The sequence below is a fragment of the Durio zibethinus genome, chromosome 10 (assembly GCF_047325235.1).
Source record: "Durio zibethinus cultivar Kanyao isolate XHJ-2024 chromosome 10, ASM4732523v1, whole genome shotgun sequence".
NCBI lineage: Eukaryota > Viridiplantae > Streptophyta > Magnoliopsida > Malvales > Malvaceae > Durio > Durio zibethinus.
Window position 1 is genome coordinate 23,321,378 of NC_143171.1, and position 115,043 is coordinate 23,436,420.

General features: G+C 30.4%; 9 protein-coding genes, 1 long non-coding RNA gene and 1 pseudogene across 14 annotated transcripts; 4 read left to right on the top strand and 7 right to left on the bottom strand.

The window, feature by feature from the left end:
* Positions 1–22,631: 22,631 nt before the first annotated feature.
* Positions 22,632–27,402, top strand: LOC111292094 (cyclic nucleotide-gated ion channel 2-like). 2 transcript variants are annotated; one of them, XM_022884310.2, is made up of 8 exons: positions 22,635–22,805; positions 23,000–23,633; positions 25,214–25,429; positions 25,511–25,827; positions 26,038–26,149; positions 26,248–26,484; positions 26,583–26,669; positions 26,757–27,402. In XM_022884310.2, exons 1-8 carry the CDS (start codon positions 22,774–22,776, stop codon positions 27,243–27,245), a joined length of 2,124 nt encoding a protein of 707 aa, XP_022740045.2. In that variant the 5' UTR covers positions 22,635–22,773; the 3' UTR covers positions 27,246–27,402. The 2 variants fall into 2 exon arrangements, with proteins under 2 accessions (XP_089623081.1, XP_022740045.2); XM_089766955.1 differs by having other exon boundaries at positions 22,632–22,805; positions 25,214–25,827.
* Positions 27,403–28,076: 674 nt separating this feature from the next.
* Positions 28,077–33,040, top strand: LOC111292798 (phosphatidylinositol 3,4,5-trisphosphate 3-phosphatase and protein-tyrosine-phosphatase PTEN1-like). Its single transcript, XM_022885383.2, has 8 exons — positions 28,077–28,292; positions 28,657–28,952; positions 29,357–29,533; positions 30,152–30,265; positions 30,602–30,790; positions 31,481–31,714; positions 32,296–32,397; positions 32,491–33,040. The coding sequence occupies exons 1-8, from the start codon at positions 28,277–28,279 to the stop codon at positions 32,623–32,625; spliced, it is 1,263 nt and encodes a 420-aa protein (XP_022741118.2). The 5' UTR covers positions 28,077–28,276; the 3' UTR covers positions 32,626–33,040.
* A 922-nt stretch (positions 33,041–33,962) lies between these two features.
* Positions 33,963–45,165, top strand: LOC111293211 (putative ubiquitin conjugation factor E4). The gene is made up of 16 exons (XM_022886015.2): positions 33,963–34,904; positions 36,255–36,459; positions 36,731–36,882; positions 36,977–37,259; positions 37,343–37,495; positions 37,994–38,197; positions 38,299–38,411; positions 38,510–38,624; positions 38,800–38,889; positions 43,079–43,282; positions 43,377–43,472; positions 43,622–43,744; positions 43,946–44,038; positions 44,155–44,319; positions 44,553–44,642; positions 44,731–45,165. Exons 1-16 carry the CDS (start codon positions 34,033–34,035, stop codon positions 44,908–44,910), a joined length of 3,138 nt encoding a protein of 1,045 aa, XP_022741750.2. The 5' UTR covers positions 33,963–34,032; the 3' UTR covers positions 44,911–45,165.
* A 157-nt stretch (positions 45,166–45,322) lies between these two features.
* On the bottom strand, positions 45,323–48,529 carry LOC149516548 (uncharacterized). Its single transcript, XR_016345840.1, has 4 exons — positions 47,841–48,529; positions 47,553–47,676; positions 46,429–46,918; positions 45,323–45,810 (listed from the first exon to the last, which is right to left on the bottom strand). It is a non-coding gene; the product is annotated as an uncharacterized LOC149516548 (long non-coding RNA).
* A 1,055-nt stretch (positions 48,530–49,584) lies between these two features.
* Positions 49,585–52,013, top strand: LOC111292515 (UDP-glycosyltransferase 708C1-like). The gene has a single exon (XM_022884938.2). It carries the CDS (start codon positions 50,409–50,411, stop codon positions 51,807–51,809), a length of 1,401 nt encoding a protein of 466 aa, XP_022740673.2. The 5' UTR covers positions 49,585–50,408; the 3' UTR covers positions 51,810–52,013.
* Positions 52,014–69,804: 17,791 nt separating this feature from the next.
* Positions 69,805–81,895, bottom strand: LOC111293373 (putative disease resistance protein At1g50180). The gene is made up of 5 exons (XM_089766267.1): positions 80,817–81,895; positions 72,734–74,487; positions 71,863–71,934; positions 70,473–70,617; positions 69,805–69,947 (listed from the first exon to the last, which is right to left on the bottom strand). The coding sequence occupies exons 1-5, from the start codon at positions 81,814–81,816 to the stop codon at positions 69,805–69,807; spliced, it is 3,114 nt and encodes a 1,037-aa protein (XP_089622393.1). The 5' UTR covers positions 81,817–81,895.
* A 7,608-nt stretch (positions 81,896–89,503) lies between these two features.
* On the bottom strand, positions 89,504–91,432 carry LOC111292569 (F-box/kelch-repeat protein At3g06240-like). The gene has a single exon (XM_022885013.2). It carries the CDS (start codon positions 90,769–90,771, stop codon positions 89,641–89,643), a length of 1,131 nt encoding a protein of 376 aa, XP_022740748.1. The 5' UTR covers positions 90,772–91,432; the 3' UTR covers positions 89,504–89,640.
* A 136-nt stretch (positions 91,433–91,568) lies between these two features.
* LOC111292143 (putative mitochondrial saccharopine dehydrogenase-like oxidoreductase At5g39410) lies at positions 91,569–95,507 on the bottom strand (annotated as a pseudogene). Its single transcript, XR_016345841.1, has 3 exons — positions 95,032–95,507; positions 94,040–94,364; positions 91,569–92,356 (listed from the first exon to the last, which is right to left on the bottom strand). The product of XR_016345841.1 is annotated as a putative mitochondrial saccharopine dehydrogenase-like oxidoreductase At5g39410 (transcript).
* Positions 95,508–96,905: 1,398 nt separating this feature from the next.
* Positions 96,906–99,266, bottom strand: LOC111291714 (pentatricopeptide repeat-containing protein At4g04370-like). Its single transcript, XM_022883637.2, has one exon. It carries the CDS (start codon positions 99,264–99,266, stop codon positions 96,906–96,908), a length of 2,361 nt encoding a protein of 786 aa, XP_022739372.2.
* A 1,048-nt stretch (positions 99,267–100,314) lies between these two features.
* Positions 100,315–105,836, bottom strand: LOC111291713 (uncharacterized). 3 transcript variants are annotated; one of them, XM_089766957.1, is made up of 4 exons: positions 105,220–105,836; positions 103,977–104,194; positions 103,045–103,850; positions 100,315–102,742 (listed from the first exon to the last, which is right to left on the bottom strand). In XM_089766957.1, exons 2-4 carry the CDS (start codon positions 103,997–103,999, stop codon positions 100,689–100,691), a joined length of 2,883 nt encoding a protein of 960 aa, XP_089623083.1. In that variant the 5' UTR covers positions 104,000–104,194; positions 105,220–105,836; the 3' UTR covers positions 100,315–100,688. The 3 variants fall into 3 exon arrangements, with proteins under 3 accessions (XP_089623083.1, XP_022739370.2, XP_089623082.1); XM_022883635.2 differs by having other exon boundaries at positions 103,045–103,876; XM_089766956.1 differs by lacking the exon at positions 105,220–105,836 and adding an exon at positions 105,115–105,202 and having other exon boundaries at positions 103,045–103,876.
* Positions 105,837–111,078: 5,242 nt separating this feature from the next.
* LOC111291715 (Tetratricopeptide repeat (TPR)-like superfamily protein) lies at positions 111,079–113,469 on the bottom strand. The gene has a single exon (XM_022883638.2). It carries the CDS (start codon positions 113,223–113,225, stop codon positions 111,363–111,365), a length of 1,863 nt encoding a protein of 620 aa, XP_022739373.2. The 5' UTR covers positions 113,226–113,469; the 3' UTR covers positions 111,079–111,362.
* Between the last annotated feature and the right edge of the window lie 1,574 nt (positions 113,470–115,043).

The following is a 115,043-nucleotide window of genomic DNA, read 5'->3' on the forward strand; positions in this document are numbered from 1 at the left end:
CTTTCGCAGGATGGGACCCTGAGCTGAATCTTTTTTTTTTTATCCTTTTTGGGCCTAGGTGTATGCTGGTATAGGGCGAAGTCAAAGTCTTTATTAGTAGACATCTCTGTAAGATCGAGCTAAAAGTTATATAAAATCTAGGTTAAAATAAAACCCTATGAGATTACTTTATACTTACCTTAGTACTTCATCCTATTTATTACTTCAGGGGAAGACAGTTCATAGGCATTAGTGACGAGCTCCCTTTACGAGTATACTTCAGTATTTTATCCTGATCTGATAGATCCAAGATAAAAAGAGCCACTTGTGCATCCATAAATATGCTGGATCCATTTATTATCTCTCACGCCTCAACCTCAGCAGTGGTCCAAACCTTTAGCTCACCATTTTTATTTATTTTTTATTTTTTGAGGTAAAAAAAGAATAATTTTTAATTTTTTATTGAACTTGGGCAATTGATAAATAACTTTTTATTAGGTCAAACTATTATGTAGTACTAGTTGTTATCACTAAGGTACTTTTTAAAGGAAAAAAATTCTTGAAATAAAGAGATAGTGGAAAGAATGTTCAGATGTTAGCAAAGACTAATGAAATAAATTATGTACCATATAGAGTTAGGGGTAAGCTGAATAATAGTTAAATTATAAGAATTAAAAATTAAAACAAACAAAGATTGAAGTGGGAACCTCAGACTGACCATAAATGAATCCTAAAATATATACAGCTAATGTGGTTACAGTTTATCAGTGATCTGATGTGAGGAGTTCGGCATTAATATGCTATACCCCTTTTCTGGGAAAAAAAAGATTGTCTTCAGAGCATGGATGTGATGAACTGAATACATATTAGGACAATTTCAAGATTAGCCCTACCCTTTAGTTCCCTCATCATGTCTTTAAGGATCATACCAAGGTCATAAGGAGTATATACAAGAACCTTGGTCAAATTATCCTGCTTTATAGGATCCCCCTTCTCGTTTTTACTTTTTTTGATCAAGATGCTTTTTTTTTGTTCCTCTTTAAAACCCTCGTTATCATCAGAGTCTTCATCGTCAGATGACTTTAACTTCTGTGTAGAAGCAAGATTTTGAGGTTGAACCGTAGCTGAGAGCAACTCGACTTTGAAAAAAAAAAAGATAAAATAGAGACCCTTTATGAGAAGAAGTAATCTCAGCCAAAATTGACCAATATGGAATATAAGTGACAACGGGAGTAATAATTGGTAGGAGAGTAGAAATAAAAGAAAACTATGAAATTGAGCCCCTAAAAGAAACAGCTGAAAATAAAGAAAGGTCAACCATAAAAAATGGATCAACTTAAGAAAAGAGGAAAGAAAGTGGATTATGTAGGTAAAATCTATCTGAGCACATTTTTCTCTGTGCTCAGACCTGTTCTTCTCTTGCCCGAGCATTGTTTTCATTTACTGCTACCCTTTTTTAGACATTAGATTAAACCAAAAGGTCATCCTTTGATAATCATGACTTTTTATGACTAGTAAAATCATGTCATCGTCATCGTGCCTAAGCTGACTTCTCCTAGGTTCTACCCTGAAACTCTCGACCTTCCCAAAACTTAAACTAAAAGATATAGTTGAGAACACATAAAAAAAAATAAGAGAAAAAAACAACATTAAGGCCAAAAGGCTTTAAGATAAAAAATTTTAGATCAGACTGAGAGCAAGAAAAGCAGAAAGTAAAAAATGAAAGTCCCTATTGCCCTTTATATAGTCGTGTTATAGATCAGATGAATGACATAGACCACACCACGTGTTAGAGCAAAGATGAGAAAATATTTTTTCATGTTTTTTCTTTAAATTTTTTCACTTAAACTATTTCTCTACTCATTTAATACCGTCAGTTCGATCTAACTAGACGAACTCCAAGTCAGACTGGCTAGACTGGACATTTTCTTGGGACAGATCGAACACTCAATTCATCATCAGAGTTTAAAGTAAGGACTTGAATCCAAATTCTTGAAATAAAACACAAGTCTCATGTTGACTAGATGAACTTCAACATTAATCTTGGATCATCTCGAACTATTAGTGTATCGGTAACCTCTAAGCCGGCTATGCACTCAATCCAAGATATACGCACAAGATCAAACCCTCATAAGTTCGGACCACGGCTCAAGGCTAGTTGTCCCCTAATACAAACCCCCTCTATGACGTTGACTTCAAAGAATCAAATTTTACTTCTCTTTTGCCTACTTGCCTTATGTCATGTGTGTTAACCATACATCCAGCAGTTTAATACTCAGACTATTTGATACGGGGACAGAATTTTGAGGGTATTTAGTGGTCAAAAGGGCATAGTGATCTTTTTTTCCTATTAAAAGCCTTTAACAGACAGTCAGGGATAATTTCAACATTTATGCCGACCTGACATATCAAGTCGATCTGATACACTCAATGTCACATTAGCCCAGCACTGTCCTTATTGTCCCATAATGGTCTCCCGTCACTTATCTATAAATATGAAAGTTTAAGCAAACATTAAGGCAAGTCCAATTTACTCCTATTTCAACTTATTACTCTCCTTCTAACCTCACCTATTTTGATTTATGTGTTGTAATGCAAACATAGGAAACACTCCTTATCTTTGCCTCTAACCACCCTTCACTTCTATCTTTTAAAAAATACTCTGAGATCGAAGCTTGGCACAACAACAATCATCATAGCATTTGTGTATTCCACAATACTCGTGGCACATAAATGATCATCTAGGATATATATATATATATATATATATATATATATATTGTTAGCATAAATCATGTGTTAGTTGAAAAGAAATATCAATAAGTAAAATATAGTAAACATGCATATAGGGTTTTTTTTTTTTTTTTTACATAAAAGGTTGTAATTTGAAAATAAAAAAAAAAATTGTACGTATTAATATTCAAATTTTAAATATATTAGATGTTAAATGACCATATGAATCAATTAGCATCGGAACCCATATTTCCATCTACTAAAACCGAATAGTTACGGAAGCTTTTCTTGCTTTTAGCTTTTTGAAAACTATTCATCGATTTAAACTTTTTTCTTTTATATATTTATGTATTGAATTTTGAATTATATTGAGAGATTATCTTTATGACTTCATAAATTTTACATTCTATTCATCAAATTTGAATCTAAAACCACTAATTTGATTTTTTTTTTTCATTGTTTGTAGCTTTCTGCCAAGTGCTGGAATTATCTCAACGTGGCTTATGTGTTAAGAACTTTGAGATACATGAATTGCCCATATTCAAGAACTTACTTCTAATCATTAAGCACATAACTAAAAGCATGAATCTAGTCATGATTATCTAAAATTAATTGCTTCTTTGATTGTGAGAATTAAGAAGCAAATTCAAGGAATCACTATCTCTAGCCTAATCCATGAAACTATACTATATATTAAACTAAATCAAATAAATCCAGTGAACTTACCATTAAGCTAAACTAAGTTTTAAGTTGTTGGGCATACGCTAGAAGGCACTTTTTATAAATTTGAGTTTTCACAAGTTTCAGTACTTAACTATGGCTGGAGGAGGCATGTAAAAATATCTCACTCTGTTTGGCTAACATTAATAGTGGCTTTAGAGTCTAATCCATGCCATGTTGCTTCATTATACAATTGATAATAAATTAAATTCATTTTTATTGAATCTAAACAAGTATCTCTGAGTATTTTTTAATTTGATATTTTTCTTGAAGAATTATATATGTTGTTTGATAATAAAATCTTAAAGGATTATATAGTCAATAAATAATTGACTAAAATCAAATTCAAGAAAGAATTTAAATATCTTCAAATTTAGGTTTTTCAATCAAATAATTTCCTATCCTCCCAACCTCTCTCTTATGTATCATCATGTTATATCTTTAATTAATCGTATAAGATCAATATTTTAATTCGACTAATACCAAGATTTTGGTTTAATGACATGACGCATCTTCGACCTAACCATTGATGGAGCCATGACAGCATTGATAGCAACCTTCATTCTTGTAATTCCATAATAACTTTCACAACCCCAGCTAATATTAATCACATAAATCATATTTGATATACAAGATTATAATAGAATAAAAAAATAATATTATGAATAAAATTAGATAAAATAATATCATTTTATTTTGTATTTAATGTATGTAAAAATTATTATAAGATAATTTATTTATTTATCAAAATTATATAATTTAAATTATTGATATAATTTTTAAAAATATAATTAAACATGTAAATTTAATTTAATAAATTAAAAATAATTCTCTTCACTTAAAAAAGATTAAATAATTTTTTACAAAAAAATATTAATCATATTTATAATTTTTATCATTTTTTAGATACAAATAAAAAATAATATACTATTATTATCTTATCATATCAATAAATTTATATATCAAATATAATTATAAGATAAAATCTAATTCTAATCGTAGCCCCCACAAAAAAATTTTTCAAGTAATTTCTTTATTATTATTATCATCATCATCATAATCACAACTACAACCACAACCACAACCACAACTATAGGTTCACCATATATTTTTTCAAAATCTTTATAAAAGCCGTGACGCACTCTACATCTTTGATTACGACCGAGACATATAGTACATTGCCGTACGTGATGCTAGTCTTTGATCACTTGTATGTAATAAATCCCAAGTGATTTTAATTTTGTTTGTTTGTTTTCTCCTCTTTCCTTATTCTAATTTGTGTTTGAAAGTGGAAGGTTCCTTCAAGCTTGCACAACCGTACAAATTCTATGACTTTTGCAAACACAACGAGGAAGAAACAGTAGATAGTCGTACATTTTCAAAGAAAGAGGATGATTAAGTGGGCCCCTAAGTCGAGATCCAATTAACAAAAAATTAAATCTATCTTTGTCTGATTGAAGTTTTTTTATATAATATTATTTCCTTCCCATTTTTTTTAAATTATAAGAAAAAAATTATAATTATAGTCAAAGATTACATTTGTATATAAAAAATCATTAAATAATAAATTAACAAATTAAATATAATTAAATAAATTTAATATAAAATTAAATTAAATTCACGTATAATAAAATTTAAATATAAAGCTTTAAAGTTTTAGAACTTCTAAACTTACCATTAAGCCAATATTCCCTTCTCATTATTGATCATACGAGAATTTCAACATTTTTTGTTTCATTCATTATAGATCTTATATCAAAATATTTATTTGTATTACCATTTAATTTCCATTCCATTACTATGGTTTTAATTTATTTCTTTTTAGATAAAAATAATAAAATCAATAAAAAATGTACAACCTGAATTAATAAAATATTTTATGAAATATTTAAATTTTATCAATTTTTATTAAAAAAATAAATAGCACGCGTAATCTCTAAACTTTGAATCAAATTCTATATTAGTTCTTAAAATTTAAAAAGTTTTAATTAAACTTTAATTATCCAAATGTGTATCAATATAATCATTTCGTCTACTGTACAATCTAAAATTAGCAAAAAATCCAATGTCACATGACATGTAATCTTATAATCAAGGATAGATGTATTATAGGCCTTTTCATGTGGGTTGAATGGGTGTGACATCTTCTTTTCAACCTCAAACAACATTGTTTCTATAGAGTAAAAAACTTCAAAATCAATAGTTTCTAGTTTTCGTCCTAAGATTCCTTTTCCTGTCTAACCTCTTTTTAAATTTTCTCTTCTTCAAAGCTAATCAATAACAATAGTACTAACTCAAAAGCTAGCACCTACCACCATGAAGCTATCCACAGCTTCCATTGTCGACCGTCGATTTCACCAGTGACCACCATTGGTCTCAGTGCTAATACAAAAAACTTTGTTAGAATCCTTTTTTTTATTCATTAACCTAGATCTAGCTACAATCTAAATCTCAACAAATTTAGCCTTTCTTTTTTTTGTTTGGAAAACCCAAACAGAACACTAGATTTTCAAAAATTTTGCTATCAGACTCTTTTTTTGCAATACCTCTTTTTCTACATTCGACTTTTGTTTAATCTTAATCGGTTTTGTTTTTTTAGGTTGAAACTCTTGACTTTTTACAAAATAGTTTAGCTAATGGTCAATTATCAGATGTAGTTACTTATGGGTTGTAAGAATGGATGATTTTTGGTTTGTTTGTTATTGTTGTGGGTTTATGCTAAATTAGAGATTGTGGATTGATTGCGTGATGGTTTTTTGATTGGTGATTTCTGGTAGGTTTTTGGATATGAGTTTGATGGATTTTCTATTTGGAGGCTAATTGATTTGTTGCTGAATTTCTTAAATGTTTATTACCGAATTGTTTTTCCTATTTATTGCTTAATGTGTGCTTGATTGCTTCTATCTTTGATTGCTTATTGTTTGTCTCTCTAATTGTTTGATTCCCCATTTAGCCGAGAATTCTTTTGCTTAAAATCAAAATTAGAATATTAACCTTACACATAATATAATTTTGTAAAGATATATGTCATGTCATGCTAGATTTTCATCAATTTAAATGATTCAATAGATGGAAGGATTACATTAATATATGTTTGAACATTTGAAAATTTAATTAAAACTTTTTAAAATTTAAAGATCAATATAAAATTTAGTCCAAAATTTAGAAACCACGCCTATTATTTACTTACTAAAAAATCAAGAAAATTGAAATGTAACAGTAAAATTTAATAAAATAGACAAAAGTCACTATTAAATTATAATATAATGAAAAAGCTAATTCCACGTAACTGTGGACATGTAAAGTGGAAGTAGTCATGAGTGTGATGATCTTTTGTCATGAATTTTTAGCTTTATCCTTTAGTTCAAGATGTGAAGTTGGAGATGTAATTTCCCAAGCTGGAATGTAGTTTCCCAAGCTGGAATGTAGTGGTAATAATTTTGAACCATGTTAGATACTTTAAAAAAACCAGATATGGCCCTTTAGGAATCTTATTTCAGTCTGAATCTACAAAAGCTATAAAAAGCAAAGGAACATCTAAAAAAGCTAACCAACAATTTTCATAAAAAATAAATTTAGTTTCAAGTTTGTTTTGCCTTTTTGCTCTCATATTTGTCCACAAGCAACAAAATAAAGATAAACGTGATGCACGGTAACGTATAAGAAAAAGGGTTTCGGGGATTGAAGCAGTTCAGAAATTAAAGTTGTCAATAATTGGTGCCATCATGTGCTTGTTTGCTCTTCAACTTTTATTTTTTTGTTATGTTGAAGCTTCATGTGGTTGTGGAAGCAGATGGCACATCCAATCAACTATTGAACAGAAGACAAAAATTATATGTGAAAAATAACAGGGACGCTTTTATAATTTTTTTATTATATAATTTATAATTGTTTAATTTGATTGTTGTATTACATAATCTATTCACGTAGATAATGTACGACAATTATTGAGTTAATTGAAAATGTTTAATTATTTATTTAATATAAAAATTTGAACTGTTAAGTATATTATAAAAGATAATATTTTGATTTGATCATATGATAAAAATATCAGATTGATTCGATTATGTTGTTAAATCTAACGGTTGGATTGTTAACATATCGAAATTCCTACCTTCAAGCAATAAAAATAAAAATATAAATATAGTTCAAACTTGAAATTCCATTTTAGAATAGAGTAGACCTAAACAAGCCTTTAGATTAACTAAAGGCTTGTTTAATATTTGAGAAAATTTAGACAAAAATATTAAACCTATTAAACAAGTTTGAGCAAAAAAATTGAGGTTCATTTAAAAATTTGGTTAAGCATTATCTCCAACACTTAAGGCTAGAGCTTGGTCTGTTAAATAATATAATATATTTTATGTTTATATATTATATATTTTATAATTTTTTATTATATGAAAGATAAATATATATATATATAATATTATAGTTTAAACATTAAAAATTAAATTTGTTAAATTATTCATGTTTTAAAATTTAATAAAAATAAAAATATTAAAGATTAAATAAAACATACGATGTTTTTTTTTTTCTTTTAGATAAAAATTAAATGTTTTATTTAATAATTTAAACAGAATCTAAACATAATTTAAAATTCAAATTATCTTATCCATCCAAACTTAAATAAATATAGAAAATGTTAATATTCGACCCATGTACTCTTTATTTTAAAAGGCTAATTTTTAAATTTTGTAAATCAAGAGATGGTTAATGGATTTAATTTAATTTATTTATTGGAATATTATAGACATATAAGTAGATTTAATAATTTAAAATACAATATGATAATATAATATGAATATAATATGAAAATAAAATATGAATGTGACACGATTTAAAATTTTAATAATAATTATATCTACGTTTAATGAAATCAAAATTATATATTTTATATTTTTATAACGATATAAATTATAATACGTAATTTTTATATAAAATATAATACAAGTGGATGAATTTTAATATTTTATACGATACAAATATATATTATCAAATTTATATACAAGTGATCTTGAGATTTTTTTTTTGTTTTAATTTTTATGACTCATCCTTTCAAGAATTATTAGTAAAGATACAAAAGAAATTAATAAGAAAGGAAATCCAACCAGCTAAAAAAAATGGTTAAGAGGTAAAGAAATCTACAATTACTAGACCCATAAAGGAGGAAAGATTCTCGTGCGCTTTTTGACTACTGATAATATGGCATCAATTTGATGCATTAGAATTGATGGGCAAAAGCACGTGGAAACAAGGCTGTGCGTTACCACCGGATGCTCCAATAGTACATATTTTTTAAATACTAAAAAAATCCTCAGCTATTTCATTTTTTAAAAATAAAATTTTATATTTTTATTATATTTAAATAAAATTTTATTTTTTATTTATATCTAGATAAATTTTTTTAAATAAAAGATTGGTTTATATAAAAAATTTATTTAGATACAAATTAAAAATTAAAAATTTATTTAGGTGTAAATTAAAATTTAAGAATTTATTTTAATATAATAAAAATTTATAAATTTATTTAAATAAAATTATAAAATTCAAATATTTTTATTATTTTAACTATTTTTTAATCCCTCTCTTTAACCCAAAGATGATAAAATGAATAGATCTCAAAAACTTCTTTTAGAAGTATGAATTCGAATTCATTTGAGTCTTATTTAATAAAAAATGAATTTATACATTTTTTTTTCAAATTCAATTTTTTAAAATATGAAAGAAAGTATTCATTCAATTTAAATTAATAATTTTGTTTATAATTTTACACTTTATTTTTTCTTTCATTTTATTGTTAATTTCTTATATCAAATATTAAAGAAAAATAACTTTTCTTTCTCTCCTTTCTATTTTTTTTTTCCTTTCCTTTCATTTATTTTGTTCCATAGCTTAGGTTTTTTTTAATTTCTTAGTAAAGATAGGAAATTTTTAGAGCCCAAAAGATCTGAGATAGAGTCATGTAAATTGGCTTTTGGCCAATTAAAAGCTGACCCTTTGCAGTTGATAAAGGCAGAGACAGGGATCGTATCAGAATAAAGGAAGCAAGTGGCCGATGAGTTGGGACCATTCTAATTAAACCTTTCACATTATTATTATTATTATTATTTTTATATTTTTGATATTCGATAATTATTTTAATTTTTAATTTTTTTAGAATCAAATCGAATTAAATTTGATAAAAAAATAAATTTTTTTAATATTTAATTTTTTATTTATAAAATTTAAAATCAAAATTTTATTTAAAAAAATTACACTCTATCACTCAAATTAATAAATATTAATTATTTTCATATTATATCATCTAGGAAGATCTATTAGATGTGGTACCACAATCACAATGCATTCAATTTCTTGTTGATTGGAAAGCACATGGTTGGTGCCACCACTCCTTTTATAACCCCAATAATGATATCTTGAATTAACATTGACCACAAATTCGCCAATAGTATATGGCTGCTGCTACCTCTCCTTTGATTTTTTTTTTTTTCAAATTTAAACTTTAATTATTGAAATTAAATGCTTAATATACATGGACAAATTTCGGTATACAAAGCTCTCAGTAATGAGAGGATTGAGAGTAGGAGTCCAACTTATACAACTATCTCTTTGTATTTTTGCACAGAAATTGTTTTTAAGATTCAAACTCGTATAGAGAGCCACAAAAGAGTAATCTTATCATTGTTTTAAGGTTCGACCTCAAATATTAATATACATGAAAACCCAAAAATCTTTTTTTTTTAAAAATTTTGGGTACAAGGATGATTAAATTTTAAAAGATTAAAAAAATTATAAATATTAGGATCGAAATGCAATCTTGTAAGTATTAATCTTTTAAGAGAAATTGATGAATTATTTGAATTAAATTTGTAGTTTAAAATTCTTTAACTTTTAAGTTATATATTCAAAAGATATTTTTCTATTTTATGGATTTTGAAAAAAAAAATATGAAATTTAGGTGAGTCCTAGCTTTTCAAATTAATATAATTTTACTTGATATTTGTTGTCTTATCTTTTAAGTAGGTTTAATCATAAGCTATAGAAGAACTTCCCCATATATAGCCTTCCAATTTGTCAACAAGAAGGAAATTAAAAAATTGTTATTACTATTATAAAGGTGAAAGTAATGTTTTTTTTTTTTTTTGTTTAATAATAATTAAGAACTATGAAACAACAGAAGTGATGTCTAAATCATTCTTTTTGGGTTGTCATGGCAAAGCTTAACAAGGCTTCTCTTCTTCATGTGAAAATTTTGACAAAACCAACAATGAAAAAGCATATCAGCATCAAACCCACAAGGGGACATTGATTTTTGGAAAGTGAAGTAAGAAAAGAAAAAGAAAATTAAAGACAAGAAGACAACAATGCTGATCTAAATTCCCCGAATAATTGAAAAAGACAACAAGCATTATTTGTAACGTGGGGTCTTTCAATAGGAGTCTAGTCACTTTCAATTCTCCGTACACATAATGTATTTAACTTTTTTTTTTTTTTTATTAATCTGCCAAGGGTAAAATGAGTTAATAAAAATAAAATAAAAAAACTCACAAAGATAGTTCAATTGTTAAAGAAGACAATTTTTTATTACTCAAGATTTATTTTTTTAACAGAATTTTAAAAATAAAATTTTAAATATATTAAATCAGTGTAAAAAATATAGGTTTAAAATTGTTTGAAAAAATTTATATTCACATTTAAAATTTGAAAACACCTTTAATTATATTAAAAGATTAAAATTTTGAATCGAAGAAGTGAAATAGAGTTGAAATTGAGAGAATCGATCGGAAAAATCTTAAATTTTTGCATCGAGAGATGATAATATGATTTTTTTAAAAAAAAATTTTTCTTGTCTTATGAGCGGATTTAACATAAATGGGATCCTATGTGTTCAAAATACCAATTGTTATGATAGAGAATCTAATTCAAAATTCATTTGGACCCCATATTGTTTATGAAAAGTTGCTAAAATTAACCTAATAATGGATGGCTTGAAGACGGTATGATTTTTTGTTGTTATTTGAATTCAAATTTGTTGAGTGATTATGAGAAAGTAATCATATATAATATTATATTATAATATATATATATAATTTAATAAAGTTTGCTTATGTGGACATTTAGATGAATAATTTCTCTATTTGACACATAAGAAAATCTTTATAATTTCTTTTTATAATCATATGTAAGATATTTCATAATAATTTTTTATTATTTGATTATTTTTAAATTTAAAAAGATCAAATTCACATACATTAGAAAATAATTTATTCTTTAATAATACTTTCAATGTAAATTCTATTTCTCTTTTTTTTTTTTTTGAATTTTATGCTTGTAAAGAAATGGTTTTTGAACCTATGAGATGCACAAAATTTTTTATTATATTTTTTTTATAATATATATATATCTACATGTTAAAACAATTAAAATCAATACTTTTTTGTTTTTTATATTTTTATGAAAGTTTTGAATATTTTGTTTGTTCCAAAGTACATACATGGATCTTATAAAATTTTTTTGATAATTCATGGATGTTGGAGTGAAGAAAAAAAATCGGTCTAGCACAATAATGACGTTTCTAAAGTATTTTGATAATTAAAGGCAAAAATATTGATTTAATTATTTAGGTATTTTTGTTGGTTTTATTTATTTATTTAGAAAAGATTGTAATTATTTAAAAAAGATTATTCAGGCTTACTTTTAATTATTGATTTTGTTACATTTTTTTTATTTTTTAATTTATAAATAAAGGCAAATGACTAAAATGAAGTATTAATTCTAATATAATTGTTTTATATAAAAATAAAAATCATGTTTATTTATTGGAAATTAAGTTTTTATAATTTTAATTCTTTTTATAATATTATTGGTTTTTTTTCCTAGAAGTGAAACGTAAGTAGTAAAAACAAAAGGCAAATTTTTTTACTTTTGAAAGTGATTATAAAATCCTGTGATTGGGAATTGATATCTTCTAATTGTAATCTTTTTACAACAAAATTTTGAAATAATTGTCTAAAATTTAGTAACTATTGCTTAAAATTTAAAACTATTTCATTTTAACTTTTCTAGTAACACAATTTTGCATCAAATATAAAACTTAAAACAAGTATAAAAATTAATTTGACAAATCTTATAGATATTGAAGATCAAGATATTACTAAAACTCATTTAAAAAATATATCACGCATATTATTTAAACAATTAAAATCACTATTTTTTTTTTTTGAAAATGAATATAACCGAATCTTAAAATTATATAAACTTGTAGATGAATAAAAACAAGAAGAAAATTAAAAAATGAAGAAAATTAATTTGAAATGGTGAAACTTTTAGTTTTAATTTTAATTTTAATATTTTGCCAGTATACTCAATAATACTATTTATATATAAATTTTTTGGATTTTTTTCTCAACTATTATTATATGTTTTGAATTTTTGAATTAAAAATTTTAATTTTATTATATTTTGATATCTTAAATATATTATTTGTAGTTTACATATATATTGAATATTTAAGATGTGTTTGATACACAAGATTATGATATGATAGGATAATATGATATTATTAATATGATTAGATTAAATAATGTCATTTTATCTTGTGTTTAATGTGTGCAAGAATTATGATAGAATAATTTATTTATTGGTTAAAATGATTTTTTCTAAAAATTTATACAAATTAAATTATTAATGTAATTTTTAAGGGTATAACAGAATATGTAAGTTCAATCTCATAGATTAAAAATAATCTTCTCAACTTGAAAGGATTGAATCATTCTATACTAAAAGAATAAATCTTTCTTATAATTCTATCCCTTTCTTTATATACAAACTAAATATAATATAAAGTGATTATCATCTTATCTTATCGATTATTTTATATACCAAATATAATCTTAAGTGATTAAATAATATTAATTTTTATATAAATATAAAAACCTGTACATTGTACGGATAACAAACTAGTTTTTCATGAATTCATTACGCTTGGTGTTATAAGTCTACTTAAGCAGGTCAAGATAGGAGGTATACTAGACAAAACCCAAGAATCCTTTGCTACTAAATAAAAAAAAAATTGCTAAAACTATATCCTCATTTATCTTGTTAATTGTACTTTATAGTCAAAGATAGGATATATTTAAATTCAAAATTTAATTTAATTGGTTTATATAATCATTTTTAAAATAGTAACATTTAGTAAATATAAAATTCAAATTTTAATATCTTAATATCTTTTCTTATTCTTAAATTGCGATATTTTTTATGTATAAAAAAAACATTTGTTACTATTCTTGCTCAATATTAAATCTTGTAATTAACCAAATATATATATATATATATATATTATGGTCAAACATCTCATTCTTTTTTATCTATAATTCTACATTGGAAAGTTTCCAATCAGTATTTTTTTTATGAACCAAATTTGTATTTTACATACTAACTATTGAGGAATACCTCAGACTCGTTTGAGCGAAAAAATAGTAGGTGGGCAAATATATATATATATATATATATTATTAAGTGATAATAAATTCATAAATAATGATTGATTACAATCTTTTCAATATATATATATTATATGAGTTGATATTTGATATACTGTTATTATAAAATTTTAATTCTACAAACAATGTTAAGAGATTAGCATATATCTTTTTTTTTTCTTCCTAAGCTAAGATTTATTAAAGCAATCATGAGATTATAAAACTAGCTAAGACCAGCAAAAACAAAATCCAAAGTATCAATACAAACGGATTTGAATATCAAAGATCACTCAAATGTAAATAAATAAATAAAAAAAAAAGCATCTTACCAGCTAGCAATAATGGTCAAGAGCAACCAAGATACAAACAAGATTCCAAAATATGACTAACTTTGAAAAAATCTACCACACTTGAGTTTTGAAGGAAAATATAAATAACTGATTATAGAAAGCAAGAAAAAAGATATACTTATGGGTTTAGATATAGATAGCAAGCAACGATATTCGATGATAGAATCAATCACACCATCATAAAACACAAAACCACCGTGTAACAAATATTGAACACTAACTGTTAGCATTATCATCTAGGTCCCTTTGTTTCATTTTCATCAACTTGTCAGTAATAATTTCTTTATCACCTTCAAACAATACCCAACAAATGTCTTATTTTTATTTTTAATTATTTTTTACATATACCTTAAGGGATATGTATAACTTTTTAAACTTTGCTTGTAGAGTCTAAAAACTCTACTATCAATATATTTTAAAATTTCTTTACATAAATATTCTATGAGAAATTGAACAAGGCAAGTAACTATACGGAAACAACCAACATATGTAGTATCTTTGTATGAAAAAAAAAAAAGAAAAAAGTAGAACCAAAGGTTTGACTTCATTCGTTCACATAATTAATTATAAAAAATAATATTTAATAAATTTAAAATTCAAATTTTAATATTTATAATACTTTTTCTTATTCTCAATCTATCATTTTTTTTTTACATAAAAAAGTAATACATGGTCTTCAACTGCTTGGTCAGTGACCAAGACAGTCTTAAAGAAAATATCAAGGCTGAGGCTCGAACCCCAACCTTCTCTTTTTCTCTTTAATGTAGGGCTCTTCTCCTCTTAAATGACAAAAAAAAAAAAAAAAAATAATGCATGACATAACGTAGAGAGATACTAATCACAAGTGTGGAGGAGGATAGTATTAGGGCACATGCTGGCTTCTTAGTCTATCCAATTATGTCTTTTTGCTTGCCAAGTATATGAACATTTTAATATTCTAAAAAACTATTCGATTTGTTTATATTTTCAAATTTTATTTTCCATTTTTTAATTGGCAGTTGAAGGCATTTGATTTGAAATTTACCAGGCAACCAATCCCAATCTCCATTAATTAGAGTTGCCAAGGAAAAAAAATGAAAAGAGGATTTGATTTTTAATTTTGATTAAGACAAGCTAAAACAATGAATAAAAACTGATTGGGGGGTTTGGGGACTAGTCCACAAGCAAATCTTTCTTTACAGACAGTTCTCTCCAATAATGAATGGGGTCTAAAATCTTTCAAAAACCCTTTTCTTTTTTCTTTTTGTTTTTGTCATTTATATTTGTATATGCTTCGATTTTGATTTCTATCATGAATTATAAGGAACTTAGACAGATATTTTCGAGCTCAGGAGACAACAATTAAAACCAAGAAAAAAAATAAAGCTTTTGTCCTTGATTTCAATGAACAAACAAAAATTGAAAATGAAGGAAAGCGAAAGAGAAGTTAAATGTATGTACATAATGTGCAAGCTTAAATATGAACATTCCTAACAAATTATCATATATGTGGGCACATTTACCATTTCCTAGGGTATAAATACAGCAAGAATTACCACAATTTTACTTTAGATGATTATTTTTGCGCATTGTGAAAAAATGAAAAATATAGTTGTTGATACATTTATGGTAATTTGAGGGCACTCAAACTTTTTTTTTTACTCAAATCTATAGGTCTTAACATTATACCTCTAATTGCTAAAATTTAAACTTTAGATCTGCTTGATGCTATTTCATAACGGTGAATGAATTAATTGAATTAAACCTGAATTTAATAGATCTCATTATTAGTTCATAAAAGTCTTAATTTGCTAGTAGTTCTTGAGATTGCTAATGATTGTAAGTAATTGGATAATTGTAAAAATTATAATAATTATAGTCCATATAATCCCAATTAAAATGGCTTGATTTCATGATCTAGCTCGTTTTGCTATCTTTATTAGCCTAAAAAAAAAAAAACTCCTTATAATTAATTGTAATTAAACAACATATGTCATAACAGGCCAAAGGATCAATGCTCTATACTATTTGTTTTTTTAATCCACTTCTTTTCAAGAATAAATAATCGTGTAATTTTACCTTCTTTGAAAAAAAAATATCCATACAGTGGGTGGGCAAATTCTAATTTGCTTAGAAAAAACATAGCTTTTTTTTTTTTTTTTAATGAATTCTATAATCTATAGTTTTATTTTTAATCTTTTAGTCGCGGACGAAACTCTTATGTTAAATGGGCCTTAATTTTCCCCATTTGTTGTATTCTTGTCCAATATGATTATTCCAATTATTATTATTATATATATTTATTTATATAGGAATATTATTATTGTTATCCAGGAACCAGCCAAATTCATTTGTTCATACTTCTCCTAAGAACAAAGAAGAATTTATTTTTGGGAAATTGTGTACCGAAGAAATGGAGAAATAATTGGGTGGAACCAGCTAACCTAACAAGCCAGGTACTAGAATTTAAAAAATAACATAACAAAGGTGGCCTACTTTATTTTGTCCTTTTTTTTTTTCCCAATTTTTCAAATAAGTTTTTTTTAAGCCTTTATCCACAATCACAAGGAAGATCTATAATAACAAGTAAACATATACCTACCGCATTATCGTATTTGCTTTTAAAAGAATATTCTCCCTAAACTATTAATAAAAGCTTTGAAGTGTTGATATCTACAAAGATTTTTCATCAATTTTAAAAATAATATGATGATACAATAATAAAATAATAAATAAAAAGATATAAAAATGATACAATTTAAAATTTTAATAAAAATCATATATAAATTTAAAAAAATAAAAATTTTGTATCATATTTAACGTGCTGATAAAAATTATGATATGATAATTTTTATATTTTATACATATTTGATATAAAATTTACGTATAAATAGTACACGAATTGTCATATTTAAAAAAGATGAGAGATTAATTTAATTTAATTTAATATTGAGGAATTAGCAATTAATCATGATTTAGGGTCGGGACAAATCTTTTCTAAGTATGATATTAATCTTTCTCTAGATCTTGTTGTTATTGCATTATTGAAAACTAGATTAATTAAGTTGGATTTGAATTAATTGAAGGTTTCTAATTGTTCCATTAAATCATGATGATCAACCATTTAGCCAAAGTAATAATTACAATTTGTAGTTGTTGTATCAAATCAAAACTATATAGCTTTTATGATTTCAAAAAGAAAAAAAAAACTACATAGCTTTTATTCATTTGCGATATGTAACACTTAAGGTCTATGTAGACATCGAATTTTGTTTGGATCTATATTTTTTATAATTAAAAAAATATCTAAAAAAATTAATTAATTAAAAAAATTAAAATTTTAAATAAAAAAATTAAAATTTTAAATAAAAAAATTAAAATTTTAAATAAAAAAATTAAAAAATTTGAAAAAAAAAAGAAGACAAACAAAAAAATCCAAACAAAAGAAGAAACAAACTGGAAAGGGTTGGTGCTAGCCGGTGCCGTGCACAGTACCGCTGGCCACCCACGCCCTGCCACTGTCCCGGCGATCATACTACCCCCTCGTCCAGTCCCTTCACTCCATCAGCACACACAACCAACGTTTCTAACCTTATAAAATATTTGATCTCCCTCCTCTAAAACTTTCGGACACCCTTCACGTGACAACACCAAAAATATGCACATTTCACCCCTATAAAAAAACCTTTCAGATACGAAAAAGAAAAAAAAACGCGAACACCCCCTAAATACTCAGATCTACAAAAATACAAAAAAAAAAACAAAAAACAAAACATAGTTCTCTCCACAGGGAGGAACCCAGCGCCGAGCCATCTACACCAAGAAAAAAAGGTATCAGTTAGCTTTAGAAAAAAAAAAAGAGAAAGAAAAGAATACCTAAAACTTCAAAACCCGATCTACTCGAATCAATGTCGTTTCCGATGAAATGAGCATCAGATCTGAGCTCAGGAGATTGAATGGAATTTCCTGGTCACTTTTGAAGTTTTCGACCATCGACGACGGTGGACCAGGCGGTGGCCGGCGCGGTGCTCCGATGGTCAGACGGCGAGATGGCCGGACCTCTCCCAGAGCCCTCTCTCCCCATTTTTTCCCTCTGAAACAGAAAACTGAGCTAAAAAAAAAATCTGATTTTTATAGAAAAGCGTAGGGCAAAACGATGTCATTTTGAGCATAGGACTAAAACGACGCCGTTTCAAGCATAGAGATCCGCACGTGGACTGAACCCGCCCAAGGATCCGAGTAACCCGACCCGTTGACCCGCTCTTCCAACAGCTACTGACTGGTCCAATTGAACCGGTCTGAACCAGATTGAACGGAATTGCTAGATCGTCGAACCACTAATTGAACCGTCGAACTGGTCAGATGGGTCCAGACCAGCATTGATCAGATCGTTGACCGGTCCGGTTCAGGTAAAATTTTTTTTTTTTAATTTTTTTAATTTTTTTATATATATTATTATTTTTGTTATTTTAAGTTTTTATATTTATGCATGATAAAAATGTTTAAATTTATTAGGATAAATATCTAATTATTTTTAATAATAATAAAAGTAAGACAATAATTAAAAAATATCAAAACCCGATCTACGCGAATCAAGGCCATTTTCGGTGAGAGAAGCACCAGATCTGAGCTCAAGAGGTTGAACGGAATCTCCTGGTCACTTTTGGAGTTTTCGACCACCGATAACGGTGGACCAGGCGATGGCCGGCGCGGTGTTCCGACGGTCAGACGACGAGACAACCGGACCTTTCGCAGAGCCCTTTCTCCCCTTTTTTTCCTTCTGAAACAGAAAACTGAACTAAAAAAAAAAATCTGATTTTTATAGAAAGCATAAGGGCAAAACGACGTCGTTTTGAGCATAGAACCAAAACGACGCCGTTTCAAGCATAGAGGATCTACGCATGGACCGAACCGGACCCGAGACCCGCGCAACCCAACCCATTGACCCGCTCTTCCAACAGCTGCTGATCGACCAATTGAACCGATCTGAACCGGATTGAATCGAACTGCTGGATCGTCGAACCACTAATTGAACAGTTGAACTGGTCAGACCGGTCTAAATCATTGTTGATTGGACCATTGATTGGTCCGGTTTAGGTAAAATTTTTTTTTTTTAATTTTGTAATTTTTATATATATATTATTATTTTTGTTATTTTAAGTTTTTATATTTATGCATGAAAAAAATGTTTAAATTTATTAGGATAAATATCTAATTGTTTTTAATAATAATAAATAATAATAAAAGTAAGATAATAATTAAAAAATATATATTAAAAATGCTTAAAAAGGAATAATAATACTTTTAATTATTTTCTTGCCTAGATGTTGGAGGGAATAAAACATATTTCTAAAAGATAATTTTGCCTAGATGTTGAGAAATTATTATTAATAAATTTTTTAAAAAAAGAAATATAAGAATTTTTTTAATAAATTTTTAAAAATCATTAGAATCGAACTTGTTTCAAAATTTCGCCTAGATGTTGAAAATTTTTAGAGATGTTCGTATTTTCTTAAAAACGAAACCTTAAACACTAATTCTTAATTTTCAAAATCCTAAATCCAAAACCCCTAAAAATCCAAAATCCCTTAAATTCAAACCCCTAAAATCTGAAACCCTCATAAAATCCAAAATCCCTTAAATCCAAACCTTTAAAATCTGAAACCCTCTTAAAATCCAAAACCCCCCAAATCCAAAATCCCAAACCTTTAAACACTTAAATCCTAAACCTTTACCTTAAATTTATTTCAAAACCTTAAAGATACGTGTGAAAATCTCACATGAAATGATTTGTTCTCGAATGCTGCCTAAATGATGGGGTATTTAGGAAACTTCATTTCATTAAGTTTTTCACACGAGTTCTTAATTCACATTAATAATAAGATTAATAAAAAAAATATAACAGTAAATTGAGATTTTAAATATAAATAGTTGCACCTAAGCTCTGCCTAGATGTTGAAAAGTCGGGGTGGTCTCATTATACTTAAGAATCTAACTTTTAAATGGCATTTTATTTTACATAACATTCATTGGCATACATATGTTAGTATGTTATTATCAGTAATTATTTGTACTATTCTGTCTTTAATTTTTAATTTACTGTTTGATGATAAAATATTTTATAATAAAAAAGAATAATACTTAAAAAAAGAATTTTGTGATATTATAAAACAAAATAAAAATAACATTTCGAAAGAAATAATTCTTGGTACTCTACCTAGATGTTCATTGGCATACATATGTTAGCATGTTATTATCAGTAATTATTTGTACTATTCTGTCTTTAATTTTTAATTCACTGTTTGATGATAAAATATTTTATAATAAAAAAGAATAATACTTAAAAAAAGAATTTTGTGATATTATAAAACAAAATAAAAATAACATTTTGAAAAAAATAATTCTTGGTACTCTATCTAGATGTTGGAGAGTCACTAACAATTATTTTCTACAAAGATTGTTATTTCATTTTAAGGATTATTGTGTTAAATCTTAAGCGAAAAGAGTTATTTTAAATTATGTCTAAATATTGAAGAATTTTAAGATAATTCTTTAACTTAAAGATTTTCTCAATATTTCTAAATAAAAATTTTAATAAAATTTTATTTTTTTAGATGAAGAGAATTAATGTTAAATTTCAAATTAAAACTATTTTTATCTAACATCAAAAATAGCGCATAATTAAATTGTACCAATTTATGGGTGTTGTGGGGGTGCTAATCCTTCCCTATATGTAATCGACTCCCGGATCCAACTTAATTTTTCGTAGACTGAAATTTATCTTTTTGATAAACTTTAAGTCCGTTTTTATAATTTTATTAAAAGGATAAATTTTTTAGTGATTAATCATATCATAACAAAAATTGATGACGACTCTTCTCATTTGTTTTGATTTTAAAATTCTTTTACGTTGACGGTCCCAAAACCGTTACGACAGTCTTAATTCCAATTTCATGATTGGTAAGGGATCACGAGGAGAAGAAGGGCAAAAGGTATAAATTTTGAGACACGTATTAGCATTGATACATCTACTTCAAGTGAAAATTTCTCATCACAATAATTTAACGAAAGATAGTTCTTGTCCCCCTCGAACAATAGATGCTTTTCTTGATTCACATCAAACCTATATACTCGATGGACAAGAAAATAATAGGAACAACAAATTTGTTAGTTTCTTGAAAAAAAATGATTACATAATTAAGTAATTTGGCATCCTTTTATATATTAAGTTTTAAACTCTATTATTAGGATTAGAAGGGTAACACATACCCTTTAAAGTAAAATAAAAAATAAAATATAAAAAAAGAAGTGAGATACGTGAAAATTTTTAATTTTATTTATGAAATTAAAAAAATTACACAATCAGCATATCAAAAATGAATTATATTTATTTATATGTAATTGTGAAATATGCATTTCTGATTTCTGTTAAAGGAGTGATTAACATATTTTTAATGTTAGTATAAATTATAACTTTTATAGTACATATATTCCATAAAAAAGATATTTTAAATATAACTTTTCTTCCACTATGAACATTTTGAGAAAAGTACTAGCAAATATATACATAGGGTTCAAATATTCAAAACTTTAAAATCTGTCTCTTTGTCATTAAAATTAATTGTTTCTTATTGAATAAAATTTGTTGGTAAGTTTAGTACTGTGTAAGAAATTTTCTGATCAAGCTATATATAAAAGACAAAGGTATAAAAGAAACTAAAAGAAATAAAATATGAAGATTTGCTTGTGTATAAAACCAGATGCCACCTTCTGTTGTCAATTTTAAGGCCGTCCCTCTTCATCCAACCAACATTTTTTGTACTCTTAAACAATGAACAATGCTCAAACTCAAACAACAATCCTCCACGTGGAGCCCATGGCTTTGGGGTTGGGAACCATTTTTTCAGACTGTGATGACAATGAAGAGAGTAATAATATGCACGACTGACCTAATTGAATATTTTATCTTAATAAGTGCTAAATCTATTGAAAACAACATTGATGAGCAAGAAAATTCTGGGTATGGAATAATTGCTAAAAACTGCTGCAAATATATGCATGCAAAGTGAGGGGAAAATGGGGAATTATTGTTGTTGCATTGTTATTTATTATTGGGGTTTTTTTTTTTGGTAAGATTTGTTATTGGGGCTGGTGTTTATAAATGAGCTTTAATTGGACATTGGCATGGGTGTGGTCATGGTTCATCTGACTCACGTGCTGACCCATGGGTGGACCCAACGGCTCGACTGAAACCTAACCCCACACCTTCACGTTCCGTGGCTGGGTTTGGCTTGATCTTTTCCCTTCTTCATGTGCTACGTGACAGACCAGTCCTCTCACTTCACCTTCTTGTGTATTATTAATCCCTCAATAACTCCATCATATCCCAACCTTTCTCTCCTATTCCTTTACCCCTCTCTCTCTCTCTCTCTTTCCATTTCTCATACTCCCATAACACTTGCCTTTCCTTCCTCTTTTGCTTCTCCAACTCCTCCTTTCTCTCCCATGGTTTCACTTTTCCCACCATGTCTTCTCAGTCCAACTTCTCCGTCTCAAGGTTTTCCGGCCTCCTTCCTCCAATCTTTACATCTCTTGCAAAAAAATGCATGTAAAATGGTTAAAAAAATTTAAATATTCAACGAAATATTATAAGTAACGGCTTGATTTTAATGTGTCTTAGACGTTTATTATATACTTACAAAGGTCTAAGTTTGGTGCTTCTTTTTTTTTTTTTTGCTAATTTTTTTACAGGTGGATTGGACTTTGTCAGCTTCAAAACTCTCCCCGAGAGAACTCTGATCATAGCGGTGACATCAACGAAGACAACCCAATTGCCAACACCGTAGAATGCTACGCTTGCACTCAAGTAGGAGTTCCAGTTTTCCACTCCACAAGCTGTGACCATGCTCACCCACCTGAATGGGAAGCCTCAGCTGGCTCTTCTCTCGTTCCCATTCAGGCCCGAACGGGCCAGAAGAAGACTCAAGCTGCTACTACTCGGCAACCTTCTGGTCCGTTCGGAAGCGTGCTTGACCCGAGGAGCAAGCGCGTGCAGAAATGGAATCGGGCGTTCTTACTGGCTCGTGGCATGGCCTTAGCTATTGATCCTCTGTTTTTTTATGCTTTATCAATAGGCAGAGGTGGTTCTCCTTGTTTGTACATGGATGGTGGCCTTGCTGCGATTGTAACCGTCCTTCGCACGGGTGTCGACGCCGTGCATTTGTTCCATCTGTGGCTTCAGTTCAGGCTGGCGTACGTGTCAAGGGAGTCCCTCGTCGTCGGTTGCGGTAAACTTGTGTGGGACGCACGTACCATAGCTTCTCATTATGTTCGTTCCCTTAAAGGTTTCTGGTTTGATGCCTTTGTCATTCTCCCAGTTCCTCAGGTTTGTTAGTTCTAAATTACCTCTTTTTTTCTTTTAATTTTTTCAAATTTTACTCTAAAATAGCTGCCACGTCATCAAATTTCCCGACAAGTTAAACCAAATATAGTCTTATAGCTAACAATATTGCATCGTAAAGAGTTTGAACTTTTAATTTTAATGATTAAACAATAATTTTAATTATAAAAAATATAATCTTTATATATATATATATAAATATAAAATTTTTAATTTATAAAATGAAATAAATGAGATTTTCAATTATGATTGTATGCTGATGTATAAATGATGCTTTGATTTTTATAAAATTTTAGCAAAACATAACCGTGAATATAGGTCCATTGATCATCATGCAGAAAGTGGTCTGTTGGCAATTTTGGATTTATGCTCCTCTCTTTTTTTGTCCGATTCAGGGAGGGCATAGCTTTTATAAAAAGAAAAGAAAGAAAAGATTTTGGTTCCGAATTAAAATTTCTATATCTTCATAAAATCTTGTTAATCACTAAACCAAGAGGTAGGGTACGGAGTTATGCTCCTCTCTTTGAGTTAGGCTAAATTACTACATACACTATGGCAATTAGCAATAGCCCATTATAGGTTTTACAGTTCTTACTTTTGGAATATATTTTTAACGTGATTATTGTTATTATTATTTTATTATTATTATTGTTTTCTTTAACACAGCTAAGGATTTGAGAATTTGTTATTGATGGCTAATTTCAACAAGATTAGCAATGATTTTCTGACCCATTGGAAGGGAAAAAAGGCATAGATTTTGTGACTTTATACATATAAGCTTTTAGGGCAAAATTATGTGATCTGGAAGAGCTGAGGTCCAAAAGTGAAGAATATTAAGTGGGTGCCCCCACAACCCACCATGAGATATAATGTGTTTTGGTATTTTTTGAATCCTACTTATCACTTTTTGTTTTAGTATAGATTTCTGATAATGATCTTACAGCAAGTAGCCTTTTTCCTTTTGGACAAGGAGATTGTTGACAATTACTTTGGTTGCTTCCATAGCAACTGGTTGCTGTTCATCTTTTATCATTACGAACAAAATTTCTTGTTTCTTCCTTGTTGGATATTTTGTCCTGGAAGATGATACCCATTTGCGTGAATTTTGTTTTGTAGTTAAGAAGGGGATGGCTTGGATTTATATCCTAATTTGTAGTGGCAAATTCAGTATTTTCTTAATGTTCACATATAGTATATATTTAAAAAATTGTTGATAAATTTACTAATTTTGTCGATGGAAAATGTGTTTGCTAAAAAATTTTGGGATATTCATGAAAAAATTTTTCCTCTAAGTTTTTTTTTTTTTTTTTTTTTTTCAATTTTTGAGACTGTCCATGACACTTAACTTATATATGTGGATCCGCCTATGCCAATTTGCGATTTTCAATTAAAAAGCTAATTCTAACATTATTACTTTGAATAATTCCCAAGCGTGTAGAATTGTAGTAAAAAGATTACATGTTCCATGGAGAATTGTAGTTTACCTGGCAGATTAAGAAAACTGACGTTCTCAAATATATTTCCAGGATTATACCATTAAATTTCCTTTTTATATTATCTTGCAGGCAGTATTCTGGTTAGTTGTACCAAAATTAATCAGGGAAGAGCAGATCAAGCTTATAATGACTATACTGTTATTAATCTTCTTGTTCCAATTCCTCCCAAAGGTTTATCACAGTATTTGCTTGATGAGAAGTATGCAAAAGGTCACAGGTTACATCTTTGGCACCATTTGGTGGGGTTTTGGCCTTAATCTCATAGCCTACTTCATAGCCTCTCATGTAAGTTGCATTTTCACACAAACTTTAACAAGGGTTTGCTCTTCCATTGTTGATTTTGCATTTCATGATTTTGGTGTGCAGGTTGCTGGAGGGTGCTGGTATGTTCTTGCAATACAGCGTGTTGCCTTATGCCTTCGGCAACAGTGTGAGAGGAATGAGCAGTGCAAACTGTCTTTGTCTTGCTCAGAGGAGGTGTGCTACCAGTTTCTATTTCCAGTGGAAGCACTTGGAAATACTTGTGGTCGTAACTCAACAAAAGTTGTTGGAAAACCATTATGCTTAGATGTTCATGGACCATTCAATTATGGGATCTATCAGTGGGCTCTTCCTGTTGTTTCTAGCAATTCTGTTGTTGTTAAGATCCTTTATCCCATATTTTGGGGCTTAATGACTCTCAGGTAATTCAAAGCTCATCAGTCACACTCACAAAACTGCACCTTTTATATCAGTTTGTTTAAACATGATATTTCTGAAGCAGCAGAATCTTGGGGCAGGATGTCCTACGCCTGTATAACTGTCCTATCATTGGCTTTAAAATTTAATATTAACTTCTGATAAAAACCGCCCTTGAATCTTGAAATTTGTTCTTCACCATGTTCCATTTGCAGTACCTTTGGAAATGATCTTGAACCAACAAGTCACTGGTTAGAAGTGATCTTCAGTATATGCATTGTGCTTTCTGGATTGCTGCTCTTCACTCTATTGATTGGAAACATCCAAGTGAGTGGAAACACACTTAAACAATTTTCTATGGATATGTTAATATGGTCAAGTTTCCTAGCCAACTTAACTGACAATGGATCCTTTTTACTACCAAGGTTTTCCTGCATGCGGTCATGGCTAAGAAGAGAAAAATGCAGCTGAGATGTCGAGATATGGAATGGTGGATGAAGCGTAGGCAGTTACCATCCCGTTTAAGACAAAGAGTTCGCCACTTTGAACGTCAGAAATGGGCGACTTTGGGAGGAGAGGATGAAATGGAATTAATCAAAGACTTACCTGAAGGCCTGCGGAGGGACATTAAGCGCTATCTTTGCCTTGACCTCATCAAAAAGGTACTAATATAAATGGTAATAGGACATTACAAGTTCAACAAGACTAATTTGAGGCTTTCTCCAATGAATCCAATTCAACTGCAATTTCTTTCTCTCAGGTTCCTCTGTTCCACAACTTGGATGATCTTATTCTTGACAACATCTGCGATCGAGTTAAGCCACTTGTCTTCTCTAAAGATGAAAAGGTAGGAGCTTATGAAGTTTAATGTTATCTCTACCATTTTACAAAATTGTACAAGGTTGTTTAACTTGTTAATGTTCCCGTGAAACAGATAATTAGAGAAGGAGATCCTGTGCAAAGAATGGTGTTTATAGTTCGTGGACGCATAAAGCGTAGCCAAAGCCTGAGCAAAGGCATGGTTGCAACAAGTATAATTGAGCCAGGAGGCTTTTTGGGTGATGAGCTGCTCTCTTGGTGTCTTCGCCGCCCATTTATAGACCGTCTTCCAGCCTCATCTGCAACATTTGTTTGTTTAGAGTCAATTGAAGCATTTAGTCTTGATGCCAACCATCTCAGATACATCACTGATCACTTCAGGTACAAATTTGCCAATGAGAGGCTTAAGAGAACAGCAAGATACTATTCATCCAACTGGCGGACATGGGCAGCTGTGAATATACAACTTGCCTGGCGGCATTACAGAATGAGGACTAGAGGTCCTATGGTTTCTGTTATGGAAAATGGAAACGGCAGTGACCGCCGGTTGCTACAATATGCTGCCATGTTCATGTCAATCAGGCCACATGACCATCTAGAATAAAAGCAGCTGCTGCAGTTCTTTGGTCATTCTGTACTGTCATCTAATAAAGTCTTATTTCCTTTGGCAGAATATTCAACATGGAAATCATGGGAACATTGTACTTGTATAATATGATAACCTTTTGGTAAGCTAAACAAATTTTAATAATCTCTCTCAACTCAATGTCTCTTAAAAATCCAACCGCAAGACTTTAGATTGAGTGTTCAAGGAAAGGATCCGAAGCTGGTCCTGCCTCAGAGTTCACTTTATACTTGGCTAGTAATATAGTAAAAGTTGACCTGAGTTCAGAAAATTTATTCAATCTGCTTTAAATCCTACTTGATTGAATCCAAAAGTCGGATGACTCAAATCAATAAGAATATAAAAAAAAATGGAAATGACTCAGTTGAAACTCATACTGATCCCAACCTGCCACCACTTCCTCCAACAAGTTGCCTTGAAGTTGATCATTCTTCACTGATTGTTATGCTAATGTTATAATTTAATCCAGACGGTTTTTAGTTTTAGTTAAATTCAGTATCATGATCCATCAAATGCCTTTATATCAACCCAACCCAACAGGACAATAACCTAGGATAAATGAAAATGACAAAAAAGAACTTTGATGATCCAAACAGTCCTATAAGTTTCAGTTATCCATGCCATCCCTCCTAACTGTATTTTGGTTGACATGGATGACACCCTTTATCTACATTTCCTGGAGGGGAGAGAAAGAGCTATGTTATTGCCTCATTTTGCTCCAAATATGGGGCTGAAAGCTGGAGACAGAACTCCTTCCAAATTTAGCACAGAATATCCAAAATATCTCACTATCAGTTTCTCTTTCCATCTGGGGGTGTAACTAAAACAATATGGAGATCATCATCCAGCATATCTCCTGGCCCCCCTGACACTTACACCTTTTGAAGAAATGAAAGCATTTTCTATGTTTTCCCAAATTTTTTGAAAAGGATTTTCAATACATTCATTGGGGAATCATAGGAATTGCTTCCATTCCATTTTTCTTTTTTGAGTCAGTGAATCGGAACTTCATGTTCAACCCCATTGGTACATTCTGTTTCTCTTGCACCCTCTTGTTCCTTTACACTTTGCTGGTTCTTTTTTTTTTTTTTTTCTTTTATGTGCATATGAGGTAATCGGAGTAAATTTACAACAGCTGGTTATTCTTTATTTGGTTCTTATATGGAAACTAGGAAAAATATGTTCTCATATTTTCAGAAAGTACTAATTTCTTTTTATTGGTCTTTAATCATATATGAGCATATATATATATTTATCTAGGTTTCTTCAAAAATATCAGATTCAATTTTGCGCATATTATTGGCCTCCCAAGCCCCATGAAATTTATGCAGTTATCTTTGGGAATGCATCATTGTTTAGCATGTACCTTGGCATTAATGAGCTGTCACAGGTATCAGCCAAATGGGGTTGAAATTTACAAAGCAAGTGCCAGGAAAGGCTGGAAACACCACTCTAGTCCTCCAGAACCGAATGCTCTCTTATCTTACGGCAAGTTCTTTTATTCGGAACCTGGTGTCCAAGAAAAGAAGGCGGATGGTTGTTGGTGGCTATGATCTGGACATGTCATATATAACAGATCGTGTATTGGCAATGTCGTTTCCTGCTGAACATATGCGAGCAATGTATCGTAATCCTCTATGGCAGGTGAAGTCTGTGCTGGAAATGAGACATCAGGGGCATTACAAGGTGAAGTATGTACTTTGAATGTGAACAATCATGTTTCTCTATCTGCAATCTTTTAAAGTAACTTTTCGTCTTATTTGTGCAAATATTGTCTCTTTTCCTACTCATTGGCCATTGCATCTCTTACTCTCTGTGTTAGAAGCATAAATTGGCAGCCATTATCATCCTGTCTTAGGTTACACTAGGAGTAGGAAAATACAGAGTAGTTGTTCACTTGATTAATGAATGGCTGAAAAGTTCAATTAACATAGAAAACGTACATTACAAGATGCCCTTTCATTTGTTGATTATATATCTTCACTGATGACTTTTATGAAAACTACTTTCATTTCTACCTTACCTTTCCTTTTACAAATTTCCCCTAAAAAATTTCAGACAGAACTAATATTTCTTTGACAATTTCCCAGATCTACAACTTGTGCATAGAAGAAGACTATGATCCATCACACTTTCATGGCCGTGTTGAGAAGTTTCCTTTTGATGACAATCACGTTCCAAATTTCGAAATGATGAAGTTATTCTGCGAGAGTGTGCATTCATGGCTGTCAAATGACCCCAAAAATATTGCAGTCATACATTGCATGGTATTACCAGCATGCTTCTTTCTTTTCTCTTTGTTTCTCTTCAATCCAATGTCTGTTTTACATGATGAGTGATCATGCAGTCATCCTTTTTCTTTACACCCCAGACATGCCATGAGTCCAGGAGTCAAATCCAACACCTCAAACTTTCTTAAGGAAGAAGATACCACAAGCTTTTTTTGGTAAAAAGATACTGTAGTGTAGGGAAAAGAAAAGGGGTTGCAGGTACTGGGATTTGAACCTAGACCGGCTGGATGCCACTTCTTAAGGTGACTGTATGAACCAATTGGTTAAGCTTCGGGTTCGTATACATAGCTAGCTTTGACATCTCATTTCTGGTTGTTTTGATTCATTAATTATCTTAAAGATTTTCAGTAGGTTCGTTATAGATATAATGGAAATACAGGGTTCATTGCATTTATATGTCTTTGTATGAATATTTCTTGCAACTTTAGTGGTCACCAAGTGCAGACATTAGTCTGATTGCTGTTTTAAATGTATACAAAATTGTTTCCTTATAGATGTTTATCAACCTAAAAATGATAGTTGTGCCCCGTGGTGTTTATTTTTCTTTATCAGATTCAATAAAGTTCTCAAGCTTCACATCTTTTGAATTTGCAGGCAGGCAAAGGTCGAACTGGCTTAATGGTGTGTGCCTACCTTATTTACACTGGCATGTTAGCAGAGGAAGCATTTCAGCTATATGCCCAAAAACGAACTACCAACAATGAAGGAGTAAGTAGTTATTAAGTATAACAAGAGAATTTTGCAATGTGATAATAGATGATGAAGTAAGCTGCATCAGCTGATTGCTGTTAATGAAATAAAAACAACTAATCAGATATATATTCGGATTTATCAAAGAATTAACTGCTAGAAAAGATTGAAATTGCAGAACATTGTGACTAGTCAAAACATTGTAATGAACTTGTAACAAACATCATGTAACTCCAAAATTTTATATCAAGGAATGCACATCCTCACTGAATATCTTCATTACAGTACCGCGCTTTGAATATTGGTTGTATTATGCATTCTCGCTGTTTTAACTTTCTGCACTCCTGCTGATAGGTCTCTATACCAAGCCAACGTCGGTATGTGGGGTATTGGGAAAAAATACTTTCTTTTCCTACGGGAGTTAGCGATGGACCTCCAGATGTGAACTTGCCTCAACCATGTAGCAGAGAATTGTGGCGAATTAGGCTTTATGACACAGTTAACACCACCTCTGTCTTCTTTGTGGTCTCAGAGCTCCAAGAGGTTAGTTCATTCATGCCACTGAGTCAAGTTGTAAATTCCACTAAAGTTTCATAATATCAAAAGAGGTTGGTTTCACATATCTTTAACCAAATCTCAAGAGCCAACTAGAAAATTTTGTAAATGATCAAGGAAACCTAAAATTAAGCCCAATTCAACATATTTTTCCTTCTATTATTAGGTCAAATTTGCAATGAGTGTGCATTGGCTCCTAATTAACAGCCACTTCAAACCTTAATAGTCATTAGTTCTTGTTGCCTGCATAAAGTTTAGCTGCTGTTTAAATGTAGGTTGACATGCTAGTTTTAGAACTTAGCATCTAAGTATTTGGTACTTGAGATTACTCGGGATTGAACCTGATCACTAGAATTAAAAGTCTAGTATTCTACCAATAAGACTACAAGGCTGTTGGCAATCAGTTTGTAATGTCATGAATTAATATTTCTTTATTTTTGAAACAGACTTAAGGGATCTGAAGTTTTCCAAAATGCAATCATTTATCACTTGAAATGTTTTTTCATTTTCTCTTTAACTCTTGTTATGTGGCAAGCATGTACGTTGGACTATTATTGTGATTCCATTCTCTACTGTTTCCTGATCAGTCATATGAAGCTTATCTCTATTTTCAGCAATTTTCTTCTCTTTATTTTCTCACAAGATATTATCAATTAATTTATCACCCTTATTCCACAGATTCCTGGTCAGTTGTACCATCCACCTGTGGAAGTTGCCAAGCGTTGCTGTAGAGAAATCACAAAAGGATGTGAGGCAAACTGCAGTCCTCGATACTTCTTGTCATTTGTTGAAGGGGACGAAGAAGGGACTACATCAGAATCAGAACCTCATGTCGTTGTCCAAATGGACACAGAGAGTCCTGTATTATACCAGAAGACCTGTCTTGACTATCATTTCAGTAAACCTGTGCAAGTAAGTCACTTGCACCTGTATTCATTTATGTCTGCTTTGCTATAATGTATCATATGAAATTCTGAGTTAGGCTAAGAAAAAAACTTTGAAGAACCTAGCAGAATATTCAGGACTTATATCAACATTAGAGCAATTATTTAGCCGGATTTAACCTTATTTGTTACATTAAATTGAATGAAAAAACTGATAGCTTGGCTCAGTTGGTTCTTGCACCCATCCTAGGTGACATGTAGCAGTATGAGATTCAGATCCTAACACTTGCATCCCCTTCCTCTATTCCGAGTTAAGGCTTTCTTTGGATAAAAAGAACTGACAGTCGCGTGATTTGTTGATAGAATGCTGGATTTTTAGTTTCAGCAATCATAGTTAAATCCACAACTTCAAATATAAAAGAAAAAGAATGAAGGAAACTATACTTCTAGTATGTGTGGAATTATGTGCTTAATGTAAATGGTGAATTGTCTGGAAACATGTTGGGAATTTGGATTTGCTCAAAAAGTCTGGCTGGCATTTCTTCAAATTTATGTTCTACTTCACCATTTAGTACAAAAGCATGAACATGATCATACTGGATTGGACAGGTTAGTGGAGATATGCGCATCATATTCTATCAAAAAATGATTGGAGGCCGCCTTTTTTATGCCTGTTTCAATACAGCCTTCATTAAAAACAGCTTGTTACAGGTATATTTATGGTTTCTTAATATGCTTCCCTGCTTTTAGAGACAAAGAAAAAGGAACAATTTTCTGTCATTCATCTGCATTTAACTTTGGCAGTTTACCATCCGGGATTTGGACAAAGTTGGGAGCAAAGGCAGATCAATTTGTGGCCCTGCCTTCTGCGTGGAGTTGCTATTTGGTCCTGCCAACCCGAAGAATTCGATGTTATGTTCATCTGATTTTGATAAGTAGTTACGAATTTATCCTGAAATCTAAAGTCTAGATTTGTTTTAAAACGATATGATGCAAACCTTGATTTAATTTTTCTGGCGAAACGGTCCATTTGATGGAAGTTGAGTTATATGGATCAACTGATACAGCAACCTGCTACATACTGATTCATTCTGTAATTTTTTTTCTTTCTATTTTGTCATCGATGGCAAGATACTAGGAATAACAACAAGTTTTGTACTCGATAGATTTGAGAGCTTTCCATAGAAGATGAGATTTATCTCAATTGTTTGACACTGTTTGCAGATATGTCAAACTGCATCAGCATCATCTATCCCCAAAAGTTTCCAGGCATTTCAAATTTCACCTTGTTTGACTCTTCCATGTTTTATTAAACATTCCCCATGAAGATGCAATGGAATTAGTAATCAGTTTCTGAAATGCAATCTCTTCCATCTTTATTCCAATGTTTGCAAGCTTTGTTTTCCTCAATTTTTTATCATGTCAAACTAGTAGTTTCAATGGGAAGGCAAGGAGTATATAGAGTCTAAAGACACAATGAGCTTATAACAAAATGTGAACTTAAATCTTTTCAGGTCATACTATCATGGTGAATTTATGATTAAAGTAAATGTTCATATGTATCTTCTATTTAATGATAATGTCTAATCAAGATTTTTTTTTTCCTGAAGTATCCACTTTTTGTAGTGAGTGTATTTTTTAAATCTCCAAAAAATATTTTTCTAAATTTTTTATTTTTCAAAATTTATGAATATTAATAGACAACCTACCTATCAATTTGCATCTTGACACTGCTTCTATCTATCCAAAAAACAAGTTACATTCTAGTAAATTTAATTCTTTCTAATAACCAAACCTCTTTATATGTTTTGATAAAGTTGCATTCGAAACAAATATATTGTTTCTATCCTATTCTTCCATTTTTTTTTTCAACAAATGAGTATTCAAAGAGCATTCATGTTGATTAAAATTTTGAAAATTACATGTTCATAACGATTTACGGCAAAGTATTTTTTAAGAAGACAGAAATCAAGGAGTTAAAGTAAAATCGTAAATTAAAAAAAATTATTTTCTCTATTTTCTTTTTAATGTTTCAACAGAGGAACTTCATGTGATGGCATGTCGCCAACCTACTGCACCATCAACCTAAGTACTCAACATCGTAGTCTACAAAGACTTGGAAAAACGGAACACAATCAGCAGTTCTTCTTCATCATAAAACGACATCGTCCAACCCGCTATAAACTCCTCCCTAAGTCTCCCAAACATCCCAAAATATCTCTCTTTTCTTATTTCTCCCCAATGATAAAAGTCGAAAATTTTTCCCAGGAATAAACAGCCCTGTTTGTTTCTCAGGGAAAAAAAGGGAAAATTCAAATTCTTTTTAATCTTTCTTTCTTAAAAACTATGGCTACCCAAAAACCCCAAAGAACCCCACAAGAAATAGAGGATATAATCCTAAGGAAAATCTTCCTTGTAACCCTTAATGAAAACTCTTCTACTTCTGATCCAAGAGTTGTTTACCTTGAGATGGCAGCTGCTGAGATCTTAAGTGAAGGCAAAAGTCTTTTACTTTCACGTGATTTAATGGAAAGGATTTTAATTGATCGTCTCTCTGGTCAATTTCCCGATTCAGAATCTCCTTTTAATTATCTCATTGGTTGTTACAAGAGAGCTCATGAAGAAATCAAGAAGATTTCCAATATGAAAGACAAACCGCTGCGTTCTGAGATGGAGTCTGCTGCTAGACAGGCTAAGAAGTTGGCTGTTTCTTATGTTAGGATTCATCTGGGAAATCCTGAGTTGTTTTCTAATGGGAATTTAAGGGACAGTAACCCGAAAGCGGGTTCTTCTCTGTCTTCTAATTCGCCTTTGTTGCCATTACTTTTTGCTGAAGTTTCAAGTGGAGTAATGCTTGATGGGTTTGGAGGGAATAAATTGGGAAGTGGGGTGGACTGTCCACCTGGGTTTTTGGAAGAGTTCTTTAAGGATTCGGATTTTGATACTTTGGACCCGATTTTAAAAGGGTTGTATGAGGATTTAAGAGGGAGTGTTTTGAACGTTTCAGCTTTGGGAAATTTTCAGCAACCTTTGAGGGCATTGTTGTATTTGGTTAATTTCCCTGTTGGTGCTAAGAGCTTGGTTAATCATCCCTGGTGGATTCCTAAAGGAGCTTACCTGAATGGACGTGCTATTGAAATGACTAGCATTTTGGGTCCGTTTCTTCATGTTAGTGCTTTGCCTGATCATACCATTTTCAAGAGTCTGCCTGATGTTGGGTGAGTTGTGATGCTGATTTTGTGTCTGTGGCACGCGTGTATGTGTATGTGCTGTTTGTGGTAATGCTTCTTTTAGTTGTGTGATGTTAATTGAGAGAGAGTATTACCTAATTATGTTTATATATTTAGCTACTATCATATTTAATTGGGTTCAAGACTTCTTGTGGCTATGGAGCAGATATCAAGGAGTTATTGAAAACATTGCCAGCATTGAAGATTGCAATTTTGCTTTGTGGAATTGTTTGAAACATTAAAGATTTGGACATCTGGTAAAATTTAAGGAGTTCAAACTAGCGCTGTCTGTGCATAGTTTACTAGGGCACTGATCTTGATGCTGTTATAATAGACAGTATTAGGAAGCATTTATATCAGGGTTGCTCATTTGAGCAAGTGTTGAGTGATGTTTCAGAATGGTATCCTGCCTGTGCATTTGTAAATACTTGTGAAAGGAAAGAGATTTTCAGTTTTGAGCTGGATGACATCAGAATGCCATTGTTTAATTACCTTGTCCAGCTTTGCTTGGTGCGGTTACCTAATAGAGATGTGCTGGGATAGTGGGCTAGCAATGGCAGTGAATGGCTGCCCTTGTCGTTTTGGTAATGGGGACTATTGGAATCTTTGTGGATGGCTGACTCAAAATTTGGTGCATGTGTCTTGGTTGCTCGTCTCAGTGTTTTTTGGGAGTGACCTCTAATGGGAAGATAGAGTAATTGTTTTCTCATTGAAGGCTGCCTTCCTGCCTGAATTTGGATTTATAGTTGGCTTTTGTTGATGTTGTCTAGTCTTGAACTGATGCTAGATTTTAACCTATAAGTTGTTTTTTTTTTTTTTACCTTATCTTTATCCTCTACAACTGTACTGGAATAGTTCTTGTTGTTCACTGGAATAAGGTTGGATAGTTTGGTACTAAGTTGACTTATTTTTACGTCCATGTGATCTACTTTTCAACTTGTGCTTTGGTTTGATTAAATTTGATTTATTTTATACTACTAAGAAGATTTTCTCTTTTACATTTGAGAGAGGCTTGTTGAAGTGCTTGAGTTTGTTCCAGAGGATGATGTTTGATGCTGGTCTTTATTTATTTGGAAGCCACTTGATGGTTGAATTTCTTTATTACCAAGATGAAATATTGCAGGAACAAAACTTCTCCTCTCTTTCTTCTTCTTTCTATTAATATACTTTATGGATCCTTTGGAATTATAAGTTGTGATTTAAGATCCATGCCATTGTGTTTGTTTAATAGGTCAATTTTTTTTTCTCACCCTTAATAGTTTTATGCAATTATCTTTTTTTAATGATTTTTTCTATCAGCTTTTGCTTAGTAATAAATTGTATCTCTTGAAAATACAGCCAGCAGTGCTTCTCAGATGCATCAACCAGACGAGCAGCTGACTTATCATCTTCATTCACCACAATCAAGACTCTCATGAATACGTTATATGCTGGTCTATCAGATGTTCTTCTGTGTCTCCTTAAAAACACTGAGACCCGTGAGAGTGTCCTCGACTATCTTGCAGAAGTCATCAATAAAAATGCATCAAGGGCCCATATACAGGTTTTCCTCCTTTATAACTTTTTGAGTTTCAGTAATAATGCATATCAATTATCAAGAGCTTAATTTTGGCTGTTAATACTGCATGCTGATCAATGAGAATTTGTTCTTTGGTTTGTTCTACCTTAGAATTTTTTAAATAAAAAGCATGAGTCCTTTTTTAATGGTATTCCACTGATTATTTGATCCTTTCAACCTTTAGGAATATTTATATCTGGTTGTGTAGCTATCCTCTAGCCTCTTTGACAAGTGTTGTTGATGACATGTATGACAGGTGGATGCTATGTCTTGTGCTACTTCTGGCATGTTTGTCAATCTCAGCGCTGTTATGCTTCGACTTTCTGAACCATTTTTGGATGCAAATTTAACAAAAAGAGATAAAATTAATCCAAACTATGTATTCGACAGTAATCGTTTAGATTGGAGGTGACGGCCTTTTATTCCAATGGAGAGCATTTTGCTTCTAATTGTTATATGGTTTGAATTCTTTTCCTAAGTATTGATAGTGAACCTATGTTAGGGGGCTAACTGCACTGTATGCAACCTCGGAAGAAGTTGCTGAATGGATTAATAAAGATAATCTTGTGAAAACTGATGGGAGCAGACTACATGGTGATGGTGAAAATCATTCGCTGCAATCTCAAGAAGCTACCAGTTCTGGCAGTACCCTCAATGTGAAGCCAACCACAAGTTGTGGTGAAAAAGCTAAATATCCATTTATTTGTGAATGCTTCTTTATGACTGCTAGGGTACTCAACTTGGGTCTCCTAAAGGCATTTTCTGACTTTAAGCATCTACTTCAGGTAATGTATTACTGATCATGAGCTTTTCTGTTCCCTTGTTTTTTCTACTGATGAGTGAAATTATTTGATTTGCCCTTATCCAGGACATTTCAAGAAGTGAAGATACTCTTTCCACCTTAAAAGCTATGCAAGGACAGGCATCTTCTCCACAACTGGAGCTGGATATATCTAGGCTTGAGAAAGAAATAGAATTGTATTCACAGGAAAAATTCTGTTATGAGGCTCAAATTTTGAGGGTACATCCTGTCTCTTCCCCTCTTAAGTGTGTCCGCACACATGACACAGTGACAATTACATATAGATTTACTTGTCTACTGAACACTAAAATGAATTAATGTATTTTCTGTTACTTGGAAGCTTGGTTATCTTGTAGAGTCTTAGGTGTCAAACTTTGAACCATTGCATGCGCCACTTTGATTAGTTGTGATCACTTGTATCCCCCTTTCTCCTTCTGGCTTATTCTCCTCTACACTGAAAAAAAAAAAAAAAAGAAGATTCCATGTGCCACTTTCTTTGTACTTGTTACCAGTGCCCCTTGCCTCTATGGATCCTTTCTCTTTGTTGATTTCCTTCTTCTTCCATATTAGCATTTTTTTTCTACTGGAGCATGAGATTTTCTATTTAAATAATTGTACTTTTTTATGATTGTCTTTTCTTTGCTATTGAGATATTGAGAAAAGGAACAATTATAAATTTGGTAGTATTTTGAATTATTGCTTGCTTCTTTTCACAAGGATGGGGCACTTATTCAACATGCACTATCATTCTATCGACTAATGGTCGTTTGGTTAGTTGGCTTGGTTGGAGGATTTAAAATGCCTCTACCATCTACTTGTCCAATGGAATTTGCTTCTATGCCAGAGCACTTTGCGGAAGATGCCATGGAACTATTAATATTTGCCTCTCGAATTCCGAAAGCTCTGGATGGGGTTTCACTGGTAGGTTTTAGATTAGATAGCTATGTGCTCTATTATACCACAAGTTCATTCTTATTATTACAGGTTTTATTTAATTATTTATTTTGCACTTTGCTTGGCAGGATGACTTTATGAATTTTATTATTATGTTTATGGCAAGTCCCCAATTTATCAAAAACCCCTATCTCAGAGCAAAAATGGTTGAAGTTTTGAACTGTTGGATGCCCCGTGGAAGGTAAATTCTATCGCATTTGAAAGATATACTGTTGTCACATGTTTCTCACTTAAGAAATGTTCCCTAAGTTTTACACTACTTTGTTTCTTTCTTTCCAGTGGTTCATCTGCCACATCTACACTATTTGAAGGGCATCCATTGTCTTTGGAATATCTTGTGAGAAATCTTTTGAAATTATATGTTGACATTGAGTTCACAGGTTCTCATACACAGGTAATTACTACACATTAGAAGTGATCAAAAGAAATGGTTTGCTAACAATTTAGGTATAATAGATATCTTGTTACCCTTTGTTTTTCTATTACAATTTCTTGACTTTTCATTGTTTCAAGTGTTGTTGTGGACCACCTTCAATGTACTACACTGGTTGTTTCTTCTCTATGTGCAGTTCTATGATAAGTTCAACATCCGCCATAATATTGCTGAACTTCTTGAGTATCTTTGGCAAGTTCCTAGTCATCGTAATACTTGGAAGCAGGTAGGTTCTTCTTCATGGTCTTGTACATGTAGGGGTGAGCAATTGGTTAATTTGGTTAGAAATTTCCCAGAACTGAGTTAACTGAAATTATATAAATGATTAATTGAATCAATTGAACCTTTTGAACTAACCGAGTAACTGAAATACATCGGTTAATTCGGCTGGTTAATTGATTAACCTAGATTTAACAATTGCTTGGAATCTAAATTTCACTAAATCAATATTAAATACTTCATGTCCTAAAAAAATGCTAAAAACATGTTATTGCTGCATGTCTTAAAAAAATGCTAAAAATATGTTAAAGGTGAGAAGGAAAGAATGAAGTTAACAATAACGTAAAAGTTAAAAACATTAAAATGTTCCAGCAAACATAAATAAAAGTACACTTAAATATTCCAACAAGTAGCAAACATAAGCAAGGAAATATTAAAATTGTTCCAACAACTTCAAGACAAGTACTAAATCTATTAAAATGTTCCAACTTCCAAAAAGGCAACAACAAGGTAGCTACTTCCAAGTTCCAACAAGGCAACAACACTTTACAAAGATTTAAGAAAACTCCCAAAGAGGCATGTAAAGGAGTCTAAAATATAATCAACATTGATTAAAAAAATTTAAATCACTAAAGTTAAAACATATAGAAGATTACCTCTAAGCTCAACTGATAATGCACCTTTTTTCCTAATCAATTGTAGGCTCCAATGCAATCCTTGATAAACCTAAAAATGCATAAAGAAAAATAGTACAACTAAAGTTAAGCAAAGAATTAAAAGAATGCTAAGAAATAAAAACTTAAGAAAGAAGAAAGATTAAGTGATATGTATTAAAATAGTACCCAAATCATTTTTTTTCAAGCTCTTCCGTTTCTACCTTCATGACATCTAGATCTAGACGTGATGGATCTTGTAGCCAATTTTGAGCACAAATAGGGACTTGTGCCACCTTAGGAGTTAAAGAACTCCTATATGCATAAAGCACAAGAGGATTTAAAAGCAACTGTGGATATAGGAGTTGCCAATACATCACAAGCCAATTAAGAAAAGATGGGAAACCTATGACTATAAATCCAGAATATTTAAATCATCATCATCATCAAGATCTTGACTCAAATACTTATCCAATTCTGATTTTTGTCTCACGCATTCACTTTCAACCCTGCACTTTTTGATCTCTATATTCCCCCAATACTTATCATACTTATCCTGCATATTTTTTGGCCATTGTACCCAGGACAACATCACCACTTAATTGCCAATCTTGCAAAAGACAATAAACGCCACAAATTAAAAAAAAAAAAGTTGTTAGCAGACATACAATGAACTTGAAACTTTTAGGGTTAGCTCATAGAAATGTTACAAGAAAAGGACTAACCTTGTAACATTTATGCAATCATCACTATCGGGCAACCCATTTCCCAAGACCAACTCACCTTTAAAATAAGGATCTATCTAACCAAACCTCTTAAAAGCCCTTTCAAAGTTTTGAGCTGCATCCAATATCAAGTGGAATTCCACCTAGTGCTAACATCTAAGCACAAAAAAATTCTTGGATTGAATCTTTTCTATCTCAACATTCTTTAAACTTTTGCAACCTAGATGGTGATTGCCTCACATGTTTCACTGCCCCTCTAACACGAGCAATTGAATCATTATGTTCTTTTAACTCGTCACTAACAACTAGGTTGATAATGTGTGCAGTGCATCTTATATGAAGATATTTGCCTTGTACGATACTAGTTCTTACTTGGTTGAATTTTTTCTTCAAGTATGATATTGCAACATCATCTGAGCTAGCATTATCAACTGTAACAGTAAAAACTTAATGAATTCCACAATCATGCAAACATTTCTCTGTTGCCTGACCGATCAACACCTCTATGACTAGAAATTAGTAAAAAGTTTAATATCCTTTTATTTGACTTCCAGTCATTGTCTACAAAGTGTGCTGTGAGACAGTTAGCTTTTTGCAATGAGGTCCCAGTGTCCGTAGAGCTTTTTGCAATGAGGTCCAAGTGTCCGTAGTAGGGGGATACCCTTTTTTAAGAATACTTTAAAAATTGCTTCAAGCAAGTCTTTTCATCTATGTAAAGCTGATAACAGTCCCTAGCAATGGTCCATTGTGATGGAATATGAAACCAAGGACATACAAGTGACATGCGTTTCTTAAATCCCTTTCCTTCCGCATTCCTTCCGCAAACTTAAAGAGCAACTCATCTAAAATGGTCATTTAGCTAGCCTTTGCTAATGGACTCTTGATCAAATTTCCAACTACCTAGAAACCCATCTCCTGAATTAAAAACTAATTTTGCTTGGCTATGATCTGCAGTATGAGATGTCTTTTTACAAACTTTTTGATGAAAATTCAGAGAGGTTCCATTTAGTTTCCAATTAGCACAAAATTCTTTATTAGAATAATTGCATCTAGCTTAGTGCTTACCTTCCTCATTCACAAATCTGGTGAAGTGATTCCACACTTCTGACCATGGCTTACTTGACTTTCTCCTCTTCTGGAGCTGGCAGCTTGATTAGTTGCTTGAGTTCCAGGTTGAGTAGATGCAACATCCTTTGGTCTTATTTGTGCCTCCCACTTGGTTCGACTGGGACATCTTCAAAGAAATAAAAATATTCAGGTTAGACAAATAAAAATTTTTATAAAGAAAAACAAAACTAACTAGAGCACCAGTTTAGAATATAAACAGAATTTTACAAAAAATATTTCTAAGCTTTCCTATGTTAAGAAGAAAATTAAACGCGATCCTACTCATGTTAACACCAACAAGCAATTTTTCCTGTTTTAGCTTTCTCATAACATGCGTAAAGTACAATTGTTATACCAAGAATTTGTTTTTAAAAAGAGTTACTGAAGAATTTACATTTCTAGCTTTGTTCTTAATTGCAAACAAATAAATAAATATATTTAGGCTGCCACCAAACCTTGATATTCAAGTATGAATCTGAATCTAGACAACCCTAAACTTAACCAAGGAATAAACATCATATAAGCAAAGAAAAATGAAAACGGGTAGCCTGAAATCACTAATCTGGCAGCAAAGGAAAATATAGGAGCAAAGGAAAACACAAGTCAAACAAAAAAAAAAATAGCAGAGGTAAAGTGCACTTACTGTAACTCTAGGCTGTTACTTGTGATGCAAATGGTGAGAAAGAAATGGCATGATAGAAACAAAGTAACAAAGAAATTGGTTGTGAGGCACTCTGAGTGTGGATATTTTGGTGAAAGAAGCAAAGGATGGTGGTGGATTTTGTGGGTCTGTGAGTGGAGTGAGCAGTGAGTGACTGACCTGCAGCAAGCAAGAAAACCCACAAAGCCAAAAGCCAAAGGAGAAAGCGTTGGGTGGCTGCTGTGGGCGTGTTGTGTGTGGCTACTAGCTAAGGTTTTGCTATTTTATTCCACGGTTTGATTTTAAGACATGGATAAAATCATAAAATGGATATTTGTTATTTGATACTGAAAAAGGAAAAAAAGAATATTAAGGGTTAGTATAGTAATGCTGCTGCTGTTGAAAAAAGTTTAAGTTGAAAAAAAGTGTGGTAAGAAATTTTAAGTACTTGGTATTACTGTGAAAAAATGCTGTAAGTAATAGAAATATCTGAAAAGATATTTCTAAAATAATAAAATATTATAAATAAAGGGATAATGTAGTGATTTTCTATCCCAAATGCACTTTTCACAGCAAAAACACCTCTCGAGGAGATTTTGGGCTTGGGTTTGCAAATCAGGTTTTTAAATTGAAAAGCCATATTTTTCCGTTGTTTAACATTGAAGTTGAGTCAAAGCAGCTTTTGAATGCAAAAGCTACTTTTAACAATAATGGTAACTAGGTTTTAATGGGCTTAGGTTGATGGACTTCATGTTAAATGAACTATTTAAATTAAATGGAGTTCAGCCTTCATGGACTATATAAAAGTAAAATATTAAATCGGTTAATTGAGGAAAATTTTTCGAAACCATAACTGACCGAATTAATCGAATTGGCTGAGAGCACTTCCAACTTTAACCAATTAACCGACATAAAACTGAATTAACCAAATTGCATAGATAAATTTGGTTAATTCGGTTTTAACCAAAAATTGCTCACCCCTATGTGCATGTAGCACTTTCTATGGTTTGTGTTTTAATTAAACAATCAATGCATTTTCAAATTTAATTGAAATGTAATGTGCCCTATCAGATTGCTAAGGAAGAAGAAAAGGGTGTTTACCTCAATTTCTTGAATTTCCTGATCAATGATAGCATCTACCTTCTTGATGAAAGTCTGAATAAAATTCTTGAACTCAAAAAGCTTGAAGCTGAGATGTCAAATACTGCAGAATGGGATCGTCGGCCAGCTCAGGAGAGGCAAGAGAGAACTCGATTGTTCCACTCCCAGGAGAACGTCAGTATTCCTTTTCCCCCCTTTTCATGTGTACGCATGATTCAAGTTTCTGAATTTAGACTTCAATTAAACATATATTACTGATTATTTTCAGATTATACGGATTGATATGAAGTTGGCTAATGAGGATGTCAGTATGCTGGCATTTACATCTGAGCAGATTGCAGCTCCTTTTCTACTCCCTGAGATGGTAACGTCTCTTCAGCTGAACCTATGCTTGTCATCTGTCAAATTTATGCTGACAAGTTGCCTCTGGTTTTTTGTTTTTGTTGAAGTTTACCTTGTTGTCTCCTTTTTTTTTAGTATATCAGTTTCCGTTCCTTGATTCCTTTTTTCCAGGTTGAACGAGTGGCGAGTATGCTCAATTACTTTTTATTGCAATTAGTGGGCCCTCAAAGAAAATCTCTTACTCTGAAAGACCCTGAAAAGTATGAATTCCGTCCAAAAGAGTTACTCAAACAGGTTGGCAAAATGTAGAATTTTCATTTGGGTATCTACTAATACGAGGAGGAAGGAAGAAATTAAGGATTTGCTCAAAGTCACTTTGATTTTAACTGATGTTTTTTGTGCTGCCAATTGCTTGTATTATGTTTTGTGCCAAAAGTTGGTGCATTGATGATGAATGGAAAGAGATGCACTAACTTTTATTTTACTTATTTGAAGATTGTCCACATATATGTTCATCTGGCAAAGGGTGATGCCAAAAACATATTTCCAGCTGCCATCTCCAGTGATGGTCGTTCATATAATGAACAGGTATTTGTTAGCTTTGGTCAAGCTTTTGTTAGTTTAAGTAATGAGAGGATTTTCGTATACTTATTGGGGCCTGGTAGTTATTAAAGCACAATCTGATAAATTCGGTTTCGTTCCAGTTGTTTAGTGCTGCAGCAGATGTTCTTTGGAGAATTGGTGAGGATGGGAGGATTATACAAGATTTTATTGAGCTTGGTTCAAGGGCCAAGGTTGCAGCTTCTGAGGCCATGGATACTGAAGCCGCCCTTGGAGATATACCTGATGAATTCCTTGATCCAATTCAAGTATGTCTATTTACCTCTTGTCAAAGTTTGAAGCTATTCTTGTTAGTGATATTTCAGCTATGCTATTTCTTTTCATTTCTTTTCTTTTATATAAAACCTTTAATGGAGTTCTGCATATCACATATTTTGTTTAGTTTTGGGGTTGGAGATTTTTGCGCATTTGTTGAGTACGTTGTCAAAATGGAAAAGAAAGAAAAGATTCACTGACTGCAAAAATACTTTCTTTCTTGCAGTATACTCTGATGAAGGATCCGGTTATCTTACCATCTTCAAGGATCACAATAGACAGGCCTGTTATCCAGAGGCATCTTCTAAGTGATAGTGTACGTTCTAACTCTTATAAGGATAAAAGTTTCCCTAAATAATTAGTTCTATAGATAAATTGTGCTTATTAATTTGATATGATTGCAGACTGATCCATTCAGCCGATCTCATCTTACAGCGGAAATGCTGATTCCAAACACTGAATTGAAGGCAAGAATTGAAGAGTTTATCAGGTCCCGGGAGTTGAAGAGGCATGGAGAAGGCTTAAACATTCAGAGCTCCAAGGAAGCAATACAACCAACAAGTGGGGAAATGTTAATTGATTAGGACCGCCTTACAGTTCATATTTTTGTGAATGGTGGAAAGATTTACAGGTGCAATTTATTTATTTCAAATGCAAATCATATATTATATACTTTACTGAGAAGTCCATCAACGTAATTGGGAAACTCTTTTAAGAGTCTTTTAGACTCTTAAAAGTTTCTTAAACAACACCGCACAAAGGAAATTTCCTTATGAAAACAAACAGATGTATGAAGAATTCAGCTGTTTTATGCATTAAAATGAACTTGGTATCGAGAAGTTTGCAGTGGCTCCAAAAAATGTAAGTTGGTTCGAAAATGATTAGAATTCTGCATTATCATTTTCTAGTTGGGTTCTATATCAGTTTCCAGAACAGGTAGTGTTTACTGACTCATTCTAGAAATGAATTATATTTGATGCATTGAATCACAGTTGATGCAAATAGAAAGAAAAAGGCTGACTTAAACAATCTTACTATTTCCTTTTTGTTCATGGTAAAAATGTTTGAAGATAATAAAAATTATGAAAAGAACATTCAACTACAAATGTCCTTAAATCATAAATCCTCATAACTAGGCTGTGACAAACTACCAATTTGCCTCCTCTAACTTCAGTGCATTGCATCTAACAACTCTAGCTCAACTAACTCAATCACTTGCTCCTGTTCTTCGGTGGCTTAAAATGAATTCATCAAACTGTTTTTTCCTTTCTTGGCAGCCACATCTATTGAGATTTTAGAGTTTTAATTTTTACTATAGTAAATCATACATCAAGCACTTGACTACATCACAGCCTTGATATGGATATAGTGGCCTTCCGCTAAGCATACTCGTTAGCTATGCCGGTTGCGCTATTATTATGACGCAATAAGAACTCAGCATGTAAGATTTGGATTTCTTCCTCATTCAGATCACAATGACAACCCTGTGTTGCATGAAAATATGTAATTACTATATGTTGCAGCAGATAAAAAACTTCTTGTGGCAATCACTATCATTGCAAATACTAGCCGCATGCATATCAAAGAACCTGTGTCCCCAAAGGAACAACGACACCATTAGAACTTAGGACACTTGAACTTGGAAATCCCTAATCAAACCATAGGAAAGGGTTAGGGTGCATTAGTGGAGATGGCTATCTCCAGTTACATAGCTCAAGGCTTAATGGCACTCATTATGTAAATGTCTAAAACTTGAACGAGGATTTTAAACATGTGAGAGTAAACTGGAATGAACAGATTAATTCAACATTCCTCTGTTTGGTACACATCCAAAAAACTCTCTGCATCTTGAATGGAGACTCTAACAATGTAAAAGTGAACTACAAACATCCTACATACATAGACACATGACATTCGTAAGTGAACAAGAAAAGTAAATTTGGTGTCTCATCACAAACGTAAGTATGGAGAAATAGTTTCAGTCAGAGATTTGTGCACATATTTTCTACTATCTCTGTAATCCCAGAAGATTCAGAAAAAGATAGAACAATTAAAATGGGCATATCACTAAGATATCTATGAATTTAGGCAGAAAAGATTACCAGGCGAGTTGTTCTGTCACAAACAGTATGGTGCATGTGTCACGTGGCCATTATCCTCTCCCCTCAAAATCGGTTTATCAAGGTGTGCAGCACCAATGTTCTTATAATCTAGTGACCTTCGTTTCATGTCTGATGTAGAATTGAAATACCCTACTTACTCTTCTTTGGAGCACTTGGCGTTACATTCCTCGTCACGGAGGCTAGCCATCCTGTCTATCCCCTCTGAGCGCTTGGTGTGGATCAAACGATCCAGAGCCTACTCTGATATCACTTGTCATGTGACTATTACCCTTTCCCCTTAAAACTGACTTATTAAGGTGTGCAACGCCAACGTTCTTATAACCCAATAACCTTCCTTTCATATCCAATATGAGATTGGAGTACCCTACACACTCTCTTTAGAGCGTTTGGTGTGACACATGACTATGCCTGCAGCCATCGAAATTTTGAATGCAAATCTGACAGTTCCAGAGCCTCATCACTTAATCCCCTGCAATCAGGGCCTCACAAACCTCAATTAATATAGCAAGAGAAGAATGGAGAGAATTATTGTCCACATTTCAGAAGCAAAAATAACATATATTTATATCACAAGACTTGGTATATAGGCTTCAGATGCACTTGGAAATGAGAAAATAAAAAATAAAAAAATTTAATTGTTTGGCCTTGTCTCCCTTAATTGTTTTCAGTTAGAAATTTGATATTGTTATGAACTATGGAAATTTTAAGTCAGAAAACAACTACTAAATTCTAATGCTAATCATATACTGAATTTCAGAAGCTAACAAACTACGATAGAAAATTATTAGAAATTTTACAAATGTAAATAATCTATTTTCATTCCCAACTACAATTGCAGTTGGCCTCCATGTCGGATATGGATACCTGCAAATAGAAGCAAATGGTCAGTGATGCAAATATCCATCAAGTATCCAGACTCAGAACGTTAGAACTTTGATCATCAAGGGCGATACACTTGTTAAAGATTCTATATTGTCAGTGACTGTCAAAACGTCATTTAAGAGGAAAAAAGACGCATCTGATAAAGGATAAAATACATTTATTTATCCTAAACACCAATATTATAGTAAGAAATACCACCAAAGATGGAAAATTATCAATACCGCAACCATTCCTACATGGGTCGTGGCTATTCCATAACCACGTGATTTTAAAACTTCAAAGCACTCTTTGGCAGATTTCAACCATTTCTCTGCACCCATGCTAATATGACGGTTGTCTCTGTATCTGCGATACACAAATGATGTAAGGGAAGCAATTGATAAATCCAATGTTCAAATGAAAATAACTGAAAACACAATACAAAAAGCTAATCACACTAGCAATTCACTCCAATACGAAACACTAATTATGCATAGCAACATAAAACCCTCAAATTAAACAACCATCACCTAGAAAGCAGACCCTTTTGGCCTCAAACGTCTTACAAGCTTTTCTTTGGTCACATGACACCACATGAACTGATTGCAACCCAAGTGCATCAGCAAACCTGAACGTGGCCGAAACATTGCCAAAATCACACAACCCCTCCACCACCAAGCAAAATGAATAGCTTCTATTTCTCACCACCCTCTTCAACCTTTCTTTCCTCTCCCCCATCAAGACAGGTCCCACCGCCCCTATAACCTCCCTGCTGCTCAGGTACTCACTCCCGCACCTAAACCTATCCAAGGAAACCACCGCTTACTGGGTAATTCCATCCCAGATTTCATCTCCATTTTCATCAACCTTGAAACATCATCTTGGCAAGTCAGCAGGTGCTCCAATTTGTCCTTTGCCAAGTCTTCAGGGGATTCATCTTCCAAAGGGGCTACTTCTGTACCGCCGAGAACAACCTTGTTCGGATTCTACTAGAACTAATTCCACTGCATAAAGGAACACCATTTAACCAAAAAGGAAACGAAATTAAGATGATTGAAAAGATAGTTTCTTTCTAATAAACTCAACCATATCCGGGTCTTGCACCCAACCCCTCCCTCAAAAAGAAAAGGGAAATGGGTCAAAAAGGCACTGCATTGAACCAAAAGAACATGAAATTAAGAAAAATAAAATATGGGTTTTTTGATCTAGACTCAATCATACCTCTGTCCTCCATAGTTTTTTTTTTTTAATAAAAATAAAGTGTTAATATTTGATACATTTAAAATTTTAATTATTTAAGTGTGATTAGTTAGATAATATATATATATATATATTTTTAATTATTTTTTTATTTTTTTAATATATTATAGATATATCTCACTCAATACGTAATTAGAACTGTACATCAATATTGCATCAAAAACTAGCTCCAAAGATAATAGGGACATTAATCAGTGAGGTGAGAAGAGAGAGAGAGAGAGAGGAGGAAAAAGGCTTAGCTGACTCTTGTTCACAAGAAAAGCGGTACCGTTTTAGTATCTTTTGTTTTTTGTATTTCTTTTACAGTTTAAGTGATTAGTGTTAATATATTAGTTAAGCAGACGGGTGACTCTTGTTTTGACATATATTCCCAAAATATGGTGGCTAGGATTCACAGCACAAATTTAAAATTATTTTAGAAAATTTTTAGTTTTAAAAAGGGAGAATTGTATGTACTTGAAGCAAGAAATAGCCTTGATTTAAACTTATGTTCCTGGCTAAATTGGCATTAATGGAGCAACGTGATTTGACTCCAAGACAATAGATTGGCATAAATTAGTGAAAAGTTTTTTGTTTAATCCAACCTTGGTTTCTTAACCTATAATCCATGTGCAGGATGCTGCAGTGAACATGTTACTGAGCATATTTTATACCCGTTTGCAGCTATTTAATGATATTAACATCGAATGTGTTTGTTATAAACATATTTTTTCAGGTGCTGTCAAATGTCACCGAAACTGCAGTCAAATGTCTCTTTAATTCGTCTTGCTATAATTCAATTTCCAACAACTAGCTCAACAACTAAAACAGATTGGAAATGGTTTGATTTACTTATCTTCACTTGGCCATCAAAAATAGAACTGTTTGGTCTTAACCAGGAACCAAACCAAGTTGGAAATCGTTAGCAGGTTAACCGTTTTTCAGCACCCTGTTGCAAAAATCAGGTCATTCCTTGCATTATTTGATGCTCTTAATTGCTAAATCCATCTACACAAGTCGACAGTATAACAGTAAAAAAGAAAGTGCATCTATAAATTTATATTAGAATACTGCATATCCAACATGAAACACAGTCATCAGTTCATATTTGCAGCTGCAATCAGACAAAAAATGGGAAATCTCGAGCAGATCTGGTCATGGTCAGTAGGAGGGAATTCATCAAATTGGTTAAAAAAGTTGAAGGCTTGGAAGGTTTCTGCCCTATTATAATCAACAATTCTTAACTTATATCTTATCTTGCTAACTGTTCCCTTCATTATGAAGAAGCAGTATCAGCGGCAATAATGTAGCTCCTGTCTTCAATTTCATCGAGTCAATATTGAGATTTTCAATCTCATTAGAAGAGAATAATTTAACTTCATCCACTTTGAATGTTAGTTGATTAAAAATCTTCACCTGCCTGTTTGGTCAACTGTGTCGCAAGGAGATGCTAGCAAAACCTACCAAACTTTCAATATTAAAATTCCTGTCCCAATAGAAGAAAATTTCAATGCTAAAATGCCTGTCCCAATAGAAGAAATTTATCATTGAGAGAATCCATCAATATTTATGTGGTCCTATGCATAAATGCTTCTCTGTCCATTCATTAGAAGAGAATAATTTAACTTCATCCACTTTGAATGTTAGTTGATTATAAATCTTCGCCTGCCTGTTTGGTGAACTGTGTCGCAAGGAGATGCTAGCAAAACCTACCAAACTTTCAATACTAAAATGCCTTTCCCAATAGAAGAAATTAATCCTTGAGAGAATCCATCAATATCGAAGTGCTCCTATGCATAAATGCTTCTGCGTCCATAAGTTTCGGAAGAGCCTTTACCTCAGACATTTGTCTAACCAAAATGTCGATTTTCAGACGTTCTGACACATCCCAGCCTCACATTGCTCTCTTTCCAAGTGCCGGAATGGGTCATCTGGTCCCTTTCCTCCGCCTTGCTTCTATGCTATTGTCCCATAACTGTAGAGTAACTCTTATCACTACCAAATGTACTGTATCAGTAGCCGAATCCACGCATATTTCTTTCTTTCTTTCAACACATCCAGAAATCAAGCATATTGAATTCCAAGTCCCTCCTATGCAACCTTCCAATACTGCTACCGATGATCCTTTTTTCATCCAATTCGAAGCTACTAGCCGTTCTGCCCATCTTATTCATCCTTCTATAGCTTCTTCATCTCCACCTCTCTCTGCCATCTTTTCTGATCTCGTAGTAGCATCTGGTGTCAACAAAGTTGCTGTTGGTCTTGGAATTCCTAATTACGTTGTATCCACCACTTCTGTCAACTTTCTTTCTCTTATGGCATATCTGCCAATCCTGACATCTGATGCTGCTAAACTGACTGGTTCCACTGAGATTGAGATCCCAGGCCTAACCCCACTGCCTATATCAAGCATTCCACCTCCATTCTTCAACCCAGATCATCCTTTTACGGGTAGTATTCTATCAAATGCCAGAGCTCTCCCTTATTGCAAAGGAATTCTAATGAATACCTTTGATTGCTTTGAGCCTGAAACTCTTTCAGCAATCAACAATAAGAGAGCTTTAAGCAATATCCCACCAATTCTCCCTATCGGACCATTAGAAATTTGTGAGCTCAAGAAGGATGAGGGTCGGTATCTACCTTGGCTAAACAACCAACCAGCAGAATCTGTTGTGTTTGTTATCTTCGGAAGCAGAACAGCCATGTCAAAAGATCAAATAAAGGAATTGAGAGATGGACTGGAAAAAAGTGAGTATCGATTCCTTTGGGTGCTCAAGACAAAAAAAGTAGACAAAGATGATAAAGAAGATTTAGAAGACTTAATAGGCTGTTCATTTCTACAAAGAACAAAGAACAGGGGGATGGTTTTAAAGGAGTGGGTGAACCAGCAAGATATTCTTGCACATCCTGCCATTGGAGGCTTCGTAAATCATTGTGGGTGGAACTCAGTGATGGAAGCAGCTCAGAGAGGGATTCCAGTGCTGGCATGGCCTCAACATGGGGACCAAAGAGCGAATGCGGAGGTTTTGGAGAAGGCCGGGCTTGGAATATGGGATAGGACGTGGGGCTGGTGTGGTCAGAGGTTGGTTAAACAAGATGAGATTCAGAAAAAGATCAGCGAGCTGATGACAGATGAGAAGCTGAAGAGTAGAGCCAAAAAGGTAGGAGAAGAAGCTAGGAAAGCCACTGGAAATGGTGGGAGTTCCAAAAAGACAATCACTGAAACCATTGAATCGTTAAAGCAAAACAAGAGAAGCTGAGTCTTTTTTTTTTTTTTCAATTTCTTCTCAAACTTCCTGATTGTTTTAGGTTCTCTCAAAAGAGAAACAAAATTTAGAATGGATGTTGTTGAAGCAGGAATTTTCTCGACTCAAATTAACCCTCTGAGTTCAATTGGAATTAGTGGAACAGTCTGATGCAAGTCAATACATTAGAAAATTTTAGTAAACTGTTTTAATTTCACTTTTCTTAACATATAAACCATGTGAAAAATACTTCCAAAAGTTATCACTCTTAATGATTGAAAAATATTACAGCGTAAGATCACCGAATTCTTACCGAACTTAATAATATAATCATCATGTAAAAGATGCTATAACAATTGTGTTTTTTTTTAACTTGTCTTAAGATGCAGACCATGTCAAAGATAACAACAATGTATTGTTCAATTGATAGCAATTCCCTCAGGACCTCAACTACTAGCCATGCAGTAAAAGATCAACAGCCATCCAAGATATAAGAATTAGTGGCTGGTTAACAACATTAGCTATTAAACTCCCAAGAAATCAAGAAGATTGAGACAACCACTTTAGCTTAACAGGGGAACAATATAAGCACAATGCTGATCAATGCACAGAAACAATAATATATTGAATGTATGCTGAAAATCTAAGTAGTGATTTAAATTCTATCATCCGTGAAAATTTTCTGTCAATAATAGGGTCATATTTGAAAATTTTTCTTTTAATTATATTTAGTTACCAATTAGATTTTTAATGTGTCAAATCAATATAAAATCAATCAAAATTAAAAAATTCATAATTTTAACCAATTAGAATTCTCCTATAAATCATTAATTTTATTTTTAGATAAATTAAAATAATTTAGAAATAAAATCATATTATGGATAGTAAAATTCATAAGATTAAATGAATCGTCCAATCAAATTTCATTTATTTATAATTAAATTAAAAAAGAGATAAAACCAAAGAATTTAAATTCTTTTAGAACTCTCTCACCTAAAATCACCAAATACAATAAAGGAGAGCTCTTTGAGACATTTGAAGATTGAAAAAAAAAAAAAATTTTCTTATAAACAAATCTCTTGGATAAGATAGTTGACTCTTGGATAAGGCAGTTGAGAATAAAAAATATTTGCAGAATCAAAGTCTCTCGTCCCCAAAAGTTTAATTGAAAAAGATCTCAAGAACAAAGTCTTTAGATTTCTTTCAAAGAAATCGAACAAGATAGATTTGAATATAAAAGTCTTAACATTCAAAAATTCTTGAATGTCTCTAATTCCAACAAAATCTTTAGATTTTCTAAAAACAAGTCCAAGTGCAATCGAAGAACAAAGTCATCAAAAAATATATGAAAAACAAAGTCTTCAGATTTCCTACAAACAAGTTCAACCAAGAATATCTCTAGATTTCTTACAAACAAAGTCTTCAAAAATATCTTTTGTTCATGTCTACAGAAAAGTTAATTTTCTAACTCCCTGGCTAAGCAAGATGCATTCCGCGACCATGACTTGATTGACTGGTTATAATTTGTTATCCCTTTTTATTAATAAAATTTTGCTTTAATTTAAAAAAAAAATCAATCAAGAAGATTTGAAGATCAAACTATGAAGATTCAAAGATCCATAAATTGGAACCAAATTTTAAAATTTCAAGAATTCTTAAATTTGAAATTAAATAGGCATCAAATTCTAAGAATTTTTAAATTTGAGATTAAATTCTAAGAATCATTAAATTTGGGACCAAATTCTAAGATTTTTAAAATTTATTAAATTTTGGGACAAAATTTCAAGATCTCAAAAAAAAAAAAAAAAAGAACCCTCCAAAATTTTGTTCAACAAATTTGTTTAATTAAATAACAGGTCACCAAAATCTTAAAAAATTAGATAATTATGAAAATTTACTTCACCATCGCGTATTATATTAGAGATTTTTAAATTTTAAAAATCATATTGGATATTTTACTATAGTTAGGGATCAATTTGACAACATCCCTTCTTGAAAATCACTCTTTTAATTTTAAAGTTTAAACTTAATACTTATAATTAAATTGGAAGATTTAAACTCTAACCATTTAATTGTTTTGATGATCTTAATAATTTTTTATAAAGGTAGAACATAACTTAAAATTTAATAACTTTATTAAAAATTATTTATATATTATTTCTCATTTATTGAAATATTATATTGAATATTAAAATAAATTTTAATGTAAAAATTTATATTATTTTATGTGTTAAATCATTCACGATGCATAGGGGTAAGTAATTGGTTAGTTCAGTCGATTCGGTTTGAAAAATCAATAACTAAATTAATCGACTTTCATTCAACAAATAGTTGAACTAATCGAAAATTTTTAAACAGTCAACCATAATCGAACTAACCAAAATTGGTTTAGTTCGGTTAAATAACCAAACTTTTTATCATTTTTCTTTCTATTATAAATAGTTATTTAGCCACAAATTCAATTGAATAAAAAACAAACTCAAGTATCATTCAAACTAAATTACTAAAATAATTTCAACAATATTTTATAGGAAAAAGATAAATAAAAATACTCATCTTAATTTTTTTACTTTTACTTATTAGAAAGTTAGTTAATTCAATTGGTTCAACAATCAGTTTTAAGAACCAAAAACCAATCAATTTAATAAATTTAATTGATCCAAAAATTCAATTATAACCGAAACCAAATTGGCCAAACTAAATTGATTAATTTTCATTGGTTTCGGTCAACTAAATCAGTTTGAGCCAATTTTTGTTCACTCCTAACAATGCATTGCACTTGTCAAAAATACTCTTAAAAAGAAAAGAATAATTTGTTTTAACTTTTAAGTAAATGATTAGAGTATATATATATATATATTTATAAATGGTTGAAAGGTCAAAATGTCCTTGAATTATAACTTAATAATCATTTAAGTTCTTAATATTTTATTATAATCAATCAAACTCTTGATCTTTTATTTTGACTTAATTAGACTCTTAAATGAATGAAATTAAGTCACATGACAAAATTTAATCTATAACTCCCCAAATTACAATCAATTGAATTCTTAAGTAGTGTTTGGTATAGAGTGATCATTCTAAAATTCATGTGATCTACATGTGATGATTAGATCACCGTATTAGGTAAACACTTGGTGATTCTATATGATAATGATTTTGGATCATTAAGAGTGATTAAAGCACTATCTTGAAAAGAAATATAATTCCCATCCAAAATGGTGAAAAACTTTTATTATCAAGTGAAATAATATATAAAATTAATAATAGTTAATATTAACTATTTAATATATGAATTAAAAATTTGATTCCTCTTAAAATTATAATTATTTTATATTATAAATTTTTATATTTTTAGACTAATATTCAATATAATAAGTTCAAAAATAATTTGTATATATATTTTTTATTTTTTCTAATATTTTATATATAATAAAATATCCTTGTTTTTTTATTATGGTTTTAATAGATTAGTTTTATTTTCTAATTCAATTTTTTACATAATTTATATTATAAAAATTAGTTTACTTAATAAATAAATATATTTAATAATTTAATAATATTGATTGTAAAATAAATAAAATATTACTATGTTTTATAAATGATTATCTTTAAACATAGTAATTAATGAATTTATAAATATTACTATGTTTTGTATGAATTAATGATTATTAACCAAATAAAATAATTTCAAATCATGAGTAATAAAATCAACTCGATGATTACATCATCATGGTAATTCTAAAAGTGGTCCGAAACGCTACTGTTTTAGGCATTTTAGTATCTAAAGGACAAAATGGACTTTTCTCTCCTTAGTATAAGTTAACTAACAAGCAAGGATATTTTAATCATTTTGGCCAAGCTGATGTGTTAAGCCAACCTAAAATCCTAAGATTCACACCAGCACATCCACTTCAACAACCTATTAGCTAGTGTCTTGGCATGCTAACTTGTCGTGTCCTGAATGGACGGATAATTGACAACTTAGCTTGGGCCTACAAGGTAAGTCCTAGTCTCACTATGTCGACCTTGGGCTATCTAGGCCCAAGATTTTTCATTACATAGGTATAAATAGCCTTATCTAAGTATTTCTTATCTAATTTGGAATCGTTAAACCTTTTAAGCATTTATTTCATCCCGTTTTTCTTCATCTCTTAGATCGATTTCTAACTTGAGTGTTGAAACATAAATGCTGAGACTACTCTTAGCTTTTGTTATTAATAACTTTTTTTCTCTTTTTTGTATTTTTAGGGTTTTTCTTTTCTCAGACAACTCTACACAAATAGTTACCTTTAAAGAATATGAGGGAGAAAGAAGAACAGAGAAAATAGAGAAAAAAATAATATTTTATTTTATTTTATTTATATATATATATATATTAATTGCGCCACATATCAAACATATATCAATTTTATTGATACACATGAAATTTTATCTTAGTAAAAAAAATATTAATGGTATTAATTTTTTCATCCAAATAAGAGTTTATTAGTGCAAATAAATATCGGATGAGTTAATTGATTGCAATAAAAAAAATTTTTTGAATGATTTTTTTTTAATTGTAATTTGAAAGCTTTTTATATTTTTCAGCCTTTATAAATATAGAGGAACTTCTAGACGTTTGAAATTGAATTTATTTTTAAATAAAAAGCATCGATAAACTTTTAAAGTTTAAAGAAATTTTACACATCAAAATTTTCAATAATTATTCAAAAGCTATTTCAATATTATTTTTTTAAATATATAAATTATTCGCACTGCACGCATGTTAAAAAATTAATAGATGTTTTAAAACATCTTGGTTTTTATTTGAATAAGATGCGTTCGTGGTCGTATCATAGTTTCATAAAAAACAAAAAAAAAAAAAATCTCATTATAAACAAAACGTATTACTTTTAATTTAGAGAACGAGAGATTCGAATTCTAGTTTTCTTTTTTGAATAAACGATTACGCATCTATCAATTAATTAAGCCAAATATTCGGACGTAACAAAATGTATTGCTTTTGCTTGTTTTTTGGATAACTTTGGAGCAAAACAAAATTTTCCGATATCCTTTGCGAGGTGTCATTGTGATTTAAAAATTCAACTTCTTAGAATTAAACTATCTTAATGATACGGTTCCCTTGCCTTTTGTTGCTTTAGTTCTGCTGGTGAAAAATGTAAAAAAAACCTTGATATTGGTCTTGGTAAATTTATATATCACGGGTTTATTGTCCCCAGGAAATCATACATTTTCTCAGGATTTATATTACAAGATTCAAGACAGGCTCAGACTCTCCAGCATTGCTTCACTAGCCAGTTCTTGTGGCTGCCAGTTTTTCTAGGTGAGTGCCTTCGTTTCCAAGGCACTAAAGAAAATCTTACATCAATTAATATCATTATTTATTTTAGAAACTTATAATCACCTAATAGCTGTATAGAAATCGAATAAATTGCATCATGCTTTCGTGATTGTTGTGCAATATTTATTTTTTATGTAAGCTTTAAAATTCAATTTTTGAATTCATGACCTTTTAAATGTTTGACATTCATCCATTTTCATTTACTGTACATAGGTGCTTTTTACTTATAGAAAAGAACTTTTTTTAAAAATTATAATAAAGAAATTATTGGGAATATGGACTCAAATCCCATTAGAAATTTGTTTGAGATTTATTAGATATTACTGAATAGACAAAAAAACTTGCAAAAGAAGAATTCTAAGAAAAAGATGATTCTTAATAGGTAAGTTTGACTTACAAGAAAAGAATTTTAAAAAGAAAGAGATTCTTAATAGGCAAATTTAATTTACAGGAGAATAATTTTAAGAGGAAAGTGATTTTTAATGGGCAAGTTTGTATGGTTATAAATAGGTGAAGTCTCTACAGGGTTAGATATGAGAAAAATAAATAAGAGAGTTATAGAAATTTGTAGGATAGACACTCATAAGAGTATTGGGGTTTTACGTCTTATGGGTGTGTATGTTTATTTGTGAGTGGACTATAAGAGATTGAGAGGTTCCACATAGGTATAATGTATAGGAGCATATGAGTATGTGTTTGGTTATGTTAAAAGAGTGCACAAAAGTTTGGGTTGAGAATACTTCTAAAGGAGATTGAGTGTCTTATGAGTATTGATTGTTGAGTGAGGTTGATGATTTGATGTAAGTTTGTAATTCTCTACAACTAGTGAATCTTATTTTTCATCCGTAGATGTAGATCAATTAGATCGAACTACGTTAAATTGTTGTCTCTTGTGTGTTTGATTTATTGTTTGATTTTGCTTACGTTAGTATGATTGGATTGGAATCTTTTAGCGTAATAGAAATTATACTTATAATTGTTGGATAATAATTTATGTATTTGAGTTTGTTTTTATTTATATATTCGAGTTTTAAGTAGGAACGTGTTGTTCCTAAATTGTGAATTTGGTATTTATTTATTTAGATTTTATTTTGGCATTTATTAAAAAATAAAAATATTTTAAACGAGGTTTACATTGAACTCATTTTTTTAATTATTTTAATATAATCACGTTCAGGATTTTATTATCAAATAGCTCCTCACAAGGATCGAACCAATTGGACTACCCATTTTGAATATATACATTGAACTCCTTCATCATCAAATATTAAATAATTTGATATGGTAGAATTTTATATGAATATATATTAGAGTTATCTAGCAAAATCTTATTCAACCTAAAGTTAATCTTCACCCGAATTCACATAAACATAAACTTGAATGTTGAAACAAGTACCCAATAAGAAAATAACAAATTTCTTGTAAGGATAGGATTCGATTCTTAATACTTGTCAATTCTCTTCGATTTTCCATCAGCTTTGCCATCCCTTGTAACAAAAAATTTTTAAAGAAAAAACTTTAAAACAGCTCAAACTTTGGGTCTAACCAAACATAAACCAGAATTGAATCGATCACATAGCGATTTGAAATTTAAATTGATAGTGATTTTTGTTTATTTTTCTCACTAAATTTTTGTAAAATAAACACAAAAATTAAATTATATAGCTACTAAAGATCAAGTATTGAAGCTTTTGAAAATCGAAATTTTTTGTTTAATATATATTTCTTAATTTTTATTTGGATCTATTTAAATCAATTGTTCTTTTTTTTTAATTTAATTAATCTTTTTTATACTTTTTTGTTAAACACATTTTATACCTATAATATGCCACATGTTTCATTTTCAGTTTTAAATTTTTTTTCTCATTCTCTATTCTCTATTTTCTATTTTTTTTCTTTTTTTATATTTAATTAATTAATTTTAGATTTCATTTTTTTACTAACAAATTTGATATCATAGATATGTCACATGTTATGTAATTTTTTTTTTTGCTTTTGCTTTTTAATTTTTTCCTACTTACAATTTTTTCAAATTGATATTTAATTGAGATTGGTTGATTTTTTTTTTTTTTAAAGTGAGATCGGGTCAAAAACATGTTCATGATGCTTTATTGTGACCAATTTCGAAGTGTATATAAAAATATATATTTTTATTATTTTATAAAAAATAAAATACATAAAAAGATTTAAAAATTTTGAAAAGACAAACGATTAAAAAAAGCCTCACAAAAAAATTATTTGCCCACTTTAAAATTTTTTGATAAAAAGATAGACGAAAAATAAATTTGAAAAAAAAAAATAAAACTGAAAAATTAAAAGAAAAAAAATGATCCCACGAAATAGTGGGCCCGACTTAAAAAAAAACATAAGAAAGCAAAAAATTAATTATTTTTTATAAAAATACATTAAAAAAACTACTTATTTGCCCAATGAAATGTTGGCTTAGTGTCAAAAAAGAGACTTCAAAAATTTGAGATTTTACGTTTAAGTCTCATTTTGTATGGATTTAATTTTAATTAAATTTTAATTTGTTTTTTTATTAAGTGATTTATTATATATAAATATAATACTTTATTATAATTGTAATTTATATATATATAATGGTATACAAATTTTAGTGTAAATTAATACATGTATCCCTATCACTAAAAAACTACCTAGTTGTTATGTAACTTCCTTTTATTCTTTCATTTTTTTTCCAATTTTTTTCATTTATTTTCTTTTTCACGCGCACATGGTGAGACTTTCTTTTTTTTTTTATAATCGCATGTAGTGAGACTTTAATGTGGACAATACAAGTATCTTGAGTATCTTGTGATTTTGAAGCATTTTAAGTTAAGTATAATATTAATGAATTTGATTAAAGGCTAGCAATATAACATAAATTATACATGAAATAATTAATTAGGAAAGGGGTTAATGATTGAAATCTATTGAGATTTTAAACTTGAAATTATCTAAATTCAAAATCACCCAAACTCTAAAGACTCGAACATAAAATCAATCCACTATAAAATAACCCTTAGTGGATTTTAATTGACCAATATTGAAAAAAGAAAACGGTATGATTCATCTGCCGTAAGAAATTCATCTTCCATAAGAAATAAAATCAAGTTTGAGATGAGTTCGAAATTCACCTTCCTTTATTGAAAACTATATAAAAATTTAAGATATCCTTAAATTATAAAAAGTATAAAGATTTTCTTTTTTTTTAATAAAAAAATTAATTGAGCTAGAGACGATAAAATAACTTATGTTTAATAGGTTTGAATTCATCCTGATCTAATCAATGTTTTCTTTTAATTCAGAATAATTGGATTACTTTTTTTTTTATATATTGAGTTTAAGTTAGAGTAAGATTTTGAGTGTTACGTCTAGGTTTTGGCATATATAAAAAATATATATTATTATTTATTTATTTTTATATTATATATTATTAAAAAATATTACTTAGTACCTTAATTTAATAAATTCATGTGCCATTCTATTTGGCTTTTTTATTTTATTTTTTAAAATTTTGTTTATTAGATAAATTTTATAAAAAAAAATCAATGGATGGATAGATGACAAAACAACTTATATCCTATGGTTGCAATTCTCTAAGATCTAATTAATGCAGCATTTTTAAAAAATAAAGATTATGTTAAATTTTGCCTATTTAAATAATTTGAGTTAAGTCAAAATTGAGTTTATGGTATTCTGCCTTGACTCCACTCATGATATATAAAAAAATATTTTATTATTTATTTAATTTATATTTATATATGTAATATGTTAATAAAAAATTATTTAATACCTTAATTTAATTAAAAAAAAACTATATTTATATATAATTAAGTTATAATTTATAGTACAAAATAAATATACTTATATTTGTCTATATATTGTCATTCATTCAAATTTAATATACAAATTTTACTTCTCTCATATTTAAAATATAATTTTAAAAAAATAAAAAATTATCCAGCTTTGAAAGGCCATCTATTTCTAGTTAATAGGAGTATTTAAAAAAATAGTTGTTAATTTTATTTCGGTACGGGTCTTATAGACCGATACACTCTAATTATACCAAAATACAATACACCTAAAGATGATTTTTTGTACCAGGTTTGGAATTGAGTAATACTGGTTGTTTTCATTAGCTTCGACCTTTTTTCAATGAATTTTGATAGAATAATATATTTCAGTTGGTACATGAATGTGAAATATATTTTGTAATTTTTAACTTATTTTTTGTTATTTAACTATTTTAACCTAATAAAAATAAAATTAATTGATAAAATAATCCTTAAAAGTTAAGTTTCTTTATTTTTATTTTTATTTTTTTATACTTTTTTTAAACCAAAGTTTATAATTTTATATTTTATTTTTTCAAATCAAAGTTTATAAGTATTTCAGTTTTTTTTTTTCAAGAAAACAATTATACTTCTTTTATAAAGTTTAACAACCATAAAGTTTTAATTAATTTTTTTCATTTATTTGTTGTTATCTTAACATTTATATGAAAAAAAATACTTATTTAAATATCATATGATCAAATTAAATGTTTAAAAGTATCATAAAAAAATTTATGATATTTTTTCATATGTTTTAAAACTTATTTATTTGATTTGAATATATTGCATATTTATTTTGTAGCTTATTAATAATATTATAATATACAAGTTCATGTATGTTTATAAATATAGTTGTATTAAATTAAAAAAATCTGAAATAATATATCAAAATAACTGGTATTGATATATATATATATAATTTTTTTAAAAAAATTTAAAATATTATCCGATACGATATTATCAACCTTGATTAAAAGCATATAAAACTTGCATGCAGCTATGAGCTTTCAAAATCATATCTCAGGAAGGAGACATATACGTCGATCGAATTTTCAGAAACAGTGATTAAAGTTTGGAACGGGTGGGAATTCCGTGCACTAGTTATGCTCAGCGTCTCATTACAAGTTGTCCTCATTGTGCTTGGTTCCTAACGAAAGTGATAGGCAAATAATGTATTTTGTTATTTATGAAGTTTAATTTTTTAATCTTCATAAATACTGGTTCTTTAAAGTAATTTTTACTATTTACTCAAACTACTTGACACTCAAGTTCGATTCATAATAGACGCAAAATTATTGTTCTTTTGGGTAAATGCTGAAACAAGCCTATTCTCCTTCCTTGCTTTTATGTTCTTTCTTTTTCTTCTTCTCTTGCCTCGAGCCAGTGCCTATTCTAGCACTGATAATAATTGTAATTTTATCTTCCTCTTTGGCCCTGCAAGATGACCAATTAAGGTATCAAGCTTGCAAGAGTTGCCAAGCACCAAAAAATTAAACTTGCAGTGTCATAACGGTTTTGCATTTGTCCGATAGATTTGGAAACAAAATAAAAATATAACGGAATCGCCGTCAATTTTTTTGGTTAAGTGCGATTTGTTACCTATTAAAATTTATTCTTTTTAATAAAATTAATTAAAATTTATTAAAAAGATAATTTTATGGTCTGCGAAACAGTCTGGGTTCGAGAGTCGATTACGTATGGAGAAAGATTAGCACCCTCACAACGTCCATTTCGAAACGGTACCACTTAACTACGTATTATCCTATGATTTTAATAAAAATAGTCTTATTTTCGGTGTTTAAAAAATAATTTTTTTAATTTTTGATTTATTGGAAATTAGTTTTTTTAGTGCTAGAATTTTATTCGAGAAAACTAAATTAGAACCCTTTTTTCAAAATAATTCTTAAAATGTTTCAGTACATTAGTAACATTAGAAGAACATTTTTTCACTTATAGATTTCTTAGGCATCATTTCTCGAAATACCTTCAAATCTTATCCTTAGGGGCTCAAATTTACTTTTCGTAAAAAAAATATGTCATGCATGCAATGCAGAATGTTATCATGTTGATACACATATTTTATTTTTTTTTATAAATTTTTATTAATTGTTTTATTAATCTTTTCATTTAAAACTTTGAAGAAAATGAAAATTTTATTATATTGAAGTTTTTCTATAAATATTCCAATACATTGGTAATATTTTTAAAAAATCTTTCACCTAGGGATTTCTTAAAGCATCTCTACTCGAAATACTTTTAGAATCCCATCATCAGATAAAATTTTCTTTTTTCTTATTTTTATTACTTATTCTTAATTTATTAATTAATTAATTTTATTATTTTATTAAAGAAAAAAAATTTATTATATTGAAAACTTTTTATAAATACTCCAATACACTGATAGTATTTAAAAAAAATCTTCTCACTTAGAGATTTCGTAAGTATCATTACTCGAAATACCTTTGAATCTCATCGTCAGATAAAAATTTCTTTTTTCTTATTTTTTATTAATTTTGTATTACATTTATTTAATTATACTTATCAAAAACTTTTATTATAAATTTTATTATTTATTAATAATAATAATTATTATAAAATAATAAAAATTTATTTTGGTAAATTTAAACATTTTTATATACATAAATATTAATAATAAAATTTAAAATAACAAAAAATTCAAAAAAAAATTTTTTTTTTTTACTTGAGCCAAACCGGTCAACAATCCGGTCAACACGGTCTGGGTCGGTTCGACGATTCGATCTGGTTGGTTCGGGTTTAACAGTTCAATGCCGGTTTGGTTCGATCCGGGTTAGTTTAACTGGACCAGTCAATAGGGCAAAAGGGAGAACGGGTCATCGGGTCGGGTTGCGAGTTGACGCGCGGATCCTCTAAGGTCGAAATGACGTCGTTTTGAAGGCCTATTTAAAGGCCAAATCAGCTTTTTTTTTCAGCCTTCTTCTTCTTTCTCTCTCTTTCTCTCAGATAACTCCCTTTTTCTCTTTAAAACTCAAAATTCGACGACTGCTTTACCGTGTCAACCGCCGTCAGTGGTCATTGATCGTCATCTGTCGATTGTCGAAAAAATCTAAAATCTTCGAAATGAATGTTCCCAGCCTTTTGAGTCTAGATCCGAGCCTAGTTTTACGAAAAAGGGCTCCGAATAGCAGGGATCTGGCCTGAAAGGTTTCGACCAAACTGGTTTTTCTTGTTGTTGTGATTTTTTTTGTTTTCTATAAACTGGCGTTATGGTTCCCATTCCAGGGACTATTGGTTTGCTTGTATTTTGGTGTTTGATTTTTTTATAGAAAGCTTTTTTTATTGGATCTGGCAATGTCTTTTTTTATCTATTTTTTTTTAAGGTTTCTGGGCTTCTCCCCCTTCCTCTCTCTTGTAGGTGTTTTTACAACTCTATTTATAAAGCAAAAAGAAGATCAAAATCTCAAAAAATTTGAGATTTTGATTACCTACGATTGGGAGGCTACCGACTGTCAGAATGGCTGCCAGTGGCTTGCAGGCGATTGTTAGAGCCGTTGTCAGAAAAAAAGAGAAAAAAAAAAGAATAAATAAAATGGTGTCTATAGCTGCCCTTCTTTGCCTATTTCTGAGAATTAAAAATAAGGCAAAGATAAACAGACAACTATTTTATTCAAAAAAAGAGGAAACATTTAGCATAAAACCCTCTTTTTTTTTAAATTTGAAAAACTCATCTAATCAGAGGCTCAACAACTTCAAAAATTCTTGAAAATGCTCATCTCAACAAAGGCTCAACAACTTCAAAAATTCATCTTGAAAAAGCTCCTCTAAGCAGAGACTTTACAACTTTAAAAATTCTTGAAAATGCTCTTCTTAACAGAGACTCAACAACTTTAAAATTCTCATCTTAGAAAAGCTCCTCTAAGCAGAGGCTCAACAACTTTAAAATATCATCTTGAGAAAAAGCTCATCTAAGCAGAGGCTTAACGACTTTAAAAATCTCATATTGAAAAAGCTCATCTAAGTAGAGGCTCCACAACTTTAAAAATTCATATTGAAAAGGCTTATCTAAGCAAAGGCTCCATAACTTTAAAAATTCTTTAAAATGCTCCTCTCAACAGAGGCACAACAACTTTAAAATTTTTATCTTCGAAAAACTCCTCTAAGTAGAGGTTCAACAACTTTAAAATATCATCTTGAGAAAAAAACTCCTCTAAGTAGAGGTTCAACAATTTTAAAAATCTCATCTTGAAAAAGCTCCTATAAGCAGAGGCTCAACAACTTTAAAAATCTATCTTTTCTCGAAATTGATTTTTCATCTTTAAACAAGCAAATTTCTCTCTTTTGACATCTCTTGTTAGATCATTGTCTTCATCCGAATATCAAAATCTTGTTTTTCATTAAGAAATGAAAAGTTTCTGTCTTTATTATAATTGCTCATGGATGCATGTACTGAGTGCTCTAAATGCAATGCATGTAATGCAATCAAAATTATTCATCGTAATATAAAGGTTCTCGGAATCTCTCACTTTTTACCCTACTTTTTTTTATCAAACTTTTCAACAATTGCCTTATAACCAATCCATTCTTAACGGTTGTCCATTGTATTCTTCTCCAACAATATTTTTTTCTTCAAAAGTCTGTAACATCAATGCTTTTTTCATCTTCTTTCATCTGCCTTTGTTAACTTTTAAAAAGTAATACTGAGATCTTTCGTGTTTGTTTTTTTCATCATTTTAAGTTCAAGACAAACAAAATGCAATCACACATTTCTCTCATTCATTTGTAAGGTGAACAAAGATATCAAATGAGGTAATAGAATGGATAGGCATTATTTTCAAATAAGAGCTGGTATATTTCATTATACTAATAATAAGTGCATGGAAACAAAAGTGTTCGAGTTGAAACAAAAGTGCCCAAGTAATGATCATAAGATAATCATGAACAAAATATTCCCAGATTCATTTTCTAAAACTAAATTATATGACTTTCTTGATTCTTCAGAACTTATCAAACTACACTTGCCTTTTTTGCAAGGTCATCTTTCTATAATGCTTCCCCTTTACATCTAAGTCGCATTTCCAGGTTTTCAGCTTAGATAAGCCATCATTTTTTCATTTATTTTTTTACTTTTTTTTAAGTAAAATATTTCTTTACAGCATCTGAATTTATCAGAGTAGGTAAATCATTTCCGTCCATTTCTGTCAAAATCAATGTCCCACTAGAAAAGGCCATTTTCACCATGTTTGGGCCTCTCCAATTTGGCGTCCATTTCCTTTGATTGTCATGTTGATTTGGAAGGATCCTTTTCAACACTAAGTCTCTTTTCCTAAAGCGACGAGGGTGAATTTTCTTATCATGTGCTCTCGTCATTCTCTTTTGATATAATTGACCATGACAAAGTGCTGTGAGTCTTTTCTCTTCAACAAGGTTCAATTATTCGTAGCGATTCTGAACCTATTCTACTTTCTCTAACTCTACCTCTATCATGACTTTCAGTGAGGGAATTTTCACTTCGATCGATAACACAGCTTCCATTCCATATACCAAAGAGAACGAGGTTGCCCTAATAGATGTTCGAACTGAAGTTCTATAAGTATACAAAGTAAAAGGTAACTTCTTATGCCAATCTTTGTAAGTATCAATCATTTTTTCCATGATTCTTTTGATATTCTTGTTCGCAGCCTCCACAACCCCATTCGTTTTCGGACGATATGGTGCAAAATTACGATAACAAATCTTGAACTGAGTGCATACTTCATTCATCATTTTACTATTTAAATTTTTGGTATTATTAGAAATAATTGTTTCTAAAAGCCTATATCTGCATATTATCTCTTTTTTTAGGAATTTACATACTACAGATCGGGTGACACTAGCATACGATGTGGCTTCTACCCACTTTGTGAAGTAATCAATCATCACAAAGATGAATCTATATCCATTCAAAGCTTTTGGGGTGATGGACCAATGACATCTATAACTCACATAGAGAATGACCATGGAATAGCCATAATGTGTAATGCTGATAGTGGAACATGAATCTTGTCAACATAAATTTGACACTTATGGCATCTCTTAGCATAATCAATACAATCACCTTCTATTGTCAACTAATAATAGCCAGCTCTCATGATTTGTCTAGCCATCATACGATCATTTGCATGTGCCCCATAGACTCTATTATGTACTTCTTCAATAATTCTCTTTACTTCAGCTGCATTTACATATATTAAGAGTACTTAATCTTGATCACTTTTGTAGAGGACATCTCCATCCAAGAAAAAACTCATAGCGAACCTTCTAATAATCCTTTTATCATTTTTTATAGCATGCTTCGGGTATTGCTGACTTTTAATATATTGCATAATATCATGATACCATGGCCTCCCATCATTTCTTCTTTGACATCTGAACAATGTGCTGGTACATCTTTCACATCCAACTTGATGGGTTGGATCTCAGTGTTCACATCTATTTTGATCATTGCAGTTAGAGTAGCTAGTGCATTAGCAATTTGGTTTTTCTCTCTGGGCAGATGCTCAAATTAAATTTCTTCAAATTGCTTAACCAACTCAGAGATGAATTTATGATATCGGATTAACTTGAAATCTCTCATCTCTCATTCACCTTGTAACTGATAAATGACTAGAGCCAAATCTCCAAAAACATTTAACACTTTAATCTTTTTTTCAATTTTAGCTTGTAGACCCATAACACAAGCCTCATATTCAACCCCATTATTTGTGCAATTAAAATTTAACCTGGCTGTGATTGGGTAATAGTGCCCATCAAGAGATAACAAAATTATCCCAATACCATGGCCTAAAACGTTAGCAGCTCCATCAAAATACATTCTCCAAGACTTTACAACATGTTTATTTTCTTCAATGGCCATCATATGTTCATCAAAAAAATCTAATTTCATTGGCTCATAATCTTTGACTTCACGATCAGCAAGAAATTTGGCTATTAAACTTCCTTTAATAGCCTTTTAAGTCACATAAACAATATCATACTCTGAAAGTATAACTTGTCACCGTGCTATTCTCCTTGTCAATGAAGGCTTCTCAAAGATATACTTAATAGGATCTAACTTGGCTATGAGCCAAATGGTATGATAAAGCATGTATTGTCGGAGCATTCAAGTTGTCCAGGCCAATGCATAACATATCTTCTCTAATGGTGAATACTTTGACTCATAATCAGTGAATTTTTTACTTAAGTAGTAGATTACTTGTTCTTTCTTATTGGTTTCATCTCTTTGCCTCAACACACATCCTATTGAATTTTTATGCACTATTAAGTATAAAATCAAAGGTTTCCCTTGAATGGGCGGCACCAACACGGACGGATTCGATAAGTATTCTTTAATTTTGTCAAAAGCTTTTTGACATTTGTCATTCCATTCTTTTGGATCATGTTTTCGAATAAGCTTGAAAATAGGATCGCACCTGTAAGTGAGTTGAGATATGAAGCGAGCAATATAATTCAATCTTCCCATAAAGTTTCGTACCTCTTTCGAAGTACAGGGAAGGGATAAATTCTAAATAGCCTATATCTTTTCTGAATCAACTTTGATTCCTCTTTTACTGACCACAAAACCTAATAATTTTTTTGATTTAGCACCAAATGTACATTTGGTATGATTTAATTTCAACTAAAATCCTCTTAACCTATCAAACAGCTTTTTGAGATTGACTACATGATCCTTTTTTTCATGAGATTTTACGATCATATCATCCACATACACTTCTATTTTTTTATGCATCAGGTCATGAAAAATAGTCACCATTGCTCTTTGATAAGTGGCACTAGCATTTTTTAACCCAAAAGGCATGACTTTGTAACAGAATATCCCCCACATAGTCTCAAATGTGATTTTCTCCATATCATCCTGAGCTATCTTGATCTGATTATAGCCTGAGAAGCCATCCATAAAAGAAAATGTAGAGTGCCTAGCAGTATTATCCACTAGAATATTGACATAGGGTAAAGAAAAATTATCCTTTGGACTTGTCCTATTCAGATCTCGATAGTCGATACACATTCTCACTTTTTCATCTTTCTTGGGAATTGGCACTATGTTGGCTACCTATTCAGGATATTTTGCCACCTTCAAAAATCTTGCATCAAATTGTTTTTTTCACTTCTTCCTTAATTTTTAGTAGCATCTTCGACTTCATACGCCTTAGCTTTTGTTACATTGGCTTACATTTCGGTTTCAAAAGCAATTTATGCTCAACAATATTAGTGTTAAGTTCTGTCATATTCTGGTAAGACCATGCGAACACATCTATATATTCTCGGAGTAGCTCTTCTAGCTTTTACCTTTTAACCGATAAAAGGGATGTACCAACTTTGACTTTTCTTTTATTTTCATCATCCCTCAAATTCACTAATTCAATAATTTCTTGGTGGGGTTCAATTGGCTTATTTTTATGTTCTATTAATTTTAACAAATCAGGAGGCAGTGTGTAATTATCTGAATCTTTTTCATTATCAAGTTCGTCAACATGAATTAAGTTTTCAAAATCGAATCCAAGATTATTGTCATGATTATCCTCGTGTTCATTATTTGAGGCCTTGCAAATGGTAAAATGAAGAAAACATTGGCATAAAAAAAAATAAAATGGCAAGAAAATGATTAAGGCAAAAAGGGAAATGATTCGAAAGAATAAAAGTGAAAGTGAATAAGAGAAATGTAGACGCATTTTCCAAGCTTTTTATTAAAATGACAAACATAAACATGTCACAAAAGTTCTCCTAATGCTCATAGAAAGTAATTAGGGATTTAAAGTTCCACGGTACATTACTTTTTCAAAGTTTTAAAGACAACAAGCAGCTCTATAACTTTTCAATTATCCAACTCAAAATCTGGAAGACAAGGATACACGAACAGCTCTTCACTTTGACTCTTCTTTTCTCCATCATCCACCGTTTGAATGGCCAGCTCTGAAAATTCTTTCATGAATCCTGCACTTAGAGCTCCAGATAAATCTAGATAAATATATCTTCCCGAACAAAAAGAATCATAAAGGTATGGAATGATCATAGGCTCTGACTCTGACTCATATCCCTCAAGATTAGCTATCCTATTATCTTTTTTTTCATTCATCATTTTCATTCTGTCCCCTTTTTTTGGTTTATATCCCAAGCCGAATCTATTTTTCTTTTCATATATGGTCGATGGCTTCGTGATTCCTTGTAGATTCTTTCTAAGTTCGACTTCAAGTCATCATCCCATCTTGGTAAGCTGTTTGACTACCATTTTAGTTGTCGTAGACAAGTGTGGCAAATGCAATTTAGATCTTTCAGCCACATATGTTGCATTGACAATTTTGAAGGATCTATAAGAGCATTCTAGTGCTTCATCTGTTAATTCCACATAAAGAGTATTTATCGGTTGAGTTACCAATAAATCTTTTTCTCTTGCCACACATGTTAGCTTTTTTTCAACAATGAATTTAACTTTCTAATGTAATGAGGATGGAACAACACCTGCTCTATGGATCCACAGCTTACCCAATAAGCAACTATATGAAAGAGAGATGTCCATAACTTGAAATTTCACATTGAAAGTGTACGGGCCAATTTGTAATGGTATTTCTATGTTTCCCAGCACCTCTCTTCTGGTTCCATCAATGACTCTCACTATCATATGACTAGGCTTCATATAAGATCCATCAACAAAGAGTTTCACCAGAGTAGTCACAGGTATAACATTGATGGATGAGCCATTATCGATCAAAACCTTAGCCATTATATGACTCTTACACTATTGAAATCAACGATTGAAATAGAAAAGATATTTAGGTTAACAATGAATCCTAAACCCAAATGTTGTCTAGGTGATTAGGGTTAACAACAATCTGCTCCAGGTTTGGGGTTTTTTTTTTTTCATTTAGGTTTTTTTTTTTATCAATAACTTTTCATTTGATAATTTTTTTTAATCGAATACTTAAAAAAAATTCAAATCAGCATTAAAGTGTTAGATTAGTTGGCTTTTAATATTTTTATGTGTTATTACTGCATTTATCATTCACATCACAGTTTTCATTGAAAAAATCCTACATTAGTGCAAGTTAATAACATTTAATCCTTATTTATACGAATTAAAATATTTAGTTCTGAATTACGCCAACTATCCAAACATTTAATCTCAAATTGAGCATTTAGTTTTTAGATGTACATCGTGTATACTATAGGATCAAGCACTATTTTTTTTTTTTCGAAAATGCAAATACCAAACATTTTTTTATAATTTTCATTTTTGAAAATTATATTTTATTTTTGTGTATCAAACATGTTTTTTAAAATTAAAAAAATATAAAAAATATTTTCTAAAACCAAACGATTTTTTCAAATCTATTTTTTTCTTGATCATAGTGTAAATATATCATCCCAAAATCATAGTTTTTGAATTTGATCATTAAAGTTCGGCAAACTAAGAAACAAGCAAAGGAAGTAGTAAGCAAATATAGCTCAATCTTCTAAAGTGCATAATCGTATACAGAATAAAAGCCATATTTAATCAACCTTTTTCGGTTCATGAATCCCAAAATAAACATGAAAGTGAAGAGTTTTTTTCAATGCACACATTACACATATGTATCCAATACCAAAGAAACTAAATTTGAAACTTGAAAATTAAATTAATTGGTTGATGCAACCACCCTTAGAAAACGGTATCCGATGACTTTAAATTCAAATCTCAGCACTTGCAAGCTTTTCCTCATCTCTAGACCATGATTACCTTTGTAAAAAAAATAAAATAATAATTTTGATTCTAATTAATGACAGCAACAGACTACGATATTTAACAATGTAAAAAATTTAAAAGGAATTGTTGGTACTAAAGCTCTGATGAACCACCAATCAATTGAAAACAACCAAAAACAATGTGACAAATTACCTCCATGTAGGACTCTGGATGCTGAAATGCAGCGGTTTTGCCGACTTGTTTGCTGGTTTGATCATGCTTTGCCTAACAAAGCAAAGTTGGAAAACTTCCGCTTCAGCATTTATATTCTCAAGTCAGACTTCAATTGTTGGAAGATTAGTATCAACTGTCTTTTCTTTTTCTTCTCTTATGAGTTTGAAAATAAACAAAACCCAATTGAAAAGTTAAAGCTCACAAAAGAAATCACAATCAGATGAACTTACTAGCATGAAAAATTAAGCATGGTGTAAGTAATTACCCATAACTAAACAAGTTTGTTTTTGCTAAAAGTTTGTTCTGGTTAAGGAAGAAACCATAACTAACTAAAACTCGTAACCATAAGCAATGTAATTTTTTGTATTTGAGATTGTCTTTGAACCCACCATTAAAATTAAGAGTCCAACATTTCATTAATTTAGGTTTTAGCTAAACTTATTTCGTATACCATATATTTTTATGCACTGAAAACTTAAGAAAGTGCTGCTATTCAAAATTTTGGTTCCACATTGGTCACCTTTAACTGCAATGAATAATGTGTAGCTATATTTTGCCAGTTTATGCAGCATTTACAGCTATTTTTAATTCATCAAAATGATGTAAAAAATTGTATGGTGTAATCAAATCTATATAAGAGTGGCTAAAAGTGTAGAAATTAAGAACGTAGCTAGAAAGACTTTTAACAACACCATTGGGAAAAATGCAAAGTCAAAATCGTCGTAGTAATGTAAGAAGAAACTTTATAAATTATTAAAGTCACCTGTTGTGGATCGCGGTTTCAGTGACAGTTTTGAAATATGATAGTAGAAATGTGTTGGAAATTGCAGAAATCTTCTCCTCCTTGCACCAATCTATCTTTAAACGCTCTGGGCATCTTTTCCATCTTGACCTCTTGAAGGGTTTTGACGAGCTTCAATCCAACTGGAAGCATCTTCAAACTTCTGCAATCGACAATCTCCAAGTTGCGTAGTTTGGGCATGGCATTTTCATCCACCCTCCACTCTTCTAGATTAGAATTTTCAATGAGTTTTAGGGAAATCAGTTGAGCAAAACCTTCAGAAGAACAGACAATTTCCTTTCCAGCGAATGCTTTGTGCAATCCTAGAACCCTCAAGTTGGGTAGTTTCTCTAGTGTTGGCATTGGATCTCTATCAAGTTCAGACTCATTCAAGTACAAGTAAGTGACCTTGGAGGGAAACTGGTGGTAACCTGGCAGCTCCCTCATTGCTGTAGTTAGACTCAACTCAAGAATATCTACACAGTTTGAGAGTAGAAGCATTAAATGTTTTGGATCTATTGGGTCTTGACTCCAAATATACAGGGATCGAAGATGTTCACTGGTAACAATCCGAGGATTCGAATCCAAGATTTCCTCAATATCTTCAAGAATGAAGTGCCTGGATATCCTCAACTCTCTAAGATTTGTCAGGCTACAAAGATCTCCCATATAACAATTCTTGGTGTTGAAATTCACAAGCGTTTGTAGGTTCCTCAAATCGTTCAGCTTCAACTTGGTCTTATCATTACATTTCTTCGGGAGATACAAATGTCTTAAACTTTTCAGCTTCCATATAACATCAGGTAGATGAACAGCAAACTTCTCATCAATTTCCAAATTCAATGTTTGCAAGAGCGTCAACTTGCCTAAAGTTGAAGGTAGCCTTGAGACGTAAGAAGCGTTCCGGAGACTTAAATATCTCAAGTGGATGAGCTTACCTATATCACTTTGTAATTCCCCTCCTACATAAATTTCAGACCCTTCAAATTCCAGGACTCTGAGCAACTTAAAATTGTTGCTCAAGTATCTCCATGTCCTCTGAAATTTACGGATAACTCGCCGTAATAGCAAAAGTGTCGAAAGCCAAGGCTTATCTTTGGTTGCGTAAATTTCATTAGATTGGTGGAGAGATCTATAAATTAACTTATCCGTAAACATCACATCGAAAAAAAAGAGAGACCTGAGATCACGAAGTTTGTCAATCCCTCTCATATCACCGGATTCATGTATGGCAAGTCTTCCGATTGAGAAAAGAGGGTAGCCAACTTGAGTTGTATCAACAATGTCAACAAAATTCTGTTCTCTGGCTTTTGCCAAGCACATATCTCTTATCATATCATGCACATAGCATGTTCTGATCTTTAAACTTGCATCTAGTTGTCCGACTTGCATCATGCGTCTTTCGACAAGCTCCATTAAGTAGTATTCTGCGATTTCTTCTATCCATATTTCCCTTCTATTTTCAATTTCCACCAATGGAAATGGAATAATATTTTCTGCAACCCACAATTGAATCAATTTAACCGTAGATATTTCGTAGCCATCCGGAAAGAGACTTAAATATAGGAAGCATGGCTTTAAATAGGATGGCAAAACGTCATAGCTTAAGGCTAACAGGTTCGACAGCACTCCATAGCCTCCGCACCGCAAAATTCGACACAACCTCAAGCTTTCTTCTTCCGACAACGTTGTAGCGATAGTCCCTCCCAACACAACAATGGCTAATGGCAATCCTTCGCATCGATTAACCATTTCTTCCACCTCTTCGTCCCCACTTCTATAACCTGTAACTTGAAATATAAAATAATTAGTAAAATAGTGAGCTGCGGACTCAGAATCAGAGGTGTTCTCATAGGTTAAGCGAGTTAACATTGGATAATAATTTATATACTTGTTTTACTTCATCTGATATTTCAGGTTCAAAATTTTTTCAAAACCCAATTCATATTAAAATAATAAAATTCAAGTTTATCTATTAAGTTCAATTTATATAATAAAAAAAATATTTTTTAAAAAAATAATATTAAAATAAAAATTTACACATATATTTATATAATTATAATAATTTAATTATATTTAAATTATTTGAATCGGACCTAGCCAAACTTGAGCTCTAATTCTTATGTCTAAGATCCAATCTAAAATTTAAATTGACCTAAAAATTTTGTCCAAATCTATTTAATAACTCTTAAATTTTTATTCAAATTATCTCAAATTTTAGATAATTTTTCTAACTCAAATGGATAGCTCGACCCTTGAGTGAATATACTTACAATTAAAAGTAGCTTTATGTTGCTAATTTTGAGTTATTATTATTGGCTTGTTACCCTACTTATTTAGTGATATTTTTTAAAAATATTGATTAAAAATAATTTTTAATTGACTAATAATTAAACAGAGTAATTTTAAATTAAAGAACAAGATTACTAGTAATAGTAATAATAATAAATAAAATATTATTATTTTAAAATATTGGTTTGGTTATAATTTTATATTCATGTGTTGTTGTGAAAGTAAAATTTTTTATTTAAATAAATTTTAATTTTTGAAAATATTTAGTTTTTGTATATTTTTATATATGTTAATATGAATATAATAATATATTTTTTAATTATAAAAATTAAATATATTAAAAGTAATTAATCATAAACTATACGCAATCTAAATGTATTCCTAAGTGTAATTGATAATTAGATATACATTTATTTTTTAAATATTTATATTATATTAAATAACTTAAGATATAATAAATCTATAACTTTACTTTCATTATTTTTATTATTCTTAACTTTTAAAGCAATTTACTCAATTAATAATTTTATTTTTATAATTTTTATTACTTTTACTTTCTGAAATTGTTTCACAAACTTCATATATGCACACAAATTAAAAATAAAATAAAATAATTAAAGAATGGGTACCTTAAGGACAATTGGATTTTACATAAAGAACTTAGGTTGGGAATACACGTTTTCAACCCAAAAACATTTATAAATCTAAGATCTTATCGATGTAGGATTCGTAATATTCTCACCCATCCAATTGTACAACATCTTCATTGCATTGACACTTTCATTCAGAACCCATCTTGATATGTCTCATGGCCTCTAGCCTTCATATCAATGAAGAGTGGATGATGAGTGAACCGATGTTAAAAGTTAAGGGCCCCCCAAAATTTTGATAGCCTTATTTATATATATATATATATATATATATATATATATTAAATTTAAATGGGCTCATTCTCAATTAAAACTATTAATTTTATTTTGCTTTTATAATTTAATTTTATGCATTCTAGTTTAAGAGAGTTAGAATCTATTCCTATTTCATTATTTATTATATTTACCAATCACTACTTACAAATCTATAAAATCAAAAAATTTGTCACAAGTTTAAAATCACAATTATTTGAACAAAACAAAGATCAAATTAATTTTTACATTCTTAACAAGACTCCAAATTTATAATCATTTACCAAACGTGTTTTTTTTTCTTTTTTCTTTCTTATAACTTATTACAATTTTTCATCTCCATATAAATTTTTACTTCAAATTTTACTCTTTATCTCTCTTTCATGTTATCCTGCAATCTTTTCTTAAGGAAAAAAAAAAGATTAAAACCATTTTAGAGAAGATTTTATCATAATTTTATATCTCAAAATTTTAACTTCATTCTTTTAAAAGTATATTTATTTTTCTTATTTTGATAAAAAGATATTGTTTAACAATTGATTTATTTATATTTTATATTTTAATTTTAAATTGTCAAAAAATAAAATAGTTCTACAATTCATTGAAATTTTGTATAAATTTTGTATAATTAGTATTTCTACTATTAATACAAAAGTGTTGGTATTCCTTAATTTTGAATGTTCTAATTTTATTTTATAATTTTATTAGCTTGTTATTGTTTATAAAATATAATATAATATTACTTAGCCCTTCTAAAATTAAGTGTCAAGATCTTTCACAGGTTTGGATCTACTCTGATATCACTTAGTTCAAACCTCCCTCAACCCTAATATCTGCAATAGGGTTCTCACATCAATAAAGAGTTAGGTCTATTCTGATATCATTTATCACGGATTTATTTTTTAACCCCTTAAATATGATTATTAAGTGATGGAACATCAATGGAGGGTTGAGTCTACTCTGAAACCATTTATCACAAGTACATTTTTCAACTCAATAGACATAAGTATTAGGTGTTGGAAAACCCATGATTTTGAGCCTACCTCGATTTTGATATCTCTCATAGGAGCTCGATTTAGCAAAGAGCCTATTTATCATCGCCCATAATTTCAACCAAAAAGATATGCCTATTAACTCATTATTTATAAGTGCAAGACCACATTTTTCTCCTATTGACATGAGATTCATGATGCCTGCACCTTTTCAATTTTTTTTTTTCATTTTCTCTCTCTATTGCCACCCGTCATTCTCTCTCTAAATAAAACTCCTATATTTTCTTTGATTTCTCTTTTATCATTGTTCTTGCTTTCAGTTATGACCTATCAACGAATAGTTTTCTTTATTTCTTCTTTCGCTTAGCTTCCACTAATAATTTTTCCCTAAACTTCTCTTTCGATTTTTTTTTAATTGAACCCAAAAAATTCAAAACAAGCCCACGAAAAATCTCGTGAGTCTTAGTAATCTTAATACATTTTTTAGTATATATTCTTAAAATTTTTTATATTTTCTAGAAGTTTAAAACGAAAGAAGAATGGTTTTTGAAAATCTCAATTCTAAGGTTTTTTTTATATGGTGGCTTGTATTGGTTTACGATGGTTAAAAATTTTTCTAGAATAAAAAAACTTCCCCACCTAAAGTTTTATAATTTTATAATTTTATTTTTTATTCTTTTTGTACAAATAATTTTTTTTTTGGAAAAAAAGTATTTAAAATTCTAGATTTGGTGGATTTTTCTTACCATTTTTTTAATTGTTTGGTTTATTTTATCTGAATTTCACATATTTTTGGTTATTTTGTTTGAATTTTTATTAAACTTTTTTGTTTGTGCTTCTTTTTCATTTCCTCTTGAAATCATTCTTACGTTGTTTTAAGTTTTTAATTTAAAGGAAATAAAATAAAAAGAGAGATGGGTTAAAGTGGCGAGATTTTAACATGCCAAATGTATTGGATTTTTTTTATTTTTTAATTTCCAAAATTCATGTCAACATAAAATTATTCGTTATTTTCATACTAGCTTGTGATTTATATGATGCATAGATTAGTTTTACTTATATAAATATGTATAAATATAAATAAATTAGCATTTTTTAAAAAATTATATTCAAATGTTCAAAATTTATGACACATGTAAAAATTTATATATCTAACATACATGTTATAAGAAAAAAGAAACTTTTTGAATAAAGTGGCAAAGTTTTAAATATATAATAAACAATATTATTTCGATAGAAGCAAATAATAAAATAAGTAAAAGTTTTTATTGAGTAAAATTAAATTTTTTCAATTTCCACCATCTTTATCTATAGTAATATTTATACACTAACAATTTTATATCAAATATAGATAAATTATTTGTATTTCAAAAACTATGAATTTTCAATCTTTTTATGCTTCCGTCTCTTTTATATAAACTATGAATTAATATATTCAAATAATGTAAGTGGATTTTATTGTCCTAATATATATATATATATATATATATATACCCACAAACTTTATTTATTTAAATTTATATGAATATTGATTTAAACAGTATATAATTTTTTATGGTTCTTAAGATTTAGAGATTTAATTTTTTAAAATTATTTGAATTTTGTATTTCATATAAATGAATAAGAGTGAGGTATGAGATATGTTTTTTCAGGTTTAAATTAGGATAAAACTTATATGCATTGAAATACTTAGATAAAGGTAAATTTTGAAACTTTAAAATTTTTAAAAATTAAATAATTAATTAAATAAAATTATTTAGAACTATCCTACGTGTCAATAATATAAGATGTTCACTTAAACGTCTACATAAGTAAATTTTATCAGATTTTTATGTATATTATAATATAATATGATATAATATATATATATATATATATATATATATATATATTAGATGTTTACCATGCAATCAACCCTTGATCTAAGGATTACAAGTTAGTTCCAACCGTGTTTCATGTGAGTAAAGTTAACGGTGACTTGATTTAAATAAGATAAAGCACATAATGGATAAAAGATTTGGATAAATTTAATTTATACAATTTTGAAACATTGAATCATTGATTGGATTGTAATTTGAAACATTGAAAATTTGATTAGATAAAATTATTTGGTAAATAATTTAAATTTAATAATTATTTATTGGATCTTATATGTCAAAAATTTAGATTCCTATATATGTATTCAAATGACATACTTTATCAGATATTCATATATTTTATAATATGATATATAAATATATATATATATATATATATATATATAAGATTAGATAGATGTATGCCATGTAATCACCCCTTCAGAGGATTACAAGTTAGCTCCAACCGTGTTTCATGTGAGTAAAGTTAACGGTGGCTTTATTTAAATAAGGCAAAGCACATAATGGATAAAAGATTGGGATAAACTTACTCTATGATTTTGAAACATTGAATAATTGATTGGATTGTAATTTGAAACATTGAAAAATTGATTAGATAGGATTATTTGATAAATAACTTAAATTTAATAATTATTTATTGGGTCTTATATGTAGGGATGGCATCGGGTCAGGTTCGGGGCGGGTTTTACTCGCCCCGAACCCGACCTGACTTTATGCTTTAGCATATCCGAACCCGATTCTACCCGATTTTTTTATACTCGAATTCGATCCGACCCGATACTATGTAAATCGTACCCGACTCAAAATTAATAAAATATTATTTTTTAAAATATAAAATATTATTTTTTAAAATATAAAATATTATTTTTTAAATATAAATATTTAAAAATATCATTATATAAATATATATAATTAATTAATTAATTAAAAAATAATTTTTTATATAATGTCGGATCGAATTTTAGGCGTACCCGAACCCGACCCGACCCCGATTATTCCCTAACTATACCCGACCTTACTCGACCCGAAAACCGAAATTCAAAAAAAAAAAAAACCCGACCTTATGGGATCGAGTCGGGCCGGAACCCGTCGGGGACGGGGTTGATTGCCGTCCCTACTTATATGTCAAAATTGTAAATTATCCATGTAGGTATTTATGAACACCTTATTAGATATTCATATACTTTGCAATATGATATATTTATATATAGATATTTATAATTTAATTCTTGTACCGAATATTTGAGAGAGAAAAAAAATAAAATAGTAAATAAGGTCAATAGGCATCGTTAACTTTACTGACATCATACATGGTTGGAGCTGACTTGTAATCCTTAGATGAAGGGGTGACTGCATGCCACACACACACACATATATATATATATATATATATGTATGTATGTATGTATGTATATATATATGTATGTATGTATGTAAAAATAAGAGAATAAGAATTCAAACTTTTATCCTAATCTTTTTGAATATTAATTGTTAAAAGAAAATTTATAATAAGTGTTATTGTCAATAAAAGTAATTTATCATCAACATGAAATGAGAAATTTTAAATTTTCAAAAAGAAAAGTGAAGCATCTTCTAAGCAAGGACTATGATGAAGCCCAAAATTTATGTTGGGTTAATATTATGAATGTTTCTTAAATTATAATGAAATATTTAATGTGATACTTAAATTTTAAAAATCTTTAACTAATAATTAAACTATAAATTTGGTAACTAGTATTTGTAATGTATTTTGTCCATCACATGTTATTATTTGAAATTAGTTACGTTAAAAATGAGTATCATATTAATTAACAAATTTATAGTTCAGATATCATATTAAAAATTTTTAAAATTGATATATCATATTAAATATTTTATTATAATTTACAGATTATTCGTGATATTAACTCGTATATTTAATGTAGAATTTAATCGTTACTAACTTTCAAGCTTCTTAAAATTGTTTTAACAGTTTGTGTGTTTTGTCTTCGAATATATATATGTATATATATATATATATATATATATATATATATATATATATATATATATATATACTAGTAACTATGAGATGGAGCGAGATATTTACCTGTGAATTGTCTTTGAGGAAATGCAATCCTTCGGAACAATTTCAGACTGTTGTCCTCATTTAATGGCTGCAATTCATGTAGGTAACATTTTGGATCTGCGTTCAGAGCTACCTCTTGGTTGCGGCAAGTAATCAAAATCTTGCTGCTTGTTTCCTGCAGGTTCCTCGGTAGCGCAGCTTTTATACTATCCCAAGCCTGGATGCTCGGAATGTCGTCAAGTATCACCAAACATTTATGTTCTTTCAAGAATTTAAACAACTTCTCTGCAACTTGTTCATCCCGCTTATTCCTATCATCCTCATCAAAAACGTTGAGGCTAATTAGAATTCTTTGCCACACATTTCTTCTCTGGCAGTTTTGAGAAACATATGCCCAAGCGAAGCAATCAAAATGATTTCTAACTTGGCTATGATGGTGTAGCATCTTGGCCATAGTTGTCTTTCCAGAACCGCCTTTACCCCATATGGAAACAACTCGGAAATGACTTTTATCATCCACTAAATCTGACACTAATTCCATAATGTTAGCGTCAAACCCCACAACATTATCTTCAAGAAAATGAGGGTGACGATTAGAGCTAGAGTGAGACCGCCTTAACTTTTCCAAGTGATCTAAATTGCTCCGGTCCCGTAAATGTCTTTCCAAGTTGATGATTTCGCTCGTGACTTCCTGTATCACCATCCATGCTTCTCTCAGGAAGCAAGCAGATCTTTTGATGACGTTTGAAATACCTTGTTTCCTTTTGGGTAAAGTTTTGAGAACCAAAGCCTCAATGACATCCTGAGCTTCATAAGCCAATTCTCCGATTTCAGCCAAGTAGGGACTAGTTAACATCGTATTTTCATCCTGTCTTATATCTTCCAGGAAGATTTTCATCCGCTTGAGCTCTTCTAGCAAAAGATAAACTTCACGAAGCGGATCCCAGTTCCACGATTGTTCTCCTTCAACTATAACCTTTTCAATCCATGCGGCTACGGAGGAGACGGCAGAGTAAGCCATATTTCTCTTCTTTTTCTCTCTACACCCAGGCCAAAATCCTTTTTTCTTAATTCATCGCTCTATGAACTTCCTTTATATCTTGCTGTATTGCTGGAGTTGTAATTAATTCTCGGATTCTTGCCTTGTGCCACAGGTCGAAACAATTCTCTGACAAAAGTGCTACATGCACGGGAATTTAACCCAATTACTTGCTTAGGCAATCCATCTTGGAGAAAACAGCCAATGGAGATTCACGTACCCCTTTACTATACCATTACGATAGGGATCTTTTCGTTAAGAAATAAGGTGAAATACAACAGGCCCAAATTGACAATCTAAAACAGGAAAACATCACGAGAAAATACACGAAAGTAAAATGATTTAAAAATAAAAATAAAAAAACATATATGAATTTGACAAAACAAAAAATATAGATTTTATATTTTTATGTTAATATGAATTATGATGTATAATTTTTGTATAAAATAAAATACAAGTATATGAATTATCAAAATACATGAATTACCAATTCTACCGGCACATAGGTTATCCTCAAACACACACAAACTTTTTCTTGTTCAACATTCCTTTAGCATTTGGAAGTATCCTATTCAAACCAGGAGGCTCCTAAGCAATTGGGTTACCCCCTTTACTCTTATTATTGGCTTCAGTAATCAATGGAAAATTAATAGTATTTCCATAAAAGTGAGAAATAAGGGACAATCTAAATCAGAACCAACACCAGTTTAAAATCTTCCAATGAGAGGAAAAAAATGAATCTTGATCTCACAGATTTGATATCAGGAGAATTATTTCAAAATTTTGATATCATATAATTATAACCATAAAATAATTTTAACTCATAATATTAAACAACTAGAAGTTACTATAAATATTTCAAAGAAAATTACACTCTTCTAAGAGCCAACGTTTTCTTTATCAAATCAAACCATGTAAATTTAGCCATATTTAATTTCGATTAATTAGGTGTCAATTTCAGCTTATGTTTCTAGACAATCTATACATCTATAAATTTTATATCTTATATCTTATATAAGTATATAAAAGCCAAAACTTTTGGCAAAAAAAAGGAAAAAAATCTAAGGTGAATGGACTATTATTTTGACATGTGGATGACCTTAAATAATTTGACATGTATCTTACATTTAATTAATTTTGTTTGATTTCATTTAAATTTTAAAATATTTCAATGCATTGATTATATTTGAATTATTTTTTAAAAAATAAATAAATTTTATTTATTTTTTAATATTATTTACCTTAAATCACCCTCAACTAAATTAATATTAAAGATAATAAAACTTTAATTGCCATCATTATAAGATAATTTTGTGTTCTCTTTTTTCAATTATGTGCTCTCTTTTTTCAATTATAATATTCAACTCTTAAATTACATTTGCATAAAAAAAATCACTTTCTAATCTTATATCTTATATCTTATATAAATATATAAAAGTCAAAACTTTTGGCAAAAAGGAAAAATGTCCAATGTAGATGGCCTATAATATTGATATGTAGACAACCTTTATTAATCATCACATGTCATGTATTAATTATATTTATTCATATTTATTTCTAATTAAATTGATATGAATTGATTGGATTTCTTAAAATTTTTAAAATATTTCAATGCATTAATTATATTTATTTTCTTTTAAATTTTTAATTGACTTACCTTTTATTTCTAATAAAATATCCTAAATTGTAAATCAATGATACATTATAATCAAATAATTTCTTAATGATTCAAAAAATTAATAAACTATATAATTACGGTTATTAAACATTTTTTAATGATTCAAAGAATTTCTATTGAAATCTAATAAGAAATTAAAAATTTAATAACCACTAAAATTATGATCAAGAATTGATTATTTAATCAATTATTTGGTGTATTTATATTTGATTAAATATAATATCCAACTAAATAATGGATGTTACTTATACATAAATATATATATAAATGATATAATGATTTTAGATATTTATATTAGATTAATGATACATTATAATGTTAGAATTTTGTTTTTGTTATAAAATCAAGTATACCTTATAATGTTAGATTTTATATATGCGGGTTGTGATTAATAAGTCATTCATCCTATCTTATCTTATATAAATATATAAAAATCAAAATTTTTGGTGAAAAGAAAAAAATTCAATGTGGATAATCTATTTTTTTTAACATATAGATTGTTTTACTGTGTCCTGCATTTAATTATTTTGATTTGACTTCATATATCTTTTATTAATTTAAAAGATATTTATTTGGCTAAAATAGGTTATTTATTTATTATAAGTATCCAATATTCTTGGCTTTTATAAATGTGTTATAATTAAATTATCTTAAATCATTTCAACCAAATTCAATTCTTATTTTTGAACATCAAACAAGTATATTATAAATAAGAAATATACTTTGAAAGCATTCATTATCTAATGATCGTGATTTTAGTATTTAATTAAGAAATAATCTATGTATTTATTAACCTAAATGAATATATAAGGCATATAATGCTAAAATTTCAAACCTAAAATAAAAGTCTAATTAGTTGGAAACATATTTTCATATTTCTTTCTATATAAGTATTAATTACAATTGGTAAAATTTATTGTCTTATAAGAACTTTTCAAAATATTGTGTAGACTTTTCAAAATAAAAGATATATTACATAAATAATTAATTATCCATTATAATTTTTTGCATAAATTACTCTCAATTTATAAAAGTTTCTCATATTCTTATTGTAAATAGAAAATTCTATATGTTAAAAGTACTAGGAGGTTAGTCTTTAAAAGCCTCCAAATATATTGATCTTATTATGATCAAGAAAATTTTGATCACACAGTTACATGCCTTTTTATGTTGATAAACTTTTCTTTGTCATGTTTGTCGATTGATTTTATTTCTCTTTTATTCACTTTTTTATGCATGTTCGTACTCCATTTATCTATTCATTTTTAATATTAGCTTTTTTTTTTATAGACTTTTGAATGGAATAATTTCATATGTTTTATCTTTTTTTATTTTTTAATTCTTGGAGATTTTGTCAATTTTTTCTTCATGACTAACAATGAATGTGAACAAGGTTAGATTTTTTAGTTAAATTTGGAGTTTGTTAGAATTTAGCAAAAGTTTTTCTCTCTTATTTACCTTTCATTTGCAATTTTATATATGTTTAATATATAATATATAGTTTCAATTCCATTTACCAAAGAATGCAAATTCAATTTGAAGTACTTTGACCTTTGTAAATACAACACACGGATAGACACCATCTATCCAAGGGTTTATTTTTGTTATTACGAGTTTTACATGTCCTGCACCAAAACAAAGGGCAGCAACAAGCAAAAGTTTCCACAAAATTGATTTTAAGTGAAATAAATTTCTATCGTTCGGAATTAAAAATTATTTAATTTTATATAAATATCACTATTAGATGAGATATGATACAAAATATTTTTCTTTATGTTATATAAGTTCATATTAATCTACAATATGTTTATTTTTTTCATTATTTTACATTGAAATTTTATAGTTTTTATATAAAATTTATTAGTTATATTATATATAATTGAGTTTTATATATATATATATATATAATTGTATATCCATGCATGACACAAGTTTAAAACTAATAAATATATAAAAGCCAAAACTTTCGGCAAAAAAAAAAAATCTAAGGTACATGGTCTATTATTTTGATACGTGGATGATCTTAAACAATCTATATGTGTCTTGCATTTAATTAATTTTATTTGATTTCATTTAAATTTTAAAATACTTCAATGCATTGATTTCATTTGAATTATTTTTAAAAAATTAAATTAATTAAATTTATTTTTTATTATTATTTACCTTAAATCACTCTCAATAAAATTAATATTAAAGGTAATAAAACTTTAATTGCTACCATTATAAGATAATTTTGTATTTTTTTTCAATTATAATATTCAACTTTTAAATTACATTTATGTAAAAAAAAAAGCCAAAGTAATAGAAATTATTTTACAATTAAGAGTTGAATATTATAATTGGAAAAAAAAAACACAAAATTATCCTATACTGATAACAATTAAAGTTTTATTACCTTTAATATTAATTTAATTGAGAGTGATTTAAGGTAAATAATAATAGAAAATAAATGTAATTAATTTAATTTTTTAAAAATAATTCAAATATAAACAATACATTGAAATTATTTTAAAATTTAAATAAAATCAAATAAAATTAATTAAATGCAAGACACATTTTGATTATTTAAGATCGACTACATGTTAAAATAATAGACCATCCATCTTAGAATTTTTTTTTTTTTTTTGCAAAAAGTTTTGGCTTTTATACATTTATATAAGATATAAGATTGGAAAGTAGTTTTTTTCTTTTACATAAATGCAATTTAAAAGTTGAATATTATAATTGAAAAAAGAGAATACAAAATTATCCTATAATGATGGCAATTAAAGTTTTATTTATTACCTTTAATATGAATTTAATTGAGAGTGATATAATGTTAATAGTAATAAAAAATAAATGTAATTAATTTAATTTTTTTAAATAATTCAAATATAATCAATGCATTGAAATATTTTAAAATTTAAATAAAATCAAATAAAATTAATTAAATCAAGGTACATGTCGATTGTTTAAGATCATCTATATGTCAAAATAATAGACCATCCACCTTGGATTTTTTCATTTTTTACTAAAAATTTTGACTTTTATATATTTATATAAGATATAAAATTGAAAAGTGATTTTTTTTACACATGTAATTTAAGAGTTGAATATTATAATTGAAAAAAAAAAGAACACAAAATTATCTTATAATGATGGCAATTAAAGTTTTATTATCTTTAATATAAATTTAATTGAGAGTGATTTAAAATAAATAATAATAGAAAATAAAAGTAATTAATTTAATTTTTTTAAAATAATTCAAATATAATCAATACATTGAAATATTTTAAAATTAAATAAAATCAAATAAAATTAATTAAATGCAAGACATATGTTGATTGTTTAAAATTGTCCACATGTCAAAATAATAAACCATCCACCTTGGATTTTTTTTCTTTTTTACTAAAAATTTTGACTTTTATATATTTATATAAGATATAAAATTGAAAAGTGATTTTTTTTACACATGTAATTTAAGAGTTGAATATTATAATTAAAAAAAGAAAACACAAAATTATCTTATAATGATGACAATTAAAGTTTTATTACCTTTAATATGAATTTAATTGAGAGTGATTTAAAGTAAATAATAATAAAAAATAAACGTAATTAATTTAATTTTTTAAAAATAATTCAAATATAATCAATACATTCAAATATTTTAAAATTTAAATAAAATCAAATAAAATTAATTAAATGCAAGACATATGTCAATTGTTTAAAATTGTCCACATGTCAAAATAATAGATCATCCAACCAAGATTTTTTCCTTTTTTGTCAAAAACTTTGACTTTTATATATTTATATAAAATGTAATTTAAGAGTTGAATATTTTAATTAAAAAAAAAAAGAACATAAAATTATCTTATAATGATGGAAATTAAAGTTTTATTACCTTTAATATGAATTTAATTAAGAGTGATTTAAGATAAACAATAATAAAAAATAAATGTAATTAATTTAATTTTTTAAAAACAATTCAAATATAATCAATATGTTGAAATATTTTAAAATTTAAATGAAATTAAATAAAATTAATTAAATCTAAGACACATGTCAATTGTTTAAGATCATCCACATGTCAAAATAATAGACCATCCACCTTGGATTTTTTTTTTTTGCCAAAAGATTTGGCTTTTATATATTTATATAATATTAAAATTGGTATAATTTATTGTCTTACAAGAATTTTTTAAAATATTAAATGTAAACTTTTCAAAATAAAGGATATATTACATAAATAATTAATAACCCATTATAATTTTTTTTGCATAAATTACTCTTAATTTATAAAAATCTCTCATATTCGTATTATAAATAGAGAATCTTGTATGCTAAATTACTAAGTTACTCTTCATAACCCTTTAAATTTATCGATTTCATTATGATCAAGAAAATTTTGATCACCAAGTTACATGGTTTTTTATGTTCATAAACTTTTTTTCTTTATCTTGTTTGTCGGTTGATTTTATTTTTCTTTTATTCACTTTTTTATGCATGTTCATACTCTATTTATCTATTCATTTTCAAAATTAACCCTTTTTTTTATTTTTTTACTTTTGAATGAAATAGTTTCATATGTTTTTTATTTTTAGTTTTTAGTTTGTCAGATTTTTCTTCATGACTAATGATAGATAATTTTTACTTTTTAATTATTTATTAATTTATTTATTAATACTTAACTAAATTTATTCATTAAATATTCTAATTATGATTTTTAACTTTATTTTTTTATGAGTTACTTTTATTTATTACTTTAATTTTCACTAATAATATGCATTAAAATTAATTTTAAATTTGAGTTTGAAAATCAACTTAATAAACAATTATTATGAAATATATATAATCTAGTAGGTCTGGTAATTTTAAATACGACTTGATAAAACAATACTAAAACAAAGAAAAAAATAAAATAAAAAAGTGACACTGTTTAAGATTTTAGTAAAACCATATATAAGTTTAGCAAAAAATATATTTTGTATTTGACATGTTCACATGAATTATAATACAATAATTTTCATGTGTTTACACATAATATTTGACAAAAAATAAACAAATACGAATACACATTTTCATGTCTTTGTACATCACACCAAGAATGGACAACATTACCTTAAGGTAGTGTTTTATATAGTGTGATCATTCCAAAATCTAGGTTAATCTACTCATGGTGATTAAATCACTATATTTGTCTATTTGATAAGCACTCGGTGATCTTATATAACAGTGATTTTAGATCACTAATAGTGATCAAATCACTATTTTGGAGAATGATCTAATCCCTGTCTAAAAGGATTAAAAATTTTTATTATCGAAGTAAAGTGATTTATAAAATTAACAATAATCAATATTATTCATTAAAATCTTGCTTCCTCTTACAATTTTAATTATTTTATATTATAAATTTTTATATTTCAAATTAATATTCATTATAACAAATTCAAAAATAATGTGTATTTTTTAATTTTTTAATATTTTATATATAATACAATCTTTTTGTTTTTCTTTTATTATGAATTTAATAGAACAATTTTATTTTTTAATTCAAATGTTTTTACATAATTTATATTATAAAAATTAGTTTACATATCAATAAATATAGTTATTAAATTAATAAGTTAATTATAATTTATTATAAAATAAATGAAATATTACTAATATTTTACAAATTATTATCTTTAAACTATATTAAAATCATTAACATATTTAACTGTTACAATATACATAGTTATTTTTATACTTTTAAACAAAATAATGTTTAATTTTTAATAATAGAAAATATGATGATCTTTAATTTTTAAGAATTAACGATTTTTAACCAAACAAAGTAATTTCAAATTTTAAGTGATAAGATAACCAAAGTAATAAAATCACCCGAATAAACCACAAAATTTGAGAAAATGATACTTGGTCTCAAATGGCGAACAAGATTAAAAAAAAAAAAAAGACATTTGATTGTATATGAAGCCATTGGTAATTAATAAAAAAACAAAACAAAACAAAGGTTGATTGAAGGGGAAAGATTTACTTTCATTTATTTGAAACCATACAATATTTGTAATTTTAATGCAAAGCTGTTTAGTCTAGCTGATGGAAAACTAAAATATCATAAATATTTCAATCCTAATCAATTATTCTTTTCTTCAAGCATTTGATTTCCGTCTCCTGATTGAAACAAGGCTATTTACATAAGCAAGAGTTTGAAAAGATTTTGGAACCCCATAAATTTGAAGATTCCTGATTTCTTTTGTGATGAAGTTGTAGGACACTGCCTGTCCATCAATTCCTTCCATCAGAATCTCACCATCATTTTTCCAAAACATAAATGGCATTTCAACTCCTGTAAGTGGTCCAATGGTTAATTTTCTCGTCCAAGATTCCTTCACCCCATATTTTTCCATCACATATATCTGAAATGATTTTTCAATTCCTTTTCCTGGATAGACGATCAAAGCAAGGCAACCATTCCAAACCAGGAGACTCTTGCAGATAGAATTATCATCAATGTAAAGAAAATCAGGCATTGATATTCTTTGGAACTCCTCGTCTCCCATGTTGAATGAAAGGATGACTTCGTTATTGTTATAGTCCATAGCATGCCAATGAAATGCTCCATTAAAGTAAGTCTCAAAACAAGGAGAGTATTGAACATTGGCAGGGATCTTAACATTCTTGATTTCTCTCCAAGAATCAGTTCCCATGGTGTATACTTCTACCCTGGAAAGTTGGGGTAAACCGTCTCCAAACTCCCCCCAATATGACACAATCCTAACAACCTTGTATTGTTGATTTTTGAGGTCATAACCAAATCCCAGGCCATTGGTTTGGGGAATCAAATTCGGGTTCAAAGACAAATAAAGGAGACAGGATTTGGGAAGAACCATGGATTCTTTGGTTGCAGGGTTACATAGAACTATGTCATCTCTATAATTTGATAGACAAATAATGCCATCACATTGACCTAAAAGTTGTAAATATGGCTCTTTCTTATACAAGGGTACATCAACAGCTATATTTACAGAAGAAAAATCCTTGCTGCTGACCAATGAGAACATATTTTCTTTCTTGCCTAAGCATGTTAACAGGCAACGCTTGATAAGAACAAATTCATTGTTGTTGCTGTTGTAGCTAAGGTGCATGGAAATGAATTTAGGATGGTTAATGAGAGCATACCATGATTTGCATACGCACTTGAATCGCGTCAAAGATTTTACTGGCAACCGCAGAAGGATTTCGAGGAACAAGTCACTTGGCAAATTACCAAAGCCCTGCATGTTGGCTCTTCCTCCTTGTTCCTCTCCTTTTTCCTATTATCAAATGTCAAAACCCCACATTTATATCCTCTTATTGTTACCCACAGGTTCAAAGAAAACAATATATACATGCATCATATCTCTTATAATATCTAGTTGTGTGGTAGAGAAAAAAGAAGGAGCGCTCTTACCAAATATTATTCCATATTCCTTTTCAACTTTTAGCATAAACTTGTTATCATTTTAAAAAAAGTAGAACTAGTTGCAATAAAATTTTTACAGGCAATACTGACATAGAATCCTATAATATTACCTAATCATCCAATCTCAGTCTGGAATCTTGGATTAAAATTAATGTGGGGTTTGACAACTATGTACATTTGTAAGGATTCTAAACTTATGGATGAGTTTTATTCTTGCTGCCTTACTTGCAAAGTTGTGGCATATACCTTAAGCACTGACTCTTGAAGAAAGATTAAGGAAAATGTTGTCTCAGGGAATGTATTATATTCTTTTCTTCTCATTCTTTTTCTAAATACAATTCAATGAGCATATCAAAATATTCTGATGCTAAACTTCCCTAATTGGTTAGAGAGAATCTCTTGCTATCATGTTTTGAAAACACAATAATCACTCATGGTATAATAATAATAATAATAATAATAATAATAATAATAATAAAAGTAACAGTATTATTATTCTCTTGTCACATTTCTTATGGCTTTTTCACAGGAGAAACCTGTGCAATCTTCCATCAGGAGCAAGGGAAAACAGGACAGATTCTTAAAACAGAACTAAGAATAAAAAGAAGAGGAAACTGTATAAAACTTTCAATTTTATTATTTTCAAGTGTTGTATGTTATTAATCCAAAAGAAACTGTGTCCTCGTATTATTTCCCAGAAAGATGACGAAGTCCATACTAGGCTACCAGTTTAAGCAGGGAGTGCACTCTCTGAAATGAGATCAAATGATATTTCATTCTCCTGCAACCTTTCTTAGAGATCTGGACTAAATACAATCCCAGGGGTAAAAACTCCTCCCTTAGGCAGGTTTTCATTTTGGCTCAAATGTATGAGAGCACATTGAAGTAGCACTATAGGAGGAGTCACATAGCCAATCTCAGGTCCCATTACTCTTGTTATGATTTGCATGTCAGGTTTTCAGTTTCTTTCTGAAGGAAGGCTGTGTCACTAAAACCATACCTGACAAACCACATCTTAAATGATGCACTTCTCACCTTATCCTCAGAGGGACCTGTCTTTCGAAACCATCCAAAGCTAACAAGAGAAGCCACCTACCAAAATAAGTTATACTTAAGAGCCCAATGAACATCCCCACTCCGATGATTCAAGAGATGCCCAACAGGGATTTAGATCCTATTTTCACGCCAAAATGAGTTGGCCTCACTGATGACCAGAAGGCCTCCCTCTTTTCAGTATGTTCAGCATTCTCATTAACCCCAGGGAGACCATGTGGGTTCTCTATCAGACTAAAAAGAGTCCTTCGAACAACTAAAGCATCTGCTGAAGGTAGCTTTACAGCCTTAAGGCCAATCTTCTCCTGGTGTTCTATCATTGGTCCTTTAGGAGGATGTGGGCCAGGAATCTGCAACCATACAATAGTAAACCATCATTACAGGACATTGTAAGAATTATCATCTACCAATTCATAATTATCAATATTGAATATTTAAGATTTAACTGAAGAACCAATGATTCAGAAACTAATGAATCAATTTGTTTGGGGAAAGAAATCATTTTTGGTTCTCAGTCAATGAAAATTTTCCAAATTACAGCTCTCTTCACTGAAATGAAAATTTTGACAAAGCCTATGACTTAATAATGTGATCCATCAGTCAAGAAGCCCCAGATGGGATTCACATGAGCCTTGATGTAACAGCATCATATAAGCCTTGGGAACAAGGATTCCATGACCTCTACCAGCAACAGATCAGGACTAAGCAAAGTATATTTTCTCACACTCAATGTCAGATGCATTATATTGCAAACATGATTCATATAATATCATAGAATTCCAGAAAGAATTATGAAACCAAATCTCACATGATATTGATAACTAATAGCAATACTCGTGTCAAATATTGAACTATATGTTAAAGGATGTTATCACAATTCATAGGCAACAGTATTATACTCCCACCTTTGCCTCCAACTGCAACTAGCTTGGCACTTCTGTCAATCGTTTTTTTGCAAACAATATTGTTACGATTCCAACAGCATCACCGAATCATAGTAACTTTCACCAGTAATCTCATCTCTTTCGGGCCAGTAATCTCATCTCTTTTGGGCAGAAGCATTATTCCTACTATACATCTCTGTGCCCTAAGAAGTAAGAATCAATGCCTCCTCTGTAAAAATGCATGAAATGTCAAGGTCTTTCCTCAAAACATCAGCATCATTATACTACCAAGAGCACAGCAACTATCATCATTGTCTATACGTACCCAACGATATGTTACTATCAGTCTACTCTCTTTTATTACTGCAGCCGCCTAGGCCAACATTCACTAGCACCATCTTTTAAGGGCTGCAGCCACCTAGTCCTACTTCATTACCACCAATCATGACTACTGCATAGGTTGATGGTGAATGAAGAAATGGCTACCATGGTACTACTACAGCAACCATTTTCACTGCTACCACCAATATGTTCCTTTGGCTTCATTTTCACCACCAATATTCCCACCATGTTTAAGTCATCAGTAGCAGATCTGCCATTATAGTTGGTAGTATGTGTCACTACATAAACTAGTAGCAACTTGCCTTGAAACAAATTAAAAGTAAACCAGGTATCACTGAGCATCATGTCGAAGTTGCATGCACACTGTATAACAGTGCAAATATAACATTTTTGGGATCAGCCTTCTTGCTTAGTGATGACCCACATAGACATACATACCATGGAATGAAGTATAATTTAGATTGCCAGGTAAAGTGAGGATGCCGTAAAGCTAGTTGCATTAGGACAAAGAGATTGATTACCTAAAGTCTGAATTTCAATATAACTAGAAAGAGACCCACGAGTTATTTGTCCTCCTCTATTTCCAAGCCAACCAAATAGAGCACAAAATTAAATAATATTACTACAAAGAAAAAAAAAATCACTTGTAGTGACATAAGGTCAGAAACTAAAATCAAGCAAGGGCACCGTTGAATTCCTAAATACCTAAAAAATCATAACAGACATCCTGCAGCCAACTAATGTCTTCGACAAACCACGAAACACTAACATATCACCAACCAACAAAAATAGAGAATAACTGCTCACCACTGGTCTAGGTCTCTCGGGTCTGGAACGCCTCAATTCCTGCAACTTATCCATTTTCGCCACACCCAAAACTGCTGATTCATATGTTGCAAAGTTCCCAACAATTTTTTTATCAGACTCCAAACTCACATATGCATCAATATTGTTTGGTACAGCAGGATGCACCCACTGCCTGGAATTGAACATAACCCCCATTTCAGCAGGAATGGAATCAAATCCACATGCTGAAACAACCAATGAACCTGTCTCCAGAGCCTTTTTATGGTATTTTGCCTCGATTCTTTCCATGAACTCAGGCTTCCCACTTATATCCAAATAATCACACCTAGCATAAGCAAGAAAAAAAGTTTAAATAAACTAAAGAAACACTTATTATAGAAATAAAATTAGAAATTGGAGAGAACAATGGTTAGAGTAAGAACAAGTAGTTGAACTGATTCAATCCTTTAAGGAAAATAAGCGAAGAGAAACTTACACTGAACAGAATTCATGATTTTAAAACTAAACCCCATAAAACAGACCAAAAGATCACAACTTTATGCATAATTAACATTCAAGAACCTTTAAAAAAAAACCCCACATTCCTGATTCCACCAATTAACAACAAACCAAAGACATACAAATACACGAACAAAATTACATGTAACTTTCAAGAGACCAAAAGGGTACCTAAAATAGGTGAAAGCCGCAGCACCAGGCTCACCTTGAAGGCAACAGGGGCCAATGTAGTTATCATCGTTTAATTTAGTAGATTCCCCCCAAATATCAGTATCCAATTCAAGATTCATTCATTTCCACCATGCTCATAAAATTACATTCGTTTCAACAATAAATCCTCATAAAACAAGCTAAAAGATCACACTTTTATACATCATTAGCACTCAAGAATCCTTAAAAAACCCGAATTTCCACCATTTAACAACAAATCAGAAAAAAAAAAATCGAAATGCACAAACAAGAATATAAAAAAGTCAAAACGGCCAAAAGGATACCCAGAAGAGGTGCAAGCAGCAACAACAGGCTCACCATGGATCCTAAATGGTCCAACACAATTAAGGAAAACCTTAGTTTGAGTAGAAAGACTCAACAGTGAAGGTGGTTCAGTAGTATCAGCAGTGATAATAGTAATATATGGAGAAGGAGAGCTAGGATGAGCTGCCCATTGAAGAGTTTTAACAAGCTTTTCATTGCTACGGCCAGCGATGGCTAAAGTTTTAAGAGGAGAAGATGGGGTGTTGAGGAACTTTAAGGCCTCTTTTACTACATATTTGCACGTAAAGCCTGAGGCTCCTAAGATGATTATGTCATAGAAAGGATGGGTCTTTTGAGGTGCGTTGTTTGCATGGTTTTTTTTTTTTTTTTCTTTTGGTTTTGCTGGAAAATGAAAGTGGAAGACGCAAGGACAGAATTGGCTATGGAGGTCAATGCGTTGAGAGTTTTAGCCGCGGTTTTTGCCTATTAATTACGTGGATAAATGCTTCTTAAGTTGTGCGTGAGTTACAAGAAGTCCAGAACCCTATTAATATAAGGAGGATTAAGGCCAAATTTGTAATATTAAATTTTATTAATTTTTTACATTAAAAATAAAATAAAATACTTGTTATAAAAAATATTAAAATATTTTAATTTTTATTTAAGAATAAAAATATATAAAATAATTAATAAATTTTAATAAAATAAAAATACATGAAATTTTTAATATTAAATCATAATACAATGACAAATTTAATCTTATTCCCAAAATAATTTGAATAATTTTATTAAAATTTGAGCTAATTAATGGATTTGTATTATATTTTACTTTGACAATTCCATGAAACATGTCTTTCTTTTTTAGGTGAAACATAAAATATGTGTTTTTTTTTTTTTTGTTGAAGAAATTTGTCTTTAAAAATTACTTTTACCACTACTTTGATGGAAAATTTTTCCTTTATTCTAGATATTAAAAAATTTTATATTAATCTTTTTCAAAGAAGTTTGATTTAGTTATTTAGAAAGTGATCTGTTTATAGATCAAGTCCATGAAATATGAATACCTCTACAAGTTACTAATTTGATGAAAATTTTAATTTTTTTTTTTTAAAGAAGCTTGATTTAGTTGTTTAGAAAATGATCTTGCTTCCAAAATAAAAAAGAATTATTTAGAAAATGGTCTGTTTATAGAACAAGTGCATGAAATATTAATACCTCCACAAGTTACTACTTTGATGAAAATTTTCCTTTATTCTAGATATCATGAAAATTTTAGATTAATTTTTTCAAAGAAGCTTGATTTTGTTATTTAGAAAAATGATCAGGGACAAGGATGACTGAAGTTAATTTAATTAGATTATATAGATTCAAATCTGCTTAAGAGTTAATGAAAAGAAAATTTTTTATAAATTTATTAAATCCGACGTAAATAAATTTATTTAGATCAATTAAAAAAAATGTACTAAGTGAAGCCTAAAAGCCTTTTATTGCTAAAATAAAGTTAATTTAAGTGGTAATACTTTTTATTATGCATTGCCAAAGTAATGTAATTAACCTTTCATGGGCCTGGTTCAAGAGTGCCAAGAAACACTTGGTTTAATGACTTCAAAAGAAAAGATCATGCAAGGAAATTTTATTGAACCAAATGTTGTTTGTTGCTGTGGTACTGTTACCAGTAGTCTCTCAAAAATCGGTTTGCAGACTACTATTATACTGATATATAGCATTCAAACTTCAAAGGAATGTCTACAAAAGAAACTTGGTTCAAGGACTGTGAAGAAAAATCATTATTGAAAATCTTTAGCATCTTTTTTTTTTTTTTTTTTGTGTGGGGGAAATAGAGCACTCAATGTAACTAGATTACAGACAATAGAATTCTTTCTGTTACTGATTATCACTCCCTCAGCTCTTGCTTTTTTACCTTGGAATAGTTCAATGCTCCCTGATTTAGTTCAATCAGACTATATCCTGCAGCCTTCTTCAAACCCTTCTTCTTCGCCATGTTCCTTGTTCTGGCTGCTTCATCCCATTTTCCACTTTCTGCATATAAATTTGATACTGAATTATATACACTTGCGTTCTCAGGTTCTAAATCCAAAAGGCAATTTCCTATAACCTCCCCCAGTTCTGTATTTCCATGCGTTCTGCAAGCAGCAAGCAGAGCACCCATTGCAAACGCACTTTGTCTAGCAGGCAGCAATTTAAGCAAATCATATGCTTCTTCGAGGCGTCCTGCTCGGCCTAATAAATCCACAATGCATGCATAATGCTCTTCAGAGGGACTTATACAATATTCTTCTCTCATGCAGTTAAATACTTGCAGACCCTCTTTCACCAAGCCGGAATGACTGCAAGCAGTAAGTATTGATGTAAAGGTTATGTCATTGGGTTTGATCATCTCCCTTTTCATTCGATCAAATAGTCTGAGAACTTCTATGAAGTTCCCATGCATCCCATACGCAGCAATCATCGTGTTCCATGATGTTAGACACCTTCTAGTGGTGCACTCAAATAGATTTCTGGCCATATTTAACTTTCCCAACTTGGCATAAGTAGTTATCAGGGAATTTATTAATAGCGTGTCTCTTTCCATTAGAGCTCGATATAAATGACAGTGAACTTCCTTTGCTAGACTTAGATGTCCAAGCTGTGAGAATGCCTGGAGTAAACTTATCAGAGTGACAGAATCATGGTCTAGTCTTTCTTTTTTCATCATCCAGAACAATATGATGGCTTCATCAGCATGCCCATGGTAGATATAGCCCATCATCATTGAAGTCCATGAAATCAAGTCCTTATATCTTATCCGGTCAAAGACTTGCCTTGAATCATAAATACAACCGCATCTTGCATACATGTAGACAATTTGATTGGCAACTTCAGTATTCATATGAAACAAATGTCTCAGTATGTAACCATGAACACTCCTTCCTCCTCTTACATTCTTCAGCTCTGACAATGCAGAAAGTACACTCAGGATCGAACCTAGGTTTGGTTTAATACCAATTCCAACCATTTCAGTAAAAATGTTCAAGGCATCAGAAGTAAATTCATTTTGAATATAACCTGCTATCATGACATTGTACGAAATCACATCTCTTGTCTCCATTACATCAAATAATTTCCTAGCTTGGATCAAATTGTGGCACTTGGAGTACATATCGACCAAAGCAGTAGTCGCTACTAGATCAAGCTGGTAACCTATCCGAATAATGTGACCATGAATACTCTTGCCTTCTCTCAAATAATTCAAATCAGCACAACAGAAAATCCCATTGGCTAAGCTAATCAAATCTGGAAAAACATTTTCTTGTACCATCGTACAAAAATGTCCCAAAGCTTCCAAGGGCAGCCCCATATGAAGATACCCAGTTATCATAGCATTCCAAGAACAAATTGTTCTTATCTTCATTCTTTCAAAAATGCAAGCAGCCATTGTTGGTACCCTGCATTTAATATACATGTCCATGAGACTTGTCTCAAATACTTCATCCAAACAACCAATCCCTCTTCTAATAGCATATCCATGGATCGACCTGCCTTCTTTCAATGCTTCCAACTCTGCTGCTGCCTGCAACAAACTCACCATTGTCACCTTGTTGGGATCAATCTCTTCCTCCTGCATGCGGCAAGCAAATTCAAAAGCCTCATAGGCGAGCTGACCGCCAACTTGTGCATATCCAGTTATCATTGCAGTGTAAACAACAACATCTTTTTCAGCTATTTCATCAAACACTTTGGAAGCACCATCCATATCTTCATACTTTGAATATAATCCTATAAGTGAAGACCCCACAAATCCATCTTTACTTAACCCAAACTTAAAAGCATCAAGATGAACTCCTTTCCCAAATTCAAAATTGCCCATTTCAACACAACTTTTCAAAACAAAAGTAACAGCTGAAGTATTTAAACCAATCTTTTTTTGCTTCAAATTCAAATACAGCCTAAGAACTTCATTATATTGACCACTTCTAAAATACCCAACAAGGACTGAATTCCAAAGAAAGAGATTATTATTGATAATTCTATCAAAAATCCGTCTTGATTCAGCTAAAAATCCAAACTTTGGATAGCAAGTTACAAGCTTCGAGCCTAGAAAAGTACTTTGACAAAGCCCATGAGTTAAAACACAAGCATGGAGCTTTCTCAAGGAAGCAATATCTTTACAGTTCTCCACTAACGAAGCAAGTTCTTCCACTTTATTGCTAGTTGAATGATAAAGGAATAGATTTTGAGAATTAAAAGATGGCATTGGGTTGTTTCTTCGGAGAAGTGAAGATATTTTAAGTATGAAAAAAACCATGCTTAAATGTAGAGTAAGTGATAAAATGATTGCGCTTTAGAAAGGAATAAGAAAAACCCAGATGGGAAATCAAGCCATTTCTTTGAAGCTTTTGATCCTTTTTGCAGTTGAAATTCGCAACTTGTTTTTAGAAAAAGGATAGAAACTACAATATGAATTTAGGGCCAAACGTTGAAATGGTGGCTGTTAAGTTCTAACAAGGAGAAACAAGGCTTTTTCATGTGAGAAACCAAAGTCTTTCTCTCTTTCCTAGCACCGTTGTTTTCTTTTTCATTTCTTTAAAGGAAGAATTATGAACAATGGAGCTAAGAAGAAAGAATTTTTTGGACTAGACTTAATATCCAACATGAAGATGTCATGTCAGGGATATGTCACGTTAGGATCGTTTTTTAACTCCTCTGTCCCAATTTTTTTTTATTTATTTTTTTTAGAATATCTTAAAATTATATATATATATATATTAATATCTAAAACTTTTTTTTATATATTTTAAAATTATATTTTAATAATTTTTTTTAACTTTTTGACATTAAAAGTCTGCAAACTTTAATTTTATAAAAAAATTTAATTTTAATGTTAAATATACTAAAATCAAAATATTTTTTTAAATTTCATAAAAATCAATAACATTCTAATAATTTAAAACAGAAGAAATATTTTTTAAGGAGAAAAGATTCAAATTTCTTTTAATAAAAAAATTATGTACTAATTATTGAATCAAATAGTAAAATATATGTATAATTCTTAGTAAATGATCATAAAATAGCAAAATTAGCTTTCAAAAGAGTTTATTTCATTATCTATATTAAATGGTTCAAAAAACAAGCAATTGAACCAATAGAGGACTTTGTTGCAAAAATGAATTGAGTTGAGCCACACTTTTGAAGGTGATGGAGGAAATATTGGATTCAGAGCTTGAATGGCCTATTCAGCAGTTTTTGCTATGCATGGAAACAGGATCAAAACAAGTGGTGGAATACAATGCAACGCAATGCAATGAAGGAGCATGCAAACTTTACGACATCATATCAAATAAAGTTGATCAGCGAAGAAAAGAATTATAAGCAAGAGCTGTTTAACTGTTCTTGCACACTCTCAAACAATCCTTCAGAATATTTTACATTCTACATTGAAAAATTTTCTGTCTTTGTGTTCATATTCTGGTTGCATAAGGGACAATGCAACTTATTATGAATCACTCAGGAATCAGGATACTGTGAACTATAAGAGAAAACCCAACTATGCTTAAAAAGTGGAAATGAAAAGAAAAATGTACAATGTGGATCTTTCCGGCTGGGAAAATCTGGCTATAGCAAAGCCATGAGACGAATTTCCAGTTCACTCTGAAATGACAAACTGATCTTTCTTTCATTATTTTGTAACTAGAGGAGGGCTGCTAATCAGGCTTCTCTGACGTGGCAGACGCCTGGTTCTCTTCCCCCATCCTGTTAGGCTTCTTTCTTCAAGTCCTGTTTTTATTTGCAGAAGCTGGTTCGAACAGTCTTCAGTCGTGGTGGGAGGAGCAGACCCCCCTGCTCGCTTCCTTCCCCTACTCTTAGCATTATTCTTCTGTGTCAAACTTGACTGCCAATTTCCACCAATTGCCCTAATTAGCCCTTCAATCATCTGAAAATCCTCAGTCACCTCATTTCTCGACAGAGAAGTAAGATTAGGAAGTACATCTCTCTGAAAGTCCTTCCGCTGCCTTCCTCGCCTTGCCTGTCCTCTCCGTGGCCGTCTTGGAAGTGTGTCTTCACTTTTTTTGTTATCTTGAACTTCAGGCTTATAACAACACTCCTCTACTTTGGTTTCTGACAAATTTAATGTCATGAACTCAAAAATATCAATCCCATCCGGTGCTAAGTCGTCAAGGCATGCACCATTGGCTGATCCAACATCATTCTCAGTATCACTCCAGCTGGAAGTAGCTATCTCTGCAAACCAATGAAGGGAATCACTTGCTGATATCTCCAATGGGTGAGAGCCGGCATTCTGCAGAAGATTAATCACACAGGATGATGATATGGCAACCAGTACCTCAGCTGCCACAGAAACACTCGAAAGTCCTTGAGACTCACTGATTTCATCATGTAGCAAGGTAGAAGATTCTGTAAGGTTGCTTTCAAAAGATTCACAACCAGAAGAAACCTTAGTTTCCATTTCAATGGTCAGTGGCACCTCTAAATCTGTCTTGGCAATCCTCACATTGGTTCTCATAGAAGAGGATGTTGATTGAACATCTTCTTCTATCCCTTCTTCAATAACACACAAATTCAAATCAATCTGTCTGACATCAGCATTCTGATTAACTGATCTCTTCTCAGCTAGACATTGCTGTTCACATTTGGGTGGCGGAGGACCATGAGTCATAACAAAGTTAACACCATCAATTGCAGAAGCAAGAGAGCCTGGCTTTAAGGGGGAGTTTGGCGAAGGCAGATCTCTGCATACATTTTCAGAAATGGAGAATCCAAGAAGCTTTGTACTGCTTGAAGAGCAACTAGTATCACTTTTCTTGTGCTTTGCATCATCAACGCAAGTTGCTGCCAAGGAATCTTGGATTCTCATTGCAGTTTTGTCAATAAATTGCTGAGTGCAATTTTGCAAGGAATCCAAATTTATTTGAAGAGAACCTTCAACTTCTTTGACAGGTTTCGTATTTGTGGCTCTTAACCAAGACAATCCTCCATCTGAGTTCTGCTTTATTGATCCATTAACAGAAACAAAGTTGGACTGAGAAATTTCTTCATTCTGATAACCATCCACAGCCATTGCACGCATATTTAAATCTACTGAAGACTTTGCCTCCATCATCCATGGTAAAAGTTTGAAGCCAATTTTAGGACTATGTTGAGCAGATTGTTTAGAAGCAAATATACTCTCTCTGATGCCATTTCGGTTGCAGAAGCTGACCGATGAGCAGCAACAACGTGATTCCTTGGAATCAGATGGACAGCCAGAGTGAAAGTCATTTTGAGGTGGTACTTCAGCTCTAAAACTTGGAAGAGATCTTGAATTGCTATCAGCAAGCAACTTTCCCCTGGCAATGTCGTGACCCTGAACCAAGGCTGTTGAACAAGCATTAAGTTGGCCATAGGTCCGAGAGCCAGGATTTCCTAATAGATTCTGGCTTAAGTTACCGGAAAACTTAGTACAAGTTGAAAAGGAGAGCATCTCAGAATTAATTGTGTCTGACCGAGAACGAACAGGCAGTGGATCGAGTGCATGTGATGCAACAGCAGACGTGACATCACTCTTTTCAGGTATTTTTACGCCAAAAATTTTCTGTTTTCTAAATGCTTCTCTCTTATTCTGATCAAATAAAAGAAACATTGCAGAATTGGCCTTGGTAGTTTCAACTTGCACTGACTTACATGGGGCATGCAAATCTTCAGGATGAAAACTTCCGTTGCTTCTAGTTTGTCCTGAGAGTGTGCCATACAAAAGTGTCAAATTGAATTAAATGATGTCGGTTGGCCAAAAAAAGAAAGAAGAATTGAATGATGTTGCAACACTAATAACTAAAACTGCTTTTAAATAAAAAATAAATAATAAATCTTTTGCCGCTTTTGTATTAAGCACTGACTTTTTTGGTTTGGGGATTAAATGGAAAAGTTGTCAAAAGTTTAAAGGGTTTTTTTGGGGGTTAGTAAATTGAATGATATAACTACTTGTAATAGATAAAAAATTGAACATTGAAAGAGTTGTAGCAACATAGCTACATTACCATTTTCAAATTTATTTGAGAACCATCCATTTTGCCTCCTTTGATCAGCCTCCAAATGCAGAATGTTAAGATTGACTCCCCTCTCTCTTGTTTTGTGGGGTTCCTGGAAAACTTCTGCATCCCATTGGTGGAAACCTCGATGTGAGTTAGAAATTGATGATAGATCCTTCCTTTGGACCTCCTCTCTGCAGCAAGTAATGTCACCTGGAATTCTAGCACAAGCTGAAGTAGATGCTTCTTCAACCAGAATAGGTTCATTCAAATCAGTGAAACCACGAGTTCTCTTTAAATTTAAATTGAAACTGGTAGCTTCACCATTAAAACTATAATTGCCATCGCAGTTCATAGATAAAATCGGATCCCTTTCATGGGGAATCTCATTACTCCTTTTTAAATAGTGACTTTCCAATCCTGGCACTGCAGAAACTCCTCGACCTCCCTCTTCATTGTTAATGTATTCTTGGGCTGGACATTCAAGGTCAAACAACATAGTCTGAACCTTGTTACATTGAGACTCCAAAGTTTCACAGTTCTTCAACTTTAATCCATTTTGAGTCAAACAGCCACGAGATTGTACAACATTCCCTTTCAAGGGACTAAACTGAGACTGGATGCTATGTGCACCAGAAGTAGATACTCTAAAACGATTTAAGTCCAACAAATATGATTTCGAAGTGTGCCACTTCTTCTGTTCATCTTCAGACATAAAGCTAGATGAAAAAGGGTTTGACTCTGATGTACCCCCAGGAATCAAATGTTTGTTTCCTTCTTTGCTCTTGATTTCATTCATCATATCCCTCTGTATCCTGTAAAGACGATGGAGTTCATGGAGCTGGATAAACAAATTTAAGCATCAGAGAACTGCACTGCAAATCGAGTTCTGAGGCTTGCACAGAAACATCATAGTCCAACAAAGTTAATAGAAGGCATACCTGATGCCTGAATATCGAATCATGCTTCAAGATAGTTTGCCTCATTTGTTCCTTATCATATCCTACAGCCAGCCTTGTCAGGAACAGATCATTGTACTGCCCTGAGTTCCTGCCTTCATGATGTAAAGGCCAGCCAACATTGCCAGTATTGCCATTTAGATTCCTCAAGGAATAGTATCCAGGAAGCTGCATGTTTGAATGTACTTCAGTTCCCATTCCTGCAAGTAACAAAAAAGAGGCATTGAATTACTGGGTAGTAAAACACAACCTAAAAGACATACTTTGTATTTCTAGCTGATTCACTGGAGTAACCAATGGTTCATGATCAGGAAAACTGACAAAGATCCTTTCACAATGCCTAAAACAGACAATGATGCAGACAACTTCCATGTAATAAACAATCTAGAGCCATCGATCCATCTTTGCATAACCACCCCAACATCCTTAATAATAATCAACTCCATATCGAGTGATTAAACTAACAGCAAGAAACAGAACCCAACATCAGAAGCAGACTATTCGCCGATTTTTATAGTATTTAAGGTCTTTTGTCTTTTATGTTGAGCGTTTCTGAAGTCAAATCATCAACTGAACGCCACAAACATGAATTGAACCACTGTTAGTACGATGGCTAAATCTATACGCAATCTAAAATAGACAAGTCATTATTGAATTGATGAGCAGGGAAATGCATTTGGAACAAACTCATAAAAAACCAAGCTGGATGCAGATTCAGAAGTCAAAGTCTACATATATGGTCAATCTGGATGATATCTGTGATTTCAATGAAGTTTCCTCACACAACCCAAAAAAAAACTCAAGATAACAAAAAAGAACAAACAAACACCAGAAAACAGGCATCTGAGTGCAATGCTAAAACTAAAATTTAAACAAAACCAAGAAAAAAGAAAAGGGCACATTCCAACAGATAATTAAAGTAGATTTTTCCCAGGATATTTAAATGATCAAATAAAGAACGACAAAGGACTCAAGGAAAGGAAAACTGAATCTCCCAAACCCTTGTTAAACTTATAAAAGATATATATAGTAATAAAATTTACTAATAGTAATGGCTACCACAGCTAGAAACATAGAAACTCAGGGTCAGACAGAGAGAAAGAGAGAGGAAAAACCATACAATCGAAGCACCAAATTATTCAAGCTGAAAAAGGGAGGAAAAAGAACTCCAGATATAATAAATAAACAGAATCAATTATACATCCTTTAGAAAAAAAAAAATTACCTCATAATTATATTCTTTGTCACCCTTCCTATCAGAAACTGCTTTATAAAATCACCAAATTATACAGAAAATGACAACCACCAAGAATCCAACATGCTTCCTGACAATTCACTGTAGCAGTACAGAAAAAAGGTACACAAAAGAAGTAAAACAACCCATGATCTAAATGAACCAAAATATTAAAAAAAGGGCCTTCTGGAGCCTAAACAAGGAATTGGGTATCTGAGAAAACCGGCCATTGAAGAAAAAAAAAAACAAGAAAATTCTCAGATCATGGTCACTCTAGAAAAAAAAAAAAAAAAAGAAAGGGCAATTCAGATCTGCTGGGCCAGTATCTGATAAAAGAAAATAGAGAGATCCCACATCCCAGATAAGAGATCTCTAAATAATAAATAAGGGGAAAAAAAATCCCTTAACAACAACAATGACATCAAATTTGTCAATTTGTGGTCTCACTCATTATTCTATTAGAGTTTGCTTCATCTATAGCTTTGTTTTCAATTAATGTAAATTTTTTTTTCATTTTTTTTTCTTTTCTGGGCATGGAGGATGTGGAAGACATGGCATTTTTTTTTTTATAAGAAATTTTCGTTTTCACAATTTCTAGATTCTCTCCCACTTTCCATGCTTTTTGGGCACACATATATTTACGAAAAATTCAGACACCTGGGCTTACTCAAACAACAACTCTCCAACATTTTCCATGAGCCGCTGACCCCACCGTTTCTTTCACTTGTATAAAAATCTTGTTTTCTGAATGACTCTGTCATCACCCCCACGCGCACTTTCAATCACATGAACAACAATATTTTCAGACAAAGTACAATGTTGTTGTTTTTTTTTTTTAATTTATATAAATTTGGATTAATTTCATTTAAATTATTTGGATTATTGCATTTGTTTGGTTGTTGGTTTGTTTGATAATTTATTTGACGATTATCTTTGTTCTTTAACTACAACCTACTCTTATATTCTATGTGTTATGACCAATCATGGAATCTTACGTTCATTAACAGATAAGCTCTGTGTCTTTTCCGATTGATGGGTTTATTATTTTTGGAACCACGTTGCATATTCCTCTCTTTTCAATCTCAATTATTTTCTCCTCTCATCATGAAATTTTAATTTATATAATTTTAAAAAATATTTAATATATTTAGGATTAAATTTTTTATTTTTAAATTATGATTTTTTTAAAAATTAATACAAATTATGTCAATAAACCGAATAACGAGTGAAATAATTTTTTCAAGAGTTATTCAAACTTCATTCAATCTCAATTATTCATATAATTCAACTCTTTCCTTAATTATAAACACATTATAATAAATATTAAATTTCATAATTAATATATATTTTATTTAAAAGATTAAATTCAAATCTTTTCATCTTTAATATCATTAAAAAAAATGTTTAATGATTAATCCTAAATAGTTCACACTGAACAATCATGTGTTCTCTGAAATATGCTTTCATATTAGGTTTAAGGGTATACTTTGGTGTAAATCCAATATGCTTAGGATTCTTACCTAACTATTTTATTATCAAACTCATTTATTTTAGTCCAATAATGATCTTACTTCACAATTAATTAATAAAAATTTTTTAAGAGAATAAACGTGGATACATTTTTGTTATTATTTCTTTGGCATCTTCAACTTGTTTTAAATCATTTCTAATTGCTGATATTTATATTTGATTTTCCTATTCAAAAGCATTTCCTACTTATATAAAATTAATCTTTTTCAATAGAATAATAGGTTCGAGTCATTTTAAATTTAAAATTTTTTTTATTTGAGTTATCGGATTTAATTATTTTTTAAACTCTAAATTTTTAAAATTTTAAATTAAATCAATTTAATTTTGAATTAATTTTTTTAATTAATTAAATTTGAATCATTTCATATTCGAATTAATTAAGTTTAGGTCATGTGAAATTCGAGTAGAACAAATTAAAATTATTAATTTTTTTATTAAATCTAATTAAATTATGTTCAAATTCAAATATATTGATGATTTTTTTTTTTAATTCCAACAAGCTTTACCGGATTAACTTTTTGGCTTTGCAACCATCACCATAAAGGAAAGGCTAAAACGGAAGGATTAGTTGATAACAATTTTATTTAAAGCATATAACTGTTAGAGCCTTTACTACTTAAGAAATTAAATTTAATTCGATAAAATTTCTATTTGTACATATAATAATATCATTAAATTAAAAAAAAAAAAAGATTATATCTCAACAACCTCGCAACTATAAAAATTCCACAACTTTACTCAAGTTTGGTCTGAGTCATAATGTGAATTTAAAATAATCTTTATAAAATAAAAAAAATTAATTAAAGCAAGCATTCATTTACAAATTTAATTGGAACCTAACATTGTTTAAATTTGTTCGTCACAAAGCAACAATTGCTTGGTTGTTACAGTCAAATGTTTGCAGGTAAAATGAATACTTTAAAATTTTGTTTTTTAACCATTTCCCTGTACTTAATTTCTTTCCCCTCATTACAGTGAAAAAAAAAAAAAGCCATGACAAGATCTTCAGAGTTGCTTTCCTTTTGACCAACTTTGTATCATAAACCAATTGCATTTTCAAGCAAAACCTGATCTAACTTGAAAGCCTGACAGAGTTAACAAATATTTCAAAATTATCAATAAATGATTGGTTCAATTGATTAAGATTATTATTTTTAACGAAGAGATTTTAAGTTTGAGTTTTGTTGGTGATCATTCGTTAGAGGCATCTCGAATGTACGACTTGCAATTAACTATTTTAAACTATCAGGTGCAGTATATCTTGCTTTATCTTGAAAGATTGAATAACTTATCTATCACAAATTTTTTTTTATCAAAAAAAAAAGTTTCAAAATTATAAACAAAAGCTACTTTAAAAAGCATGTCTGTTTTAATGGAATAATCTTAAAAAATATGAGATCAGTGCAAAAGAATGAACATGAACCAAAAAAAAAAAGGGGGGAAGAAAAGTGTAATTGAAATGATTAACAAATATACTTGTTTTTGCAGCTTGAAATCTTCAAAATTTTGGGTTGGGACTTTAGCTTTCAAACTAAATTGGTGGGCACAAGAAATTTTAAATGTGATCTGATATGGTATTTTCTTTGATGGGGTTCCATTAAATACTGCTAATTTGTATGTACCATCCTGCAAATATTGCTTGGTCCCAATAAATAATAATATCTTCTTTACTCTTCTTATAGTTGGCAATAATAGTACCATCTACAATTGAAAAATTAATGATAAGTTTGTAGTTATTGATATTTTGTTGGGAATGCAATTTGAGAAACAACATGAAAATAATATAACAAAATAAATAATATAATTTAAAATTAACAAAAAATCATATAAAAATTGTAATATTATAATTTTTATATTTATATGTATTTAAAACGAAACGATATAATATAAATTAACAAATTTAATGTTTTGTTAGATTTAAATGAAATTTATCATTAATAGTGCATATGGTATATGATCTTGACATCTCATAAATCTGGTTGAATCTATTCAATCCCCAATCAATTTTGGAAAACCCTTTTTGTTTAACTTGCCCACCTAACTAATAAAGCAGACATTTAAGATACAGCTATATATGCTACAACAAGGAGGACCGTCTCTAAATGTTTGTTACAGTTTGATAAATTGTTATTTGCTTGGTCAGTTGCAGACTGTAATGTGAAGTTATGATTTTAATTTACCAAATGCTTGGATGTTGTATTTGAGTATTTGATTCAATTTGATTCAAATCTTTTCGTTCTTTGATATCTTCGATATCGATGGTGTTTAAATCTTTTTAAAAATCGAATTCTAAGGTCAATAATATTTACATGAATGAAGAAATTTGTTGTTGTGAAGTGAAAAAAGAAAGGGAAAGATTTCATGTTGGAAATCTCTATAGATGATTATATAAAAAGAAAAAAATTATAATACCAATGAGTTATTAATTAAGTGAAACTGAAATCAATTTTAAAATTAAAAATTTCAAATTTGAACAATAATTTTAATTAAATATGATAATAGATCGAATCAGAACGAATTTTTGTTCACATCGATTTTAACTTGACTCAGTCAGTATATTTATAAACTATAACTGTTTCGATCCGAAATTAATTAAGTAATTTTTATTTAATATAATATTAATAAAATATTATTTTTAATATAAATTATATCTTAATTATATATAAATATAATATTTTATTAAGTTAATATCTTAAATTAAAGAATTAAACAATTATCTTGTTAATATAATACTTATATAAAACTATAAAATTAAATAAAAATAAAAAATATATTTTTTATATATATCAAAGGTCGGATTTGTATTACCTAAAATCTGAATTCCACTTAAACTCAATTTTATAAAAAAAATCCAACTTGATTCAGGATTAACTCTCGATTTAAAAAGAATTTGATCATATCGAATTGAAACGAATCAAATTTTGTCATATATAAATTATTTTGTTATTTTTAATTATAATAAAAAAAAATTAAAAGCATAATATCAAGTCATCAAGTTAAAGCATTAATCAACTTTTCTATATGGGGTCGGAAAGAGAAAAAAACCAAAATTTCTGGAGCTAAATGTGCAAACAACAATAGTAGCAACTTCATATGTATTTTTTTTTTTTTTTGGATTGGAATTTTGATTTCAAATCTCAAGCATCTCTTTGTTCAAATTTTAAATAGATGAGGAACGATATCCATTGCATACTTTATATGCCCCCACATTTCTTTTTCACATGATACTTTCTGTTTTATCTATGCACCTAAACAAAAGGCAATCTTAGTTTTGAGCATAGAATCTATTCTTCATCTTTGAAAACAAGTCAAAAAGTTATCAACCATAAATCAACTAGAAATATTTGGAAAAAAAAAGAAGTGCTAAAAGCTTTATAATAGAACATATATTATACATCATGTTGCAATTGCAATTGCAAAACCAAGTGCCACCATTTTGATTGTAATGAGAGGCATGTTAGGAGCAAAGCAATGGTCAATTGGTCATGCATGGAATTGGATGAGGCACATGGGTTTAGTCTCAATGCTATAAGCATTAGTTACTTGTATTTGGCAAGATAGTGCAGATATATGAGATTTTCCAGTAAAGTTGCTTTTCCTTTTCTAAATCACAGGCAAAGCATTAATGTTTTCCTTTTCACCAAACAATGGATAGGCAAAGCAATTCATGGCCCAAAGAAAAAGGGAAAAAGAAAGTGTTAAAGACAGTCCTGCCTCTGCTACAAAAATGTGATATGCTTCTCACCTTAACCAACTGGAATGCCCTCATTCCGCTTACCCACTATAGCAGACATGAGCCTGCATATTCCGTCAATAGTAAATGACATAGATATTAATCTACGTAAGTGTATTATGACTGAAACTAGTGCAGGGGAGGGGGGGGGGTTAAGTTTTTGGAGTAAGGACTGATATACTGATTGAGGATAACAGTAAGCATTTCCAGACATGCACTTCCAACAGCAAAAAAATGGCGGTCTGCAGCACATAAACATTGCAACAGTAGTATGATATGCAATGCCTACATAACGCTTACAAGTGGAACAGATAAATGCAAAGAAAGGTGAGAGAGCACAGGTGAGGTGGAGAAAAAAGAAAGAAGAAGCCTATAGTTTATTCTGATCAATCATCCAACCATAGCAACAAACAATTCCTGGGACACATATTGGTGCTTAATCATCTAGTGAACAAAACCAATAACCTTGTAAATTTACAGCAATCTACCGGAGAAAGATCTGGTCAACAAAAAAAATGTACCAAAACTCTTGAGAAAGAAAGCTAGTAGACGTTGGGGAAAACAGGGTAATAAGGAAAGGAATTCCATTTAACATGGGAACGGTAAAAGGAGAAGTAGCATAAAAAAAATCATGAATTGTCAACTATTTGAAAAAATATGTAATACATTGGCATCAAAATATGTTTAAGTTTACAGATATAATCATATAAAAATAAACCATGCCCTCTATACCACACGCATCTACTCCTGCTTTTAATTTTGTACAAGTGTCAATCTCAGTAAAGAAAAGAACTTGACACTTTCTTCAGACACAGGCTTTTACAAAAGTGCTTGTAATTGTAACTAAACAATCTTGTAGGAGTGCATCTATCTAAATCACCACCTCACCAACTTCTATAGGCAAGGTTGCATCTTTGGGATGTACAACTTGCTTAAGCTCCTGACCCAACCTGTCAATCATTTGATATATTCTATCAAATTTAGGGTGTGATCTATCAAATACGGTGAACTCATGAACTTTATTATCTATTTCAATAGAACTTGCTCCTGATGGTTTTTGGACCCCTCTGCTCTTCATCCGAAGCCTTACACTTGCAACACTGTCCCAATCCCCTGCCACAGCAAAAATATTCGCTAACATGGAATAATTTCCCGGGTCTGTAGGATCCAATTTAAGAAGGTGATCAAGCACCTTCTCCGCAAGTTCTACAGCATCATGCAATCGGCATGCCCCCAAAAGTGTACCCCAAATAATGTCATTTGGTTTGAAAGGCATGGAACGTACAATCCTTAAAGCTTCCTTCAAACGTCCTCCACGGCCTAAAAGGTCAATCATGCAACCATAATGTTCGATTTGGGGAACAATCCCATAACCCTTTTCCATCACATAGAAGTATTCTACACCCTCATCAATCAAGCCTGCATGGGTACAGGCACACAAGACACCAACAAAAGTAACTCTATCTGGCTGAAACCCTTCCTTCTTCATTCTAGAGAAAACATGAAGTGCTTCCCTGCCACGCCCATGCATAGCAAACCCATGCAGCATGACATTCCAAGAAACCAAGTCTCTTTTTGGCATTCCATCAAAAACACTCCACGCCTGGTCTAGACTACCACACTTTGCATACATATCAACTAAAGCATTACAAACCACAATGCTACATCTAAACTTAAGCCTCTTTATTGAATCATGCACTTTTACACCCACTGCCAACAAACCAGACTCAGCACAAGCAGCCAATATACTAATAAAGGTTCCATCATCCAACTCCATTCCATTTCGCTCCATTTGATCATACAAGTCAACAGCCTCCTTTGCTAACCCCTTTTCTGCATAGCCAGATATAATTATAGTCCAAGGAACCAATGTCTTAACCGGCATCTTATCAAACAAAACTCTAGCCATACCCATATCCCCAGCCTTACTATAACCCATAACAATCGTCGACCAAGACACGACATTCCTCTGAGGCATCTTTTGAAACAATTCAAAGGCTTCCTTCATTTCTCCTGCTTTAACATAACCATCCAAGATTGTATTCCAACTAACCACATCTCTCTCAGGCATTTCATCAAACAACTTCCTAGCTTCCCTCAACTCCCCAACTTTCATAAACCCCGCCATCATAGAATTCCAAGAAACAACATCTCTATCTTCTATTACCGTAAACAACTTCAAAGCTGCTTTAATACCCAATTCTCCACACTTTGAATAACTATCAATAAGAGCATTGGGTACAAAAATATCACTCAAAAAACCATTCTTTTCAATCTGGGTATGTATCATTTCCACCATTTTCAAACCAGTACAAGCCTTTAGAAGAAGAGGGTAAGTAAAATTATCAGCCAAAATCCCATTCCTTTGCATTTCAAAGAAAATAGAAAAAGCTTGGCTTGGCTGTGAGTTTTGCACACAGGCTCTTATCAAAGTGTTATACAAGTGAACATTGGGGTCTTGAATTTGGTTAAAAACGTTTAGGGCTAAGGTTATTTGGCGGCAAAGGGAGAAAGCTGAGATTAACTTTGGAGCTACATAAAGGTGTTGGTGAAGATTTTGTTTGATTATTTGGGCTTGGAGTTGTTTAACATGGCTTAAGTTATTGCATTTAGGAAGGTCTTGGACTTTTTGCTCAAAGAATCTTCTTGTTGAGAACCACGACGGGGATTTAAAAGGGATGGACATGTGGTTTTGGAAGGGTTTAGAGAGAGGAAAATGGTGGGAGTTTTGCATGGAAAATGAGGTTTTGAGTTAGGGATTTTGATAAAGCAGAAAAGGTTTGTTTTTTCAATGGGTTTTGCCAAAAAAGACAAACAAAAAAATAATTTTCAGCAGTAGCTCGAGCTGAGACTGTGATAGGGTTTAAAGACTTGAAGTTGAAGAGATAAGGCTTTTATGTTTTTCCTAGCCAAGATTTTTCTTTCAATTAGCCGTTAGATTTATTTTTGTGGGCTTGGTTCTATTGATTGATGGCCTGCCTTTCTTGCCTGAGTTTCCTCCTATTGGGAAGCATATTTATTAAAATTTTAAATAAAGAATACATTAATTGGTGGATTTTAGAGAAATGATAGTGGAAGATTTTAACTTTTCCAAGTCCAAACAGTTTGATCATTCATAAATTAAAATTGTAAATCATCTCGAACTTTATTTCAATATAAAAAAATTTAGATTGAAATTTAAAATCTATATCTAAATCTCATCTCATCTTTTTCATCTCCATTGAGCTAATCTGTTGCTAACTTTGATATTTAGTAAGCAAATTCAAACTTTTGGGCTATAAAGTGATTTCATTCCAAATTCATAAGGTTCTTCAACCCTCCTTTAATCTAACTCAATATTTTTGGTTGGATACTGTTATCTGATCTTGGTTGATCACTTCAGGACAACTGTTTATAACAAATTGCAATAAAGGAAGAAAAAAGAAGGAAAAAAAAATGGAAAAACCATGAGAAATTCGTGGTATCTGCTATCTGGTGCTTGTGTTGGTAATTTGATGCTATAAATCCAACAACAGAATATGTTGCTGCCATGGTAGCCATTGTTGGACTAGCTTGAAATGATCAAAGGAGTGGAGTAAGAGCACAAAACCAAAACAACCAAGTTGGGGAAGCTGGTTTTGCTAGCCATAGTGAACAGAAAAGAGTCCAATAACAAACTTTTAGTTAGGTTGAAAATAAGTGAAAGAGAAAGCAGAATTCCTCTGACTTCAAGGAGAACCATGGCAATTGAATAAAGTATATATGCTTAAAAAATGGTAATAGTTTTGTTATTAAGTAACGGATAATTATAAACTACAGTTTTCATAATAGGTAAAAATTAAAAAATTAAAAAAAAAATCTAGCACATCATATAGTAAGACATGTCCTGCAATCCGGGAATGACAATAGAATCTTTAGGAATGCTGCTGAAATTGAACAAAAGCCCCAAGTGCTATAGCTGGCTACAAACAAGCTTTCTGCAATTGCTGCCGAAATGGCTACTGGGGGAACTGCAAAATGAAATTCAAGAGCTTCATAGAGCACTAAACCTCTTTTTGAGAAATGTTAATCAAGAGATCCTGCATAGGTAGAAGAATGCATTGGTGCTGCCGAAGAGAACATAAGGGATTTGGAGAAATGTCTTTGCTTGTAGAACATAGCAAGTCTGGAAGCAATAAATGACAACTCTGCAATTCCAATGCTCATATATAGTCTCATATAAGAGCATAAAACATAGGAATCCCTGCAGTGGTAGCTTGCATGGACCTCATCAATGTTAATCTGATAAACACAAGTTACAAGGGGAAACAATGTTCAAAGTAGTCTTGAACATTGGTTTGGAGGTTCACGGCATACAATCTTTCCTTCCACCAGTAAAACAGTGTCATCAAACAGATCAATGTCACTGGTGGTGGTTAATAACATTTGATTAACAAACAATTTATTACCTGTCTTCAACCACCACCAAAGACATATGAGCTCTTTGATGCAACATCATGTTATTGGTTTCTCACTATCTTTGAGCTCTTTGATGCAGGAAAGATACAGGGAAAATGTCACTGAGTGTAGTTGA

What these genes read in the sequence shown, in the direction of transcription:
- LOC111291714 (XM_022883637.2), bottom strand. Translation starts at nt 99,266, where the DNA reads ATGCCATCTTTTAATTCTCAAAATCTATTCCTTTATCATTCAACTAGC.
- LOC111293373 (XM_089766267.1), bottom strand. Translation starts at nt 81,816, where the DNA reads ATGGCTTACTCTGCCGTCTCCTCCGTAGCCGCATGGATTGAAAAGGTT. An exon ending in GAGCGTTTAAAGATAGATTG is followed by an intron (nt 71,935 to 72,733) that starts GTGCAAGGAGGA and finishes TTGCTTTGTTAG; the next exon opens with GCAAAGCATGATCAAACCAG. An exon ending in ATCCAGAGTCCTACATGGAG is followed by an intron (nt 70,618 to 71,862) that starts GTAATTTGTCAC and finishes TCTTATATGAAG; the next exon opens with CCTAGTCATATGATAGTGAG.
- LOC111292798 (XM_022885383.2), top strand. An exon ending in TTGCAGTCATACATTGCATG is followed by an intron (nt 29,534 to 30,151) that starts GTATTACCAGCA and finishes TTGAATTTGCAG; the next exon opens with GCAGGCAAAGGTCGAACTGG. An exon ending in GAACTACCAACAATGAAGGA is followed by an intron (nt 30,266 to 30,601) that starts GTAAGTAGTTAT and finishes TCCTGCTGATAG; the next exon opens with GTCTCTATACCAAGCCAACG.
- LOC111292094 (XM_089766955.1), top strand. Translation starts at nt 22,774, where the DNA reads ATGTCTTCTCAGTCCAACTTCTCCGTCTCAAG. An exon ending in TGGGGCTTAATGACTCTCAG is followed by an intron (nt 25,828 to 26,037) that starts GTAATTCAAAGC and finishes TTCCATTTGCAG; the next exon opens with TACCTTTGGAAATGATCTTG. An exon ending in GCCTTGACCTCATCAAAAAG is followed by an intron (nt 26,485 to 26,582) that starts GTACTAATATAA and finishes TCTTTCTCTCAG; the next exon opens with GTTCCTCTGTTCCACAACTT.
- LOC111293211 (XM_022886015.2), top strand. Translation starts at nt 34,033, where the DNA reads ATGGCTACCCAAAAACCCCAAAGAACCCCACAAGAAATAGAGGATATA. An exon ending in TGTTGGATGCCCCGTGGAAG is followed by an intron (nt 38,412 to 38,509) that starts GTAAATTCTATC and finishes CTTTCTTTCCAG; the next exon opens with TGGTTCATCTGCCACATCTA. An exon ending in TCACAGGTTCTCATACACAG is followed by an intron (nt 38,625 to 38,799) that starts GTAATTACTACA and finishes CTCTATGTGCAG; the next exon opens with TTCTATGATAAGTTCAACAT.
- LOC111291713 (XM_022883635.2), bottom strand. Translation starts at nt 104,192, where the DNA reads ATGGGAACTGAAGTACATTCAAACATGCAGCTTCCTGGATACTATTCC. An exon ending in ATTCGATATTCAGGCATCAG is followed by an intron (nt 103,877 to 103,976) that starts GTATGCCTTCTA and finishes TTGTTTATCCAG; the next exon opens with CTCCATGAACTCCATCGTCT. An exon ending in CTCAAATAAATTTGAAAATG is followed by an intron (nt 102,743 to 103,044) that starts GTAATGTAGCTA and finishes GCACACTCTCAG; the next exon opens with GACAAACTAGAAGCAACGGA.
- LOC111292515 (XM_022884938.2), top strand. Translation starts at nt 50,409, where the DNA reads ATGTCGATTTTCAGACGTTCTGACACATCCCAGCCTCACATTGCTCTC.
- LOC111291715 (XM_022883638.2), bottom strand. Translation starts at nt 113,225, where the DNA reads ATGCAAAACTCCCACCATTTTCCTCTCTCTAAACCCTTCCAAAACCAC.
- LOC111292569 (XM_022885013.2), bottom strand. Translation starts at nt 90,771, where the DNA reads ATGCAGGGCTTTGGTAATTTGCCAAGTGACTTGTTCCTCGAAATCCTT.